This window comes from Amphiura filiformis, chromosome 7 (genome assembly GCF_039555335.1).
Source record: "Amphiura filiformis chromosome 7, Afil_fr2py, whole genome shotgun sequence".
In the NCBI taxonomy this organism is placed as follows: Eukaryota; Metazoa; Echinodermata; class Ophiuroidea; order Amphilepidida; family Amphiuridae; genus Amphiura; species Amphiura filiformis.
This window is the reverse complement of record NC_092634.1, coordinates 55,255,438-55,383,079: the sequence shown is the minus strand read 5'-3', so window position 1 is coordinate 55,383,079 and position 127,642 is coordinate 55,255,438. Positions and strand designations below refer to the sequence as shown.

General features: G+C 38.0%; 1 protein-coding gene across 1 annotated transcript; it reads right to left on the bottom strand.

Annotated features, from left to right (window-relative positions):
• Nucleotides 1-18,658: 18,658 nt before the first annotated feature.
• LOC140157962 (proteasomal ATPase-associated factor 1-like) lies at nucleotides 18,659-116,999 on the bottom strand. The gene is made up of 9 exons (XM_072181209.1): nucleotides 116,882-116,999; nucleotides 116,454-116,542; nucleotides 115,155-115,253; nucleotides 113,030-113,180; nucleotides 103,683-103,880; nucleotides 101,962-102,053; nucleotides 101,200-101,315; nucleotides 97,825-97,904; nucleotides 18,659-18,907 (listed from the first exon to the last, which is right to left on the bottom strand). Exons 1-9 carry the CDS (start codon nucleotides 116,997-116,999, stop codon nucleotides 18,756-18,758), a joined length of 1,095 nt encoding a protein of 364 aa, XP_072037310.1. The 3' UTR covers nucleotides 18,659-18,755.
• Between the last annotated feature and the right edge of the window lie 10,643 nt (nucleotides 117,000-127,642).

Below are 127,642 nucleotides of genomic sequence, written 5' to 3'. Positions count from 1 at the left end.
CCTTGTCAACAGAGAATAAACAGACGTCGCTTATCTGGTAATGTAAACGTTTTGATGGCCTTGAAAAGAGCCATTCACTGAAGACTTTCCCTTGTCAACAATCTGACCTCGCATATCTGCTATATGCAAAAGTTTTTGGTGGCTCTGAAAAGAGTCGTTCCGTTCACCGAAGACCGACCCTTGCTCAAAACGTTTATTCAAATCGTTTTAATAACATTTAAATATCGGGTTATATAAAGGCCATGAATACGTTTTTAAAATGTTATTGTAAAATATGTTGGGCAAACATTTTTGCAAAATATTTTGTCAACACTTATAAATAACATTCTGTGAGAATGTTTTGCATCAAGTTTTCAAATTTTTTTGAATGCTATTAAAACGTTTCTATACCCTTTATATAAAACGTTTATATACCCTTTATATAAAACGTTTATATACCCTTTACGTTTATATACCCTATACCCATTATATAAAACGTTTCTATACCCTTTATATAACCATACATTCAAACATTTTCTGTAAAACGTGTGTTTGCTGGGATGTTATGAAAAAACACCTGCTTTCATAATTTATACTCGTAATTGTATACTTATCTTAAGTAGACAGTAAACTCCCAAGAACAAATAAAAGCATTTCTTCTATAATTTTTATATACAACAAAATAATTAGCCCGGGTAAATTATATATATTTAACAAAAGTGACCGTAATATGTACATCGCTTGTTGATATAAATTATTTCGACACCAAATGATTCGATCCCCTTTCATTAAGATCTGATAATTCTACAGAATAACGTGACAATTAATAGGGCGTTTTACTAATTTAGCAATTCAAGGAATTACTATAATATACCTCACCAAACCCAGTCACCAACACATATATAAATGTAGGCCTACACAACCCTCAGACAGGCACACATCCCATCCCTACATACACGCCGTCTCATAAAATTGATAGGCCTAATCGTCAATTTTACAATCAGCAAATATCAGTTCATGGTCAACCGGGACACGGAAAGCGTGCATTGTGTTCAAGTTGCATTTGAACTGTTCATATGAGACCACAATTTAACAGAAGGTCTATACAAATTTGTAAAACAGACCAATACATTAACTGACACACTCACGAATTATAATGCCATAAGGTCTCCTCGATTAAAATCGGATATCTATCAACGCGGGCGACACTGCGTTGATGTCGTAGGTGGCATACTTTCATATCACCGTATAATTACACCCCGAGTTCTACGAGGCCTAGAAATCATGCGCGTATATTGAGGGTGGGGGATGCTTTGTTTATTTGTATGAAATATAAACGATGCATGATGATGGAGATGATTTGATTATGAATTAGTTTATTCCCCGGAAAGCACAACCGACACCTCTTACCTAGGCTCCCCTCCCCACCTATATAACCTTCTTCCCCACACTCGATATTGACTCTCACCTATTTCACTCCACTCTTGAGCTCTCCTCCCCACCCTCCCTTCCCATTTCTAATGCTTTCTCCCCTCTGTTTCTCCATCCCCTTACACCCTCTCACACACACCCTCTCGATCTCTTCTCTCTATTCTCACTCTCTCTTGTACTCTTCTTGAATCTAAACCAGCTTTCTATCATATTGATCTTCCGTCATGCGACACGTGAATAGAGTAGTGTATAATATTCTTTTGTAATGTCGGTGGAAATATTTCGATGGTCTATATTTTTTCACAGTGAAATAAGCCAGGGCTATTTCGAAAACTAAATCAATGCTTTCAAATGTAGATTGACTTGTTCGACTTCTCTTGTATAATTTGATGAAGGTAACTTCAAACCTGATTTCCTGTGGTCGCACAGTTATATAACATACTCAAATGAAAACTGAAACGGCTTGCTACACTGAATTACAAGTTTCTAACAAAGGGTAGGCCTACAAACAAAGATATGGATAATGACATCACTCAAGAGCTTAGTCAGGATAATAGGAAACCACGTGACCAAAACCAAAACCAAAACTCAATATTTGAAATGACCGAGTGACAACTGCTAAAACCACTGGCAACTGTTGAACGCAGTGGCCGCTACCCACTCCCACAACACTTTTTTCCGCGCGCGGGTGGAACGGTCAGTGTTTTACCAGTTCTCGGTATATAGCGCGTTTAAAAATGACTATGGTGGTAGAGCTAGTTTGCATCAGGTAATATATTGCATCAAATTTGTCTCTTTAATTTACACGACCTTGAATTGTAGCTTAATAATTGTAATGTATACGATCTAAGTCACGTTCATATCTCCTCTCTTTCTGTTCAGTGAACTTAATTACGCATAATTATACCTGTCTCAGTGCAATAATGATAAAGTACACGTGTTTATTGTGTACAAAAAACGGACTGAGTTTATCTTCTAAAGAATCACTGGCACAACACTACTGTGTTAAACATGCCTAGTGTAACACTAGGCATGTTTAACACATTTGAATACATTACGTGTAGATATTTAGACAGCCATAATAATGCAAATACTTTTGTTTCGAAAAATCACAGTTATTTATATACAAGTTTAATTAATTTTACATGGAAGAAGGAGGCGGCTTATAATATAATTATGCTATTAGACCCTAGCAGCAGGGCGTAAGACAATGCAAGACACAATTAATATAATGCGAGGATCGGGAAATAACCGATACAAGTCCGAGAAATGGAGAGGCCGGGGTTCGGGTTCAATCCCCACTGAGGATTGTTTTTTCTCTCTCAAAATGTTCATGTTAGTTTGCTGGAGCCCCCAAAACGTCATTTAAATCACATTTTTTTTCGGGCTTGCATCGTTTATTTCAGATAGGCCGTCATTATTCATTATTTATTACAATTGGCCGCTTAGACACAATGAGAGAGGCATCATGGGAAATTTGAAATTGCCCAAGTACCAACTGTGAAATCAGGTAGTGCAGTGGTTAGACTCTGGATCGGTAATCCAGCCCCGGGAATCCAGCGACCGGGGTTCAATCCCTACTGAGTCCTAATCTTTTTCTCTCTCAAAATGTTCGTGTGTCAGTTTGCTCGAGCCCCAAACGTGTATTATGAATTAATTAGTTGAATTAAACACATAAATGTTGCTCTCAAGTAGATAGGTAAAACCAATTTTTGATGAGCCTTTAAGATTAATCAGCGCATATGTACACAATGCTGTTACTTCTGCCATAAATTTACTAAATTTCAAGAGCATCAAAAATGACGTATAAGCCACTCACCAATTTATTTCATTATTGTTTTGATGAATCCAAGTGTGTGAAAATATTGGATCCAATTGGATGCTTTACGCCCAATATTTATTGGTCTCGCTATGATTTTTAAAATATTTTAAAACTCATAGCTCGACCAATAAATATGGGCTCAATCGATCCAATTTTATATCAAACTATACTGTCCAGATTAAAAACATGGATATTTGTGAGTCTAAAAACAAACACTTTATGACTTGCTATATTGACACTTCTATGAAGAGTGACAAGGTAAATCGTCCTTGCCTCTTGATTTATGCAATGACTGAAAAATCAGGATCGTAGGTAGGATTTTTCTTTTTTTTGCGGGGGAGGGGTTGCAGTAGCGTAGTCAGGATTTTAGTCATTTTCAAAGACACTTAACTCTTTGTTGTCCACATTTTATCCCTGATAAATGGAGGAGGGGCAATTTGTCCACGGCTGGGGGGGGGGGGGCTGGGAGCGGAATAGCCAAAAGGTGATTTTCCCCTAAATAAGTTCCCTTAGGTGCAAAAAGTGGACTTAACCTCCTTAAAATGTTAAGGTTAATTTGAACAGTTTAACATGAAAAAGTGGGCTTAAAAAGTTTTTTTCAGGGTGTCTCAGAATGATGATATGGGAAAGTTGATTTATGTTAAGTATGGATAGCATTGCTATTGGCCCGTGTTAATTTGAGTTTCTACATATATTTAGCTTTCTTAGGAATTTTAGATTTAAAAAATCAAACGTTTCTGATAGATGTTACAAAATATTGACAAAACAACCAATTTTGAAAATCTGTAAAATTACAAAAAGTTCAGCACGAATTTGGAAAGTTATGCAATTATTTTGTTATGTTCTTACTTCCACTAAATAGTCGATATCTATCGATTATTTGGGATGTTACGAAGCAATTTTTGTATGAAATAAATTTGTTACATTTGACTTGAGCGACCCAGTGATACTATTCATTTTTTGGCGGCATTTTAACGATAATTATTGAGGTGTGTGAGTTTCATTATTTGAACATGTTGAAATGCTGAAAAAGTGGTCTTTTTGTCATAGAGGGCGCGTCGCACCCCTCCCGCGGCTACACACCTACCCAAAATTCCAGCTGATTTGAGGGGAGGGGAAGGAAGAGGGGAGGGGAAGGAGGGGATGGGATGGCAGTTTAACGATAATTATTGAGGTGTGTGAGTTTCATCATTTGAACATGTTGAAATGCCGAAAAAGTGGTCTTTTTGTCATAGAGGGTGCGTCGCACCCCTCCCGCGGCTACACACCTACCCAAAACTCCAGCTGATTTGAGGGGAGGGGAAGGAAGAGGGGACGGGAAGGAGGGATGGGATGGCAGTTTAACGATAATTATTGAGGTGTGTGAGTTTCATCATTTGAACATGTTGAAATGCCGAAAAAGTGGACTTTTTGTCATAGAGGGTGCGTCGCACCCCTCCCGCGGCTACACACCTACCCAAAATTCCAGCTGATTTGAGGGGAGGGGAGGGGAAGGAAGAGGGAGGGGATGGGATGGCAGTTTAACGATAATTATTGAGGTGTGTGAGTTTCATCATTTGAACATGTTGAAATGCCGAAAAGGTGGACTTTTTGTCATAGAGGGTGCGTCGCACCCCTCCCGCGGCTACACACCTACTCAAAATTCCAGGTGATTTGAGGGAGGGCCAAGGAGAAGGAGGTGGAGGGGAAGGAGCGGGAGGGGATGGAGGGAGGGAGGGAGGTGGCGGGGACTGGTCTTAGGGGTAACACACGCGCTGCTGGTCCATATCATTTTGCATTATGGCATCGCAGCCTATAGCTCAAGTCTAGCACTAGTTACGTTGCAGATGACCATCCAACTCCTATTACCACCGCTCATCCTCCGGTTTCGCGCTTCGCGCTCGCCTCTCGCTATCGGGTGTCGCGATCAGAGGGAACTGAGCCAGTTCTACTCAAGTATGTCAAGTCAAGTCTTGCCCTTGGCGGCAAGGGCAATGTCACGTCCTGCTTCAGTCACACGTCCTTTCATTGTCCTCTCTACATGCAGGGATACCTTAAGGAATTATATTATTAAAAGCACCATCAATCATTTCTCCAGAGACAGCCAGACTATTATATGATGCCGGTTACAACAAATTAGTACACAGGGTGCATTAAACTTCATTACCAAATAATGCTTGAAATGAGTGAATCCATTAATTATACAATCAATGTCAGGTGGAGAGGATAAAAAACGACTTTCGTTATTAAACTGACAAGTCACCTGGGACAAGCACTAGGATCCACAACATGCTCATCTATCAGGGCACAGTTCTTTAACCCCAATACATTTGTACATTCATTGAATGACCTTTGAAAATTTGAGTATAAAAACTCATACTCTGCAACTTGTGGTCAAATTTTGCGCCATGATTTTTTAATTGAGGTTATTGAACTATGCCACTGGAATGAGGTCATTGTGATCCATAGTCATGATAGTGAAGTCGTCGAGTGCAAAAACATCGTTTGTAACATTTTTGTCAAAATTGAGATTTTGGCCGGGGATTTTGGTGGATTGTAGGTGAATGTCAGCATAATTATCAAGTCATTTTACAAGTCTGAAAGCAACTGATTATTTAATTTTCAATTAGAATGTAAAAAAATGAGACATAAAATACGCTCCTGTCCACCTGTAAAATGATAGACTGATGAAGTTTAAACAAGAAAAATCCTTAAAAAGGACATGGTCCATTAGCAAACATAAGGTCCGTTCACACTATACCCACAATTGCTTTGCGGTGCAGTGTCTTGCCGCACTATAGGCCTAATCGTACTGCAAAATACTGCATTGCGGTATAGCAATAAAGTTAAATACATTTTTAATTTTTTTGCCAAATTTTTCATTTCAAAAATACTAAATGACATTTTGAATGACTTATCCTTCACTTTTAATTTAAGCAATTTATAAACAATTTTATTTTTTTACACCGTGGAATCACTGAATAGTTTTTAACCAAACACTCACCCAGTAAGATTCCGGTTAAACCTACCTTAGAGGGTGTATGAAATTCAAATGGAGCTGCCTAATGTGCTCATTCCATTTAAAATTCTTACTCCCTCTGTAGGAGATATTTCAAAAAAGCTTCCACAGGGGTAGTGTGGATTTAAATGGAACAGCCCAATACATGCAATATCCGGGGTAATATCTGATATTGCATGCCTGGGGATTGCATGTGGGTTGGTTCAAGGTTAAAAAATACAACCAAAAAGTCAAGGATGATAGTGAATAATTAATTATGCTTAGAATAAAACTGAAATACAATAAAAATGTAACAATAAAATGCAGACAATAAAACGTCAGGATATGTAGAGCGTGAACAACATGATGCTTAGACCTAAAAAAATTGTTTGATAGCGTATAACATAAAAAAGTTAGGGTAGGTAGGTTGGGATTTAAAAAAACAACTTTTAAAGCTGTAAATTATGTTTGATAAATGCCTTGGAACTTTTTTTCTTCCTCTTTTTTTAAAATTTATATTTTGCAAAAAAAACTCTAGGGTCAGGCCTAATTTTAGGGTGGGATGGTTACGCCAATCAAACATTTTTAGGCCTTATTAAGCATTGTACCGTAATAAAAAAATAATAACTTGTTTTAAATTTGCTACATGTATCATAAATGATGAAATAGGTGGGACATTATACAACCAAATCCATAAAATTGTACAAAATGGGCAGTTTGTTGCGAATAACAAAACTTTATTTTGGTTCCGGTTTACATTCTTGCTAATTCAAAAAGCTTCAATGTGAATTTCAAATAGGATTACCTGAATGGGTGACTCCATTTGACATCTATACTCCCTGTGGGGGAGATTAAGGTCATGTTTTCAATAGGGGATGTATCATGGATATGATGATATGCTGAATCAAATTAAATCAAATCAAATCATCTACGATAGCTTCACACTTTAGTTTATTTCATATAATGATATCACTCCCATTCGGTTATTCCAGTTGAAATCTATACACCCCTATGGAAGACATGACCTTAATCTCCCACACACGGGAGTATAGATTTCAAATAGAGTCACACATTCAGATCACATTTGAAATTCTCACTCCCTGTCTGGAAGAATAAGGTCATGTCTTCCATAGGGGTGTAGAGAGGCCTTGCATGTGACATATCATCCCATAAATATGGCGGACTACTCAAATGCATTCAACAAAAGCATGATTGCAATCTCCCGTGACAGTTCGTCTCACACACATAACCCTGCACTACGATCAAATAGGTTGATGACAACATTTGATTGAATGGACTGCACTCCGCCATAACTACGGTGAAGGACACCAGTTCAAATCCTTTGTTTGGAGCCAATCGATAATTTCATGCAGGGCCTCTATTGATTTAAACTGGAATAGCCCAATATACATCTCTGAATGGGTGATTCCATTTGAAATCTACACCCCCTTTGTAAGAGATTAAGGACATGTTTTTCAACTATGGATTTCAACTAAAATAGACCAATTTTCCAAATGGCACTCGCTCATTAACCTTCAATGGCAAGCATAGCTGTTAGCTCAAAATGTAAAGTCAGTTGTGGATGATTAGTATTTTGCTAGACCACAAGCATGATGAGGTCCACTTAGGGGCTGTGCAATAATTATGAGCCCCAGGGAGGGGGGTAAAATTCCCAAATGGCTCGCCAAAATTGCTTGCCCCCCCTGTTGGCCCGCCAAAAATCGCTTGCCCCCCCTCTCGGCCCGCCAAAAAAACTTTGCCCCCGCTTGCACATGCCAAACTTTTGGGATCCCAATTTGCAAACTTTAATATATACATGTTGTGAGCACAGCGAACAGGAAAATTTGCATATTTAAGTGTTTCCATACGGTTTTCCTAAGCCTTTTTAGAGCGTTTTATTTAAAAGGCGCCCCAAGAATGTGTGCAAAAAATCGCTTTCCCCCCCCTCTTGGTTTGCCAAAATTGCTTCCCCCCTTCGGCTCGCCAAAATTTCTTGCCCCCCCAATTTTACCCTCCCCAGGGCTCATAATTATTGCACAGCCCCTAACAAGAATGTATATGTCACTTACTTAATACTCGTTCACCTTTTTGTCTTAAGACAGTCCATCACATCGTGGTTGTAAAGGGGTAATCAGACTGGTTTGAAATTAAAAATGTTAATAACATTTTAAAAACATTTTTGTATTATTGTTGAGACTTTGAGCTCATACCCAACTAGTACCAATATCAGTGGTCATCCTCACACAATGACCATATCAACTTTGTTATTATCTACCCAGTATTATTATCTATTACCTTGAACAACTTCCATTGAAAGCTGGAATACTAAGATTTTCTAAAAATAGCTGCCGGATGCTAAATCATATCTCCGGGTTAACAGCTTGCTTTCTTTTGAACTTTATTCCCCATTGCAGTAACCACCACTATGCAAGTCCAATAATTCCCTTACCTATTTTAGGGATGGGTGGGGTTTGGAAACAAAACAAAACTGTTATAGTATAATAGGCCTAGTCACTCTAGTTGAGACCATGAGTTCACACCCAACCAGTATCATTGGTGCTCCAGACAAAATGACCATTTCAACTTCGTTATTATGCTACTATTACATTGAACCTGAAATTAAGAGCTGGAATACTAGGATTTTCTAAAATAGCTGCCGGATGCTAAATTATATCTCCGGGTCCAACAGCCTACTTTTGCACTTGCTTCCCCATTGCAGTAACAATGATTGCGCAAGTCCAATAATTTCCACAATGACATATCTTTTTCTCTGTATCTATTAAAGGATGGGTGGTGTTTTGGACAGCCTTGAATTCTTTTGCACTTTATTCCCCATTGCAGTAACCATTGCGCAAGTCCAATAATTTCCACAATGATATATTTTTCTCTGTATCTATTTTAGGGATGGGTGGGGTTTGGAAACAAACAAAAGCAAAACTAATTTTAGGCCTAGTCACCTTAGTTGAGACCTCGAGTTCTGATCAGTAGGCCTATCAGTGGTCATCCAGACACAATGACCCTTTAAACTTTGCAATATCTTAACACTACTTCTACCATGACCATGGCTACCTTCCATTGAAGCTGACAATGGAATGCTGTAATAAAAACTAGGATTTTCAGAATAGCTGCCAGATGCCAATAATACCAGTTCCAACCAATGGACTGCAGCATCTATTCATCTATTGTTTCCGATCAGAGCGCTGACATATTCAGTGGCGGTGCCATGGGGGATGCACCCCAGTCAGAACTCTTGCCCCCCCCCCAATAAAAACCCAAAAATACGAAAATTTCCACTTTTTACGGCACTTTTGCGCAAAGTTTGTGGATTGTGCCCCCCCGAAATTCACTTTGCCCCCTAATGCCCCCTCGAAAAAATTCCTGGCACCGCTACTGGACATATAGGAAAATGTTGCCAATCAATATTCATGAGAGTGTACATTCAATGTCCAGTTTTCAAAATTGGGTGACTTGTGTTTGGCAGGTGTGAAATGTGTTATTAATCTATTTCCCTCCTTCTACCTGGTATAAATTATGTAACCCCTTGGTTCCAACAGTGCTGTCATATTTCAATAACCAATTGCTATAGTTGCCGCAAACACTACCTATATCCTAAGTTTGATATAAAATTGGATTGGCAATATACAAATTTATTGGCCGAACTATGAGTTTTAAAATATTGGACGAGATGCATCTAGACGAGACGTAGACGAGTCCAAAATTTTAGAACTCATAGCAAGACCACTAAAATTTGTATTGGGTGAAAAAGTTATCCAATTTTATATCAAACTTGGGATGTAGGTATAGTGTTTGGCTATGAGTGTTTGGTTAAAAATGTGACTTTTAGCCAAAAATGATTTTTGGTCAAGAAATTGTTCTGTAAAAAATAGTTTTAGGAATGGTTTAGGAATACAGAGAACATGTGACTATTTGGAATGATTTGAAGTGACCTCCACTTGAGATGAGTCTGGTATTTATTCCTAGCTATTATATGAAATAAGACATATGTAGCAGCTGACAAGTGCATCGTTTTGATATGGATGTACGCATACGAGGGGGTATCAAAAAGTTTTAGAAATCGCCAGAAGTGAAAGAGCTATATCAATGAAATTTTGTCAGTGCAATCACTGGTCCTTATGTACATTATGGTCCAAAAATGGTCTCATAGGTACGTTTACTTTTTTTTACAGGTGGCACTAGATGCCAATAACCTGCTGCCCCAGTTACTGCACATAAACTGCAAGATTGAGATAATTGAGGCAAGCAGCATTATTAAGATCCTGCTTTTGAAGGGTTGCAGTGCCTAGAAAATTGATGATGAAATGAAAGTTATCTTCGGTGGTGATTGTGATATGTCACTGTCGCTTTTTGGAAAAGGAATTTTTATTTCATCACAGATTTTCTGGGCACTGTAACCCTTAAAATGGAACTTAATCATGCTGCATGCCTCAATTTTCTCCATTTTGATGGTTATGCGGTTACATAGGCAGGTAGTGACATCTAGCTCCTGAAAAAAAAAGGAAACATACTTATGAGACCATTTTTGCACAATAGTGTACATAAGGACCAGTGATTGCACTGACAAAATTTCATTGACATAGCTCTTTCACTTCTGGGCGATTTCTAAAACTTTTTGATACCTCCTCGTATTGTATGTCTCGTCCAATAGTTTATAAATCATAGCTCGACCACTAAATATGGGCTCAATCGATCCAATTTTATATCAAATTGGTCCATTGAAAGTTACTTTTCCTCTTGAATTTCTTTTGTGGCAGCTACATCCAATCTTCATGGTTTCAATATTCTACAAATTAGGAACCGATAATGACAATCATCGTATATGATAAGGAAATAACGTATCACAACAAGGTTACAATTGCAACCATTCAACAACCTTGTATGACTTCCTATACAAGTACCAATCTCGACTGAACACCATGCAGTAAAACTCAGGAACTTCCACTCTGTATATAGGGTATGAAGAGGGTATTTCCCAGGGCCACCACTTTGTTTGGATGGAAGTCACAGGGAATACCCTTTCTAATCAGTAACAGGTCAATGGTCCGAAGGGCAATCAGTCTGAAAACCCCAAAACTTGGTTATAAACCCTTACCTAACCCTAAACTATCCCCAACCTATAGGCGAATCCGACGAGCCAAGTGATGGTCAGGATTAAGTCGGCCATAGCTGGGGGCCATCTGTGCCAAACTAGCTTAGTTCGTTTGGATTGCAAGACGCCCACTATCGCGAGCGCATCGGAGCGAGTAGCACTTGCGCCGCATCACGAGAGCGGTAAACGCTGCATGCCTATGATACTGGCATCGCGTAATATGGATGGCTGGCCCCCAGCTATGGCCGCCAGTGAGGTGTAGGAATGTGGCTTGTCAGATTCGTCTATAACACAGGCTCTACTCCTAACCATTTCACCCTAACCCTAGCCCACAGTGGCAGAGTGTGAGTCATCCAATGGGGGGAGGGGCACCATCTATGATTGGGGGTACCATGCCTGATGGGGGGAGGGCAGGGCACAAGCCATTATTCAGCAAGTTCCCTTACATTGACCTATACACAAAATATTCATGCATTGTTATATTGGGCTATTCCAGAAATTAAAGGCACACCCCCTAAAGAAGACACAGGATTCCCAAAAAATTTCACCATTTTTTGCTCTGGGAATTCCCCCCCCCCAAAAAATGGCCATTATTCTCACAACCCTAAAGAAGACATGGGAATTCACAAGAAAAAGATAAAATTTTGTTCTGGGAATTCCCAAAAATTTATGGTACAAATTCACATGTCTTCTTTAGGGGGGGGGGGTGCCATTAATTTCTGGAATAGCCGATTTGGTGAAAATTTGCACTTTTACAATAACATGTTGTTCAGAATCCCAGCCAGAAACAAACAACATCTCAAAACTAGATGTAATATTTATGCGTAGCTGTTGCTTTAACCTTTATGCAAAATAATCTACTTTAGGGATTTTCATTTTTATATTTACTTACAATGCTATATACAGTCCTTGTAACTTTAACCCATGCTTCCAAGGAACCTGTTAATTATGTATATGGATATTAAATGTCAAATGTCCCACTTTAAAAGAAAACTTGTATGCAAAATGGCTGCCACGTGACAGATGTAGGCCTACTCAAATTTCTCAGATAATTATTAAAAACCCATGAGTCTTGATTCAAGCCCGCATCCACCAAAGTCACATACGCTATAGTTATGTTGGAATAGCCTTCCATAGGCGTGGATCCTAGATACGGTCTTGATGAACCGCCCCACATTTGTGATGGGCCCCACCTTTGTGATGGCCGTCCCCACATTTTGCAACCTTGCTATGGCCTTGCGCATGCATGTGTGAAGTTCCCCAGTGTTTTGTAAGTGGTATAGGGCTGGTTTTCTCGAAGCATAAATAGTGGTCAGGCTTCTTAAGCCACCAGGCTTAAGCCCAATTAGTCAAACTCATATATACCAGTCCTTACAATTTCACATTGTACATTACCCAGAAAGATAAATCAATAAATGGATCAACATTGGTAGGGCTAGTCTGCTGGCTTAGGAAGCTTGACCACTAGCCAAGCTTCAAGAAATCAGACCATAGAGGCTTCATAAATGCTTTCTCATATTGTATTATGTTGTATTGCATACACTAGGATCCACAACATGCTCATCTATCAGGGCACAGTTCTTTAATCCCAATACATTTGTACATTCATTGAATGACTCTCGAACATTAATATACAGTTTTCATTGATTTGGAAAATTTAAGGCACTATGGTGGATGAAAAAAAATGGCACAGAAAATCAAATTTTGTGCTGACTCTGCCTGCCCTTCTAATACAATATTCCCTAAATTAGTGAATATTCCTTAATTACAAGCAATTTCAAAAGTATCAAATACTATCAAAATGTTAATAAAAACCACACAAGGCAACTTTTGGATTTATTAGGCTAATGAAAGTTGACTCCCAGTTTCCCGTTACCCGACTCCGGTCAGAAAAAAATGCCGATCAAATATTTCATTATTTTCCATTATTTCATTATTTCACATTTTTCAAGTTTTTAAGAACAAAAGGATAGTTTTAATGTCATCTTTCACGTCCGACACGTATTTTAAGCACTTTTACGCCGACCCTGACCGGCCCGAATAGTCTTTGCAAACGCTGGGTTAAACTACGTGGTAAAATGGCGATATCGTAGGGCGCATTTACTGGAGACTAGGAATTCCCTGCATCTAAGTTTCTCCTACCACTAAATGGATAGACCGAACACAAAGAGAGGCAGCCAAGTTCAGGGAACCAGCGTATGAACAAATATGAAAGCATTTCTACGTGCACTATGTAGCGCTATATATAGACAACATCAAAATAAATAAAATAAACAAAATTTGAAGTCAAATTTATTCTGCTTTTCTTACAAATATTTATGTATTTAATAAAATAAACTTATAAATAAAATGATTTATTTGTCAATTTCTTGCATGGTTGTTTTATTATTAACACATGCACCCTGTGATGATTTTTACCAGCAACCTCCAGTTTGTGCAAGTAGACAAACTAATTTCCGTATAAATATTGCTTCCAAAGATGTGCTAGTGGAGAGTAAGTTTGGTTTGTAAAAAGTAGTGTGCAATAGAACACACAGACACCGTGTATTTATATGGAAAAGTGGTTCTCCAAAGACTATCATGGACTTCTGGTGCTTTCATATGTTGCACAACCTTTAGGTTAATTTGAAGATTCCAAAGAAGATGTGCTTAATTAAAATTTGTTTTGAAGTGAAGCATGGTCATTACTAACTATACTTTATTATTTTATTTGGGCCTCAAAACATAGCATTCCGTAATTAACTTTGCACCGATAACTAAAGTTTGAAAATAATGAATAATGAATAATGAAACAGTCACCTACCCAGTCATGAAAAACTATGTAACGGGAAACTGGGGATCAACTTTTATTAGCCTTACATTGCTTCTAAACTCTTCAAATCAATCTAAACCATCTCAAAAGTAACTATGTTTTCACTATGGACCACAATAGCCTCATCCCAATGGCATAGTCCAATAACCTCAATTAAACACTCATAGCGCAAACTTTTACCTCAAGTTGCAGAGTACGAGTTTTTGTCCCCAAATTTTCAAAGGTCATTCAATGAATGTACAAATGCATTGGGGTTAAAGAACTGTGCCCCTGATAGATGAGCATGTTGTGGATCTTTGAGACAATGTTTTTACATCAACTACAGAGTCCTTGTCACTTTAACCCTATACCTTCCAAAGTACTTGTCAGTTAGGCTATTCCAGTTAAAATCCCTACACCCCTATGAATGACATCACCTTAATCTCCCACACAGGGAGTGTGAATTTCAAATAGGGTTACCTGAATGGGTGACTCCATTTGAAATCTACACCCCCTGTGTGCATGATTAAGGTTATGTCTTCCAGAGGGGGTGTATGGATTTCAACTGGAATAGCCTAATTATGGATGACATTCAGACATTAAACAGCCATGACATTTGAAAAATTTGTCTCATATACCTGTCTCTGTGAGGTTTAAGATGACATCACTTGTGACATTTTCAACTTTTGAAATATATCTTGTGGTTTGCAAGTGTGAAGGTTATCCTGGCTTTTTGCATACAACTCAAGGTATTGTTGAAATGTACCACTTGAACATTTTGATATGAAATTGTCATAGTAAGTTATGTCAGAAGTTGAGCTGTTTATCATATACCTGTCTCTGTGAGGTTCAAGATGACATCACTTGTGACATTTTCAACTTTTGAAATATATCTTGTGGTTTGCAAGTGTGAAGGTTATGCTGACTTTTGTACACAACTCAAGGTATTGTTGAGATGCATGACAGTGATCAGAGGCCTAGCTAGTATTGGCAGTGTCATGTTTGTAATATAATCATGTTTTGGATATGAAATTATCATAGTAAGTTATGTCAGAAGTTGAGCTGTTTATCAGCACTATTCTAAATCAAAACCAATCAAACAAAATCTCAGCTCAAACCTTTGTCAAACGAAAGGGTGACAGACATTTATGTAGTCCTAGGTTTGGATTTAAAAAATAAGTAGTCATGTTAGCTCAATCGATAAGGCGTTCGACTATGGTGCGAAAGGTTGCGGGTTCGAACCCTGGTGGTGCCTAGTACGCTCTCGTGGAAAAAATTGAGTTAGCTTGAAATTCCCCTGGATAAGGAACTTACTACTAATTTGTCTCGTTGTAACCTGTACAAAACTCGGGGAGCTGATCCTGGTTGCGAAGGTTATTTGTGGAATGTCTAGGGTGTGCGCTCTTGAAGCAGCAAAGTCCCTGAATGATTTATGGAATGATGTGGGCCCGTAGTGGTCAGCGACAACCTGTAAGGTGTGCTGAGGCTTGTGGATCAACGTCTAGGTGTTATGCCTATGCGTAGCACACTATAAATCACTGCGCTTTTTTTTTTAAATATTGTTTATTGAGCCAATCAGAAATAGTCAGGCCTGAAGGCGATAAAAGTTCTAAAAAGCTCTATTTGCTTTCATTGGTTACTCAGATGATTATATCATGTAATTAACCAATCAGGAGCTCTGTAAGAAAGGTGGTAATGCTAAAATTGACTGAAAAGGGATGAATGATTTTGCATGATGTTGGCAGATTTAGGGGAAGCACCAAACCCACCTCACCTCTGCCCCTGCTATACATTTCAAATGAGATATTCCAGTTGAAATCCACACCCCCCTGTGGAAGACATGACCTTAATCTCCCACATAGGGAGTATGAATTTCAAATGGGGTTACCTGAAGTTACCTGAATGGATGACTCCATTTGAAATCTACACCCCCTGTGTGGGAGATTAAGGTCATGTCTTCCATACAGGGTGTATGAATTTTAAATGGAACACCTCAATATGCCTTTGAGGGAATCACTTCTTTAATAACCACCTTGTATATTTTATACCCTTTAAACATCACTGGGTACATTTCATGAATGATATATTTTAAGCCAGTACTGACCAGCTCATGACCGCTGTCCAAAGCCATTAATGACCAGGCTCATGACCGCTGTCCATCGTCCACACTAGTTCATACCCTGACAAGTGTATTAAAGCCTATTCAGCAATTTATATTTCAAGCCAGCTATTCATGACAAGTTCATGATCGTACACTTTGCATGTTTTATAACCTAACATTAATGGCTCTGGGTTTGTTCAAAGGGTATCATAACGATTTGTCCGGCCACTGACCTACAAGGAGACATGCAGCATTATGGACCACAATGGCCTCATCCCAATGGCATAGTTCAGTAACCTTATTTAAAAAAATCATAGTGCAAAATTTAACCGCAAGTTGCAGAGTATGAGTTCTTGTACCCAAATCTTCAAAGGTCATTCAATAAGTGTACAAATATAATGGGCATAAAGAACTGTGCCCCTGGTAGAGGAGCATATTGTGGATCCTAGTGACAGGGTGCCTTAACTCCTTGAGTACTATCTGCTGATTGGTTCCACGAAGACTATCATAATTTATTGAGCCAATCAGCAACATGGTAACAATGGTGATAGGGCTGAAGAGGATTGAACTTAAATATTCAGAAGCTGTATTTCAATTGGTCACTCAGATGAATAAATCGCTTATTGAACCAATCAGGAACGCTGTAAGAAACACAGCAGGGGTTAAGTTACATCATCAATTTGCATCACAGGTAACATATTGAATATTGATACTATTAAGAGGGTACTACACCCCTGGCCAATTTTGTGCCTATTTTTGCATTTTTCTCAAAAATTATAGCGCATTGGCGACAAGTAAGATATGTATGTTGTAGGGGCAAGGACTACAAGTACAACTACTGTTTTGAAAATTCAACAACTCAGGGCAAGTAGTTATTGATTTATTGATAAAATACTGGTTTTCCCTCATTTTTGACTGCAACTCCACAACTGCTGTCTGTGCCGAAATGAAATATTTCCATTGCAGTAGTTGTAGTCCTTGCCCCTATAATATACATATCTTACTTGTCACCAATGCGCTATAATTTTTGAGAAAAATGCAAAAATAGGCACAAAATTGGGCAGGGGTGTAGTACCCCTGTTGTAAAAAATATACACACAAATAATCAATGACAAACAATATGGCTTTTCAAACATGCTCAAATTGTAAGCAATGCTTTAACATTTTAATCAACAGGTTGCAAGTGTTCAATGATTTTTAAATTTCTAAACACAGCCAGTAAGATGAAGATTAGTCCATGCAATTGTCCCTGATATCCATATCCTGGTTTGTACCTGATTATCACTATGAACCACAATGGCCTCATCCCAATGACATAGTTCAATAACCTCAATTTAACAATCATAGTGCAAAATTTGACCTCAAGTTGCAGAGTATGAGTTTTTGTACCCAAATTTTCAAAGGTCATTCAATAAATGTACAAATGTATTGGGGTTAAAGAACTGTGCCACTGGTAGATGAGCATCTTGTAAATCCTAGTGTATTGTATCTTGAATTGCTATTTTCTAACAGATTTTGAAAAAGACAAGGTTATTCGAACATGCTGGAGGCGAGTCGGAAGGGAAACCGACGTAGTAGTTTTTGTGCTCAAATATTCAGTCAAGTAAAGATGACACTCAAGAAGAAAGATATGGGTTCTATAAACACTAGGATCCACAACATGTTCATCTATCAGGGCACAGTTCTTTAACCCCAATACATTTGTACATTCACTGAATGACCTTAGAAAATCTGGGTACAAAAACTCATACTCTGCAACTTGAGGTCAAATTTTGCACTATGAGTGCTTTTAATTGAGGTTATTGAACTATGCCATTGGGATGAGGCCATTGTGGTCCATAGTGAAAGGAAATCCTATGGCTTGATATAAAGGGGTGTCACTTCTGCCCCATGTCCATGATTTTTTCTTGAGAAAGAGGGGAAACACCAGACATTTTGTCTTGGTATATTTTAAGCTTTAACTTAAGAACCACAAGACCTATGGAAATATAAATATATTTATTGGCTTCCTTTTGTTAGTTACTGTATTTCGTCAAATAGTCGCCCCCCTCAAATAAATGCCCCCCCACCACTTTTTTCAACCAAGATGTTTCAAAAATGCCGATATTTCCATGCTATCTTGTGTAGTAAGCTTACCAAGTTGCACACATGGTCGATAATAGCATCACTTTTTGGTGAAAATCTGGATTGGAAACCCAGAAGTGAACCAGAAGTCAGTGTTTCTAGTTCATAGTTCGTCATTTTAGCGTGAGTTTTAAGTTTACCTAATGATTTTAACGGGAATTATCGTTCTAAAATTGACCTTGAATAAACGCCCCCTGTTTGGAAAATGTAACGCCCCCGGGGGCATTTATTTGATGAAATACGGTAAGTGGCGAAAAACTGGAAAAATATGGCTCCCTGCCATCCGACTCGCCTTAATGTGACAATATTAGCAATGACACTTCCACATATTTCATCTCGGAGTTGGATGCTCGCGGAGATTTTGAACCTCGTAATATATTACTACGACGGGGCGACGAACGGTCAACAGAAATGTCCTTGGAGTCAGATCTGGTACTTGCGGACAATGTGGTCCCTGCAGGCCGTGTACAAGTGGTTGCCATGGTAACCAACGGAGTAGATGGCATCGCAGTCGGACCCAGTGAATTCCTCCAGGTAACCAGTGGTGGGGTTGAAGTAGCAGCAGGAGCCGTCACCTGCAGAACGGGGAAATAAAAATACAAATTTTTTTCTGATTAGAGGAGAGTTGGTGCATTATTATTATGTATAGGGTTGCATGACATTGCAGCTTTTTGTACAAGGTGTCCCTGAAAAAAAGTATCGTCGGAAACTTAATTTTTCAGGGTACTTAAATGCCCAAACTAAACATAATTATATGGTTAAGGAATAAATTGGTTATCACATACTTTTTGAATTTTGACAGTGTGAACATAAATGGGTGATTCCATTTGAAATGTACACCCCTTGTGTGGGAGATTATAGATCTTGTCTTCCACAGGGGGTGGATGTATTTCACCTAGACTAGCCCATTACATGAACCATGTAGAGCAGAGTACTAATGGGAATAATGTACTTTTCTAAAACTACTCAAACAGGCTTTCCATACAGATGGGCCGATTATATTACACACAAAAAACAAATATTTTTCATTCAAAATGATGGGTACAATGCAAACTATAGAATGAATAAGCTCTAGACAATGACGGTTTACACACATCTCACTAGGATCCACAACATACTCATCTATCAGGGCACAGTTCTTAAACCCCAATACATTTGTACATTCATCCAATGACCTTTGAAAATTTGGGTACAAAAACTCATACTCTGCAACTCGAGGTCAAATTTTGCACTATGATTATGTAATTGAGGTTATTGGACTATGCCATTGGGATGAGGCTATTGTGGTCCATCATGATAATGAATATGCTCTAGACAATGACGGTTTAGACACATCTGTAATACAGCTGTGTAAATCATAACTATTATTTTCTATCTCATTGTGGCCTACTACTAAAATAATCCATCTCCAAATTTTGAATTGTATTGTTCCAACAGTTTTGATATGACAAGCAAAAACAGTGCCCCATAGGACAGTGCATGCTGCCAATGGTGATTATCTCTTTTTACCACATAATTGCTCACACCATCTAATCAATACACAACATCAGGCCTATCTCTACAAAATCTTTTAAAGAAAGCACAATACACAATATTGCTATCATCAGCTTTAGCAGACAACAGAGTACTCCCATTATGTTCAGTACAATGCTCTTGGTATCTTCAGTAGATTGCACAATACTTTTTCTATCTTCAGTAGACAGCACAATGTATACTTTTGCTATCTTTGGTAGACTGCACAACACTTTTGCTATCTTTGGCAGACTGCACAACACGTTTATTATCTTCAGTTGACAGCATTAAACTTTTCCTATCTTCAGTACAGAACAATGAACACTTTTGCTATTTTTGGCAGACTGCATAGTGCACAACACTTTTGCTATCTTTGGTAGATAGCAAAACACATTTGCTATCTTTAGTAGACAAAATTACATATTTGCTATTTTTATAAGGCAGTAAAGCACTTTTGCTATCTTCAGTAGATAGCAAAACACTTGCTATTTTTGGTGGACAGCATAACACATTGCAATTTTCAGTAAACAGCAAAACACTTTTATTATCTTCAGTACACAGCAAAACACTTGCTATCTTTGGTAGACAGCACAAAACTTTTGATATCATTGGTAGGCAGCACATACTTTTGCTATCTCTGGTACACAGCACAGCACTTTTGCTATCTTCAGAATACAGCAAAACGTAGATAGGTAGACATTGCAACACTTCTGCTATCTTCAGTAGACAGCACAACACCATTGATATCTTTGGTAGACAGCACAATACTTTTGCCAACTTTGGCAGACAGCACAACACTTTTGCTAACTACGGTAGACAGTGCAACACTTTTGCTATCGTCAATAGACATCACACTTTTGATATCTTCGGAAGACAACATCACTTTTGCTATCTTAGGTAGGCAGCGCCCATTTTTGCTATTGCTATCTTAGGTCGGCAGTGCCCACTTCTGCTATCTTCAGTAGACAGCACAACACTTTTGTTATCTTTAAAAGACAGCAAAACATTTTTACTATAAGACAGCACAATGTTCTTCCTATCTTCTTACTACTTCCAATAGCCAATGCTATTGCTAACATTTTTACTACATTCAGTAGACCCCCTCTGGCAAAATTGATACATGTATTATTTCCTGGCTACACCACTAGCCATTTCCCAGTGGCGTGCACAAAGGGGGGGGGGGCACAGGCCCCCACTTTTGTTGGTCATTCGGGGAAATGTGCTACACCTGCACCTTAGACTCCATTCGGGGGAACTGAACAACCTGGCCCCCCACTTTCAATGTGCTGTGCACGCCACTGCCATTTCCTACACTCCCTACGACTGCCTTGCCCTTCCATTGCTTATATATATATTTCCATGTGACTTCACTACTTTATGGCAGATCTACATAGATTCCATATAGTTGGATATAATAATGGTTTACATACAGCTCTGTGATAGATTTGTATCAATCTAGGGCTGGATTCAGTTGCTTCTAAGTCATCAACCCCTAATACCCTATAGACCACAATGGCCTCATCCCAGTGGCATAGTTCAATAACCTGAATTAAACAATCATAGTGCAAAATTTGACCTCAAGTTGCAGAGTATGAGTTTTTGTACCCAAATTATTAAAGGTCATTCAATGAATGAACAAATGTATTGGGGTTAAAGAAGTGTGCCCTGGTAGATGAGCATGCTGTGGATCGTGATATCAGCGATTGTCAACCTTGGGAATTGAATATATCCATAATTCCTGAACATTCAACAAATTTCAAGGTTTGTTGCATGAATTTTTCAATAATTTGGTCTCCAATTTATGAATAAACCATTCAAGGAGATAGATAGAAATTATAGCATGGGAAATTACCTTGAGCAAGAAGATCTGATCTTTATATGTGTGTACTGTTAGATGGACTCTATTGGCAGGGGAATTCCCCTTATGATTTTATTGATAACTGTACTTGAACTGTGGGTCAAACAACCAAAAGGTCATCAAATTTTGCTCTGAACAATTCCATGGGACACTAAACTGACAAAAATCATGGGGTGTATGTCAAATAGTTGCATAAAAATTTTCAATCAATCAAATCAAATCAAATCAAATCAAATTGAATCAAATCGGATCAAATTGAAGCGAAACGAAGAAAATCGAAGAGCAGAGTAGAGCAGCGACGAGACGAGAAAAAGAAAAACAAAGAAAAAATAAAGAAAGAAAACAGAAAGAAAAAGAAAATGCCAGAAAGAATAAAAGAAAGAGAGAAAGAAAAAGGTAGAAAAAATTAATGAGAAAGACAAGAAATAATGAATGAGAAAATAGAAAAATAAGAAAGCGAGAAAAAGAAAAAAGGAAGAAAAAATGAAAATAATGAGAAAGACAAGAAAGAAATGAAATGAAAAGAAAAAGAAAAATAAGAAAGAAAGAAAGAAAGAAAGAAAGAAAGAAGAAAAGAAAAGGCAAGGCAAGGCAAGGCAAGGCAAGGCAAGGCAAGGCAAGGCAAGGCAAGGAAAGGAAAGGAAAGGAAAGGAAAGGAAAGGAAAGGAAAGGAAAGGGAAGGAAAAGGAAAGGAAAGGAAAGGAAAAAGAAAGAAAGAAAGAAAGAAAGAAAGAAAGAAAGAAAGAAAAAAAAAAAAAGAAAAGAAAGAAAAGAATGAAAGGAAGAAAAAAAGAAATAGAAAGACGGACAGAAATTAGTGGAAAAACAATTTCTACAGTATTTCTTTAATCTCTTCAGACAAATGACAAAAGTTGTCAGCTTGACAGGTGTCAATGGGCTATTGCAGTTAAAATACATACACCCCCTGTGGAAGATATGACCTTAATCTTCCACAGGGGGTGCAAATTTCAAATGGAGTCACCCACTTAGGTATAAATCCTATTTGAAACTCACACTCCCTGTGTGGATGGCTATAAAGCCATTTCTTCCACAGGGGTGTAAGTTTTTCAACTGGAATAGCCGAATTTTTAAACTTATCTTAAGGGATCTGGAATGAGCGTTTATGGCGTTTCGACAGTATTTTTTGTGGGACATGAGGGCACCTCAGGCGTGTCAGTGCATTCTGAATACGAAGAATGTCTTTCTGATATCAAATAATTTTCATTTTTGAAAATCACGATATAATACAAATTTTATGACAAATTATAAAAATTTGATATTTTTCAAATTTTTGATATATAACAGTCCTTGAAGTAAATTTTATAAATCTAATGATATATTCTTCAAGTGTATGTAGGTGGGAGGAAAAGCTGACGATCAATTGAAAATTTTGACCTTTCATATTGAAGATATGGATTTTTCCCCCAAAAGACCTAATTTTTTTTTTTTTTTGGGAAAAAAATCCATATCTTCAATATGAAAGGTTAAAATTTTTAATTGATCGCTCGGCTTTTGATCCCACTTACATATACGTTAAGTATAAATCATCAGATTTATAAAGTTTACTTTGAGTACTGTTAAATATCAAAAATATCAATTTTAATGATTTGCCATAAAATGTGTATTACATTGCTAATTTCAAAAATCTAAATTATTTGATATCAGAATGACATTCTTCGATTCAGAATGCAATTCGATATGTCTGATGTGCTCTAATGTCCCACAATAAATACTGACCAAATGTTCATACCCCTTCCCTTAATTTTATCCTAACATATAAATTTCAGAACAAAAAGTTATGAAAACAGGCATGTGTTGATGAAGATGCTATTTAGAATCTACCCCTGCAGTCTAATTAAACATGGAGACCTGGATTCAAGGCTAGAAGTGGGTCACTATTTTGTACACATGATGGATCGCCATATCAGGTGATAGACTTGTACAAAGACCACCATTATGTATGTCACCGTTAATGGATGGATATGGTGTGTATTCAACATAGCTGCCTTTTGTGCTTACACTGATCTTGCAATACAATGTGAAGGAACCTGCTCAGTGGAATTAAAAATCCAACCTAACCTATGCACCTGATCAACCATCCTAAAAACACTTTATGTGGTGTTTCTAGGGGTGGTTTTTGTTGTGATGGGGAGGGGGATCATGCAGATAGTTGTTGCTATCTTCAGTAGATAACACATTAGTTCATGCAGTAGCTATCTTCAGCAGATAGCACACAAGTACATATAGATGATATCTTCAGTAGATAGCACATTAGTACATGTAGTTGCTATCTTCAGTAGATAACACATTAGTACACATAGTTGCTATCTTCAGTAGATAACATATTAGTACACATAGTTGCTATCTTCAGTAGATAGCACATTAGTACATATAGTTGCTATCATCACTAGATAACACATTAGTACATGTAGTTGATATCTTCAGTAGATAGCACATTAGTACATGAAGTTGCTATCTTCAGTAGATAGCAAATTAGTACATGCAGTTGCTATCTTCAGTAGATAACACAATAGTACATAGTTGCTATTCTCAGTAGATAGCACATTATTACATGTTATTGCTATCTTCAGTAGATAACACAATAGTACATACAGTTGCTATCTTCAGTAGATAGCACATAAGTAAATATAGTTGCTATCTTCAGTAGATAACACATTAGTACATGAAGTTGCTATCTTCAGTAGATAGCAAATTAGTACATGTAGTTGCTATCTTCAGTAGATAACACAATAGTACATAGTTGCTATTCTCAGTAGATAGCACATTATTACATGTTATTGCTATCTTCAGTAGGTAACACAATAGTACATACAGTTGCTATCCTCAGTAGATAGCACATTAGTACATATAGTTGCTATCATCACTAGATAACACATTAGTACATGTAGTTGATATCTTCAGTAGAAAGCACATAAGTAAATATAGTTGCTATCTTCAGTAGATAACACATTAGTACATGTAGTTGCTATCTTCAGTAGATAGCAAATTAGTACATGTAGTTGCTATCTTCAGTAGATAACACAATAGTACATAGTTGCTATTCTCAGTAGATAGCACATTATTACATGTTATTGCTATCTTCAGTAGATAACACAATAGTACATACAGTTGCTATCCTCAGTAGATAGCACATTAGTACATATAGTTGCTATCATCACTAGATAACACATTAGTACATGTAGTTGATATCTTCAATAGATAGCACATAAGTAAATATAGTTGCTATCTTCAGTAGATAACACATTAGTACATGTAGTTGCTATCTTCAGAAGATAGCAAATTAGTACATGTAGTTGCTATCTTCAGTAGATAACACAATAGTACATAGTTGCTATTCTCAGTAGATAGCACATTATTACATGTTATTGCTATCTTCAGTAGATAACACAATAGTACATACAGTTGCTATCCTCAGTAGATAACACATTAGTACATATGTAGTTGCTATCTTCAGTTTGTTGATAATACATTTAGTACATGTAGATGCTATCTTCAGTAGATAACACAGTAGTAAATGTAGATGATACAGGGTGAGTCAAAAAAGTGCAATAGAGAACAGAATCCATTTTTATTTAAGAACCGAGTTGAACTTTTTAGGTTTTAAATCATTTTATATACGGTATATCCATCAGTGACCTTGTGTGAAAATATTAAGGGGTTGTTTGGAATGACAGGTGAGTCAGGGGTCAAAAACAAAATTTTTACCTTTTTGACCTCAGCACATGTGTATGTATGATCTGCCATACAAATATTAAAAAACAATACCTCAAAGTATCATTTTTAATGTTTTTGTCATAATCACGCTTTTATACAAATTTCATCTGTTTGTACGGCGTGTCTGTTGCCAGGTAGGCCTACATGACAGCATAGACACACGTTACAACCTTGAATAATAATACAGAATTGTGACGTTATATTCTTCTTAAGGGGCTGTGCAATAATTATTTTCCCCCCCCGGGGGGGGTAAAATTTTCGAACGGCCCGCCAAAAATCGCTGCCCTCCCCCTCTCGGCCTGCCAAAAATCGCTTGCCCCCCCCCTCTCGGCCCGCCAAAAAATCTTTGCCCCCCCCTTACACATGCCAAATTTTTGGGATCCCAATTTTCAAACCTTAAATGGTCTAGATATATGTTGCGGCTTAGCGAGCAGGAAAATTTGCATATTAAAGCGTTTCCGTACTGTTTTCCTAAGCCTTTTTATAGCGTTTTATTTAAAAGGCGCCCCATGAATGTGTGCCAAAAATCGCTTGCCCCCCCCTCTCGGCTGGCCAAAATTGCTTGCCCCCCCCCACCTTCGCTCGCCAAAAATTTCTTGCCCCCCCAATTTTACCCTCCCCAGGGCTCATAATTATTGCACAGCCCCTAACCTATCTTAGAACTGCCTATTATTTCAATTGTTATACTGTTCTGGTTGGGTTATTGCATATACTGTATAGAAATTATGCAATATGACGTCGAGCATGACAGAGTCATCTTCATTCAAATAAAATTCAGGTACCCGTAAGGTACCACGGAGCAATTCGCACGATAATACAATAAAACAGATGAAAGGTATGAATGGTTGTGGAATCGAATTGCAGACCTGTCCCTCTGTCACCTTAGAACTGCATCTCGTAGGCAATGGTAGGTAATAAGCCAACCGGAACGGTATAACAATTGAAATAACAGCATGTCTTGGTCTCAATTCAAGATGTGCAATTTGGACACACATGGGTGACCGGACAGCGTTAATCTGCATTTTTGGGAAATCATTTATTGGGGAGTTGTGAGTTAGTTTGCAGAGTTTTGCACGTTTTTAGACGTAACATGATGATGCATGCATGTATGGGTGGGGGCTTGTGTTAGGATGTGGTTACCTCATCATTTCGGCTTAAAATGTTCGGAGTGATGTGTGCTTTGTGTGATAGCGCCTGTGCGAAGTTGAGGACTTACATTTCATTTATTATTAATTTTCTAATAGACAGACACGTATAGCAGAAACAGTTTCACCTTAATTTACTGGTCTTCCACATGATAGTTATTTATAACAGGAATGTACAACATTTAACACCATAATGTGAAATTCTTGTCAAATTTGAATCTTGAAAGATGATGAAATAATATACGTAATAACATTTAAAGACGAAATGATAAGATTAATTAATTAATTAATTAATTAATTAATAATAAATAAATAAATAAATAAATAAATAAATTAATAAATAAATAATAAATAAATAAATAAATAAATAAATAAATAAATAAATAAAAATTCATCCGTTATCCTCTATAAAAACAGCAACTTTACTTGAGTCCAATAAGGTGCCATAGGGCACGTGTAAAATTCACAAATATATAAAAAAAAAAGGTTTGGGAAATATCAACGTTAAAATTTCACGTTCAAACGTCGTCACTTTATGCCTTCCAAATAATGTACATTTTCCTGATTTTTGCCCTTAACTGGTGGCATTATTTTCTTAAAGTCATTGAGGTTAAATGTTTCAGTTAATTAAACATTCATGCAATATGAAGGTCTTTCTTTTTGTTCACAATTAGGATAAAACTTAATTAATATTCAAGACAGTGGTAAGTTATGGGTTACACGCCGATATTCTTGAGGTCATTAGTCCAAAACCCAGTAATTTTGTTCTATACCCTAAACTTCACTAACTTATAACCTAAGCTTTAATCCTAAACCTAAACCTAGCCCTATAACCCCAAACCTTAACCCATGACTCTCTGAATCCTAACTCTCACTTCTAACTCCTCACCACGCAACCCTTAATACACACACACCCCCCCACCCCACACCTCACACACCGCGTAGCACCCACATCCACACACCCACACACCATCGACCATGTCGACTTCAAACATATCCCCATATCCCAAAGACCTCACTCTGCTCTAACTCCTATTCTACCATATAATAACTCGTCATTAAAAAACTCAAAAAAAATTTACATGCTGCTGGAATATGATTTTTAGCTGTTGTTTTGTTGCTCCTCCTACTGTTGGCTGATTTATACTTCAAGTGACAGAAGTCGTGAATTATGGAGGGTTTCATTGAACTTCTACCAGCAAAATATGGAATAATACTAACACAAGACACCAATCGAGATGATGATACCAGCCATAATGGAAGGCTTGTATTTGACCTTCTTATGAATCCAATTTCGTGGCGAGAAGTTGAAAAGGTAATGTATATTTCAAGAAATTTGGGTTCAAAAATTCCGTATCAGCTCGTATCATCAATTCCGTAAATATGGCGTATAGAGGCACAACTTGACAATAAACTGAACTATTTAAACGTAAAGGACGCACTGGATACACATAAATTTGTGTTTCCTTGCTGGCGGAATAGTTGCAAAACTCTTTTTTTGTCAAAAAAGTTGGACAATTTATGAATTATGATTGGCAAAATAGCTTAAAGGAAATAGACTTTTCCAACCATGTAAAACTACACCGGGTTGTTGACATGGTCGACATACATTAAGGCATATGCATGTTCCTAAAGTAGGAGGTAAGTACTATAATTAATTGTTTAAAGTACTCAACATACCAGCAAAAAGTCATAGGGTCATCAGAGTACAGGGACTTTGTGAAATACTGGGTACAAAAAAAAAAGTGTGTGAGCCGATATGCAACATCAAATATAAAAGCCGATTTACATAATTTCCCATGACCTTACAGAAGTGATCATGCTCAAATATAAAACTATAGAGTTTGGTCCTTGATATGCACCATCAATTGTGTACTTGTGATCAATATTGCTAGGCAAACAATCCCAACAAACATGCCAAAATCCTCCCATTTCTCCTCCATTTACAAACAAATAAACCCATCCCTTAAGGAATTAGCATTTACCATTTTGTTTTTATGACACATTTTATAGCGCTACCCAATTTTAATGTTTGTCCAAGAGACATCTAAAATTTGAATGTCAGCCCACTCTGTGTAAGGTAGATTTGGAACAACTGCCATTTTCTTAACCTCATTGGCATTAAAATAAAATGGAGCACTCAAAGTGTTATTGCCCTTGGTCTTGTTTAAGGAGAAGAAACATTATTTGTTGTTATTTTCATTTTACCTTTACTTTAAAGATGTTTATTCTCTATCAAAAAGATACAGATTTGTAGGCGTTTTTTTTAATGTCAAAATGAAATGCGCGAAAATTGAAGTGGAGTGAATTTCAAAATATCCAGTAAGTTGGACATATTGGGATTAAAAAAACTGGAGTTGGAGTTGAGTGAGGTATGAAGGACTTAAAGTAATGTTAGAAAGTTTGTCTGAACAGAAATTAAAATAACGCAAAAATCAACCTTATTTAAGTTAAAGTCAGTTTCAGATCTGGTGTCTTTACCGTGCACTGTATGCTCTCATTCAAAATACATGGTACCTCGTGGACAAATATCGAAATTGGGTATCGCAACAAAAGGACTCATTAAACGGAAGTCGCGATTCACTTCATATTTTCACAGAAGGTGGCCATTGAGTGTACCATTTATAGAATATTTCAATATTGGGGAAGTTCGACTTGGTTCTTACATAAATATTGATTCTTTGCTCTATTGCAGTTTTTTTGACTCACCCTGTATATTCAGTAGATAACACATTAGTACATGAAGTTGCTATCTTCGGTAGATAACACATTAGTACATGTAGTTGCTATCTTCAGTATATAACACATTAGTACATGTAGTTGCTAGCGTCAGTAGATAGCACATTAGTACATATAGTTGCTATCTTCAGTAGATAATAATGTTAGTACATGTAGTTGCTATCTTCAGTAGATAACACATTAGTACATGGTCATGTTTTTTGAGGTGGGACCCAATTGTGTCACATCTTGCAATTTGTCAAAAATCAACTCCTTTTTTGTATTTCTGATTATATTTCAAAAAGTTTTCACCCAAATTAGTAAAAGTATACATTTTTAGAAAGCATATATTGTCATGATTGCAAATCTGTAAAGTTTGAGTGGATATACAGGGTGTACCAAAAAATATACAGGGTGATTCCATTGAAAAATACCAAAAAAATTAAATTTCTTTACCACTCCAAAATTTCTACATAGTATATTAAATTGGAAAATGAACTTGATATTTGGAATGTACACAGTTAGTCCTTTCATTAAATATATAGTTTGCACTATATTTGTTAAGCCCATTGTGTTATACAGGGTGTGAAAAAAGCTGTAAATTAAATTTTGTAATTTATGTAAAATTTCCCTAAGTGCCATTAAATTTGGAAAATTATATTCAATAGTTTACAGAATTGCTATAATATCAAATTTAAATATCCAAATCCTATATAGGGTGTTCCAAAAATCAATACAATGAATAATCATAATGAAAACTTCGCGACATCTGCTCTGCACACTACTACACGGCCACTAAAGCATGTGTCAAACCCTCTCTGTTTTTACTTCCATAGCTCATAACTTTGGATCTACTCATAGTATCAACATGGGGCAAACGCCATTGAAAAGAACTTTTTTCACCTAGTCAATGAACTTCAAGTGATTTACATAGCTTCACAAAATATATGGTTTTTTTAACTAGAACAGTTCATGTCTGACAACTTCTCAATGGAGAATTTCCCTTTGGCCTCAAAATATCTGGGTCGGACAGTTATCTCAATTTGGTATATGAAAACCAAAGGTCGTACAAATTTGGGGTAAACTGCATTGATATGCCATTGAAATTCTCCAGCTTATAATATAAACCTCATTCCTATTGAATAAGTAGAAGTACGGTTTTTTTAGCTTGAAAAACTGCGTTCCAGTCGAACTTAGCCTCTGTGTTGAGCTCAAATCTGTGACGTCATCAGATCTGACTGTGCAGTGTATCCCACGCACTAGTATGTTTCACCATACATGCGGACCAGGATAGGTCACAGAGTCAAGAAAACAGTCTCCCCACAGACCTCTGGCTCACACTTAGTATTTGTCCATTTTCTTGGTAAAGTTTTCATTATGTAGTAACAAAGGTACCGTACATGTACATGTAGGCATATACATGCACAATTAGCCTACATCAATAAACTATTAACAATAACCAGAGATCATCAGATTAAATTCTTTGACTGTAATAATCTCCTTTGAGAAGATTTATTTTATATTTCAAAGATAAAACAATATTGAAATTTATTTCATATGCATGCATGCAAAATTAAAGCCCATTGTAGCCTATTGTATGACCCACATTCCACTGCATTCATTAAAAGCTTGTTAAATCCTTAATTACTAAGTTTATTAAGATTAACTAGGCAATTATAGTTATAGAAAGTTAAAAAATAAGATTAACATTATGCAAATGCATTTTTACTTCTACTAGGCAACAAAGTGCATACATTTTATTAATGAACATCAACTTCCCATTGGAATTACACAGAGCTCCTCCGCCTGGCTCCTCCACTTCCGGCACCACCCCTGACTAATTAACTTAATTAAGCTGTTGTAATTAATTAATACATTTGTTAATTTATATTTGTTATTAATTCATTAGTATTAATAATTTATCTTCAAAATAAGACCAAAACCATTTGTTCATGATGAATTTTAGCAAAAATATAGGAATAAGTAGACAAAATGATTGAGCAAAATGTGACAGCACCAACTTTTTTAGGGTCCCAGTATAAAAAACATGACCACATGTAGTTTCTATCTTCAGTAAATAACACATTAGTACATGTAGTTGCTATCTTCAGTAGATAACACATTAGTACATGTAGTTGCTATCTTCAGTAGATAAACATTAGTACATGTAGTTGCTATCCTCAGTAGATAGCACATTAGTACATGTTATTACTATCTTTAGTAGATAACACATTAGTACATGTAGTTGCTATCTTCAGTAGATAGCACATTAGTACACACAGTTGCTATCTTTGGTAGATAGCACATTAGTACATATAGTTGCTATCTTCAGTAGATAGCACATTAGTACATGTAGTTGCTATCTTCAGTAGATAGCACATTAGCACATGTAGTTGATATCGTTAGTAGATAACACATTAGTACATGTAGTTGCTATCTTCAGTTGATAACACATTAATACATGTAGTTGCTATCTTCAGTAGATAGCACATTAGTACATGTAGTTGCTATCTTCAGTTGATAACACATTAGTACATATAGTTGCTATCTTCAGTAGATAGCATATTAGTACATGTAGTTGCTATCTTCAGTAGATAACACATTAGTAAATGTTATTGCTATCTTCAGTAGATAACACATTAGTAGATGTTGCTATCTTCAGTAGATAACACATTAGTAGATGTTGCTATCTTCAGTAGATAACACATTAGTAGATGTTGCTATCTTCAGTAGATAACACATTAGTAGATGTTGCTATCTTCAGTAGATAACACATTAGTAGATGTTGCTATCTTCAGTAGATAACACATTAGTAGATGTTGCTATCTTCAGTAGATAACACATTAGTAGATGTTGCTATCTTCAGTAGATAACACATTAGTAGATGTTGCTATCTTCAGTAGATAACACATTAGTAGATGTTGCTATCTTCAGTAGATAACACATTAGTAGATGTTGCTATCTTCAGTAGATAACACATTAGTAGATGTTGCTATCTTCAGTAGATAACACATTAGTAGATGTTGCTATCTTCAGTAGATAACACATTAGTAGATGTTGCTATCTTCAGTAGATAACACATTAGTAGATGTTGCTATCTTCAGTAGATAACACATTAGTAGATGTTGCTATCTTCAGTAGATAACACATTAGTAGATGTTGCTATCTTCAGTAGATAACACATTAGTAGATGTTGCTATCTTCAGTAGATAACACATTAGTAGATGTTGCTATCTTCAGTAGATAACACATTAGTAGATGTTGCTATCTTCAGTAGATAACACATTAGTAGATGTTGCTATCTTCAGTAGATAACACATTAGTAGATGTTGCTATCTTCAGTAGATAACACATTAGTAGATGTTGCTATCTTCAGTAGATAACACATTAGTAGATGTTGCTATCTTCAGTAGATAACACATTAGTAGATGTTGCTATCTTCAGTAGATAACACATTAGTAGATGTTGCTATCTTCAGTAGATAACACATTAGTACATGAAGTAGTACCTTTATTCTCCCCTCTTTCATTTTTCTTCTCCACATCTTTCACCACCCATCCTCCATCATCCTTCACACAATCCAGTTTTTCTCTCCTCTTTCATTTTTCTTCTTAACATCATTCACCACCCATCCTCCATACTCATTCGTCTTCATCTCTCCCAATAATTCCTTCATGCAATCAGCACTTTTTTCCGCCCTCCTATTAAACTAGTTCTCGAGTTCAATTAAATCTAATTCAACTTGGAGTTGGCTGCAAATGATGGACCCGACCAACAAAACTGCTACATGACATGCATGGCATCGCTCAATGTCTATTTGAGGAGTCCAGGTGCCAATTGGGATATAGGCCTATATCATAAGGCTGCCCTGTGTTTTTTTGTACTGTTAATTTATATAAAGGGATACCTTTGCAATTGTTTATTAACAAGGGGCAATGGATATATGTTTTTGGGCAGGAACAGTAGAAAACACATTAGTACATGTAAATGCTATCTTCAGTAGATAACAAATTAGTACATGTAGTTGCTACAATGTATCTTCAGTAGATAGCACATTAGTAAATGTAGTTTCTATCTTCAGTAGATAACACATTATATTAGTACATGTAGTTGCTATCTTCAGTGGATAACACATAAATACATGCAGTTGTTATCTTCAGTAGATAACACATTAGTACATGTAGTAGTACCTTGTCTCGTTGTAACCCGTACGAAACTCGGGGAGCTGATCCTGGTTGCGATGGCTATTTGTGGAATGTCTAGGGTGTGCGCTCTTGAAGCAGCAAAGTTCCTGAATAGTTGTTAAATGGTTTATGGAATGATGTGGGCCGTAGTGGTCAGCGACAACCTGTATAGACTACCCTGTAGTCCACTTGCCCATTCTGCATATACTCTGGATATTGTATTTAAGCTTAAAACTCTGATTTAATTAATGTGTGCACAATTGATAGATTTTCACATCTGATCTTTTCAGTCACCCTACACCCTCTGTTTGTTAGCTCCCCAAGTGGACTACTGACTTTGGATTGTGGTCAGAATGCTTAACACGGCTGTCTATGAGCTTCTATGGATGAGATTGTCGAAATCTGGCCTACTAAAATTGGCCATGATGTAATGCATCTTTAAATGGATCTGGCTTGTGATTGGTCGCCCAGATCTCGTTATGGTTTAAATCCTCCGGGTACCTATCATTACCATTAATAACTACATGGTACACAAGTATGCCATTATTGTGTTGTGTAATTGCATGAACGCGTCAGTAGTGCATGAGCGCGTATTGTATTAGCTTGTGGTTAAATTTGATTGATAAACAATTATGATTGACAGTGTGAGTGTTAGGGACTTTGCCCGCTCAAAATCCCGTTTAAAATTTAAAGTCCATTGTCTATTTTTAACCTGGAATTTCGCGATTAATAAACTGGCAGATTTTAAAATCAGAATTGTTCAGTGAAGTGCCAATACATTTACGACATTATGATATGTTGCATTCAATAATATAACTACACTTTATTTTTACTGTCACTAATATAATTATATAAACTTTTTCATAACAATTTTATACTAGTATATATTTTGATGTAATAAATATCAGTATAATTTCGAGTTCAACTGAATGCTTTCATCATGATTAACATTAATAACATGCTTTTATTTATCAAAAATAGACTATGGCATAGTCTACAACCTGTAAAGTGTGCTCAGGCTTGTGGATCAACGTTTAGGCGTTGTGCCTGTGCGTAGCGCACTATAATTCACTGCGCTTTTTTTTTACCTTCATTCTCCTCTCTTTCATTTTTCTTCTCCACATCTTTTACCACCTATCTTCCATCCCCACCTCTCCACCCCTTGCAATTATTCCTTCATGCAATCCAGTACCATTTTTCTCTCCTCCTTCCTCTTCTTCTCCACATCTTTCACCACCCATCCTCCATCCTCATTCGTCTCCACCCCTTGCAATTATTCCTTCATACAATCCAGTACCTTTATTCTCTCCTCCTTCATTTTTCTTCTCTACATCTTTCACCACCCATCCTCCATCCTCCATCGTCTCCACCCCTTGCAATTATTCCTTCATACAATCCAGTACCTTTATTCTCTCCTCCTTCATTTTTCTTCTCTACATCTTTCACCACCCATCCTCCATCCTCATTCATCTCCACCCCTTGCAATTATTCCTTCATACAATCCAGTACCTTTATTCTCTCCTCCTTCATTTTTCTTCTCTACATCTTTCACCACCCATCCTCCATCCTCATTCGTCTCCACCCCTTGCAATTATTCCTTCATACAATCCAGTACCTTTATTCTCTCCTCCTTCATTTTTTCTTCTACATCTTTCACCACCCATCCTCCATCCTCATTCGTCTCCACCCCTTGCAATTATTCCTTCATACAATCCAGTACCTTTATTCTCTCCTCCTTCATTTTTCTTCTCTACATCTTTCACCACCCTTCCTCCATCGTCTCCACCCCTTGCAATTATTCCTTCATACAATCCAGTACCTTTCTCTCCTCCTTCATTTTTCTTCTCTACATCTTTCACCACCCATCCTCCATCGTCTCCACCCCTTGCAATTATTCCTTCATACAATCCAGTACCTTTATTCTCTCCTCCTTCATTTTTCTTCTCTACATCTTTCACCACCCATCCTCCATCCTCATTCGTCTCCACCCCTTGCAATTATTCCTTCATACAATCCAGTACCTTTATTCTCTCCTCCTTCATTTTTCTTCTCTACATCTTTCACCACCCATCCTCCATCCTCATTCGTCTCCACCCCTTGCAATTATTCCTTCATACAATCCAGTACCTTTATTCTCTCCTCCTTCATTTTTCTTCTCTACATCTTTCACCACCCATCCTCCATCGTCTCCACCCCTTGCAATTATTCCTTCATACAATCCAGTACCTTTATTCTCTCCTCCTTCAATTTTCTTCTCTACATCTTTCACCACCCATCCTCCATCCTCTCCACCCCTTGCAATTATTCCTTCATACAATCCAGTACCTTTATTCTCTCCTCCTTCATTTTTCTTCTCTACATCTTTCACCACCCATCCTCCATCCTCATTCGTCTCCACCCCTTGCAATTATTCCTTCATACAATCCAGTACCTTTATTCTCTCCTCCTTCATTTTTCTTCTCTACATCTTTCACCACCCATCCTCTATCCTCATTCGTCTCCACCCCTTGCAATTATTCCTTCATACAATCCAGTACCTTTATTCTCTCCTCCTTCATTTTTCTTCTCTACATCTTTCACCACCCATCCTCCATCCTCATTCGTCTCCACCCCTTGCAATTATTCCTTCATACAATCCAGTACCTTTATTCTCTCCTCCTTCATTTTTCTTCTCTACATCTTTCACCACCCATCCTCTATCCTCATTCGTCTCCACCCCTTGCAATTATTCCGTCATACAATCCAGTACCTTTATTCTCTCCTCCTTCATTTTTCTTCTCTACATCTTTCACCACCCATCCTCTATCCTCATTCGTCTCCACCCCTTGCAATTATTCCTTCATACAATCCAGTACCTTTATTCTCTCCTCCTTCATTTTTCTTCTCCACATCTTTCACCACCCATCCTCCATCCCCATTCGTCTCCACCCCTTGCAATTATTCCTTCATACAATCCAGTACCTTTATTCTCTCCTCTTTCATTTTTCTTCTCTACATCTTTCACCACCCATCCTCCATACTCATTCGTCTTCATCTCTCCCAATAATTCCTTCATGCAATCAGCACTTTTTTCCGCCCTCCTATTAAACTAGTTCTCGAGTTCAATTAAATCTAATTCAACTTGGAGTTGGCTGCAAATGATGGACCCGACCAACAAAACTGCTACATGACATGCATGGCATCGCTCAATGTCTATTTGAGGAGTCCAGGTGCCAATTGGGATATAGGCCTATATCATAAGGCTGCCCTGTGTTTTTTTGTACTGTTAATTTATATAAAGGGATACCTTTGCAATTGTTTATTAACAAGGGGCAATGGATATATGTTGTTGGGCAGGAAAAATCTATGTACTTGTGGTCTTTGAACATGTTTAAAATAAAACTGCCAAGAATTTACATCTCGGTATTGCTTTAAATATGTTCAGGGGCCAACGATGAATTGAATATGATATTAAAACTGGTGTCTATTCAAGGGAAATGTGTCAATCAATCAATCAATCAATCAATCAATCAATCAATCAATCAATCAATCAATCAATCAATCAATCAAATCAATCAATCAATCAAGCAATCAATCAAATCAAAAACATGTATAAAGCACCAGTTTCATTTCAAAAGAACTCTTCAGTGGTGCTGTGGTAACAAAAATACATTACACTAAAAGAATGCTTTACTGTACAAATAACTTTTCAGTTTTGTTCTTAAGGAATCTGGAATGAGCGTTTTGACAGTATTTGTTGTGGGACATGAGAGCACATCAGACATATCGAATTGCATTCTGAATATGAAGAATGTCTTTCTGATATCAAATAATTTTTGAAATTCACGATATAATACAAATTTTATGACAAATTATTAAAATTTGATATTTTTCACATTTTGATATATAACAGTCCTCGAAGTAAATTTTATAAATCTAATGATATATTCTTAAAGTGTATGTAGCTGGGAGGAAAAGCTGATGATCAATTGAAAATTTGAATTGAAAATATGGATTTTTCCCCCAAAAGACCTAATTTTTGTTGGTGTTTTGTGAAAAAAAAATCTATATCTTCAATACGAATGGTCAAAATTTTCAATTGATCGTCGGCTTTTCATCCCACCTACATACACTTTAAGTATAAATCATCAAAAATTTACTTCAAGTACTGTTTTAACAATATTTAAAAATATCAATTTTTAATCATTTGCCATAAAATGTGTATTGCATTGCGAATTTCAAAAAATCAAAATTATTTGATATCAGAAGGAAATTCTTCGTATATTCAGAATGCAATTCGATATGTCTGATGTGCTCTAATGTCCCACAATAAATACTGTCCAAACGTTCATACCCCATCCCTTAAGATGTTCACATTTGGTTAGGGTGTAACACAATCAGATTGGTTATCGAATCAGTCAGATTATACGTCATTGATAAAATACCGGATCAGCTAAAAAAACCCCAAAAAACAACAATAGTGAGATATTTAACGCCAAGCTGGGTCTTGTTATCTGTTTAGGTTGCCCCATTTCAACAGCGATTTGATAGACTTTCATCAGTAGCTGAAGGAAAACATATAATGTTCTCTAAAAAAGTCACTTTTGGAGAAAATTCAAATTCGCAACCTCGGACGGACGGACAGAATGACGGACAGACAACCAGGAAACATATACATGTACTCTGGTGGAGGCATAATAAAATAATCAGTAATAAATAGCCATGAGGCAGCACATGATGCATGCTGTACTTTGCACTGAGCTCTACATTTGCTACCAAATGCATTAGCCTTCTCTGTGCTTATAATGTCTTATATAGGCAACAGGTTAACCCCATTTCAAATCATTTTTCATAACAATTTCAGAATTTGACACTTTCGACACCATATTTGGAATCCACATGGTAAACACATTCAAATAAGTCCCAACATGCTGAGCTTTGGCTCAGTGGTTTTCAAAATAGCCTTTTTGAATTTTGTGACAAAATTGCTCACTTTCATACACCATAAACAGGCTATAAACCTCACTTTTACAAGTTGAAAAGGTGAGATATCACTCTGAACCATTACAGCCTCATCCCTGATGGCCTAGTTTAATTTCCTCCATACTAGTCATAGTACAAAATTTGACCTCAAGTTGTGGAGTATGAGTTTTTGTACCCAGTAAATTCAAAGGTCATTCTTTGAGTATAGAAGCATATTGGGGTTAATGAACTGTGCCCTAGAGATTGTCATGTTTGAGGTCCTATATAGTTGATGTTTACTCGTAAATAAGGAAAGTAGGTCAGGGTGGGAATGTAGGTCAATATAAAGCATAGGATACAAAGTAGTAGTACATTCACTGAATATCAAGGACATTGCAGCAAATAATCAGTCCATGCATACCATTATTATAGTGCATCCAATGAAAAAACAATAAAGGGTAGGAAAACAATGTATTGAAAGGACATCTGGTTATTTGACTTGACCAAATTACACGAGGATGCGACACAAAAACACATGTTGCGCACAACATACCTGCAACTGTGTTATAATTATTGTCTAATCCGATACACTTTCATATTCCCGTATCAAAATGATTCCTTTAAGGGACCGTTCACAAACACTTGTAAGGGGGGGGCCTGATGCAAAAAGGGGGGGGCCCTGAAAAATTTTGACCCTCCTAAGGGGGCCCTGAAAAAAATAGCCACAAATTTTTCTGGGAAAATTGAGTTTATATGCTTTTCTATGGGGTTGACCGATAATTTTCATGTCAAAAAGGGGGGGGGCCCTGAAATTTTTGAGGTCTATAAAGGGGGGCCCCGAACAATTTTCGTGATAAAATTTTTTTGCATCAGGACCCCCCTTACAAGTGTTTGTGAACGGTCCCTAAGGGCATTTCGTGATCCACAGCCTCATCCCCCACTTTTCTCAAAAAAGTTGTGATTGATATATTTCTGTAAACCTCTGGCTACATAATGTTTATGTACCAAATATATCTAGCAGATTAATTCATTTAGCAAATATATTGTGAAATTTGAAATATGTTCTGGTACACCAGAACGAAATTACAACACATTGTCAATGTGTAATACACATAATCATGCATGACTCGCAAATGCAAAATCGGAATCAGCTGAAATTTTGGGAATAAGCCTTTTTCGTGGATATCTACTTCTAATATCCAAGTCATTGGTTTAGTGACAGGCCTCAATGTAACTTGAGGTAGGAAACACCAAAATGAAAGAAAATCAGAACAGTATCTATATATTCATGTAAAACCAAGCTATTGTACGGTATTATAGCCAATTATTTGAGCTAACTTGAATTCCAGATCTGTCGTGATATGATATTAAAGCAACTTATTAGGACCAGTGGCATAGCCATGATGTTGAGTGTGTGTGGGGGTAGGGCCGGGGGGGGTACCCATTGAAAATCTCCCCCATCATCGGTGGGGCCTTTTTTTAAGGCCTTTTTTGACAATTGTTGACAATAATTGGAGCGATTACCGAATACTACTAGTCTTACATTTAGACTGCCCTACCCTCAACCCTAACCCTAAACTCTGTAAACGAGGACTGTACCCAATATTTGTTAAGTCTTCCACCCCCTGAAAGTCACATGACCTTGCCCCCTTCCCCATAGGCCTTCAGAGTAGAACAAACCAGAAGAGAATAAAACAGAGCAGTACAGAACTGGCAATGACATACTGGGCACAATTTTCAGGGGTGGGGGCAAAATTACAAAATCGTCCTGCTGAACTGCTCCCTGAATGACTTTATCTGGACAAATATGTGACACGATCAATGGAAATGTGTCGTATGTCGCTAATATTGATTTTGAGATATTGGCAAAGAAAGTGTCATAATTCTTTTGTTTTATATTTTTTTCAGCGATTGATAAATTGATGTAACTTCACAAAGAAGAGTCGTATCAACATGGGGTTTTCAGTTTCTGAAAGCTCTAAATGTCCTATTTAGAAACATATGTAACCCATTTTCGACCAGCTAGGGTCGACATGTGACTCATTCCCCTTGATCATGTCACATATATGGACATGAAAATATGCAATTTTGAAGAAAAATTTCGCCAAAATAGGGTTATTTTTGGTTTCAAACAGACCACAAAGAATATACAAATAAATAAGTTTTTGTTGCTTTTGCTCTGGTATTCTAAGTCAGTGGAGGGGAAACCTTCCCCCTGCCTTGTGTCTGTCATTTCCCAGCTTGTGCATTCCCTTTCTACTGGACGCAGATCATCTCCATGTATTTTAATTTTAAATAACTTCCATGATGTGTTCATTTGATTGTATGAGTAGTTGATTAAGAGCAGGGGCTGGTAGTTATTGTCTTTGTACCAGAAATGTAAGTTTTCGGGAAACCTCCTGGGTTTGTTCTGGTATGGTTCTTTTTGGGGCATTTTCATGCTTTTCACAGGAGTTTTTTTGTGGCTTACATCCCTGTCATGTGTCTTTTCCCCCCACCAGTCCCAAGTACAGGGAATAAAAAAAAAAAAAAAAGATATCACACTGACACCAATCTGTTTTCTTCCAATATCTATTCTTAAGTGTTGATCCAAGAATTTGATGAAACCTCATATAGTGCACTCAGATTCCAGGAAACATCATGTACAGCAGGAACTTCTAGTCCATTGTCACTTGGCTAAATCCAGGATGCCACAGAATACCAAAGAAAACAAAAAGAAAGGTAACACACTGATATGATTCTGTTGCCTTGATATATCTATTCATATATATAGATCCTAGAATTTGATCATATCTCGTACTCAAATTCCAGGAACCATGATTCACAAGCAGGCTATTTTCAAGCAGAAGCAAAACAGAAGAGAACAGGGTTGACAAGAACAAGGCAGGAAAGAACAATAGCACAGAACAGATTAGAGCAGACCAGACCAGAACAGAGTAGACCAGAACTAAGGCTGTCAAATCTCACGCATTGGGCATGAGTATTCAGTCACCCTCACACAGTAAGGTAGCATAATCTCATGCCTAGGTAGTAAATTTTTAGATTCTCAAGCGCCGTGGCTCAAATAATCACGGGTCAAAATGAACATTGTAGCCAGAATATAGACCAGAACAGAATTGAACAGATCGTAATAGACCAGCACAGAACAAACCAGGCCTACAGAACATGATATACCAAATCAGAACAATGCAGAACAACTAAAGAGAACAAAGCTAGCAGAGCAGAGAAAAGCAGAACAGAACATAAAAGTATACAAGAACAGACAAGAAAGAGAGTAAAAGTGAACAAAAATAAAAATAAAGTTAACACACTGATATACCAATCTGCTTTCTTCTAATATTTATCTATTCATAAGTATAGATCCAAGAATTTAATCCTATCTCATACTCAAATACCAGGAAACTATGTGCACAATTTGACACATCTTACAGTCACTTAACCCTAACCGCCTGAGTACTACAAAATAATACTTCATATATGCACTGTTCGTGCATGCATCCCACATGGTGTGATGACACAATCACCCTAAGTGATATATAGACACAGTTTCGCTGGCCAGCGAAGCCCAAGACCCATGGCAAAGTGTCGCAGAGCCAGTGGTTGGCATGCGAGGGGTCTCGGGTTCGAATCCCACCAGGAGCAAACAACAAGGTCAGGTCTTTCATATTACATAACAAAAGTTATCCTATAACAGATAAGTAGCTAGGCTTTGTCCACAGGAATTCATAATACGTTATAGTGTTTCTACGAGTACGCCGTCAGGTATCACAGTACCAGTGTAGCCGGTCCCTGTATGAGTGGTAGAGCTTTCGTCAGATCTGTCTCTGACTTCATCAGAACTTCCTAACAGATTTGGTAACAATTAGAAAGTTTTAGCAGGTTCACTGCGGACAAATTTGGAACTGTCAAGCTTTCGTCAGGAGTAGTTCTGATTTATTCAGGACAAAGAACCTAAGAATGAGACATGTAGGCTGCCCTTTGCCTACTGATGGCTGTGAAAAGAGCCATTCATTGAATACTGCCCCTTATCAACAGAGAAGAAGCAGACCTCGCCTATCTGGGTCATTCCATATGAAATCAAGGAGGCGTCCCACCTGACCCCTTCAGATTTGCTTTATATTGTAGTCATATGTTGTACCTGTAAATATATTAAAACCTGCAAATTTGAGGCCTGTAGCTCTTCTTGATGGATTTTCTGTGGCAGCCATTTAAAGTTGGAGTAGGGGGGTCTAAATTTGGACCCAAAAGTTGCCCTTTAAATAAATTTCATCTTTGGGAGTCTGTGCCTTCTTTATAAAAAAATAGAGAGGTCTGAAACTTTGTATACACACTAACTGCATGCCCAATTTGTCAAAAAATATAAAATAAAAATTTTTTGTAATTGCGCGTTGTGTCACGGGGTCATTAAATATGCAAGAAAAAATGTAATATTTTGTAAACTGGCAAGTTTAGCCCCCCTAAATTCACACTTTTTGTCAGATTAATTATTTTTTGTTATCACTGATGCTATGTATAGGATAAATACAATGCATATCCAAAAAATTGAGGTCACAACTCATTTACATTTCGAACAGCGCCCTCACGAAGATGAAATTTATTGCAAATTCAACATTTTCAGGGGGCCAAAAGTCGATGTGGTCCACCTTCAAAACTTATAAAACATCACTTTTATATAACTACTAGTCTTAAATTACAACTTTGGTAAGTCCCAGTAATTGTATAGGTTGACTTCATATAAAATGACAAGCCCAAAGTTGACCATTTTCTTATGATTGCATGTAGTGCAAATGTGCAGAATTCGGAAGGCTTGAAAGTCAAATTGGCCACAATATTAAAAATAAATGATTAGATGAGTAGTTATTGGTCCTATTTACTTTTATTTCCATTTCATTTTCAATATATACAGATTTTCTACGGTAGCCATTTAAAGTTGGTGTAGATGAAAATTAATGCAAAGTCACCATTTTCAGGGGGCCCAAAGTCGATGTGGTCAACCTACAAAATTTATAAAACATCACTTTTATATGACTACTAGTCTTAAATTACAACTTTCCTCAATCCCAGTAATTTTATAGATTGACTTCATATAAAGCGACAAGCCCAAAGTTGACCATTTTCTTATGATTGCATGTACTGCAAATGTGCGAATTCGGAAGGTTTAAAAGTCAAAATGGCCACAATATTGAAAATAAATGACTAGATGCGTAGTTATTGGCCCTATTTACTTTTATTTCCATTTTATTTTCAATATTGGGGCCAATTTGACTTTCAAGCCTTCGAATTGGCACATTTGCACTACATGAAATCATAAGAAAATGGTCAACTTTGGGCTTGTTGTTTTATATGAAGTCAACTCATACAATTACTGGGACTTAATAAAGGTGTAATTTAAGACTAGTAGTTATATAAAAGTGATGTTTTATAAATTTTGAAGGTGGACCACATCGACTTTGGGCCCCCTGAAAATGTTGAATTTACAATAAATGTCATCTTCGTGAGGCGCTGTTGAAATGTAAATGAGTTGTGACCTCAATTTTGGGATATGCATTGTATTTATCCTATATATAGCATCAGTGATAACAAAAAATTATTAATCTGACAAAAAATTTGAATTTAGGGGGCTAAACTTGCCAGTTTACAAAACATTGCATTTTTCTTGCATATTTAATGACCCGTGACACAACACGCAATTACAGAATTTTTTATCTTTTATTTTTGACAAATTGGGCATGCAGTTAGTGTGTATACAAAGTTTCAGACCTCTCTTTCTTTTTATAAAGAAGGCACAGACTCCCAAAGATGAAATTTATTTAAAGGCCAACTTTTGGGTCCAAAATTAGACCCCCCTACTCCAACTTTAAATGGCTGCCACCGAAAATCCGTAAGAGCTACAAACCTCAAATTTGCAGGTTTTTTTAATATTTTTACAGGTACAACATATGACTAAAATATAAAGCAAATCTGGAGGGGTCAGGTGGGGCGACTCCTTGATTTCATATGGAGTAACCCATCTGCTAATGTAAAAGGTTTTGGTGGCTCTGAAAAGAGCTGTTCATTGAAGACTGCCCCTTTTTAACAGAGCATAAGCAGACCTCGCCTATCTACTTATGTAAAAAGGTTCGGTGGCTCTGAAAAGAGCCTTTCACTGAAGACCGCCTGTTGTCAACAGAGAACAAGCAGACCTCACCTATTTGCTGATGCAACTGTAGAGAGTTTGTAACAAAGTAGGTTGCCCCGTACCTCTTTGTGTGTTATTAAATGCATAGACTGCCCCTTGCCTATGAGGTCAGTGATCATACAGACTAAGGTCAGATAATCATTTGACAGACTCTTGATCAATTGACATATTCTTTTTCTTATTGTTGACATTTTGATACCCTAAATGATGCACAGCGTCATCATCCCTATATCTTCGTGTCAAAAATTGCCGTGATAGTACAGCGAATCCTCTCGTTTTTCAAAAGCTACGCATGGCGATTTTGTTCGAGATAGGCTGAGCGACTCAGGCTAAGCATACCATTTACACGATATGAGATACCACAGAGCCTGCCGCAGAGTTTCTATTCTACGATTTGCGCATGATCAGTACCACATATATGGTGTTGCTATTACAAGAAAATTCGATTTGTCGTCAGGTAAAACCCAGGTTTTGTTTCCAATACACCTAACTCGAAATGCAATACACTAATTAGCGGGGATATGCTGTTTGCTGTGGATATATTTTACTGCATTTTATAAGTAACGATTTTGAATTCAAAAGTCAAAATTGTGATATATTCAACTGTTTGAGAAATGAATTATATAAAGGAACCCGTGTAAGATCCAGGTGCTGTATCTATAATACAATGTACATTATCGACACACTATACCACTTTCTTTATCCGCGTCAATAATAGAATATTGATTTCAATCGAATTGAATACATGTGTCCATTTGAGTTTGTACTCCACCACTGAGCGATCTGGCGATCGATTTCTAGCCAATCAGATAGAACTCCTTTTCTTGCGTTCGGTGAAATACCAATCGCCCGTCACTCACCAACGGAGTATTAAGTTTATATTTATAATACTGGGTGTCGACACTGTGTGATGTAGGCACATACATCATTTGCCCCTGAAAAGCAACCCATTTTACACATTTTGTTATTGTTGGCACAAGCATGATATCCATCACAAAATAAAAGTGCCCTTCCCAGCCAAATACAAGAGGAAAACAAAAGCACAATAGTAGCTATCATTGTAACTTGGCATGAAAAAGATGATTTGTCTATTTCTTGCTATCAACTAGTAAATCTTACTTAATGAAAAGTAGTCTTAAGATAGATTTCACTGGAATGGTTCACAAAAAACACACCCTGCACTAAAAACCTTGCAAGGATAAACAGTAAATCATGAAATATTTGTGTGTGTATGAACACTTCTTATTGTTGACATTTTTGATACCCTAAATGATGTACACAAATACATCATTTGCCCCTGAAAAGCAACCCATTTTACACATTTTTGTTATTGTTGGCACAAGCATGATATCCATCACAAAATAAAAGTGCCCTTCCCAGCCAAATACAAAAGGAAAACAAAAGCACAATAGTAGCTATCATTGTAACTTCAATAAAACTTCAAAACCCTTGTTGGCATGAAAAAGATGATTTGTCTATTTCTTGCTATCAACTAGTAAATCTTACTTAATCAAAAGTACTCTTCTTAAGATAGATTTCACTGGAATGGTTCACAAAAAACACAACTTGCACTTAAAATTAAACTTTGCAAGGATAAACCGTAAATCATGAAATATTTGTGTGTATGAACATTTCACAAATTTAGCGAGTGACACGAATTTGTGAAATTTTTGCATTCGCAAATATTTCTTGTTTTTATAGGCCTTTAAGAAAAATGTTACAGTTTAGCGATAATTTGCCGCTCACAAAAAGTGATGGTTCTTTTCAAACTGGAAAAATTGGTGGCATGAAAATATTGTTCTTTCATGTACAAATTGATATGGTTTACACACCGAGTGCCACAACACTGAAAAAAGAAAAAAAGATGATTTCTCTATTTCTTGCTATCAACTAGTAAATCTTACTTAATGAAAAGTAGTCTTAAGATAGATTTCACTGGAATGGTTCACAAAAAACACACCCTGCACTTAAAACCTTGCAAGGATAAACCGTAAATCATGAAATATTTCGGTTTCTTTCACGTACATCACTGCCAAATTAATGGTCACTATATGACGCTCTTCTGAGAATCTGCACTTATGCAATTTACGCTACGCATTGGTGTCCAAGAAAAGAGGTATTATGTCCATTGACTTTTCTAGTTTTTCCCGCAGGCGGGTATAATACTGAATTTATTGGGGATAAAATATAATTATTTGACACATAATTGTGACTGTGGAAATTGTTTTTGTGTTTGGTAGCTTTATGTATAACACGATTGACTTATGTAAAATTGTTGTTGTATATGCGTTGAGTTTGTGTACGATAATTTGGAAAAAAACATTCATTTTAATATTCTATTTTTAGAAACACACTCTGTCTAGAAACACACTCAGAGCTAGGCGCATGCGTGGTGTCAATTTTGTATAGAATTGGGCTCATTTGCATATGCATAAGTTCGTTGATAAGGCTGTGGCGTACTTAGTGATAGTAGAGTTCCAGTAAAATGAAGTTGCACAATTGCGTTTGGTGATGTAATGCGTATATATATTTAAACTGTTGAAACATTTGTTTTTGTAAATCTGCACAATGTCCAGGCATGTCGCAAATGGCAAATATTGTATTACGATGTAATAATATGTCCTAGTGTATTGTATTTGTTCGAAAAGTTTAGCCCGCTAACATACTTGGCGCAAAGGCATAGTTAAAGTTGGATAACTTAATTCATGATAAAGGTAGGGATAGAGATATGACGTCATCGAAAAGTGATTTGTTTTAGATTGAGAAATAATGCATGTCAAGTAAAATTTTAGCTGACATTTTTATTTTACTGTTGTATTAATTGTTGTCAATGAAAGTGACAGTAAAATTTCGAAAATAATCGTGCATTTATGACGAATTTATGTCATGGGACTATTTGTTATGGTTTTAATGCGGAGGGACATGGAGCTATAGAGGTCAGTAAACGTGAAATGGTCAAAGTCACGTGGACAGGCACATGGAGTTGCAGACACGTGCAATAAATTATGCATGTCAAGTAATAATAATTGTGGGAAATGTTAAATTGTTTTATTGTCGTATACAATTGTTGTAGGCCTATAGGTCTACTGAAGCTGACAATCAATTCAAAGAAGATAATGAAGAATGATGAGGAAATGTTTGTCATGGGACTATATTTTGCTTTAATGTGGAGGGACATTAAGTTAACGTTCAGATAAAGTGAAACGGTCAGATCGAACATGGATGACACGTGAATTGAAAAAGTCTTTGTCTCCGGTTGTTTATTGCGAGTTATCGGCATGGTTCCGGGTTTGGAGTAAACTTATTTTCTCGTTTTATACACAATGTGTGATCACTGTGATGTAATCGGAAACCAGGGAATAACGGCTGGCGTAACATTTTGTGATGGGGTTAAAGGAATAGTACCATGCGAAATGACTTGACCAGGTCAGCACGTCAGTGCATACTGCGAGTTTGTTATCAAGATTTGTTATGAACCCAAGCTCAAGTGCACTAATTGCTTCTTGTAGCATCACCAAGGTAAACATTCGCATGGCCTTGTAATTAAGTTGTGCATGTTCTCTCACACAGTGGACTTGACATGTACGTTCTCTGTATGCTGCTTTCAGCATAATTATAGACCTTTGCAGGGTCTATATGCTTTCAGTTGACAAAAATCTATTACTGTACTTAGTATGTGCATCGCCTATTACCAGTGCACACATGATTTATAAAGCGCGTTCGTCTATGTGAACTGTTAGTATTATGTTAGTATTATAGTTTCAAGTATTTTACAAACCTGTTACTCAGATAAAAAGTATCATAACTCCAAAAATCCTGTTTTAAAGAAAACTAAAAACCACATTCTTGTGATTCCATTGAAATTAAGTTATGTGTAGGGCCTAGTACTGATTTAAAAGCAACCCTTTGAACCCAGGCAAAGTCTGTGAAATTCCAGAAGTTACGTATTAAATTTGTGACACAATCTGATCATGCAGAACAAAGGAGGCATTTTTCACAATTGATTTCCCGGAGGGGGGGCACTCCTATTGTCGCCTGCACCATCCGCGATAATAAACTTTTGAAAGCATCCTAAACAAGGATTTAACCCTTGGCAAAAACGACACCATAAACAGGTAACACGCGCCTGTTTCACACCCTAAACAGGGATTTTATTCCTTGTATCAAATTTCATACCCTAAATGTCATTTCGTATTAGCAATTGCAATTTTGCTACCTTTTCCCCAATTTTTCATGTTTATTACACCCTAAACACGAACGCGCGTATCGCGCCTACCCACAGAAAGTACCCGTTTTACGCGTTTTTATTATTGCGGATGGTGTACATGCCACAATGGGAGTGACCCCTACCGGGCAACCGCCACACTTCAATATGCTTGGTTCTAGAGTTCTGATGATTTGCCGGGATGATTTGTAGTATCCATTTTCTTAAATGTTATTTTTGTTGGCCCCTACACCATATTTTTGCCTTGATCTCAATTACAAATTTGCCGGCTTGGGCCCTAAACCAGATATCACACATTATTACAAAACATTCCAGCAACCTGTTATTTCAATTACTTGTCTTTATATGAATATACTAAAGTGAAGTCAAATAGGCCTACAGCATCTAACTCAATTCATACAAAATCTCAGTTTTGTTAGGCATTGAGTGTTAATGCTGTGCTGACCTTTCAATTAATATTAATTAACAACATTAACAACACTGAAGACAAACCTGCAGTGACAAAATCATTAAGCGGAGCGAATATAACTATTCGTCTCCAGATGTGATTTTATGTTTTCATTCAAAGATTATTTATTCTATACTTCTCTTAAGTTAAGTGCTTTCAGTGATCCCAGCGAAAGTACAAAGAAATTTTGTCTTAAATACATAGCTTTCAGCTGAATTACTATGTTAGCACATCTATGACAATGCAAAGGTACCAAAATCTGAATTTTGATGACTCACATCATACGATCGTCAAATGAGCAAATCGCCGAATGAGCCTTTAAAACCTGTTACTTTTAAATCATTGGCTCCGGAACCGAGGCAAATCCATCATGTTTCCTTTAATCACTGCGTTGTCTTTTTTAAAGACATTTCTTGTTTTAGGTTGAAATTTTTATAATTTGCAGAGACTTAAGATGAAGAAAATTGTGGTGTGACAAGGCTGTTGACATGTTTGTTTTTATACAAATCCAATAAAAATGAACATGTTAAACTCACATTTTAGTGACGTTTGACAAGGTATTTATTCAACCTTCTGTTTGCTACAAGGTATGAAACATAAAGTCAATCAAGCGCAGTGGTGGCGCCATGGGGGAAATGCCCCCAGTCAGAACTCTTGCCCCCTGTTTCCCCTTCTGAAATTCACTTTTCCCCTCTCCCCCGAAAAAATTTCTGGCGCCGCCACTGAACAAACGAATGGAGCTTACACAAATGGGGTAACGGCCATGTTGCCAACTTATGGTAGAACATATTTGAGTTGATATTAAGTTGGCAACATGACCTTTGACACATGACCTTTGGCTTACAGGGGTGTGATCGACAGTCTCATCCCACATTTTTCTTCAGAAACACTGAGATTTTGGTACAAGAAGAAAGCTCATTTTTATGCCTCCACCGGAGGTATTATGTTTCCTGGTTGTCCGTCAGTCTTTTTGGGGTCATCCAAGGCCATCCGAGGTCAAATCGCCATAGATTGTTGCAGGTTCATGAAATTTTGTGGGTACAAGCACTGAAACAAGGCAAAAATGTCAAGGTCATTTTGGGGTCATTCAGGGTCAACTGGGGTCAAATCGCCATAGACTGCTGCAGGTTCATGAAATTTGGTTGGAACGGCCACCTTAGTGAGGCAAATAATGTGAAGGTCATTTTGGGGTCAAGTGTAATTGCACCGGTTAAAATGATGGGCGTCAAGGTGGAGGCACTGCGGCCGACGCAAAGAACCGTGCAGGTCGAGAACCGCAAAATTCTAGTTTTCTCAATAACCCATGATTTTTTTTAACTTTCCCATATTGGGGATGTAATAATTCCCCGGGGTAATTCTGTGGGATGTATAGTTAGTAGTAGGGGTGAAAAATTGATTCTGTAACCAATTCACATGGAATATGATGAGTGTTTTTTTTTACTTTGTAAAAAGTATGAAATGGTCAAATGGTGGAAAACTCCAGATAAAGGCGCTTTTCAAAATGGCCGTAAATGCCTAAAATTGTCACAAATCATGTGATTTAGATATCATCCTACACAGTATACAATTTCATATTTCGACATGTTTTATTTTTCTGTCTGTTTTATATATGTGTGTTTAGCTACAAGGTTCCACGCAATCTCCGCATAATTGACTGTTTTTTTCCGTGCAATTTGCTATTTTTTTGCGCAATTGCCTATTTTTTTCCGCGCAAATCATTTGTCCCTGGATATAAGTCACAAACACATGTATGCAAACCTAATACAATAATCACATTAAAAGCTACCATAAAATGGATAGAATCTGATCATAATTGTTACCTAAAGAAGCCGAAGAAAAGGAAACCCACAAATGCCCGTTATCATCTTGACCATTAGTAAGCTTACTGCCATCAGAATTAAGAATAACATGGCTAATATCAATCTATCCAATTACTGTATTATATTACTGTGATGTGATTATTAATATGAAATTTGGATTATTTATAAAAGGCGCATATAAAGTCCTTATCTAGGTAGCTTCAAGTTCATCGCAGTGCAGGAATACAAGGAAATTTGCGACACCAATAGCTCCTTGCTGTTTTATGATGAAAACACGCCCATAGCCAGAAATTAATTTGGTAGGGGGTGCATTTTTGAAAACGTGGGCCGTTTTGGGGGTTCTCTCTGCACAAAACTTTAGTACTTCGCACTTCCTCATAATGATATTTAGGTAAAAAAAATAACTAGAGCGGTTACCGCACCATAGCTGAACCATGTGAATTCAGCCTGGGGGAGCTTTGTTCTTTGTCATTTGACACCGTGGAGGTTATATGCCTACCTTCTTGGCATTTCAAGATATAAAAAGGATCGCAGTGCAGGAATACAAGAAAATTTCTGACACCAGTTATATATAGCTCCTTGCTGTTTTATGATGAAAACATGCCCATAGCCAGAAATTAATTTGGTAGGGGGTGCATTTTTGAAAACGTGGGCCGTTTTGGGGGTTCTCTCTGCACAAAACTTAAGTAGTTCGCACTTCCTCATAATGTTATTTAGGTAAAAAAACTAGAGCGGTTACCGCACCATAGCTGAACCATGTGAATTCAGCCTGGGGGGGGGCTTTGTTCTTTGTCATTTGACACCGTGGAGGTTATATGCCTACCTTCTTGGCATTTCGAGATATAAAAAGGACCCAAATATGAATACTGACCCAGGGTCTTATGAGGAGTATCACCCGGTAGGGGAAAATAATTGTACTTTTACACAGATTTGAGGGCATAGGAGCCAAAAGCTTACTGAGTAAGGAAGTAAGTAAGTGAGAAAGACTACTATAGGCTGAGACCATTTCATGGTTCAGCAAAATTATTGATGTGTTGCCCTCAAGTGGGGAAAAACAGAAATTTCAGTTTTTAAAAAAGTAATGCTTCTTCCATTAGGGAAATTTGTCACTTTTGACTAGTGGATACTTACTTGTTAGTTAATCTTAATAATCTTAATAAGACTAGTCTTTAAATAAAATATATAAAAAAACATTGATATTTTGAACATATCTGTAAAAATCTTCATTCAAAAAAAAATTGCGACCCTGATTTGTCAGGAATTAGAATTCGGTCGCTGAGAACAACAAAACAATTTTTTTTCGCCTTACCATCAGAGGATACATGGTTTGGTGGATTTTGATAATATTCATTGCTATACTAAAGTTTATTTTGTTTTCTCCATGGCAGCCTTTTATTGTTTTAACAATGCTAGAAACGTGATCTCTCTCTTCTTTCAATACATTTGATATTACAGCATGTAGGAGCTTTTGTAGATACAACCTTGATACCAACCACCACTAACCAGTTACCAATACCTGCCCAGGTAGTTAACGAGATGAAAATCTAGGTCTGGTTCAAGGACTTATCAACAGAGGGCAGCATTTTACATAAAACCATGATCCTTGCTTTGAAGTCTCAGCTTTAAAGGAGAATGTCTCTTGACGAAGGTTAAAGCATATATCAGGGACAATAATTTGTCTAAAAATAGTGACATTTCCTATGCCCCATACTGGAATGATATCTGGTGACACCAATGTGGCCCAACACAACATTTGGCTGATTCCAAGTAGGTGTAATTTGCACAGGGTGTAACCTGACTTTCCGGGGGAAGATTAAAAATTTCCCAATTTCTGATCAAAAGTTATAGTATTTATGAGCGAGCGGCTTACCTCGAAGCATTAAACAGGTGGGGTCCAGGGGCCCGCTTTTGGGCCCCTGGTCCAGGGGCAAAGCTCCAGCGGGGGGTTCTGGGGGCAGAGCCCCTTGAAGCTCCTGGTTTTTGGCATATTAGAAGCTAAAAAATCAGTGTTTCAGAGTACAAATTTCACAATGAAATTATTATAGATTTGTTTAAAGCTGCACTAAATTTTGTACAACAGTTATCCTTTCTTCCCACTTTTTCTTTCCTTTTCTTTTCTTCCTTCCCCTTTCTGCTTCTTTCCTTTTTTATCTTCTCCCTTCCTCTTTCTTTTCTTCCTTTCCCTTTTTTCTCTTCTCCCCCTTTTTTCTTCCCTCTTTTTCTCTCCTTTCCCCCTTCCCTATTTTTTGCTCTTCTTCCCATTTTTTTTTTGTGGTGGGGGGCAGCTTTCCCCGGCCCCCACTGGTTACGCTCACTGAATTGTCAGTGGTGGCGCTATGGGGGATCGCCAGTCATAACTCTTTCCCCAGTAAAACCCAAAATTATGAAAATTTCCACTTTTATAGCATTTTAGTCCAAAATTGGTTGATTTTACCCCCCTGAAATATTTGCCCCCAAAGCCCCCCCCCCCACCCACTGAAAATAATTCCTGGCACTGCCACTGGTAATTTGGGACAAGTGTAAATGTGACATGATCTGAGATCTAGGCAAAATATGAAGTAAAATACAAAAGAAACTAGTGGCAAATGGTGGTCATAGACCACAAACCTAGCTGGGGTATCTGACCCCTGCAAAATGTTCCAAAAATGTACCCCTGGTCATGAAGTTTGTTGTCACCAAGTTTGAGCCCATACCCCTTACAGATGTCCAGAAATTCATTTCTAAGATTTGACCTCTGCATGACCTTTGCCCTGACCCCTGCAAAATGTTCTCCTGGTCATGAGATTTGTTGTCACTGAGTTTGAGCCCCATACCCCTTACAGATATCAAGAAAATGAATATATAAGATTTGACCCCAGATAACCTTTGACATGACCTCTGCAAAGTGTTCCAAAATGTTCCCCTGATTATTAAGTTTGTTGTCACCAAGTTTGAGCCCGTGAGGCCTACCCCTTACAGATGTCCAGGAAATGCATTTTCTAAGATTTGACCTCTGCATGACCTTTGACCTGGTCATGAGATTTGTTGTCACTGATTTTGAGCCCCATACCCCTTACAGATATCCAGATAATGCAATTGTAAGATTTTACCCCTTTAATGACCTTTGAAACCAATTCTGTATACAAGTTATAGGCGTGTGGTAAAGCCGATGCATAATGCAAATGACATCATTGTACTATATAATATGTGGCAGAAGAAGCATTTTGAAGGTATTTAGTTAAATACAAAAAATGCCCCTATAATGACCTTTGATCCCAATTCTGTTTAGACACTATGGGCACTGGACATAGCCGATACATATGTGCAAGTTATGTAATTGTAGGGTGTGACATGTAGGAGGAGAAGCATTTTGAAGTTTGTTGGCAGAAGAAGAAAGAAAGAACTAGTGGCAAATGGTGGTCATAGACCACAAACCTAGCTGGGGCTTGTTGGTGTTGTTGAGGTATCTGACCCCTGCAGAATGTTCCCAAAATATTTCCCTGTCATGAGGTTTGTTGTCACCGAGTTTGAGTCCCATACTCCTTACAGATGTCCCGAAAATGCTATTCTAAGATTTGACCCCAGATGACCTTTGACCAGACCCCTGCAAAATGTTCCAAAAATTTTCCCCTGGTCATCAAGTTTGTTGTCACGCAATTCTAAAATTTGACCCCAGATGACCTTTGACCTGACCCCTTCAAATTGTTCCCCTGGTCACGAGGTTTGTTGTCACCAAGTTTGAGCTTTGAACCCCTTACAGATGTCCAGATAATGAAATTCTAATATTTGACCTAAGATGACCTTTGACCTGACCCCTGCAAATGTATCGGAATTTTGCCCAGGTCATGAAGTTTGTTGGCACCAAGTTTGAGCCCCATACCCCTTACAGATTTCCAGAAAATGTATTTCTAAGATTTGACCTCTCGTGACCTATGACCCGACCCTGTAAAACTTTTCCATGGTCATGAAATTTGTTGTCAATGAGTTTGAACCACATATCCCTTACATATGTCCAGATAATGCAATTTTAAGATTTTACCCCTTTAATGACCTTTGACCCCAATTCTGTGTACAAGTTATAGGCACTGGGTATAGTCAATGCATATGTGCAAGTGACGTCATTGTGCTATGTAATTTGTGGTAGAAGAAGCATTTTGAAGTTATTTGGTTATATACCTGTAATGCCCCCTTAATGACATTTGAACCCAATTCTGTTCACACACTATGGGCACAGGGTATAGCCGATGCTTATGGTCAAGTGACGTCATTGTAGAATGTTACATGTAGGAGAAGAAGAATTTTTAGCTGAAATCATTTTTAGCCTATTTGACCCCTCTGTAACCTTTAACCTACTAAAAGTCAGGTGGCGTGTATGGTCGTGGTCAATGATGGTTGTGACCAAGTTAGGTCAAAATCGGTCAAAGCATGTCTGAGCTAGAGCAAAAATGCGCAATTTGTTGCCAGAAGAAAGAATGGATAGCATTACAGTACCTAGCTGGGGGGGGTGTAAACCCCCCCAGCTAGGTAAAGAAGAATCGGATAGAAAAACAGGACCTAGCTCGGGGGTTGAAAACCCCCCAGCTAGGTAAATACACATCACAAAACTTTAGAACCAAGTACGCTTGCTGTTTTCAGTAGGATAGTTTAATGTTTGTATAAAAGTAATAATTATGGTAACTTAATTATCAAGAAATGCCTTCTTTGACACAGATCGTGTCATAAATAATACATTGTAATTGCCAAAAATCAGGTTTGAAAAAAAACACCCCAAAACACCAAAATTCATTTACATGTAGTTTAAAAAAGATTGTATATTATAGCTTTAATTCTTATTCCCTGAACATGTGCAAAAATAATCTAATGGTGATTTTCATTGTTGATGTTTACATTAAAATATGTTGATGGAAGTAGGTCGGGTTCAAGGTTGCAGACATAACAAATCATATGGGCTAATGTTGAAGCTATTACACAATTAATTTCTACTCCCTCTGAAATGTTTGGAAAGATCATTCTACAATTATCCCCTATTTTTGCTGAACCATGAAATGGTATCAGCCTATATGAGTAAATGTTACTAAGTTACTAGCTTACTAGTTTACTAACTGACTAACCATTTGGTCCGAAATGGACATATCTCTAAATGACACGAAGGTATGACCCCATAAGTGATGTCATATGAAAGAGGAAAACATAAAGAATATAATAAAAATATTTCCAAAGCGTCAGAGGTCATCCAGGGGTCAAAAAGGTTATTTTAACGAAAATGCTCCAATTGAGCTGAAATTTAAATGCAATGATCCTTATGACATTCTAAACATTTAAAAAACATTTTAAGATTCATTTAAGGTCATTAAGGGGTCAAAGGTCAAGTTTTCCAAAATGTTCCGATTGAGCTCAAATTTAAACGCAACGATCCTTATGACATTCTAAACATGTTGAAAATATTTTAAAATTCATAAAAAGGTCATTAAGGGGCAATAAAGGGTCAAATGTCAAGTTTTCAAAATGCTTCAATTGATCTGAAATTTAAATGCAATGATGACAGTGGTATAGGCCTACCACAATATACTGCCGAAGCCACATGGTTCAGCTATGGTGCGGTTATCGCTCTAGTTATGTTCCAAACAAGGAAAGTGAAAGGGAATTGAAGCAGTAGCAATTTTTGGCAGGCCGAGAAGAGGGCAAGGTTTTTTGGCAAGCCATCTTTGAAGATTACACCCCCCACTGAATCTAAAAAGATATCAAAGGAGTTTATAATTAATACAGTGATACTGAAATACATGGCAGCAGGCCCGTAGCCAGGGGTTGCAATGCACCCCCCCCCAAATGGGCAAAAGTATATACAAAAAGTCCAAAAATTTAAAAATTTGCAAGAGTAGTGAGTCCAAAAATTTGATTTTTAAAGCTTTTATGGTCAAAAAAGGTCTAAATTTGGGGAAGAAAGTCCACTTTTCACATATTGACCCACCTCTTGGAAAAAAGTCCACTTTTTCAAAATCAGCACCCCCCCACAAAAATCCTGGCTACGGGCCTGCATGGCAGAAATAAGCATCTGAAAAATTCCATTTTACACACTTTTCAATGGAAATTTTACTTGGTTTATACCCCTAACAAGCATAATCCAATGACAAGCGAAGTTTGTAGACAACAAACAAGCGATTCACTCTTAATTTCAAGGCCTGGTGTCAATTACGCTTCACAAGCGTGGAAAGGGCTTCCACCTGAGCCAATAGATGCAACTATAATGCTTTGACCACAAAGTGCAGTTTAATCAATTCAGTACTGTTCAGTAAGAGTTGCATATGGCATGGCAGTCGTGAGTTGCACTTTTAACCAGGGTACACAAAAGTACGAATCAACAAAGTAGGAAAAAAAATCGCATTTATGAACGAACTATGGGAATTGTGCGGTGAACTAATTAGAGTATGTACTCTTTAAATCATATCTATTTGATGTGGAATCGGGCTATAAAAGCTGAAATCCATACACCACCTATGGAAGATATGACCTTAATCTTCCACACAGGGAGTGTAGATTTCAAATAGAGTTGCCCATTCAGGTAACCCCATTTGAAACGGGAGATTAAGGTTATGTATTTCACAGGGGGTATATGGATTTCAATTGGAATAGCCTAATTCTTAATAGAATCTGTAATTTATATACAGACAGTATATAAATTAGTTATACATGTATTTGAATGGTGCTTCAACCGTCAATACTGCTGTTTTCTTGGCCAAATTTTTCATTTCAAAAATACCAAATGACAATTTGAATAACTTATCCTTCACTTTTAAGCAATTTACAAACAATTTTAATTTCTTTACACTTGCACTGGGATCACTGAATAGGCCTTTAATCTCCCACAAAGGGAGTATGAATTTCAAATGGGGTTGCCTGAATGGGTGGCTCCATTTGAAATCTACACCCCCTGTGTTGGAGATAAAGGTCATGTCTTCCATAGGGGGTGTATGAATTTCAACTGTAACAGTCCATTTCAGGCAACACCAAGGACAAAATGCTGCAATTAATATTGACAAAATGTACAATTATGTTCAAAAAAAGTCTTGCCATTGCAAATTTTCAAGGATTTTTCATAAACAAAACACAAAAAAGGACAAAAACATCACGTACGCTGCTGCAGAATAATTCGTCCAAGAATAATGAAATCGGGGGAAAATGCACATTATTTTCACAGTATTGTGAAGATATAGGCCATGGCCATTGAAGGCTTGGTTTTTAATAATGCAACTTGCCCAATGCAATGTTCATTAAATTTTGTTTTCTCACACTCTCATCTTCTACAGGCAAAGTTCACTGACCTTCATAATTATTTAGAACATACTGGGTAATAATCTAAGTTAATGTTTACAAATATAAATGTCCTTTTCATGACATAATCTATGTACCCTCTACTACCACCCCTGTGAAAAAAAAAGTCCCAACATTTCAGAATTTGCGAGCGTAGCGAGCAAAAAAATCAGGTTTTTAACAATTTTTTGGTCAAAAAGGTCCAAATTTGGGGAAGAAAGTCCACTTTTCACAAAATTGCCCCCCCCCCCTGGAAAAAAGTTCACTTTTTAAAAATCAGCACCGCCCAAAAAAATCCTGCATACGGGCCTGTCACACCCTATGTACTTTAATAGCCCGCATTCCAGGCATTCCTGACCAAGCTCTTTATGTCACATAATGCAACACGAGTTTCATTACACCACGGTCACAGCCACCGTGCATTTGGCGGGGCACTTGAGTAGGCCCAGCCATAGCATGGCAGATGCAGTGTTTTATTCTGATAAACAAAGAATAAAACTTGTTCAGTTTTATTTCAAGAGTTCATTCAGAAATGTAAAAACAAATAGCAGCGATTTCAAGTCAACAAAATCCAAGCAAGGCCTAAATGTAAAAGATTGTTATTCATTTCACAATGCTGATGACAGGAGATACAGCGTGCAGAACTGCTTTCACCAAAAACGTGTACTTCTCTACTGACCATCTTCCTTTATTTGTTACCAACAAGAGTCAAGAAGCTCTAAAACTGATTTATTTTCAGTGTGCAATATTTAATTTTTCAATATGTTTCTTTTGTGCAATAAGTTCAACAATGAAAAATAATAGAAACATAAAAAGTAATAAAGAAAAAATCTGAAAACAAAGTCGTGCTCGTGTTCAACTTTCGTTGTGCGATATTTTGATGATTAGCCAGGCCCACTCTTGACACCCCTGTCATCTGGCATTCCTAAGTTAAGTTGCTTTTAAGATACGGAATTGAAACTTAGCACACTGCAGTGGCGTACCGTGGCCGCTCCTACCCCGGGGGGCTAAAGAAAATTCAATTTTGCCGCCCCTTCCTCAACAGCCCAAAAAGGTTGACCCACTTTTTTTTCGGTGGTTTGAAAAAGTGAAGAGCAAAAAAAAAAAGAAAAAGGATTTTAGGCGTCAGCGCCCTGAAAGCAACACATTTTGATGTATAGTACCATTTTTCACAATTTTTATAATTTTTCCCGACCTTTTTTTCATTACTAATTCTTTTTGTCGCCCCTTCATTTTTGCCGCCCCATGTTTTTGCCGCCCTTCTTCTTCCGCCACCCCTTCGTTTTGGCCACCCCCTGCTTTTACCCCGGGGGCTTGCGCCCCAAAAAGCCCCCAAAAATACGCGCATGCACTGTTAGAAGGATGAATAAATAATATCTGAAAAAAATGACATCGTTTTGTTGTACCATCACAAAATGCGGTTCATTTTCTACATGTAACCTTTTTATGGGACACCTTGTACATATTGAACTTGCATTCTTTGGGTATTCATACTCATACTGTAGAACTTATGGTCAAATTCAAGATAGTGGGTTTGGTGTTGATTTGTGTGTGATTCAGAATTATTAGGAATGGAGAGCAGACCATTTTGTCAAATTTGTCAAATACCTTGACTGGTGTTTTATAACAATACTGTATTGCAGGCAATTTTAATGGGGGTTTAATTTTCATGATTTTCGTGGTGTAACAGGCAGCCGCCAACATTTAACCAGCAAAAATATTTATTACACATAATACTTAATGTCAATATATTTGGAAATGTGAATTAAAAACCCATTAAACTGTCCAGAATTGATAAAATCACAAAAATTTCACCCAGCGAAAATATCTCGCTATACAGGGCAAGGATTTGAATGATGACAAGACATAGGCTTATAAAAGGGGGGGCTTGTGAAGGGAGCTGGGGGGGGGGGCTCAGCCCCTCAATAATTTTGGTGTGGGGCTCAGCCCCTCAATAATTTTGATGTGGGGGCTCAGCACCCCTAATAATTCCAGATGAAGTGAAAACATTTGAATAGATACCAGGAAAAATTAGTGTTTTTGACCTATTTTTATGTAAAAAAAAATTCCCTGATACAGAGAGGGGCACCCCCAGGATGGGTCACCAAATTTCTTGTTTGGTCAGCCCCCCCCCCCCCATGTTGAAAATCTTCCTAAGCAAGTGCAAGAGTGAAGAGATAATGAGAGATATTGGGAGAGAGGGAGCGGGATGGGTGGGGGGGGGGGGAAGCGAGAGAGGGCAAAAAGAGGAGAAACTAGAATTACGCGGTTCGTAATTAAGGTGGCCCCCACACAAAAATTATATGCAATATGCAAATAAGCTCATTAATATTCATCAATACGCAAATAACATGCCACAAAACTATACAGCACACCAGGCCACCATATCCAAGTTTGAAGTTGATCAGTTAGTTGCATTTAAGCTGTAGAGTGGATTAATGAAAATGTAGGCAATGTATGCAAATAAGCTCATTAATTTTCATAAATACGCAAATAACATGACACAAAACTATACAGCACACCAGGCCACCATATCCAATCACCAAACCAAGTTTGAAGTTGATCGGTTATTTGGTTTAAGCTGCAGAGTGGATTAATGACAATTAGGCAAAATATGCAAATAAGCTCATTAATATTCATAAATATGCAAATAACATGACACAAAACTATACAGCACATCAAGCCACCATATCCTATCACCGTACCAAGTTTGATGTTGATAGGATATAGCGTTGGAGCTGCACAGTGGATTAAAGGAAATTGCTTCCGCCCGGACAGCCAAACAAACAAACAACCATCTGGATGATAACATAAGCCCCACATATGTGTGGGGGCTAAAAAGGAGAGAAAAGGATAGAGGGGAAATAGAAAGAGATGGTGAGAGAAACAGAGGAAGAGGAAGAGGAAGATGGGGAAGAGTGAGATTGAAGAGAGGGAAGGAGGGAGGAAGGGAGGAAGAGAGGAAGAGAGAGAGAGAGAGAGAGGAAGATGGGAGAAGAGTGGCATGGGAATGACAGAAGGAGGGAGGGAGGGAGGGAGGGAGGGAGGGAGGGAGAGAGGTAGATGGGGAAGAGTGGGATGGGAGAAGGAGAGAGGGAAGGAGAGAGGAAGGAGGGAGGGAGAGAGAGGGAAGGAGGGAGGGAGAGAGAGGGAAGGAGGGAGGGAGGGAGGAAGGAGAGGGAAGGAGGAGGGAGGGAGGGGGCGGATGAGTGAGGTTGGGTCAAAAATTCACTTTGCACAAGAGAGAGAAGGAATAGAGGGGGAAGAGAAGAGAATATAGAGGAGAGATGAATGGGAAATGAGAAGACAAGAAAAAAAGAGAAACAAATAGATCTATTTTCAGCTTTGATCAAATAGGAAAACATTCATCTTGATACCTGACAGCGGAAGTGTCAGGGTGTACCAGGCTTTTAGTGTATTTGTGTGTGTGTGTGTGGGGGGGTGTGTGGGGGGGGGGTGTGAGCAAATTTTCATCACAATCTTGTCACATTTTCATTTTTCCATGGACCGTGACATTTCATGAAGTATGTATAGATCCAGTAACATTGACCACATATAACATTCTGGGAACTTTTCCTGGGGATTCCCCATTTACAGTCCAGGGAATCCCCTCCTTTTATTTCTTAGCTTTTAGATCTATATCTTGATTAAGACAAATGTGCACATTCATCTTGATACCTGACAGCGGAAGTGTCAGGGTGTACCAGGCTTTTAGTGTAGTGTATAGTTGTGTTCATATTGGCGGACGTACGCCTGGCAGAACTTGGTCGGCGCAAGTTGCTAGGAGTAGCGGTAGGCGCTGCTAGGAGTAGTGGCAGTGTGAACGATGGTCAGCGTAAGTTCCACCAGGCGTATGTCCGATGATTTACTCCTGACAAAAGTCAGGAGTAGCGAGCAGGGTGTAATCTCCGCCTGGCGTAACTTGCAATGTAAACGCTGCTACGCCTGACACCAGGTGTAAATTTGACCTTTGTTTTGGCCGGATCGAAGAAATTACATATTCCGTGGTTGACAAAGGTCACGGAAACACCGGAAGTGGTAGCTGATGTTTACGCTGACCAGAAGTAAATGATTGGTGGAACTGGTCAGCGTATTGCTAGGGGTAGGCTAGGTGTGGACACGCGGACGTAGGAGTAGGGAAAATATTTGTTGAATTTTTATCAATATTAGCATAAGTTTACACAGGTGCAACTCAAAATATGAACATAACTATTGCATGAGCAAATTTTCATCACCTCTGTCAATTTTTTGTCACATTTTCAGTCATTTTAACACTTTACTCTTTGCCATCCCCATTGTATTCATGAAAAATTTCTGGGGGGGTGGGCAATTTGTCGCCCCTGGCTACGCCAATGAGAAGTGTTGCCTGTACTGATAGGTTACGCCTGCAAACAGCTACTTTGGGTGATTTTATCGCACCTTAAATTTATCCCTACTAGATAGGTTTTTTTTATCAGGCATATATTATAACTAGGGCGGGTGTGGGATTAATTACAAGGGATGTGCACCCACCCCAATCCACCAAAATGACATTTATTGTGTGTAAAAGTATGTTAAAATGTGCCCAATAAGGTCCAAATTGAAAACAAAAAAGGTTCAAAACTATTCAAAACAGGTCCACAAGATCACTTTTTGGGGAGGGGGAAGTAAAAGGCCACTTTTTACATACAAGCCAAATGTGTTGTTTGAAAAGTAATTTTGGAAGTCTTCCCCCCCCCCCACCCCATAATTCCTGGCTACGGACCAGGTACCTCTCTAGTTACCAACACCATTTAGATGGTGTATTACCAAGCATTGGCAAACAAACCTACCACTGTTTGGGCAAAAAATACCATGCAAATGTTCCCATTTTTGCACCTCACCCACTCCACCTCCTTACCCCCTGGAAAAAAAATCTTGCTGCCACATCTGTGGAATACAAAGAAACCATTTTGTTATAAACTGGCCTCAAAAAGAAACTTATAATTTTTCACAAGGCCATATCTTAAAATCCTCTCCATAAAAATGAACAAAAATTGCACACAGGATTACTTCAATACTCTACTCTAAACACTGGTCAGTAACCAAACAGTTGTCCAACTGACACAACAGCAAACTGCACTGACATGGAACGCCTTCCTGGACAACATTCACAGCCCAACAGATTTCTTTGGCTGGGTTCCAATTATTCGCCTGTGAATGTGGTCCCGGAAGGTGTTGCATGTCAGTGCATTTTGCTGTTGTGTCAGTTGGACAACTGCTTGGTTACTGACATGTGTTTAGAGTAGAGTATTGAAGTAATCCTGTGTGTAATTTATGTTCATGTACAGGCAAATAATTGGAACCCAGCCAAAGAAATCTGTTGGGCTGTGAATGTTGTCCAGGAAGGTGTTCCATGGCAGTGCATTTTGCTGTTGTGTCAGTTGGACAACTGTTTGGTTACTGACCAGTGTTTAGAGTAGAGTATTGAAGTAATCCTGTGTGCAATTTTTGTTCATTTTTATGGAGAGGATTTTAAGATATGACCTTGTGAAAAATGATAAGTTTCTTTTTGAGGCCAGTTTAGTTCTTTTTATACTACAGAGCCACATCCTAAGGACTCCAAGTGGCAGGAGTAAGGCCGTGTGTCCTGAACTCGCCACCCTTAGCGTTACATGACAAATATTATGAATTTTTACACCAACCGGGTTTCTAATTAGATTATCTCGACAATCATCAACCCTAAACTAGCAAAAGTATACATTTTTAGAAAGCTGAAGGCATAAGCAATTCAAATATATACATTTCAACTCATTATACAGGGTGACCTGCAAGTTATACAGGGTGGAATAAAAAGAAATGGGTCACTCAATGCATTGCTTATTACCAACTTACAGTAATAAACTGGAAGTAAACAACATTCATTTGGTTAGAGGATATGGAGAGCCAACTGACTTTGGAAGAAACCAAAATCACAGCTGTTTGGTAATCTAGGAATATAGGGTGTCCCAAAGTATGTTAGATTTTTTTACAATTCAACATATTTTGAACCAAAACATTTTCCCCCTAACCCATACAGAAAAAATATGTCCATATTTAGATTCCTCGTCAAATTTCCCTTCAGAAAATCTATACTTTGACTATGATAGGATAAGTAATTTAAATTTTACAGTAACTTTTAGATTTTGAAGACATCTGCATTACTTACTACAGTGTTTAACCCTAACCCAACTAGGACTCACTAAAGCTCACTATTAAAACCGCTCTGCATGCACGGATTCCACGGGACTTGATGACGCAATCAGACTAAGTCATATATACCCAGGGACAATGTACTTTAAATAGCCACTGGCACTGGCATTGCAATATTATTCTACTTTTGTCTTTATTTATTTTTCTCTAAAATATATATCTATTTCTCGTAGAGTTTTTACTATTACTTAAAACCTTCACCCCGAAATCATACTGATCCCATGCACTGATCGATGATCATTCTTTTCTGTGTTTATTTCGCGTGTCTAGCCAATACCCCAATAAAATATAAAACAATCTGTGGAAGATACCACATGGGCTCAATATAGCCTAGGTTATTGAATCACATAATCATGTTTGCGTACATTCAATCAATATTTGCCATTGTCAATTACATGCGTAAAGTATTTGTATTAGCTCTAATTATGGGTATATTACACTGATTTTGCGATAAAAAATAAAAAATAAAAAGCCCCCTAGCTCTTCCTCCTTTTTTTCAAAAACCCGGACGTGATGTTGTTTTATTTTACTTGGCCTTAAATTTGATAAAATATTGATGAATATCCGAAAACTATATAAAAAGTAATTTCATAACAAGTTAACATTCTTTATCCGAGACATTATTTTATTATTTTTTTATATTTTAAGATAGAGCCCGATTATCTATAATAATTAGTACGTGACTGCATTAGTGGAATAATAATAAAATGCAAAGAATATAAAAAATCAATGTGTATCAAAACGAATATTGATCAATTTCCGGTGCTAATAAATAAATATGTTATGATTCATCTTTGCATATTTTCAAAAAGCAGCTATAGTGTTGTCAAGATATTTGTAAAGTAGGCCTAGGCCTAACATTTAACGCCCTTGAATAATATAGGCATAGGCTATGTCTTGAAACGAAGGCACCTAAATATACTAGACCCCCTAAATACATAATTAATTGATAAATAGATAAATTAATATTCTTAGAAATAGGCCTAAGTTAGTTAAAGTATTAGGCCTAATAAATAAAAAAGAATTAAAAAACGATAAATCAATCAATCAATCAATCAATCAATCAATCAATCAATCAATAAATCAATCAATCAATCAATAAATAAATAAATAAATAAATAAATAAATAAATAAATAAATAAATAAATAAATAAATAAATAAATGCTCAGGAAATGGGAAGTATTTTGCTGCGTTTCCTATCTTCAGAAATCTCTATGTTGTAATACAGTTACAAGCTGTAATAGCCTATTGCGCACAGTTTATGGTACAATCAGGGGCGTAAATCCATTTTTGAAAGTGGGGGGACACAATGACAGTGGGGGAAATCAATAAAAAAAAAAATAAGAAAAGAGCCAAAAATTTGTGAAATGACAGTCCACAAAGCCTTTCGTGGAAAAGTTTTCCCTAGGCCTATAAATGACATAAATTGGCAAATGTGGAAAGCAGAAGTGAAAATGGCTACTTGTTTAGCCACTACACAGGGGGTGTCTGAGGGGATGTGCCCCCTCAGAAGTAAAACTTTTGCAAAATGAATACCTAATTAAAAGCGATTTGGTGGCCCATTTTGGCACTATTAGTGTGTAAAATTTTAGTTTAAAAAAGCCAAAAATTTGTGAAATGACGGTCCATGAAGCCTTTCGTGGAAAAGTTTTCCCTATTATTGTAGGCCTATTAAATTACATAAATTGGCAAATGTGGAAAGCTACTTGGCTACTTGTTTACCCACTATGCAGGGATGTCTGAGGGGGGATGTTCCACCCTGAAAAGTTGAAGCCATTTGGTGCATCATATTTACACTATTTAAATCATTGCTTAAACAGAAAAAAGGGTCCGAACTCAATTAGCAAAATGTTAAATGTTACACAGGTCCACTGATATGTTAGGCCTATACGGACCTGCCCCCCTGAACCCGTGCCTGCGGGTGTTGAAGTGAAAGCGACCACTTGTTTATAGGCCTATACACACAAGTGGTAGGGGGTGTCTGAGGGGGATGTTCCCCTTGAGACGTTGGAAAATTGTACAAAATGAAGGTCCAATTGAAGTCATTTTGTCAAAATTTTACTTGAGATTTGAGATTCACAATTACTAAAGCATGCATGGATTGATGTTGAAATCATTTTTTGGTGATAAAATGTGACAGGCCCTGCATATAGGCGGGCCCGCAGGAATTTTCACACGCTTATGGGCCGTGGACCCACCTTCACGCAACGCCTAAAATAACCACAGGCCTATATATAACCGACTGTGCGGTTTTTGTAGGCATGGGCAGTGATGGGCATGCTCAATTACATGCAATTTAATCTTTCTCTTCTTTTTTTCTCCCTTTTCTATTCTCTTTTTCTCCCTTTCTCTTCTCTCTTTTCCTTTTTTTAGGGGTGGGGACCAAAAAGTGGGGGGACATTTGATATTGTGTCCCCCCCACTTTAAAAAGTGAGGGGGACGTGTCCCCCTGTCCCCCACCCGATTTACGCCCTTGCCCAGGGAATCCTTCCGATAGCACAAAAACCACGGGTAGGGTTAGGGTTAAGCTATATGCATGTTTTTCCTATATGCCTCCTTAACCCTAACCCAACTAGGACTCACTAAAGCTCACTATTAAAACCGCTCTGCGTGCACGGATTCCGCGGGACTTGATGGCGCAATCAGACTAAGTCATATATACCCAGGGAATCGTTGGCCGGGCCAACGTCACCTGTGTAGCTACATGCTGGGGATCTTCTGCGTGGCATGCGAGGGGTCCGAGGCTCGAATCCCGGGGTGCCAAGTGACTTTCTTCTTCATCTTCTCTCCTTTTTCGTTCCTTCTTTCCCTGCCGATAGCACAAAAACCACGGGTAGGGTTAGGGTTAATATGACAACGGGTAGTTTTGTATGGAAAAGTTTGTATTTTCTAGACTAAACCAATCATAAATTATTAAAAACAATTAGAAGAATTGTTTAGCTGTAAGGCCATGAGTGTTTTAGATGCTAAATAGAGTCCAAATCCAATTTACAGCCTTTACAGAAGCAGATTACGCACTAAAAATACCAATGCCATAGAGTTTGTGTGTACCACATCCCCCACCACCACATCCCCCACCACCGCCAACCTCCCCATTCTCAATTCTATGAAGCACAGTGTCAGTATTAAAAAGGTTCAAGTATTTCTTTTTACAGGGTTGAAAGTGCATTTTATTTAGCAATAAAATGAGACCACAAGCATGACAATACCTTCTTGCTTGACAGAGATATCATCATTTGTTTTGAGTCGACTTTGGCAAAATGTAGCGTCGCCACCTTTTTTTGGTGGCGAGCTCAAGACACACGACCGTAACCCTCTATTGATCGACATTTACCTCATTTTCATGATTTGATTTTTCATACGGCCTTATTCTCTGGGTTTTTGAAAGCAACCTTTGTAGCCATGGGTGTGTCCCCCCCCCCCCACATTTCAAGCCGGATTGGCTCTAATGTTTGTAGTCATTGCTGTGGGGGGGGGGGGGGGGCATTGCTTACCAGAAGCATCTTATCTTCAACAATGCTCAAAGTGTCTCTGACTGTTTTTTGCTTACAAAGAACATAAAGGACACTATGTATAGATCAGGTAACATTGACCATATATAACATTCTGGGAACTATACAGTCCAGGGGAATCCCCTCCTTTTATTTCTTAGCTTTTAGATCTATATCTTGATTAAGATAAATGTGCACATTCATCTTGATACCTGACAGTGGAAGTGTCAGGGCACAGCAATATTTCATCTATTGACCACGTACCAAATTATTATTTCTCTACTGGACTCGAACCAAAGACTGCATTGTAATTTATTTCAAGGTTGTACCAAGCACAGCCAGAGCATGTTGAAGAGACAATACCAGGCATTAATCATGAGGGCTACCATGCTGGTTTCATGAATACTCGGATAAACTCTTTTGTTCATATTGCTAACAGAGTATTCTTGTGATGAGTTTATAAAAATCGCTCTAGGAATTTTAGAGTTTAACTGATACCATGAGGTATATTTACATTCCATTCGGTACATAACTGCAAACTGAAACTCGCTTCTATTAACCTCTACTTGTTCAAGTATGTCTGTGTACTATAATACATCCAAAAGCATGCCGAGGCGTGGAATATGTAGTAAAAGTCAGGTCCGATAAAATCCGAAGATATGACCAAATTGATGGTTGAAAGGCGGAAAAATCCGCTAAAAGGCGGAAGATGCCATATGCATGTATGTGTGCATTGTACTTGCATACACCCAGAAAACTTCCAAAATTCTCAACAAAACTCAAAAAATATTGTAAAATTGGAATACAAAATGTCATCATCATATTGGCCTTTGATGAAAATTTTATCAAAATAGCCCTTCGGAAAGAGTGTTAACATTTTATAGTTTATAGTTGTAGTTGTAGTTTATAGTTGTAGTTATAGTTGTAGTTGTAGTTATAGTTGGAATTATAGTTGAGTTTATAGTTGTAGTTGGAATTATAGTCGAGTTTATAGTTGTAGTTGGAATTATAGTTGAGTTTATAGTTGTAGTTGGAATTATAGTTGAGTTTATAGTTGGCTAGATCGAGTTATATAACTAAAGACATTCTCTGTACCATTGTTGAAATTATGCCATAGCTTCCCATAATGCATTGTTGAAACTATATGCTATACCTATACTCTGTAGCGGAATGTCTTCCCATAATGCATTGCTGTAGATTGTATTGGAATGCTTTCCCATAATGCATTGTTGGAATTCTTGCCCATAATGCATTTTTAAAACCATGTTATTGTCATGTTAAATAGGCCTACATGCATCAGCTGTACCTTATATTCCCATACAAAGTATTGATGAAATGCCATAGCTTCCCATAATGCATTGTTGATACTATGCTATACCATGTATACCTGTAGTCAAATGCCTTCCATAATGCATTCCTTACCCTGTACTGGAATGCTTTCCCATAATGCATTGTTGAAACTATATGCTATACCTATACTCATAATGCATTGCTGTAGATTGTATTTGAATGCTTTCCCATAATGCATTGTTGGAACTCTTGCCCATAATACATTGTTGGAACTCTTGCCCATAATGCATTTTTAAAACCATGTTATTGCCATGTTAAATAGACCTACATGTACACTATGTATTCTTCCCAGAATGCATCACCTGTACCTTATATTCCCAATATTCCCATAAAACCAATTCCCCTTTGTTGTGCCCTCAAGTAATTTACCCAGGTCTTCCAGAAAAAAAAAGAGTATCTGATGTTGGAGTATAGTCTAAGAAGATTTGAATCTATAGACCTAGGTTTTGAATTTACTAGGTTTAATACCTGATCATCATGAAAGATTTCTTACTTCTGTGATCATATGTAGCATAAGTGAAATATTCAACCCTAAACCTACAACTACTATAAAGTAACTATAAACTCAACTATAACTCTAGACTCAACTATAACTCTCTAATTATAACTCTCAATCCAGCTACAATTCTAACTGCAACTATAAATGCAACTATAATCCAACTACAATTATAAATGATTATAAAAATGTGATTACAACTATAACTACAACTATAACTACAATGTCAATGATAAAAATACATTTACTCCTTCGGAAATTGCTTGAATCGATTCAAATATCAACCCATTTATTTTCTACAATACAGTATGTATTCTTGGGAATATGAGAGTTGTAAAATGATCTTCTACATGAATGGTCTTGTTTTGAAAGTGGTTGTACGGGTAGTTTTGCATAGTTCAATTACTCGGGATGTTTCGGAAACTCCTCAAAATATCGCCGTCAAACATATCCGTATATCAAGAGATGGCGCTATTTTTTGGGTAGGGAAATATCGCTGTGCAGGGTGTACCAGGCTTTTAGTGTTCGCCGAGCCATGCAAAGCGAGAACAAGCTATCGTTTCCCAAATTCAAAGTGAGGACATTTTGACAAAGTGAGGTCAAAATCCGAGTCCTCACTTTGTGAGTATGTGGATTGGATAACACTCTTCCTATAGGCTATTATCTCACTTTGTATGCGCATTTACAGACAAAGTGAGGTGACCTCACTTTGAATGTGTTGTTCGACTTGTTCGTAAAAATGTCCTCACTTTGAACATTACAAACCCCATTTACACACGTGTGTATCACAAGTCCTCGCTTTGAATGCCCGCTCACGTAGGGGTACTGTATGAGCAAATTTTCATCACCATCTTGTCAAATTTTTGTTCCATTTTCAGTCATTTTTATAACACTTTACTCTTTGCCATCCCTGAAAAATTTCTGTGGATTTGCCTGTACTGATAGATTACGCTGACAAACAGCTACTTCGGGTGATTTTTATCGCACCTTAAAGTTATCCCTAGGTAGGTCTGTTTTTAACCTGTACATAGCTTTTCAGCCACTTTTTGACAATTCAGGCCGATTGCCCCCCCCCACCACCACATTTCAAGTTGGATTTCTACGCCTCGGTGAGTGGACTTGAGCGGTTGGTGGGTGGGGTAGACCAATATCTGTGGGTAGACAGTGATCTTTACTGCATAGTGGTCCTACTTGTTGGTGGCTTTAGCTTGCCTAGCGATAGTACTCTGTACTAGGAGTGGTATTAATTTTTTACAGAATGGTCTAAACCAGGCAGGGATTGGCCTTATATTTTCTTTACTAGTCACTTGCTTGGGTTTATTTTACTCAGGGATCACTAGATCTTCTAAGGTACTGTGAGGGCTCTGATCAAGAGAGCTAACCAGAAGCATCTTATCTTTAACAATGGTCAAGGTGTCTCTGACCTTTTTTGCTTACAAAGGACACAAATGACACTATGTATAGATCAGGTAACACTACATATAACATTCTGGGAACTATACAGTCCAGGGGAATCCTCTCTTTTTATTTCTCATGTTTTAGATCTGTATCTTGATTAAGATAAATGTGCACATTCATCTTGATATCCGACAGCGAAAGTGTCAGAGACTATCCGGCTTTTAGTGTATGTGTGAGCAAATTTTCATCACCATCTGTCAAATTTTTGTTCCATTTTCAGTCATTTTTATAACACTTTACTCTTTGCCATTCCCATTGTATTCATGAAAAATTTCTGGGGGGGCAATTTGCCACCCCTGGCTACGCCAATGACTGATAGGTTATGCCTACAAACAGCTACTTTGGGTGATTTTTATTGCACCTTTAAAGTTATTCCTACTGGATAGGTCTTTTTTATCAGGCATATAACTAGGGCGGGTGTGGGATTAATTACAAGGGATGTGCACCCATCCCAAAATGATATTTATTGTGTAAAAGTATGTTCAAATGTGCCCAATAAGGTCCAAATTTAAAAAAAAGCACATCAATTCAAAACCATTTAAAACTAAAAAGTCCATTTTATTAGGAGTATAAGGTCGCTTTTAACAGTTCCAAATTTTCTTTAAAAATTCAAAGATTTTAGACTGTACGGTACATTTTTGTGATCATATTTGGAATTGTCATGAAATATACATTTTAAGTAAGTATGAGGTAGCTCTTGATATTTTGAGAAAATATCTCGAAACTTTTTATGATGATGCCTATGGCTAGTACATACAATGCATTAACATTACAACAGCACAGTATTACTCTTTTGTACAGTGTAATAACACACAAAGATGGTATTTTTGAGTGATACATACAACAATACAACAGAAACATATCCATCTAAATGCTTTACAGCATGAACAGGGATGTCTATTCTTCCAGAAAATGTGCCCAATAAGGTCTAAATTAAAAAAAACATCAATTAAAAACCAATAAGTCCATTTTATTAAGAGTATAAGGACGCATTTAACTGTTCCAAATTTTCTTTAAAAATTCAAAGATTTCAGACTGTACATTTTTGTGATCTAAATTATTCACTCTTTGAGAGATGAAAAGGTGGTATATTCTTGTCCAAAAGCTCGTCCCACAGATAAAATAAATTACAGTATAAAAAAAAAAAACTCTAAAAATACAGCATTCTGCATTAGGTATTTAACTTGGGAAGGGCTTTGAGACGAACTATTAAATTAAGATGGCCAAAAAGCCGCCTAATGGTTATTATACTTTGGTTGCTTCCTTATGCCACAAGTTTCAGTGGCAACAAACTTTATAACCAGGGAGCTTGCTGCATTTTGAAAGTATACAAAATTACATAAAGTAGGGGGTCTCCACTCTCCAGGAAGTTGAACAGAAGTAATATCTATAGAGCATTTACTCGAATAGTCGCCCCCCTTCATTTAAACGACCCCCACGACGACCGATCTGGGAATCTTGTTCGCACTGCCCTCTATACACGTTATTGAAGAATTTTTCACTATGGTCCATCATCAACTGTACCGTTAGTTATTGATTATTCCCCAATTCTGACCCATCTATTGTTAACCCGACAATCCGTTATTTGTTTAACAATCAACTTTATTAAAAAGCATCTCCTCGCTATATCTACAGTGCATAGGCGTACACGCATCGTGGCATTTCAATATCGAGACATTATAGCGTGATCATTTCTTGCATGATTTCTATATTATATTAATTTTGTTCACTTTAAAAAGTATCAAATCACAGAATATAATTTTTGCTTCTTTACTATATAAAACATACACACAGTAGACCTTTATAGCGCTGAGACCCACTCATTTTTTAATGTTTTAAACATTTTTTAATGTTTTAATGCCAAAATTCTGTGCATAATACGGCCCACAAATATCGTTCAAATTCACTACTTTCATATCATTTCCGACCAAATGTGTTTCTAGTTTTGATGAGCACGACAGTCAATGCTAATGGTATTGAAATAAAAAGTTTGGATTATTAATGGTATAAATCTAAATTTCTTGTTTGAAAACAGTCAAAATATCCATTTTTTGTGTAAAAAATATGCCATATATAAAACATCATATCTCGCTTATTTTTAGGTCGATTTAACTCGAGTTTTTTGCAATTAATTTATTTGACTGTAAAATAAAATTTAGAAACACAAACTGGCCTGGTAGTCTCATACCTAGACAGAACAACCTGTATTTTGTATCAATCCCAAGCGGGATGACGTCAACTAAATGGATGCGACTATTCGTGAACTAGCATTGCATGATGGGTAATTTCTGGTTCGGTGAACAGGAACAAGACTGCACAGTGTCAACGGCGATCGGCCCTCGTGCCCCCACCACTTTTTTCAACCAAGATATTAAAAAAATGCTGATATTTCCATGCTATCTTGTGTAGTAAGCTTACCAAGGAGCACACATGGTTGCTAATGGCGTCGGTAATTGGCGAAAATTTGGTCGTAAAGCCAGAAGTGAACCGGAAGTCATCGTTCCCACCTGAAGTTCATATTTCGTCATTTCAGCGTGAGTTTTAAGCTTACCAGTATGATTTGTACGGGAATTATCGTTCTAAAAATGACCTCTAAAAAATGCCCCCTTTTGGAAAATGCAACGCTCCCGGGGGCGACTATTCGAGGAAACACGGATATCAAATTAGAGCTCTTTTTTTCGTAAAATTCAATTTTAACCATTTACTATCCAATTTGTGGCAAAACAAAACAGAACACAATTAAGTACATCCAAAAATACATCAGCAATACTGGGCAAGGAATCTGTCAAAGTTAGAGCTTGGCACTTTGAAAGCTTTTGTACTGGCTGTCTATATTTTAACCCCATGAGAACTACCTGCCAATTGGCCAAAAAGAAGTTTTCATTATCAATTGGCCCAATCAGTAACATTGTTAGAATAATTTCACCACGCAAAAAAAATAGGGTGAATTATTTGCAAAGCTCCATTCTGATTGGTGATTAAAGTGAAGATATCATGTAATTGACCAATCAGAGGCAATGTTAGATCGGCAGGTAGTGCTCAGGGGGTTAATCTGTGAGTTCAATGCCTCTACTGCAAGATGATGAACTAAGCTTCTCATCAATCATTTATATAGAATTTACAATACAAACTTCATCTACATGCATGTGACAATTCTCTATATTGCCAGCTGAAATATTGCCCCTTAAGGGATCTAGAATGAGCGTTTATGGCGTTTCGACAGCATTTTTTGTGGAACATGAGAGCATAATAATGAAAAAAAATAAAATAAATAAAAAATGAAAAAAAACCCAAACAATCGTGTCTTCTCATGTTAGCTCAATGCTATGCATGTTATTTATCACACATGCGGTTCGAGACCTAGATTCGAGACCTAAATCATATGAAACTGGTAAAAAATATATATTTCTTCAGTTAATTACTTATATTTATCCATTATCCCCCTGAGCACTACCTGCCGATGTAACATTGCCTCTGATTGGTCAATTACATGATAACTTCACTTAAATCACCAATCAGAATGGAGCTTTGTAAATAATTCACCCCAATTTTTGTGTGTGGTGAAATTATTCTAACAATATTGCTGATTGGGCCAATTAATAATGAAAACTTCTTTTTGGCCAATCAGCAGGTAATTCTCATCAGTGGCATGCGCAAAGGTGGGGGGGGGGGGCAGGGGGCATGTGCCCCCACTTTTGTTGGTCATTCAGGGGTAATTCGGGGGAAAACGCTAAAACCGCACCTTACACACCTAAATCAGACTCCATTCGGGGGGAACTGAACAACCTGGTCCCCACTTCAATGTGCTGCGCACGCCACTGATTCTCATGGGGTTATCTCTATTTTTAAGTACTAATTAAAAACCTAACATTTTCTTTTATGAGTATGAGTCAATCTGTAAATTCCGAATTCCAACCCAAAAAATAATGCCAAACCAAACTAAAAAGGTCTTCTTTAGGCAATGAAAAAATCAGCCCTGTTCTACAGATGGACGGATCGTTCAAGTATGGTCGGTTGGTCAGGCAATTTTTTGTCATTTTTTCCTGGCTAAGATTAACCTAAAATATCACCAAAATCTGAAAAAAATGAAAGATTTTTTGCAAACATTTTCCAATACGGCTGATTTTTCATGACCGTAGCAGAATAAAAATTAAAAAAATTCTCCAAAATGCAAAATTCTGTGTCTGCTGGGCCAGTAGAACAGCATTTTTTTCCCCTGTCATCTTATGAACCTTTTACATCATTTCTCAAAAGATGCATGCTATTCCAGGGTTCCATTTTCATCAAACTCTTTTCTTTCCATATAGGCCAACATACTTTATGCTTTTTTTAGCATTTTGATTGAGCCTGGTCCCATCAGGACTCAAGTGTGCTTCCGCACAGAGCGACCGCTTAAACAAACAAACAAACAAAACTGATATATAACTGTATATAATCATATGATATAATACATACTTCAGCCCATCCAACCCAACCCTGTTTCTTTTTCTCTTTTTTATCCATGTTCAGGGGCTAAATACACTGAAGTTGATGTCCAGGAACCTGAGGTTAACAAGAAATACATTATGCCCTTTGAGATATAATCCGAGTGCTCTGTTCATGAATCATGAAAATAATGCATTAAATGCATACTTTTATGTCTGGCACATAGATGTAGCGCAGCTAGTGACTGAGTGTTCTCGTGCTAGGTAACATAAACCGCACCAGGTAAGACCAGCATTAATGTAGTTGCAGTGTCAAGCCCAAATTTAAAGTGAGTTACATATTGGTGAGGTATAAAAAGATATTGAGTTACAATGGGTTATTCATGCTGAAATCCATCCGGGGTACTCAAGTCTGGTTTGGGTAGGGGTGTACCGCTGAGAATTTGAACAGGGACCCATCCCACCCACCGATCACCACCACACCCACCCATCCCCCTGGCCATCCCCCCGCCTACCTGTGCAACCCCATGCATCTGCTCACCTACATCATCTGCCCACCCTCCCGATCAACCCACCCACACAATCACCCACTCTCCCATCCCCCATGCCTACCTGTGCGACCCCATCCGCTCACCCACACATCCATCGGCCCGCTCACCTATTCACTCACCTAAACACAGGACACATCCTACCACTCGCCCCTTACATGTCGCAAACACAGGACACATCCTACCACTCGCCCCTTACATGTCGCAAACACAGGACACATCCTACCACTCGCCCCTCACATGTCGCAAACACAGGACACATCCTACCACTCGCCCCTCACATGTCGCATTAAACACAGGACACATCCTACCACTCGCCCCTCACATGTCGCAAACACAGGACACATCCTACCACTCGCCCCTTACATGTGCAAACACAGGACAAACACATGGACACATCCTACCACTACGCCCCTCACATGTCGCATAAACACAGGACACATCCTACCACTCGCCCCTCACATGTCGCATAAACACAGGACACATCCTACCACTCGCCCCTCACATGTCGCAAACACAGGACACATCCTACCACTCGCCCCTCACATGTCGCAAACACAGGACACATCCTACCACTCGCCCCTCACATGTCGCAAACACAGGACACATCCTACCACTCGCCCCTCACATGTCGCAAACACAGGACACATCCTACCACTCGCCCCTCACATGTCGCAAACACAGGACACATCCTACCACTCGCCCCTTACATGTCGCAAACACAGGACACATCCTACCACTCGCCCCTCACATGTCGCAAACACAGGACACATCCTACCACTCGCCCCTTACATGTCGCAAACACAGGACACATCCTACCACTCGCCCCTTACATGTCGCGCAAACACAGGACACATCCTACCCTCGCCCCTCACATGTCGCATAAACACAGGACACATCCTACCACTCGCCCCTTACATGTCGCAAACACAGGACACATCCTACCACTCGCCCCTCACATGTCCCATACACAGGACACATCCTACCACTCGCCCCTCACATGTCGCAAACACAGGACACATCCTACCACTCGCCCCTTACATGTCGCAAACACAGGACACATCCTACCACTCGCCCCTCACATGTCGCAAACACAGGACACATCCTAACACACATGTCGCAAACACACATCCTACCACTCGCCCCTTACATGTCGCAAAACACAGGACACATCCTACCACTCGCCCCTCACATGTCATAAACACAGGACACATCCTACCACTCGCCCCTCACATGTCGCAAACACAGGACACATCCTACCACTCGCCCCTGACATGTCGCAAACACAGGACACATCCTACCACTCGCCCCTTACATGTCGCAAACACAGGACACATCCTACCACTCCCCTTACATGTCGCAAACACAGGACACATCCTACCACTCGCCCCTCACATGTCGCAAACACAGGACACATCCTACCACTCGCCCCTCACATGTCGCAAACACAGGACACATCCTACCACTCGCCCCTTACATGTCGCAAACACAGGACACATCCTACCACTCGCCCCTCACATGTCGCAAACACAGGACACATCCTACCACACTCGCCCCACATGTCGCAAACACAGGACACATCCTACCACTGCCCCTCACATGTCGCAAACACAGGACACATCCTACCACCCGCCCCTCACCTGTCGCAAACACAGGACACATCCTACCACTCGCCCCTCACATGTCGCAAACACAGGACACATCCTACCACTCGCCCCTCACATGTCGCAAACACAGGACACATCCTACCACTCGCCCCTTACATGTCGCAAACACAGGACACATCCTACCACTCGCCCCTTACATGTCGCAAACACAGGACACATCCTACCACTCGCCCCTTACATGTCGCAAACACAGGACACATCCTACCACCGCCTCACATGTCGCAAACACAGGACACATCCTACCACTCGCCCCCACATGTCGCATAAACACAGGACACATCCTACCACATGTACATGCAAACACAGGACACATCCTACCACTGCGCCCCTCACATGTCGCAAACACAGGACACATCCTACCACTCGCCCCTCACATGTAGCAAACACAGGACACATCCTACCACTCGCCCCTCACATGTCGCAAACACAGGACACATCCTACCACTCGCCCCTCACATGTCGCATAAACACAGGACACATCCTACCACTCGCCCCTTCACATGTCGCAAACACAGGACACATCCTACCACATGTCGCAAACACAGGACACATCCTACCACATGTACATGTGCAAACACAGGACACATCCTACCACTCGCCCCTCACATGTCGCAAACACAGGACACATCCTACCACTCGCCCCTTACATGTCGCAAACACAGGACACATCCTACCACTCGCCCCTCACATGTCGCAAACACAGGACACATCCTACCACTCGCCCCACATGTCGCAAACACAGGACACATCCTACCACTCGCCCCTCACATGTCGCAAACACAGGACACATCCTACCACTCGCCCCTCACATGTCGCAAACACAGGACACATCCTACCACTCGCCCCTCACATGTCGCAAACACAGGACACATCCTACCACTCGCCCCTTACATGTCGCAAACACACGACACATCCTACCACTCGCCCCTTACATGTCATAAACACAGGACACATCCTACCACTCGCCCCTACATGTCGCAAACACAGGACACATCCTACCACTCGCCCCTTACATGTCGCAAACACAGGACACATCCTACCACGCCCCTCACATGTCGCAAACACAGGACACATCCTACCACTCGCCCCTCACATGTCGCATAAACACAGGACACATCCTACCACTCGCCCCTACATGTTGCAAACACAGGACACATCCTACCACTCGCCCCTTACATGTCGCAAACACAGGACACATCCTACCACTCGCCCCTTACATGTTGCAAACACAGGACACATCCTACCACTCGCCCCTCACATGCCGCAAACACAGGACACATCCTACCACTCGCCCCTTACATGTGCATAAACACAGGACACATCCTACCACTCGCCCCTCACATGTCGCAAACACAGGACACATCCTACCACTCGCCCCTTACATGTCGCAAACACAGGACACATCCTACCACTCGCCCCTCACATGTCATGCAAACACAGGACACATCCTACCACTACCTTACATGTCGCAAACACAGGACACATCCTACCACATGTCGCATAAACACAGGACACATCCTACCACTCGCCCCTTACATGTGTGCATAAACACAGGACACATCCTACCACTCGCCCCTTACATGTCGCAAACACAGGACACATCCTACCACTCGCCCCTTACATGTTGCAAACACAGGACACATCCTACCACTCGCCCCTCACATGTCGCAAACACAGGACACATCCTACCACTCGCCCCTTACATGTCGCAAACACAGGACACATCCTACCACTCGCCCCTCACATGTCGCAAACACAGGACACATCCTACCACTCGCCCCTCACATGTCGCATAAACACAGGACACATCCTACCACTCGCCCCTTACATGTTGCAAACACAGGACACATCCTACCACTCGCCCCTCACATGTCGCGTTATATAAAGGGCATAAAATGTTTTTTTGAAGTTTTATATGAAAAACTACAAAAACATTTTCAAAATGTTGTCCAAAATTTACTGTAAAATACTTTTAGGCAAATATTTTGGCAAATTAATTTGTCAATTTTGTGATCCACAGTCTCAAAAGAAGTTGAGATTTTTACACCACTGGAAACCTCTAGCTATATACATAATGTTTATGTACAAAAAAATTCTTGCAGATTAATTCATTTACCAAAAATATCATCACAATTACAACACAGTGGTCTATCTCTCTCTCTCTCTAGGTGCCATATCCTAAGACGTTGGCGATCATGTCATGCCAGAATTCTCTGTTATAAGCCATCTCCAGAAGCTCTGTCGCTTTATGTTCAGCTCCCCTTTCTTTTAGCCAGTCTTTCAGATTTGATAACCACATCACTCTCTTCCTGCCTCTGCTCCTTGTTCCTTCTATTCTTCCTGTCAATACCAGGTTCTCGAAACCATTCTTTCTGAGGATATGACCAAGGAATTTGAGCTGCTTAACTCTGATTTCACGTAACAGCTTCCTCTTCACATTTGCTCTACTTAGGACATCGTCATTAGACACTTTATCAGTCCACGGGATCTTCATCATTCTTCTAAGGAACCACATCTCGCAGCTCTCCAATCTTCTTTTAATGTCTGTTGTTATTGACCATGCTTCACTTCCATACATTAATACAGGGATAACATAGCAGTTGAGTACCCGAATTCTGGTCTCTATACTGAGGGCACTGTTTTTTAGGATCTTGTCTAATTTTGAGAATGCAGACTTAGCCAGTGCAATCCTTCTCTTAATCTCCTTAATACATCTGGCATCTTCTGTGATTAGACTGCCAAGGTAGTTGAAGGAGGAAACTTGCATAATTCTTTGATCTTTCACCTTCAATATGCATGTTGGGCTTTCAGTCTTTGATACCACCATACATTCTGTCTTCTTGCAATTTAACGATAAACCTTTCCTCTCACTTTCCTGAACCACCACATCAAGAAGCCTTTGCAGATCCTCCTCAGACTCAGCTAATAGGACAGTGTCATCTGCATATCTTATGTTCGTGATGTTATGTCCACCTATACTGAGACCATTTTCCTTTTCTAGCTCCCTTAGAATCAGCTCACTGTAATAATTAAAGAGATCTGGTGACATCACACATCCCTGTCTGACTCCTCTCTTAATGCTTGTATATTCACTACAATCTCCATCCACCCTTATGCACGCTGTTTGGTTCCAATAAAGGTTCTGCAACAGTCGTAGATCCTTTCCATGCAGGTCTAGCCTGCCAAGATCTTCAAAAAGCTGATCATGTCTCACCTTGTCAAAGGCTTTTGAGTAGTCAATGAAACACATGAAAACATCCTTCTGCATCTCTACCGCTCTCTCCGTTATCATTCTCAAGACATAACTCGCATTCCTGGTACCAGCATCTTCTACAAAGCCGAACTGTTCTTTACCAATCTCAGGTTTTATTCTACTTCTTGCACGGAGTAACAGGATTCTTAGAATTATCTTTGTAACATGGCTCATAAGGCTAATTGTACGGTGTTGTTCACAATCCACAGCGCCAGGTTTCTTGGGAAGAGCAATAAAGATTGATTTGCTCAGGTCTTCCGGAAATATCCCATCATCATACATTCTGTTGATGACTCCTGTCAGTTTCTCAATTCCATAATCCTCTAATGCTTCAATCATTTCAACAACTATTCCATCTGGCCCAGCAGCCTTATTTCTGCTCATCATTTTTATAGTTGATCGAACCTCTGACTGCAATATCTTTGGACCCTCAATAGAATCGGGAAAGCTTGGCAAACCGTCCCTTACATCGTGAAATAACTCCCCAACATATTCAATCCATCTTTTCATTACATCATCTTTCCCTACCAGCATATTACCATTCTTTGCCTTGATGCACCCAGAGCTTGAACAGCCTGATTTCCTGCCTGAGATCTCATTTATCCTCTGGTACACATTCCAATTCTCTCCAAATTGACTCTCAATTTTGGCACATTCACTATTCAGCCAGGTCTCTTTGGCCTCCTTGCAACGTTTCTTTATTTGCCTGTCCAACTCTCTATATTCTTTTGAATCCCTGTCCATGATCTTTTGCCTGTCTCTCATCATTGATAGAATTTCTTCTGTCATCCACTTGCTTTGACTTTCTCTCTTCTTCTTTGGCAGGCATTCCTCTGCTGTTTCAACCAAGATATCCCTCATTGATTCCCATGTCATCTCTTCTCCTTCGTCTGTAAGTTGCTCAAACCTGTTCTCCACTTTGATGGAATACTCCATTCGGATCTCTGGTTTCTTCAGCTGTTCAAAATCTACCTTCTTCGTGATCTTCGCTCTCTTCAACTTTCTCAGCTTACAACGAAGTGTGCATACTACTGGAATATGATCACTTCCGCAGTCTGCCCCTGGATGTGTCTTCGCATGTTTCACTGCTCTTCTAAATCTGTCATTAATGGTTATGAAATCTATCTGGTTCCTTGTGCGATCCCCAGGGCTCTTCCATGTATATATTCTTCTGGGGTGCTCCTTAAACCAAGTGTTTGTGATTACCATGTTGTTTGCTTCACACCACTGCACCCATCTATCACCACGCTCATTTCTTTCTCCAAGTCCAAACTCGCCTACTGTTTTGCCATCTTGTCCTTGCCCCACCTTTGCATTCAAATCTCCCATGATCAGTTGTATTTCATCTGATTTGCACTGAGACTTTGCTTCCTCCAGTTTGTCATAAAAAGCATCAATCTCCTCTTCTGTGCTCTCTGCTGTGGGAGCATATACTACAATAACAGAGATATTGAAAGGTTGTCCTTGTAGTTTGACCAGCAAAACTCTCTCACTTACAGTCCAATAGCCCAGCACACATTTAGCCATATCTGCATCTAGCATTAGCCCAACTCCTTTCTCATGCTTGTCACCACCTGCATAAATCATCTTGAAGTCATCGATTTTGAAGTCTCCATTATTTGTCCACCTGGTTTCATTTATTCCTAGTATGTTGATTTTAAGTCGAGTCATCTCTTGCTTAACATTTTCGAGCTTCCCACTCTGGTTAAGAGTTCGTACATTCCAGGTTCCAACTCTGATGATCTTACTTTTTCACAAGATGACCTTACTATTTCGAACAGTAGCTAGCTGACGGTCTGGGCCCACCTGCTCTCCATGGGACACCCTACCAGGCGAGGAGCCGTCCACATTAGGTTCCACAGCCCCCTTCACGCCGTTAGTCTCTAACATCAAATTGTGACCTTCCATGATTATTCTTGGGAAACAATAAGTGAAGTGGTATCCCGTTGCCTTCTTCACTGCAGCATTGACAGCCGTGTTTGGGGTTGCCAAAGCGCCCATCACTAAATCGAGTACTGCCGATATCCTTGAATATATTAAGGGCGCCAAGAACTCGTACTACATCGCTGCTGCTCGATGCAGGGCTAACCATGTATCAGGGTTGAGCCTGTTATTGATCCTGCCGATCCTGTTGGTGCCATCCAACATCAACTGGCCCCTAAGATTTCATGGTCCTCTTTTAGTCGGCTTTTACGACACGCAGAGATTACGCAGGAGGAATTCTTCAACAGCTCCGTCCCCAGGCTGTGAGACATCAAATAGACGAAAAATATTTACCTAATTCAATGCCTAAAGGATATAAAGGAAAGGTTTCAGCATTTAGTCCAGTTGCCACCCGTACTGAATCATATGGGGATACACCTGGTCGCCTGCCGAGATCTGTGTGTATGTACCCCTCAGCGGCATCAGTGAAGTCTCGATTTTTCCCAGACTCGGGTGTCTCTACCCTACAGAAGTACCTGAAACAGGTATTCTGTCCTACCACGCAAACGAAGCTGAAGACTAAAACTAAAAAATAAGCCCTAGCCCTAGGCAACTGGATGCTGAGAAGGAGGAAGAACTAGTATAAGCAGGAAAACACATGGAGCACCCAAAGGATAATAAAAACATCCAGTGGGAAACCCAGCCCCTTAAGATGGTAGTAGGGTGCTGGTAAGGGTAACTTTCAGCTCCGCGGCTATAACCTCCACGGCTATAGCCTCCCCCTGAAAGAGCAGTGTAATACACTGACATTTTGGGAATAAGTTTTTTTCATGGAAAAATGTCATAAAAGAGGATGCTAGGATCACAAAATACTCCTTTAAATAACATATGTTAAAATCTTTTGCAGCAAGTTTCCAAAAATGTTTCTAAATGATATTAAAACATTTTATATCCTTTATACGAGGGGCGTATCCAAAAGTTTTTGACATCACCCAGAAGTGAAAGAGCTATACTGATGAAATTTTGTCAGTGTAATCACTGGTCCTTATATACATTATGGTCCAAAAATGATCTCATAAGTATGTTTACTTTCTTCACAGGTGGCGCTAGATGGGAAGTAGGTGCATAACCTTTTCATGATAAGATCCTCCACTTTCTTGAGTTTTTTCACTGTGGTAGGATCATCCGTAAGTGATGGACGTCCACTTCTTGGCTCATCTGTGAGGGACATGTGGCCAGTTTGGAAATTCCTTTTTCAAAAAGCAATAGTGCCATATGATGGGCAATCATCACTGTAGATTGCTTTCATAGATTTTCTTAGCATTGTAGGCCTAACCCTTCATATGCAGGAACTTAATCACGCTGCATGCCTCAATTTTTACCATCTTGCAGGTTATGCGCCTTCTGTCCATCTAGCGCCACAGGTGAAGAAAGTAAACGTACTTATGAGACCATTTTTGGACCATAATGCACATAAGGACCAGTGATTACACTGACAAAATTTCATCGGTATAGCTCTTTCACTTCTGGGTGATGTCAAAAACTTTTGGATACCCCCTCGTATACCCTTTATATAACCCGACATTTTCTGCTGAACGTTTTGCTGGGTATCTTCCTCTGAGATGCATAGTTCATTCTTAGAACTCCCATATAACTCCCTATTATCAACCTCTTTTTTTAATCCTCTCAATGTAGCAGACATGTAGTGCCAGGTAGATAGGGGTAACAAATGGTTATTGGCACACTTTTTCTTCATCTCCCTTACATCTCCTATCTGATGTACTCATGAATGCAAAAAATTGCCCTAACTTGTTCATTATACATGTAGGGATAGCACAATAATTATGTGTATCACCAAGGGGTGAGTTAATAGGGAGGGGACCTTTTTTTTAGCAAGACTCAGAGGGGCCAAGCATTTTTTGACAGGACAAAAGGGGGAGAGTGTGCAATTTTTTCAAATATATGCAAACTCAGTGGCCAAGGCATTAGCCAGAGGGGTGTCCAGGTGTCATTTGGATGCCCTGTTTTTAATTTGGACACCTTAAAATTCTGATTTTTATAATGGAGTGAATAGGAAGTGGACACCCTGATTTTGTAGAATAAGGTATTTTTGACCATTTTGGACACCCCTCTGGCTATTGCCTTGTCAGTGGCTCCGGAACCAGGGGGGGGGGCTGCCCCAATAATTTTGGTGGCTATGGTCAAGTACCAATGGGCACCCTCAATAATTTGGGCCCGGCACCACTGCCCCCCCCCCCCCAATATTTAAAATCTTCCGGAGCCTCTAAAACTGTCTTGCTCACTGGGCTTACGCCATAAGATTAGAAATTCCAAGGTTTTAGTGTTGGGTTTCCCAAAATCTGACATTTAAATGTGCAAAGGGGGGAGTGGGAGCAAAGATATTTTTGTACATCAAAAGGAGGAGGCAATATTCAGGGGCGCAATGTGATGTATCAGAGAGAAACATTTTGCTATTTAACAGCATCGGGATGAATACAATGTATAACAAGTGCTGACTGTCATTTGTGGCAATTTTTGCAATTCCCCCCCCCCCATAAGTGGATAATGTTCATGATTTTTGATTCTCTAACTGAGAGGGTGCAAATACCCCCCTCCATGCCCCCTCAAGTCGCCACTGTGTTTGTCAATATTCAAGAAATATTGGAAAGCAAAATGGATTTTTTTTCGGTACCCTAGTATAACTAAATCTAATGTCAATGTACATTGCTATGCATGCAGCTGAGTTGCAGCTGGGGGCGTTCGTCCTTGAGATGCCAGCAAGTAGAAAGCACAGGAGAACAACCCCTCAGAAATCGACAAAATAAGAAAAAAATGTTTCCACTTTTAAGAGATAAAAACAAAATTTAATTCAGAATTAAAGATGTTAATATATCCATTGAGGATCAAACAAATCTGCAAAATTGTATAAAGTTGCTTAAAAATAGTTGATATATCAGAGAAATACCCTAAGGCCAAACAAAAAAAAAGGTTTGTCTCAAAGCTTGCTCGCGCGCAAAATCGTACGATTTGACAAAAAAGAAATGCGGAAATTTTTTTTTATTTCAAAAAAAAATTTGTTGTTAGTTTTTTCCAGAAAAAATTGGCGAAAATTAGACTTTTTTCTCAAAATACCATGTAAAAAGTCGGGAATAAAAAAAAAAAAAAAAATCACATTTCGCATTTGTTTTTTAAATTTCTCGTGAGCTTTGAGACAAACCTTTTTTTTTTGGCCTAAACCATTTTCTTTTTGGAAATACATGTATCACACAAAAATATGAAGGGAATTAAAAAACATTAACAGGAATTTAGCCTGGTTTTACAACAATTTTTACCCACATAACAGGATTGTATCTGAAAATAAGCATGATTTCATCCGAAAGGTACCACCTTTACAGGTTTTGGATAAAATACACACCTTATTACATATCATGTTTTTATCATTTTCTAATATTTTTGATGCAAATCAGACTTTCTTTCTAAATAAGTTTACAAAGGCGTAGATCCCGGGGGGATAAATCAACCTCATATTTGCCCATTTTAGCACCAAAAGTGCAAATTTTTGCATGCTTCGCGCTAAATCCTGAAAAATCAGGGTCGGTCGCTGAGGGCAAAACAACTAAAAATTTTTTGCCGTATGTAAATGTAAGGAAGAATCGCAAATTTAAAAATAAGTGAAATAGTTAAAAATTTGGTGTGAAAAATGAATCTACCTTTACAGTATGACTACAGGAAATAAAGTGACTTGGCCTTGTACTTGTACTTTTAAGCTTTCCAATATTCACTTAGGTCTCAAATGTGTTAAAAGAACACAAAACCGAAGCGCAAAGCCTCAACTAAGGCATACACCAGAGAACGCAAAACTGAAGCAAAAATGCCTTAACTGAGGCCTGACCTAAAAAAAAGTGTTTGATTGGCATAACCCAACCTATCCTAAAAGTAGGCTGGAATAATAAAAAATAAATAAATTAATTAATTAAAAAAAGAAAAAGAAAACAAGTTCCAAGGCCTTTTTCAAATGCAACTTACACAATTTACAAAAAACCCTACCTACCTACCCAATTTTTTTAAATGTTAACTTCCAATCACACAGTTTTTTTTTATATCTATTGACAATCCTGATGAACTTATTTATGGAACTTGTTTACACATTCCTTTAATGACTTAAGTCACATTACCACCCACCACCAGACAGCAATCATGAAATTGAATGTCATATTTTTTTGCTAGCAGACAGACAAACATGGCTTGTTAAAATGTGCCATCTCTTAGGGAGACATATCCTTGGCCTGGAAACCCACTTTTGTTAACAATTATTTCCACACCACCAGTGCCGATTCGTAATTTTTAATGCACTCATCCAGAGCATGAAATGTTTCTATATGTTTTATTGACAAGCCACACCACCTATCAGCAACACATAAACTTTTGTGCTTCATGTTTTCTGGGTTATTCCTTCATGTGATTTTACATGAAGTTAGGATTAGATTTAGGATTAGGGTTAGATTTAGGATTAGAGTTAGGATTAACACTGAAGGATCTACCATATTTTTGTGAAAATTCTTTGGGAACATATTGTACCGTATTCGTTCCAATAAGCACCCATTCCCCAATAAGCGCCCACCCAGGGTATTTTTAATTTGCGAAAGGGTACCAAAACTTCTCTATTATATCAGTTTTAAACAAAATTACAAAAAGTACAACACCAAATTTCTTCATTTTAATCCTTGATATATTCCATTTTATTTTCATTCAAACCCAGTTGTGAGACAGCATCATGAATAAAATTATGCGATTGTTTCTTTAATTCCTGTTCCTCTCAAATGAGGTGATAATTTTATTAGCTCCTAGCATTGCATGTACTCTGAGATGTGACCGAGTTCTGATTAATTTTGTGTTGTCTATATGATGACAACCTTGATCCAAATATGAGAGTACATTGGCAGACCCATCACTGGGAAGCAAAATATACCACTGAGGGAATAAAATTCCTTTAAAAAGGAATGTGGCGCCTAATGTGAGCTGGACGGATATGGTGAATTCCATGGTGATTAGATTTGGTATTATAATGATTTTTTTTTTTTTTTTTAGAAGATGATCAAATTCGAGGGATATTCTTAATGGAATGAAGTTTTCGTGTTAATTTGCGGTTTTGTGGGGTCGGAGTTCTGTTTTTGGGAGCCTATTGTAGTGAGGATATTGCTTTGGATATTGAATATTGTTGAATTTCGTTATGCAGGGCCTAGGGTATATGATGGATAACTAGACACAAATAAGTAAGCTTCCCCCTAGTCATCTATACACTCATTCTTGTCACACGACGAATTTCGACAAAGTCATGTAAACGTAATTTCGTTTTTCACCCGACCTCCGTCCAGAAACAATCCTGAAATGTTGAGAACTTGGGGTCGGCGCACTCATGCCAGTTTATCCTAAGGTATACTCTGTGTCTTTTGTAGCCAACCATGTGGCTAAGAGAGGCTAGGAAATACTTAAACTAATACAAAACAATCATACCCTCCTTTCATATCAAACAATACCAAGACATTGACAGGCCTGTTAAATCAAGGGTAAGATCGATCGTTATTCTTCATGAAGCGGGCACAGCCCATTTTTATGTTATTAATTCTGCTAAAAATTAATTAATAAATAACAAAATTACGTCATAGAACTCTATTTTAAACAGACAAAATAGCCAGTGGGGTTTCTTTCACTTAACCTTGCTAGGAACCCTTCCCAGCAGTTAGGCATTACAATGAATATTATTTTTGCAAATACACTTCTGACCTTCAACACAGTCATGTCTTCCGAATTTATTCCTTTCTCTGCTGACCAGAACTGATTTTCGTTAATTAATGTTTTTATCAGAGATAGTCACCACAAAGATACTGAGCTTCTAATATCTTTGGTCACAATCAGTTAGCAGTCGATTCAAGCACATAAAGTCATAAACCAATTAGTGATTTCATGATTGGTCAGTGGTTGTGTTGGTCAACTATAATTAATTGGTGTTGGTTTAAGGATTAGGTGCTCCGCGTGCAATCACTATGGACCACAATGGCCTCATTCCAGTGGCATATTATCAATAACCTCAATTAAACAATCATAGTGCAAAATTTGACCTTAAGTTGCAAAGTATGAGTTTTTGTACTCACATTTTCAAAGGTCATTCAATGAATGCACAAATGTATTGGGGTTAAAGAACTGTGCCCTGATAGATGAGCATGTTGTAGATTCTTCACACTGTAAACAACTAGTTCATGTGCAAACATGTTCAAAACATACATAATTAGAATGGTCAAATGTCACCGTCTATCGGGTTCTAAGAGGCGGTAAACTGGTTTAAACCATACAAAGGTCACGGGTTATTTGGTGTTTTTATAAGTCCATTAATTTTGTATTTTAAACAAAGAATATACACACATCATTTTATCCCGTGCATATCAGAAAACAATAATAAAATAAAATCCTAGCATATTGTGGTTTTATTTCTGAGCTGGGCATAATTTTAGCAAAACAATTAAGGAGTAAATCTAGCAAGAGTGAAATTAGAAGCCTTTCACAAAGTGATGCCTATATGTGGCCCCTCCGTAGCGGGCGCCACAAAAATGGTTATCCTCCTATGATGCATTGCAATATTCCACTTTGAATAATCGACCTATTAAAAAAAATATGTATGGTTCTTGACCCCATTTTGGGGATCCTAATCCCTATTATAAGCACCAATAATCCAGCTTGAAATGTGGGGGGGGGGGAACATTTGGTCTGAATTGTCAAAAAGTGGCTGCAAATAACAGAAAAGTGGTCATTTTACCAAAAGGTGGGGGGGCATATCCGCATCATATTTGGATTTTTTGGGTATACAATACATGTACATATAGATACATAATGTATATGTATAAAAAAAAAGCACAGTGATTAATAGTGTGCTACGTATAGGCATTACGCCTAAACGTTGATCCACAAGCCTCAGCACACTTTACAGGTTGTCGCTGACCAGTACGGCCACATCATTCCAAAAAACATTTAACAACAACACAGGGACTTTGCAGCTTCAAGAGCGCACATACTGGACATTCCACAAATAAACATCGCAACCAGGATCAGCTCCCAAGTTTCGTACAGGTTTAACAAGACAATTTATAGCAGTAAGTTCCTTGTCCAGGGGAATTTCAAGCTAATTCCATTTTTCCACGAGAGCATACTGAACCACCATTATGCAACCTTCCCATAATGCATTGCTTCCATTCCAAGTTTCTATGTGATTTGCCATCCAGTGCAACATGGGTTGATAGTGTCAAAAGGTATCTTATTGAAAAGAGCACATCCAGATCTTGCAAATTATGTTTGTTTCATGACTATCAATCCTTTCAAAACTTGGAAAGTGCATTGCTCCCCTATCAAAATAACCTGGCACTGTCCCTGGAAGTGTCATTTGATGAACTGAGATGATGTACCATGCTGCAAAGGATTCTGGGAAGGTTAATATATCTTCTCTGGTGTGGAAGCAAGTGAGCAAACTTCAGGTTTGCTCTTCAAATCTCCAAACACATGTCACCATAAGATAAAATTTGTGCAAAGAATTCAAATTCCAAATCTCTCTGCTGTTTCAGCACATCACATCAAATCTCCCATTGGGCGCCCCATTCTTTTTAAAGGATTTTTTTAAACTCCTCAAACTGTAAACAACCAGCAAAAGGGTAAGTACAAGGACAAATCAATTGTCATTTAATTTTATTCATTAAAATAAATCAATTTGCTACAAAGAATGATATAACTCCCATCATCTGAAAGAAGTGAAACCTTTCCCAGTTAAAGCACATCAGCGCACTTGACCTTTCAATACATACACTTGAGTGGACCTCAGTGAATGGTACCACCGCTAGGATCCACAACATGCTCATCTATCAGGGCACAGTTCTTTAATGCCAATACAGTCACACATTCATTGAATGACCTTTGAAAATTTGAGTACAAAAACTCATACTCTGCAGCTTGAGGTCAAATTTTGCACTATGATTGTTTAATTGAGGTTATTGAACTATGCCATTGGAATGAGGCTATTGTGGTCCACAGCCAGTAGTGCCATTTATAGTAGGAAATGCCCTGTAGTAAGTCCAGGTCAAGGGCAGTCTCTCTCTGTGAGTGTGTAGGAGACTAGGCCTGAGTCTAGGCAATCCAAAATAACAAGAACTCTCTAGATCAAGTTCATGTAGTAAACAATCAGCAGGTGATGACAGCCCGCCAGGTGACCAATGGTCTAAGATAGTATTGGTCAAGGATCTGACCAATTGACTGACTGGCCAGGGTAGTCCAACCAAAGTTGGAACTGATTCTTCTATATTTTCAATCATTGAGGTCGGCAACCTTTACCAGTAGAATTCCATTTTACATGAAGAAGCATGAAGTCAGAGGTCCATGGGCTCACTTTATAGTACCCATGGCCGGGGTCTATAGGGAAGTGCCCTGCAACAACTCCTGGTATTTTCAGTAGGAATCCCAGGTCATTCAGAGGGGAGATCATTTAAAAAATCAATGTGGTTGTGGCCTCTATTATATATTTGAAATGCATTTTCTTTCAATGGGCACTAGAGGTGATGCATATGTAGGTCTGTTAAGACCCCCCTTTTCAGCATCGCTGTCACCCAAAGACCCCATATTTTTTTCGAACACATGATCGGTCACCCAAAGACCCCTTACTTTTCCATTCCACCTAAACCCGAAAGATCCTTATTTTCATTATTTGAACAGCAATTTTCATTTTATGACTGATTTTGTTACTTTGTTTGAAGCTTCTTTTGGCTCTCACCCAAAGATCCCATTAAAAAAAACCCCATATTCTCACCCAATGCCCCCCTAATAGGTCCAAACAGTCCGTCTCTCACTTAATCATATTTTGAAAAATTTTTGCCCTCACCCAATACCAAAAATCGTGCTCTCACCCAATGACCCCATATTTGTTAATATTTTGCTCTTGACGATTGCCATATACTGTCAAAGTGTCAGCCCTACACCTATATCCATTTTACATTGAATTGAGCACCCCCCCCTCAGCTCCGCAATCATGGGGAAGAAGCACTCCTTGTGTTTAAGAAGACAGTCTGAGCTAGTCTGCATGCCGCTACAAAAGTTGTAACGCACTATAGACTTGTCCACATGTGCACACAAGAAGCTACAAGACAGAGGGGGTTCCCACCCCTGACACCAACTCTGGGCACCAACTCTAGAATGTTGCAAAATGTCAGCGCAGATCAGGGCAAACAAACTCACATCCATAATTAGCCTATTTTAGGACACCATCCTAAAAAGGGTACTATGTCCCCTTGAAGTGGAACCTCATTAGATATTTAGGAATGCCTGGAAAAATAGAAATTCTTTCTGGCTGCAAACAATGTATGCCTGATTTTTCCAGATATTGGAGTGGACCATGAAGAATAATGCCCTTTTAGGGTTGGACTACACTTAGTAGTATTCACATTGACCATACTTGATCTTGAGCTTCTGGGCATGGGTGGTCAGTGTCCTGCTGTGAAGTAGGTCAATAATAATAGTACTGGTCATTTGTAGTGGTCACTTTTCTTAGTGGTCAGTTGAAAGTGTTGTTGGTTAATTAGTAGGGCAAGGGCATTTCATGCTGCTCTCTGGCCACACTTGTGCCAGATTAGCTTCTGGGTCAAGATGTTATGTCCTGGTGAGGTGAAGGGCACATGTCTTACTGAGAATCTATATATGAGTGAGTGAATAATTTTAGGTATGACTGGCATGTTCACATGAGGGCTTTATTCGTAAGCAGTTTGATTCTTGAGCAAAAACTTTTTGAAATCCGTGTGAACTCTCTTGAGGCATTCCAATCCCAAGCTTGCCCCCAAACATATCCCCAATTTCCCCGAGTGACACTTGAAAGTGCTACTGCCGTATGAACGATACATTTTGCGATTCTCCAGTGCTGAGCTTAACCTATGACCTTGGTTAAATTATATTTAATATGGTTCAATTTGGTGCAATACGAGATAGTTGATAGGTCACACCAGGAAGTGCAACTTCCTGGTCACAGTAAGCTTCGGTTGTAATTACAAGGATGGCGACATCAGACATCGCAAGACTCGAGGATTCCAGGCTTCAATGGAGTTGTGTTGACACACAGTCACGGATTGACTTAGGAATTGCAATACTCGAGCACGCTGGTCCTCGAGAATTCTATGACCATCTGAACATGACTATTAGGATCTCAAACATGTGCATTTGTCTAGACTACTTTGCAGTCCCTTTTTGATAAACAATGCAGTGAATTCATGGGGGGGGGGGGGGACATCTTACCCCAGTACAGTAAAAAAACCATTACAGGTGTTGAACAAGGGAGGGGAACAAAAATCCTAAAATAAGGCATTTTGAAATCCCCATCCCCCAGATTTTCCCAATTTGTCATTAAGAGAGGGGTGCAGGCTACAAGGGGGAAAATCTCAAGACTGGAGACAATCTCTTTGGCACATATACCCCTTGTCACTGCCATAGGCATGATAAGGCGTGCCTTGAGATGAAGGAATAGGGAAGAGAAAAATGTGAACAAAAGGAAACTGGCAAAGAGGATAGGAAAGTGAAAATGGATGGGAAAAGAGGAACAAGGGATGAAAGAGATATGAAATTAAGAAAATGCATAGGAAGAAGAGAAAGGAAAAGGAAAGGGGAAACGATGGAATAAGAATGAGAAGGAAAAAAACAGGTTTAAATGGAAAGAGGAGGAAAGGGAAAGATAAGGCTTTATCGTTACAACAGCAATGCTAGGTTTCAGTGCCCAACACTAGAGGGCACTCATCCATTCTACCACTAGAATCCCAACAAATAGGTATAAGTGTAGTAAAAGCACCAGGTTTTGAAGAAGGGAATGTGGTTTGTTTGTTTAAACAGTCACTCCCTGTGGAGACACACTTGGATGCTGATGGGACCAGGTTCAAACAAAATGCTCAAGCCAGGCTAAAAAGCCTGTATAAGCATGCTGTCCTACGTGGAAAGAAAAGAGAGAAACAGATTTGACGACAATCCATTGCATAAAAAGGTCCATGAACATGAACATAAATGTGCTCTAAAAGGTACACAATTTGGAAGAAAATTTCACTAAAGACCCACTTTGTAGTGTTGAAATTTTCAAAAAGACCAATGAAAACTCCAATCTGGATTACTTGTTGAAATCTTTCTGTCATTTTGTAAGCAAATATTCTACAGCATCAAAATAATAATTCAAATTAGCCATAAGATTGTCAAGCGTGAAAATTACAGTCCATCAAAAATAATTTCATACCGAAAAATGAAATTTTTTTCACGCTTTGGCAATTTTGAGCTGTTTTCCTTGTTTTAAATTTTGTGATTCTAAGTTTCCTTACATTGACCTATAACACAATATATTCACACATTGTTATTTTTGCTGTATCGAAAAGCGCAAAAATAAATGTAGCGCAAAAAAAATCCACATAAACAGTATTCCCAGACTATCCAATTCATCTAGGCCAAATGAAGTCAACCCAGGTTCTAATGGCCTTGAACGAAATACTCCTACTATTTATAATTTCAACAGCACGTTCAACATGATCAACATGAACGTGTCTCTTGCAGTGGCTAAATTTAAATTTCAAAGCTTTTCTTTAGAGCAGTTTGACAAATAAATAGAATTTTCTACAAAAAAAAAATGCTAAAAAACATTATCATTACAAAATTTTATGATAAAAAAAGTTGTGCAAAATATATTTCTGTGCGAAAATGAAATAAGTCCAGTTATTTTAAAAGGGCATCCACAGCCTCATCCCCTCACTTTTCTAAAAAAAAGTTGAGATTTTATACCTCTGGCTACATAATGTTTATGTACCAAAAATTCTTAATTAATTCGTTTAGCAAAAATATCGTCAAATTATGGAGCAGTGTAATACACAAAATCATGCATAACTCGCAAACGCAAAATCGGAATCAACTGAAATTTTGGGAATAAGCTTTTTCCGTGGATATCTACTGAAAAATATCATAAAAAGAGGATGCTAGGATCACAAAATCCTCCTTTAAGAATCACTGCCCAGGACACAAAATTTACTATTACTATGCTGTCACTATTAATTTTAAATCTCAAGCTTAATAATTGCGGGGAAGGAAGGGGACAAGGGGGAGTGGGGAGGGGAGGAGGGTAACTCCAGGGGCACTCCTGCCTTTCTGTAAAGCCCTTTACAATTGATTCTTAGTTCCTGTTTCCCGCCCGCGTCCAAAGTAGAGAATTGCAAAATATTTAATCATTTCATTTATATTTTTGATTTTCTCTTTTAAAATAACTTTTAATGACTTTCATTTGCTACATTCTGACTTTGATCATATCAACTATAATGATGATTAAACAAAGAACATAACTGTACCATTACTTACATGTATGTATAAAATCAAACATATTATGTAAAATAATTAAATGCATGTTCCTTGTCAAAACGGGTTGTGACCACTTGTTTTAAAATAAAGAAAATAATAGATAATTAATAATTAATAATTAATAATTAATAATTAATAATTAATAATTAATAATTAATAATTAATAATTAATAATTAATAATTAAAAGTCACCTCATCACTTGTTTTCAACCATGAAACAGGAAACTAAGAATCAATTGTGAAGGGCCTGGTAAATCATCTGCCCAGGACAAGAAATTTGATAATTTCTGTATACTATGTGGTCACTATTAAATTTAAATATCAAGCTAGACAATTGCAGAGAGGGGGAATTCTTTATTAGGGGGTAAAAAGAATTAAAAAAATATAATTATGGCTTTTTAAGGGTAGGTAGAGGGTCTAATTAAAATGTTCAGCAACACATGAAAGGCAGACAAGACCTAACATTAATATTGCATTTATTTAGGTTAGGTTCAAGGCCACTTCTCTGGGTGCAGGCCAATTTTAATATTCCTGAAACTATTAAATGTGGTTAAGGAAATTTTGATTTTCCCAAGGCCATGAGAGAAAATAAAATGTCACATAAACTTCACAGCCATTGTCAGATTTTATTGCCATAAATTCTATTTTTGAATATTTATTAATACTTTTGTTATTCATGGGAACACTTTATGAGATTGTGAATTCAGATGATGATGCAATGGTGTTTAGTCACTGCTCTTCACATACGATAGAGGACATATTTCGCAAATACATTAGACGTTCAATCGCGGTTGTTTGCAGACCTCATTGAACCAAGGACGGTCCCCCATTGCAGAGTGGTCCACGGTTTAAATGTGAAGTGTGAGTGTGTGTCCTTGTTTGCTGGCAAACACCTACACACACACCCCACACACAACATAATAATAATACCCATGCAAAAGCCAATTTCACCAAATTCTTTCACTAAACCCCATGAGAACTACCTGCCAATTGGCCAAAATGAATATTGTGTCCAATTTTGAACCAATCAAGGAGGGTCATCTGCAAATGCAAGTTTGACAGCTTCTGACCATAAATAGTTTAAAGCCTAGTCATAATTGGCAATTGAAATAAGCTTTTCAAGTTATCAACCAATTAGAAATGCTGTTAGATGACTAGTAGTGTTCAGGGGGTTAATAGATGACACTGCCACAAGACCACCTCAACAATCACAAGGGAAATTTGCCAAGTATTCTCTAACATATATCAACAGAGGGCAGAATTACAATTTATTTGCAGAGCCAGACAATGGTGGACAACATCATTTTAATTCGGCAACAGCTAATATCAAAAGCATGGACGTTAGACGCAATAGTTTTCCCCGAGCCGAGGTGCGATTTTGGCTCTATTGGCCCAGTTACAGAAAAAAAGTGAACAAAACATATTTCCCAGTGCAATGTATACATTTTCAGATGAAAATAAACCATTTTGGATTAATAATGAGCGAGAAAAATTTTGACTCTGCCAGGTATAGATCTCGGACCTCCCGGTTCAAAGGCAAGAGCACTAACCATTGTTACAAACAGGTGAATTTTTATGGGAATTTTAAATATATATCATATCATATTATAGCCACATGCAAAAAAAGAGTAAAAAACATACTTTACAATGGGTGTACTATCACACCCCACATATTGCTTGATAACATAAATACACTTTTGGAATTATTTGTCATAGTTTTGTGTTTACTTGGTAAACCAATGACGACATCAAAATTTAGTCAATCTGTAACTGTCATATGTAGACTGCAATGAGTGTGGGGGAGGGTATTTAGGTAGGTGTGCATCTGTGGACTTAATAAGAGTTTTTACTGCCTAAATGGGGACACAGCTGCGACCAAGGATGTCCATGTTTGCTGGAATCAGTCAGGATGTAAAGCAGTGTGTAAATCACATTATAAACCAACATCCACCTTCTAATGCTAACACTGTAAAATCTTTCCTTTTCCAGCACCAAAAAGCCTTTTCAGTGTTGGGGTTAATCAACATATGTTTCCCTTCATTGAGGCCCACATTAACCCTAACGCTGTAAAATCTTACAAACTCTTACATATCGAATCCACTGTGCATGCATGGCTAGAATTGAAAACTGGCAATTTTAAGCAAGTGTCCCTAATCGACACACTGTACAAGAGGGTGTGTGTGTGTGTGGGGGGGGGTAGGGTGTATGTATGCATACTGCTCACCTGTTCCAGCAATGAATCCTTCTTTGAATGCCCTGACACATAGCACTGGTGATGATCTTTGGATTATCTGTTTGGGTTCGCTGAAAGTTAACACAAAATAAAATATTTGAATGAAAAGAAGAATAAGAAAGTTGTGATTATATCATTCATGCATATATTCTGGACAGTTCACTGGTTGATAGCGGGTTCAAACCCTGGCAAAGGCTAGTATGTGTAAAACATTGAGTTAGCTTGAAATTCCTCTGGACAAGGAACTTACTGCTAATTGTCTCGTTGTAACCTGTACGAAACTCGGGGGGATGATCCTGGCTGCGAAGGTCTATTGTGGCATGTCTAGGGTGTGGTCTTTTTAGCTACAAGTCCCTGTGTTGTTCTTTAATGGTTTTTGGAATGATGTGGGGCTGTCGTGGTCAGCGACAGCCTGTGACGTGTGATGAGGCTTGTGGATCAACGGCTAGGCATTGTGCCTGTGCGTAGCGCACTATAAATCACTGCGCTTTTTTTTTAATTGCCAGTGATCATTTTTACCATGCATCAGCGTTGAACTGAGGTGCTGCGCAATTGCATCACAAGCGTACAGACAGTTGACCCTGATTGTGTGTAATCACAGGATTGGATTAGCGCGTACAATTTAAGGGTGGTCTGAACCCTGGAATTATGAAACTTTCGGGCCTCATAACTGCTAAATTATTAGTCTAAAGAATATAAAAAGTAACATTTTAGAATGGAAATTACTTGATGAATTCATCTGTGAGGTCTAATTTGGGCCAAAATGCCCATTTTGGAAAAAATCACAAAAACAGGTTTTTGGCCCAAAGTTTTCAGCATAGCGTAACAAAAAAAATTGTTTGGCCAAAATTTTTTTTTTATTAATTTTTAAAAAACTAGATAAAAATATCTAGGAGCTGTTTTTTCATTTTTTTGAATTTTGACCAACTTCACCAAAAATATTTGAAATTTGGGCAGCATTTTTTGACCATTTTGGTGCAAATTTCTCAAAGTTGGTCAAAATTCAAAAAGTAAAAAACAGTCCTAGATATTTTTATCTAGTTTTTAAAATTAATAAAAAAAATTTTTGGCCAAACAATTTTTTGTTACGTTATACGAAAAATTTGGGCCAAAAACCTGTTTTTTTGTGATTTTCTCCAAAATGAGCATTTTGGCCCAAATTGGACCTCACAGATGAATTCATCAAGTCATTTCCATTCTAAAAATGTATACTTTTATATTCTTTAGATCAATAATTTAGCAGTTATGAAGCCCGAAATTTTCCATAATTCCAGGGTTAAGACCAACCTTAAAAAACTGCCACTGCCAAATCCAACATGGTGTTACTCTCAAATTTAGATGCGACACACTATATAGTCCTTTTCTCCTATCCCATCATGCACTATATAAGCGGATTGAGTAATTTTGAATGCAGCGTGTGAAACCTGCGGACATTACCTGATATTTTAGAACACGATCTTGAATATATCGCAGGAGGATAATGCATTATGGGATATATGGAAAGTAGATAGATCTCAGAAGATATCAGGCAGTATTGAGCCGGAGAAGATATCTTACCCTTCTCAAAACTCTTTGCAATATGATGCATCATCTCATTACATGAAATCACAGTCCTATACAGGTTCCCTTTGTTTTCATGTTGGCTAAACATGGGTTGATAGTCAAAAAATAAACATATTTTGCAAGATCTGGATGTGCTCTGTTCATTGAGGTACTTTTTGTCACTATGGTTGCACTAGATAGCAAAGCAGTACAGAAAATTGAAATGGAAGAAATGCATTGTATCTTCTCCAGCAATGAGCCAGTCAGTGCTAGATTTGTTGAAATCTCCCAGTTGTCCCACCCCCAGGCCTGTAGCCAGGATTTATTTTAGGGGTTGCGGGGGCTTTAAAACGGGCTGATGTTATATCTTTTTACATATAAAAATAAGTTTTTCTAATTGTCAGGGGGGGGGTGTGTGCAACCCCCTCACTATGGGCCTGCTCACCCACCCCTCCATTAAAAACAAAAAATCACAGAAAATCGCAGCTTTTTCCTTCCCAACGATGATAAGAACTTTGCAAATTTCGCAATGAGCCAAGATGATATCATCGGAAATGGAAAAGTTCAATATTAAGGTGGTACGAAAGGCAAAATCAAGTTGCTCTGATTGAGATTAAAATAGACTTGTTGCAGAGAGATATGCAAAATAATCTTAATTCCAAAATTTGAGTTAAATCGGACAAACGGTTTTTGAGATATTGCTGTTGAAAGATTCTTTGTATTCTATTGTTTTTTTGCCAATATATTGATGAAGTTAATGAGGAAAATTGGCAAAATGTGCTCATTAATATTAATTTTTGCCAATTTTTTCCCAATATTTTATGAATAAACCTTCATACTACTTTTACCTTTAAATTTTGACCTGAAACTTTGCCAATGTGTCTCTATGACCTAAACCTTTAACATGTGATTTTCCGCCCATCTAATTTGCATATTTGCATAATTAATTAGCTTTAAGTATAATGCTAATTAATTATGCAAATATGCAAATTAGATGGGCGGTAAAATCACATGTTAATGTTTTAGGCCATAGAAACACATTGGCAAAGTTTCATGTCAAAATCATATAAAATAAAAGTAGTATGAAGGTTTATTCATAAGATATTGGTATAATATTGGCAAACATGAATATTCATGAGCACATTATGCCAATTTTCTCATTAACTTCATCAATATATTGGCAAAAACAATAGAATACAAAGAAACTAAAAACATGTATATCTTGACAACCGTATGTCCGATTTCCTTCAAACAAAAACTATTTTGCTCAGTGTATTTAGCTTAACTTATTCAATCTATTCAAATGGTTCTAAATTCAGTTTCTGTTTTCCAGAAACATCGTTTCGAACCCCCTTAACCTGCATTCAACAAGCAAAGCTCAATAGTTGACCTTACTATGAAGTTTTGTACCTACCACACTCAGAGGTCATATTCTATGTGTGTAATCTATTAGGGTTAAAGAACTGTGTACTGACAGATGAGCATGTTTCAGATTCTTGTGAGTGTACGGTTATTTGTAGCTTTTAATAAATCTACATCTACATTTTCGTCGTCTGCTTCCCATACTGTCGTATCTCAAAAGGCTGCCTTTTGTGATTTTTTATTATTATCATCTAATTGTGATGCCTTACACTAGTAAAATTAACTTCATATATTAATTTTGAAGTGTTATCACAATATTACAATCTTGAGTCCATTCATAAAGAAAAGAAGCACGTTGAAATATAAAATAACATTATGAAATGCAACAATGATAATAAAAATCACACAAGGGAGCCTTTTGAGATATGACAGTATGTGATGCAGACAACAATTTTTATATACCTTGTATTCCTGATGTCTATAACATATATTTTGCCATCTTCTGTCCCTCCTATAACTGTGTCTGGTGATACACAGGTGCAACAGTTAAAGGCTGACGTACTGCTTACTTGGAAAATCTGAAAAGATGGAAAATACACTAATGATAAACTTGAATTACGCATTCATTATACATGCAATTGCGGTTGTTTGCATTTGTATTACCGTATTCGTTCCAATAAGCGCCCATGCCCCAATAAGCGCCCACCCAGGGTATTTTCAATTTGCTTAAGGGTAACATTAATGTTGAAGTGACGGATAGACATCGATACAGTGAAATAGCTCGGGGATTAGAAATCCTGTGTAAACATGCAATATATTTTCAGCATCAGAAAAGCTACTATAACGTACGTAAATTTGTCTCTAATAAACGCCTGTTTAGGTAAACCATGTAAAAAATAAGCGCCCACCCATAATGACTTTGTTAAGCGCCCTGTGCGCTTATTGGAATGAATACAGTACATTGCGAATTTCAAACAATCAAAATTATTTGATATCAGAAGGACATTCTTCATATTCAGAATGCAATTCGATATATCTGATGTGCTCTCATACCCTACAAAAATACCGTGCAAACATTGTTATCCGAGCCCTTAAGTTTTGTGGGAAGTTCTGTTCTGCCAAGTGAAGTCTTTTCACCTCACCTCACCTCACAGGCTGTGTCACCCACTGTCGGATGTAGCCCTCCTCAAGTCTTTTCATTTTCAGTCAAATATCATCTTTTACCTTTGTCCTACTGTGCAGTCCTACTCCCGCAAGTTCCCCACCTTCTGTTGCTAATAACAACAGCTTGTCTTGGGTGCCCACTTCTCTGTCCCCTGTAGTCAAATAACAAACAATATGATAAATATTAAACAATAATTAATGTAAATGCAAAGCTGCCTGTCTTCTAAAGCACTTTGCAGTATTCTTAATACAACTTTTGGGTTATTCCAGTTGAAATCCATATGTGATATGCCATGTCAAAAGGAGACACTTTTGGGCAGGTTATCAATTTTGAAGTTTTTACAAATATAGAGATATTTTGCTCCACAATGCTGTTTACCCCAAAAGTAATCGGACATTCCTAAGCAAAGATATTGAGCTTCCTAAGTTATGGTATTATAAAATTGGAAACTGAGATATCGGCCTTTAAAAATATTATTGAGAATGTTAAGATACCAGTTATATTCCGATCTGAAACTATCAGACAATATTTTAAACATTAATAACATTACAAATTCGCAACAAACCCAAAAATTGCGAAAAAATTACCCCCTTCATATTTCTTCATTTACGACCCCTGCCCCAAAGTGCCTCTTTTTGACATGGGACGTCACATAATACCCCTATGGAAGATATGACCTTAATATTCTACACAGGGGTGTAGATTTCAAATGGGGTTACCTGAATGTGTAACTCCATTTTGTAATCTACACCTCCTGTGTGGGAGATTAATGTCATGTCTTCCATAGGGGGTGTATGGATTTCAACTGGAATAGCCCAATTCAGTATTTTCACACTTGCATACCACTTAACGGAGAAACTGACCAGGTTATAATATTCAGGGTTGTAGCTAGCCTGATTTTACTGATGGGCTCTATATTGCTAAAGTCCATGAATGACTCGGGACACAATCTTTTAAGTGAATGCGAGTGATCGGGGAATGAGCTCCGGGGGTATCACCGCCTAAAAAAATTGTTTTTTGCTCTTTTTATGATGAAAAAATCATTAAAATTTTTTTTTAATTTTAAATTTTTTTTTAAAATATATTTTTTTTGTGCCAGGCAGACAGCGTCAGTGGTGGGCAGGGACGCCTACCATAGCTACAACGCTGATAATATTATTCCCTGGTTAGTTTCTTTGTATATATTTTTTACTATAAGTATTTAAACACTGCATCTTCATTGCATCTTCATTAGTCGCTTCCCAGGTTGTATCGTAAGTGGGCGTGTTCCTTGGCCACTTGAAAAGTTTGGTTTCATGGCTCTGACCAGCGCCTGAGCAAAGATTGGTAACTGGGATCGCCGTCCATCATAGGACTGGATAGCTCAGATAATAGTGTACTAGTCACGCAAACCAGCGGTTGCTGGTTCGAATCCCGCTTTAGCCAAATTTTCTTTGCACCCTTTTTTCAAAACGAAAGTACATTGAAAAAGTGTAGCAATCCTGAGTTTGCAGGCCGGGTCAAACAGGCTATTCAATTTAAAACCCACCCAACCCCTGTGGAAGATTTTGAAAATGATTTTTGACTTTCAAATGGAATGAACACATGAGGCAGTGCCATTTGAATTTCATACACCCTCTGAGGAAGATTCAACCGAATCTTCCACTGAGGGAGAGTGAGTTTCAAATGGAGTTGCTATTGTGTTCATTTAATTTAATATTCATACTCCAACTGTGAAAGATATTTCCAAAATCTTCCACAGGAGGGGTGTGGATTTTAAATAGAACAGTCCAATTCTTACTTGATTGAGAATCTGCAGGAGTCCCTAAATCCACAGAGTTGCTAGCAACGCCAACAGCGCAATCATTGACAGGACAATCTCCTTTGTATACTGTTGCTAGGCACTTAGACTGTCCACAGTCCCATAACCTTGCTGATCCATCGCTGGAACACGACACAATGTTTCGCCCTTTGTCCACTACATCAGTGCTACGAATGGCTTGAAAATTATACATGTAAAGAAGGAGAAAATCACAAATGTATTTGTTAGACATGTCTACCAGGGGTATTATTACTATCTGTGGTTATTTCATCTTTGTTCTACTGGTGCCAATTTTTCTTGGCCAATTTTGGTATATTGGATGGGTCTTTTTTCAAAATTTAAAATTTTTTTAAAAGCCCAACTTTGCCTCATTGTAGCCAACATTTTTGAAATTTCCCAAAAAAATTTGTAAAAATTAAGACAATTTATGTTAAATTTGGCCGAAAATTTTGAATTTTGGAATATCGATGGGTCCTATTTTCTTGCAAAATTGGTATATTGATAGCTATTGATGGGTCCCCTTTCAAATTCTCAGTGTCGCACCCCTACCATATCCAAACTTGAATACTCCCCCCTTGTCCCCAGGAAAAATCATGTTTGCAAGTAATTTACTAGTACATGTATGTCCACCCTTTGGCCATTTTTACGGAGAGCCAATGAAATTAAAGGAACAACAAAAACTGTTTGAAAGTAAAAACAACAACTGTTTATAGGTTTGTTTTTTAATGTAAAAGACAAATCAAGGTATAAACAGCTTTTATCAGTATTATAAAGCTGACTGGTTGGTACCTATATTTTTTTTTTTTTGGCCTGTTTCACAATTCCTGGGATTTGATGCAGGAGTGCATTCCATGTACAGGCTCAGCAGATGCAATGTTCATGACTAAACAAGGTTAGATCTTGGAATTTGATATATAGGGTCCACAACTTATAAGTTCCCCCTAAATACTTTTTAAAATAAATCGAAAAATATTTGACAAAATGCAAACGTGTAAAAAGGTTTGTGTAGCCATATTTGTTTTACCCATATGGACCAAATTGTAGCGTCACACGTCATTGCGTTCAGTCACAATGGTTCATTATGTAAAAAAAAGACCGTTTTAAACGGTGTTAAAGTTGCATCTGAGTCCATAGGAGTCAACCCTCAAACAATACAGTAGGCCAGGTCTATTCATGTGTTTGTTAAAGAAAACCTGACTGCTATGGACTCAGGTGCAACTTTTAAAACGTCCTCTTTTCTTACACAATTAACCATTGTGACTGAACGCAATGACGGTGACGCTATAAATTGGTCCACATGTGTAAAACAAAGGGTTATACATATCTTTTACATTTTTACATTTTGTACAATATTTTTTGACTTATTCTAAAAAGTATTAGGGGGAACTCATAAGTTGTGGACCGTATATAACAGAGTGGTTATTGCTGTGTATTTGAAGACAACAAGGAGTATATGAACTTCAACTTTTTAAAAAATTTTTGGCTTGGACTTAAAGATGAGTGGTTGCACCCTTTGTCTAGAAGGCAAAAATTGATATAGTGTTTCAATTAATTTGTTAAATTCTTCCACAACATAATTATTACCTTATTAATATTATCACTGTAACTTCCGTGCAACTGTGCTGATAGTCACTGATTAAAAATTGGCAGTAGGCAATAAATTATTACTAACTTCTACCCTTGACAAGACTTGTATACAATTTCAGCTTTTTTGTTGATGATAGGTGTAACTTTATGCCATCATAGCAAAAACAAAAGGATCAATGTCATGCCCATATCCCCTCAAACTAATCAACTTAAAACTTTTTGTTGTTGCTTCTTTACACCATGTAAGGTGATATTATCTTAATATTATGATATTGTTATACGCTGCCTGGTCTGCTGTGTCGCAATCAAATCAACTCATATTGAACAAGTTGCGATTCTTTTTGCACTACTTTTGTCGCAAATCACAGTTTTGTTTGCAACTGTGCCAACTTGATATTGTTCTACTTGCTGTGTGCAATCAAATCAACTCATATTGAACAAGTTGCCATTTTTTTAGCACTAGTTTTGTTGTAAATCACAATTTTATGTGCAACTGAGCTGATTTTAACCTAATATCACATATTTATGTGCAACTGTACTTTATAAAGTTTTATCAGTGATGATCAAAACACCCTCAAATTTATCACTTCAGATTTTTGCATTTTTGGAACAAGCATACCATAAAGATCACTGGCCTAATGTAGCACTTGGACTCCTTTGCCTTGGGGTAAATTTCATGTGCAAATAGAGAGCCCCCTCCTCTGAAATCCCAGCAAGAATTAAGGATCCGTGCCCTTGTGTTTGCTGGCAAACGTGAAATAAATCTGCTAAAGACAAAATATTCATCAAAATGAAGATAGAATGGAAGTACATTTTGTATTTTTATTCCTTCCGTATTATTATTCTCATCGTGTGAGTCAGGCTGCTGAATTCTGCATGGTTGTACACTAGCAGCAAACAGGGCAGATAGCAATTAATACTTAGAGAGCAAGTTATTTACATGCTTTATGAAATAGACATAAGATAAATGTATGATGATCAATTTAGCCTATACGTTACTGTTGACTGTTTGGTGGTGCAGTTCGACAAAATATTTTGTACCAAAAATCTCTGGAAAATCGCCTTAACAACTGGAGTTAGAGGGCGACTATAAATCATACCTCTCATGACAGGACTTGTATACAATTTCAACTTTTTGTTGATGATAGGTGTAAACTTTATGCCATCATAGCAAAAACAAAAGGATCAATGTCATGCCCTTATCCACTCAAGCTAATCCAATTTATCGCTTGTTTCTTTACATCCTGTATACTGATATTTAGTGGTAATTATAATGATATTGCTATAATCTGTCCTGCCTGATGTGTGAAATAAAATCTACTTTCATTGAATGAGTGGCTATTTTTAGAAGTTTATCTTCATAGTGAGGTGATCAGTGTTTCTATACCAATGTTGACCAATACACTGACGACTACACCTGTGTCGCATTCAACTATTGTAAATCACAATTGTATTATGGCACATGCTCAGTAGAAGACTGTGATTTAGGGTACGTGAGTGTGATATGTGATTAAAACATAGTAAGTTGCCTGTGTGGAATTACTTCATATATCAACCATGGACAGAGTATACTCATTACTATACAATCACTGACTGTCATGGGCATGTTTCACTGTTATAGTGAGGTGATCAATGTTTCTATACCAATGTTGACCAATAGTCTGACGGCTACACCCGTAATACATTCAACTATTATCGAGAGCGGTGCAGTGTCGCACAAGAGGTGAACTGAAGCAGACTTAATATTCCGAGTGTTGTGATCAGATTTACTTAGACCAATAAATGCACTGACTGCCACACCGCTGAGAGGATCATTGTCGATATACACGGGCAGTGAATGAAGAATTAAGACTTGTAGTATTGTGATATCTATTTTACACTGACTGCCACACCCATTTAACATTAAGTGCTGTAATTGTACTGAACAGAGGCACATAAGTATTCAAGCTTTTGGACAATATCAATCTTCTTTGCCTGACTTTCACTCCCATTATGGCTTGGCATGGTTGCTGTGGAATCTCTGCATGTATGGTACTACTGCTGGTAATTTTTACAGCGCTTGGTAACGAAACCATTGCAGTGGAGGATCAAAAGTTTAGAATCATTACATGTGAACAGGAAAATATTACTGATTGGTGGTGGCTTTATATAGTGTTTGAACCCTATGGTATTGGTACAAGATGTAACACCCAATGTCCCAAAGACTGCACCTGTATCCTGGGTAACACCACAGTAACCAGCAACTGTACAAATGGAGACATAGCTGAGACTACAATCCCATACCCATCTAATGTGAGCTATCTAAATTGGGCTGACAGCGTTTTATATGTCATCAGACCACAAGCGTTCTTCATGTTTGCCGATGTTTTAGAATTTCTGCATCTGAATAATGTCAGTCTTCAGCATCTTCAACCAGGAGTTTTTGATGAATTACTAGCTCTCAAGTATTTATTCTTACATGACAATCATCTCACCGAGATAGCACCCGGTGTATTCAATGAATTGACAAGCTTGGTACGTTTAGTCCTTTCAAACAATCATCTGAATGAAATTGCTCCTGGTGTATTCAGTGAATTGACAAGCTTGGAATTGGTCAACCTTTCCTGTAATCATCTTAATAATATAGCACCTGGTGTATTCAGTGAATTAACAAGCTTGAGAGTGTTATACCTTTCAAATACCAGTACTACTCTTGAGATAGTATCTGGTGTATTTAATGAATTGGCAATGCTGAAATGGTTACACTTTACAGATAAAAATCTTACTGAGTTGGCACCGGGTGCATTCAGTGAATTGACAAGCTTGGAAGGGTTATATCTTTCAAACAATCATCTTACTGAGGTAGCACCTGGTGTGTTCAGTGACTTGACAAACTTGAAACGGTTATCCCTTGAAAATAATCATATCAATAAGATAGTACCGGGTGCATTCAGTGACTTGACAAGCTTGGAAGAGTTATACCTGTCAAATAATCATCTTGATGATATAGCACCTGGTGTATTTAGTGACTTGACAAGCTTGGAATGGTTATTCCTGTCAAATAATCATCTCAATAACATAACACCTGGTGTATTCAGTGACTTGACATTATTGAGAGAGTTAAATCTGTCAAAAAATCATCTCAATAACATAACACCTGGTGTATTCAGTGACTTGACAAGATTGAGAGTGTTAGACCTGTCAAAAAATCATCTCAATAACATAACACCTGGTGTATTTGGTGAATTGACAAACTTGAATAAGTTAGATCTTTCAAATAATCATATAACTGAGATACAACCTGGTACCTTCAGTGAATTATTTAAAAACACTCTTATTTTCAAATTACCGAATATTATTCCCTCGAAATTTACGATGCATTTGTCATTGTCACACAACAACATTTCCATATTACATTCTGGCACATTTCAAAATCAAACTGAACTCAGATTTCTTGATATTGATCACAACCAGTTGGAGTTCCTTCCACAAGATATTTTTCACAACTTGAACCAATTGCAATATCTGAACCTGTCATTTAATAACTTGGCTCGAATTCCTGCTGAACTGTTATTGCATTGCTCCCATTTGGAAAACCTTGACTTGCGTGACAATCCGCTTTTATGGATTGAGCCAAATACATTTGCAGGGTTGCATGAAACAGTAGATTTAATTGTAAGTGACCCTTCTACATGTTGTTTTACATTGACAAATTGTAAATCTAACAAAGCACCATCACCATTCCTTACATGCAAGCGTTTGTTGCCATATAGTGGTCTTCGTATAGCTATATGGTTCGTAGGTGCTCTCGCTATACTTGGCAATATTTTGGCCTGTTATGTTAAATACAAGCATAAACAGCAAAGCAACAAAGTACAATTTTTACTAATCACAAACCTGTCAATATCTGATTTCTGTATGGGCATATATCTGGTAATCCTAATTGCAGCAGATGCATACTACACACATTATTTCCCATCCTTTTCTGAATCTTGGAGATCAAGTGTGCTGTGTAGAATAGCTGGTTCTTTGTCTGTATTATCCAGTGAGGCATCAGCTTTCTTCATAACACTGATCACTATTGATAGGTTTCTGGGGGTGAAGTACACATTCAGTAGGCATCGAATTGGTACTAAAGTTGCCCGTGTTTTGGTTGCCCTGCTGTGGTTCCTAGCACTAGGCATAAGCATTGCATCTTTTGCGTTATCATATGGCAATCCCGATATCTATGCAGTCTCAGAAATGTGTGTAGGGTTACCCATATCAAGACAAATTGCTTACACTACAAAAGAAACACATACCGGTAGATATCGATCGGGATTTTACAGTTATATTGAAAAACAGATTCCTACACTGTACGTACAGGAAGCAAGGCCGCTATGTACTTCTCAATCGCCATATTCACAGTCCTTAATCTGGCATTATGTTTTGTTGTAGGTTATTGTTACATAGCTATATTTCTCTCTGCCAGGCAAACTGCTAGGAAAGCTGGCCGTTCTGTGAACTTAAACGAAGAAATCAGAATGTCTACAAAAGTATTTCTCATAGTCTTTACAGATCTTTGTTGCTGGGTGCCAGTAGGCATATTGTCAATCCTGGTCCAGGCTGGGGCAGTTGAGGTCAACCCAATTGCCTACGTCTGGATAGCAACATTTCTGTTACCAATCAATTCCTCCATTAATCCTTTCCTGTACACTTTGGCTTCATTTATTTCGAGCAACAAGATATGTAGCCGCCAAAAGAATCGCCAAGAAAATATTCCACTCAGGGTAATCAGGGGATCATAGCGCTAGTGAATCACAATACCAATTAAATAAGAAGTGAATTGACATGTTTGTGATTGTTGAAAATACGAGGGGGTATCAAAAAGTTTTAGAAATCGCCCAGAAGTGAAAGAGCTATATCAATGAAATTTTGTCAGTGCAATCACTGGTCCTTATGTACACTATGATGCAAAATGGTCTCATAAGAATGTTTACTTTTTTTACAGGCGCTAGATGTCAGTACCTGCCTATGTAACCGCATAACCAGCAAAATGGAAAAAATTGAGGCATGTAGCATGATTAAGTTCCATTTTCAGGGTTACAGTGCCCAAAAAATCTGTGATGAAATAAAAATTCATTTTCCAAAAAGCAACAGTGACAATATCACAATCACCACCGAAGATAACTTTCATTTCATCATCGATTTTCTAGGCACTGCAACCCTTCAAATGCAGGATCTCAATAACGTTGCTTGCCTCAATTTTCTCAATCTTGCAGTTTATGCGCAGTAACTGGGGCAGCAGGTTATTAGCATCTAGCGTCGCCTGTAAAAAAAGTAAACATACTTATGAGGCCATTTTGCACCATAGTGTACATAAGGACCAGTGATTGCACTGACAAAATTTCATTGATATAGCTCTTTTTCGCTTCTGGGCGATTTCTAAAACTTTTGATACCCCTCGTATATATGCAGTTAGCAGCGTGGACACTAATATTGGACTTTTTGACATTTGCTTAAAAAGTTATTTTTTTCAGAGTCTTGGTTAGCAACAGCGTAGCTTGCGACACCATCACGACATGATGGTGTCACAAGCTACGGCGCTGCTAACCAAGACTCTGAAAAAGGTAACTTTTTAAGCAAATATAATTATGCAGTTGTTATATGCTTCTTCTGTACCTTGTGTCACGTCCAGTGTGGTAGCGAGGTCAGTGCTTTTATGCAATTGCGCTGCGAACATGTAGACAAACCATGTTGTATGCATGTTATTTGTATATTTTAATCATTAAGAGGTAAATAATGTTAACAACGTTTAGTACATTTTGTAAATATTGTTTATCTGGACTTCTTTGGAGCCCAGTACATTGTATAAAGAGAGTTATCCAGAATAAAAAGAAAAAAGAGAGAAAAGAAAATGTTTCAATTAGTATAGAGAACTAGTCTTGTTTTTTTCTCCTGTCTGTCTGACCTTTGAACTACTGACATACGCAAGTTGATGGTTCACATTAAGCCTACTAAGGTTGTTGGTTCTAAGTCTCATCAAAATTGTGGGGCCCCCAAAAAAGAGGACAAAGGGGGAAAAGAGAGTAAAGAGAAGAGAAAGGGAGAAAAAGAGAAGAGAACAGGGAGAAAAAGAGAAGAGAAATAGAGAAGAGAAAACATTGAATTACACGTAATTGAGTAGTCTTTGTCTAAAAAAAACGCACAGCCGGGTCAATAGTAAGTAGGCCGGTGATTATTTTAGGCAATGCTTGAAGGAGGGTCCTTGGCCAAAATGCCAGAGAAAATTACTGGGGACCCGCTGATATGCGTGCAGGGGCCATGACATTTTGTCACTAAAGTCAGTATTAAAGACGAGACTCAATGCTGACTTCAACATCAATCCATGCATGTTATACCGGTAATTGTGAGTCTAAGTGTTGAGTGGACCAGTGTAACATTTAAAATTTGCAAATTGAGTTTGAGCCCTCTTTTGTATAAAGCAATAATAGTGTAAAAATATACTTCATTTTGCATAATTTTCGTAAGTGGCCGTTCTCGCTTCTGTTATGGACACCCGTACACTTCATGTTTAAAGCAATAATTACAGACTCATTTACACTAATAATTAAAAATGGTCCACGAATGACTTTAATTAAGCCGTCATTTTCACACATCTAACTTTTTGAACTAAAATTTTACACAATAATAGTGTCATAACCGTCCACCAAATGGCTTCAACTTTTTCAGACACCCCCCTGCATATGGTTAACAAGTCATCTTTTTTCACTACTGCTTTGAACACCCGCAACTTTGTTTAAAGCAATAATTTATACAATAATAGTGAAAAGTTGTCCACAAATGATTCAACTGGGCTTTCATTTCACCATTTTTCGGCTTTTCCAAAATAAAATTGTATACAATAATAGTGCCAAAACGGACCACCATATCAAATGGCTTCCATTGGGGCTTAATTTTGCAAGTTTCTCACTTCTGAGGGGGCACATCCCTCTCACACTCGTTGGTCACCCGCTCATGCTATAACGGACAACCAACAGCCATCCTCTAGCCCACAACTATGCCCCCTCAGCACGCCTGCCATGTGCGCCCTCTCTTTTTTGCCCCTTACCCCACCCAGGTCGCATGTGCACACAACCACCATCCTCTGCTGCTGGCTCATTCACCCTAATCGCCCTGAATCCTACTAAACCCTACAGATGGGGTGCCTCCCAGGGACTCAGCCGGGGGAAGCTGGAGAGAGATGGAAAATTTTCAGGGATAAAATGAGGATGGCAAAGAGTAAAGTTTCCTAAAAATGACTAAAAATGGGACAAAATTGACAAATGGGGATGACAATATGGCTTTGTCCCTTCACACTAAAATCCAGGTTACACTAATGGTGCCTCCACTTCAGGGGGCAGAGGCAGAAAACACATATTAAGGCACCTCCGACCAAACCTCCATGAAGAGAGTTAAGGGCTATTCCATGTAAAATCCACACTCACCCCTGTAGAAGATTTTGGAAACATCTTCCACAGGGGGAGTATGTTTTTCAAATGTAATTGGTCAGAGTTAATCATTTTGAAACCCATACTCCCCCTGTGTTATGGCTTTACCCATATCTTACACAACTGGAGTGAGTATTTCAAATGGAAGTTATACCCAATTGTCTATTGTATTCAAAACTCATACTCCCTCTGTGGAGGACTTTAGCTAAATCTTCCACAGGGGAGGCAAGGATTTCAAATGGAATAGCCTAATACATCTTTACCAGCAAGGAATTCTCTCTAAATACTTACCACCTCCATGTCCCCTCATTGTAACGGGACAGCTTCCATCTTCTGCAGACCATATTTTGAGTTGCGTGTCCAGGCCACCACTCAATACGACTATACCGGAGGGGAAGAACTGACAGGTACTGGCTTCACCAATGTGTCCTTGCAAATCCCTCTGTGAAGCATTCAATATATGTTTTATTGTGATGTGAGAAAAAAGAAACAAACAAAGAAATAACAAACACACAAACACATTGTGTGCAAGTTGATGAGCATGCCATTTGTCTTTTTCAGATGAGAAAATATGCCAATAGATATAGTCTGTATATCTACCTCGAGTCACCGGCACTGGCTTTGAAGTTCAGCGTGTGGCAACCAAGAACAGGAAAGCATAGAAGAGGAAGGCAAAGATGAAGATGGCGAGGCGACTTAATAGCATATAGAGGCACCACTTGGGCAAGGGATGCGCAAGACAGACAGAAATGGAAGATTCTTGAAGAGGGCTTCATACACATACGATGAAAAAGCCTAAGTAAGGTGAGGTGTGCTGTGTTGGCTTAGCGTAGTTTCTTGCGTGTACATATGAGGCATGTTGATCGTGTGTGTAAAAGTATGTACACGCACCAAGTAGCCAAGTTACCTAATGCAGAACAGGTTGAACTTCACAGCTAGTGCCGGTGACTCGAGGTAGATACATAGACTAGTAGGATTGCATGACTAAGTCGACCATTAGTCATAGTCATAACTAATGGTAGTCGCAACTTTTGATTATGACCTTGTGATAGTTGACTTGTGTCTAGAGTGTTCTGGTACATGTATACAATTATATACCTCATATATAGATTCCTGTCATCTGATTGGTTGAAAGTGCAGTCATTGAATTAGCTATGCCCTCCTTTTTAAGAATTACATAAAAACTGAACTATTCCCATGAATAGTCATTTTCACATCATCGGCGCGCGCGATGGCGTGTGCGCATTACGCGCTCGATGGCGTGTTACTTTTCATACGCAATTGCCAACGCGATGCCTGCCAGTTTGCGGTGACACGATCGGTTCATAACGAAAAACTTTCTTTGTAAATTTTACCATGGCCTATGAACAATAAAATAGGCCTTTTAACCAATCAGATGACAAAAATCTATATTAATTCGGTATATAAAACAAATATTGACTGCTTTATTCGGGACATGGTTAAGATTTCTTTGTGAGATCACCTTGGGCCTATAATATTAACCATGCCCCTCATAGCAGTCAATATTTGTATAATATTGACTGCCCAAGAGGTGAATAGTCAAAACTATTGCTACTGTGATGCAGATATCTGCTTTATAATTGGAGGATAATTGATCCAGATCCAGATCGAGTGATCTCATCAAGTCCATGCTATTTTCCCTGAAGCAAACCGACTCAAAAGGGCAGTCAATATTTGTTTTATGTACCTCATACATATAGTTTTACCAAATTATTTACACAACAAACCACTATTTTCGGAAATGTCACACACATAAGTCATAACTGAGTCTGTGTGTCTATGGCATCTCTGCGTAAAGCAGTGCATACACCGAGACAGTTAGGTTGTTGCCATGATGGCGGAAAATAGTACTACCGTATTGACTTGAGTATAGTCCCACCCGGTTTTTTTTTTTTAAGTTTTTTTTTCTGGTTTTGTAGTGTCCCTGGACCTAGACCTAAATGCTAGGATCATTCATGGTTGACCTAAAAGAAATAAAAAATTTCAAGATGTTTTGTATTTTAATATGAAAATTGATAATTTGTATTCATGTCATACTCTATTAATGATTTCAAAATGCATTCAAATTCAATGCATTTTGAAATCATTAATAGAGTATGACATGAATACAAATTATCAATTTTCATATTAAAAATACAAAACATCTTGATTTTTTTTAGGTCAACCATGAATGATCTAGCATTTAGGTCTAGGTCCTGGGACACTCAAACGAAAAAATAAATAACTTAAAAAAAAAAAAAAATTTAATTTGGGGTGGGACTTTACTCAAGGTGGGACTATACTCAAGCGTCAATACGGTACTATTGCCGGGAATAGTACTAATAGTACAAAATTGAGATCAATGCTACAACATCACAATAGAACAAAGAGTGTCATAAATGACATGAAATATTACCCTAACGAGTCCATCAGAAGTCTGCCATATTTTGAGTGTCCCATCATCACTAGCCGACACTCCTAATGCTCCGCCAGAAGAAACATCCAAACTGCAGATCTGTTTAACAAAGTACATAAATTAAAATTAGGCAATGAAAAACACAAACATGTTCTACGGGGATTTTCCAAGTACAGCCGCAAGGTCAGGATTTTTTCTTTTTCTGGAATAGGATAAATAAACTTAAGGGCTCATATTGAAATTCCCTTACACAGGAAGGTGTGCGCCATCCTGCAGCTTTCCTGTGCTAGCCTTCTTTTGTTAAAATCCTGTGTGATTATATAACACTGCAATTAGCCACTTAAATTAGGAGCGCGCTTTCTTGGGTTGTGCGATGAGCCATAGTCAGTTTGTTTTCTTCCCATTCATCATGGACCACCTCAAAAGGCAGTGTGTATCACTGATGCATATAATCCATCCGTTTTATGACCTAGCTTTCCTAAGCGCACGCTTAGCGAGGGGAATCCTGCCTCTTTCTGTGTGAAAACGTGATAGGGTATTTCAATATGAGCCCTAACAAATCACCAAATGCTTGAAAAATCAGACAAAATATTTCCAAAAATATTTTTCTCAAAATTTTCTCAATTAAAAAAAAAAATAGTCAGAATCAATCCACTTTAGTTTATCCACTTTAAAACTGTTTTTATATGCATACAGCTAATAAAAATTCCCCCAAAAGACAAAATCTGGGTCGGTTGGACACATAGAACATGGTAACGTCGCCTTAGCTAATGGCTGGGTATAATTTTGTTGTAGTTCAAAGGAAAATTCAATACATGTGCCATTTTATTGTGACATAACAATACATGACCCCGAAAGGGGAGTGCATTGTGGTCGAAAAGAATAAAACAAAACAAACTTCAATTGCATTGATATTTTGTCATTTGAACATCAACAAAATCATAATTATGCAGTCATTAACCTCATCATAATGTTTAACATCACAACTTTTGATTAACCTTTAAAAAGCTTAAAATTGCAGGGGGGGGATTAAATGACTGTATAAGGCATATCCCTTCAATGCAAGATATAACAACAAGTGTTGTAGCTAGCCTAAGTTGAGTGCTGGCTAATTTCACTATCCAATTAGAGCACTTGCTCGGGCATAATTTTTTAGAGAACTTGAGGGATCGTGGAAAAGGCTAGGGGGTATCACCCCCTCTAAAAATCTTGTTATGATAAAAAAAATCATTTATTAAAAAAAAATTTGAGTGCCATCCCTGACAACAACAATGTTCCTACACAGCTACATGTACTTACACTCCTCTTATGAATGTCTGCAAGTGAGGTGCTGGGTGCGGTGAACTTTGTAGAAATATTTTGTCTGGGAATGATAGTACGAGACTTCTCTGTAAAAAATTAAACGAACAAACAGACAAACAAGTACATTACAGATTTATTATTAATAAGCTTATGAACTTCAGAATATGATGGCGATGCAAAGGGACAAAGCCTGGGGACAAAGAAGAGAATATATAGCCTATTTATAGCAATTTCAATTCTATTTATACATGTAGCAATTTCAATTCCGTAGCAATATTAATTCTAACCTTAGTTACTTCTGACACTGTGAAGCCTTCTGAAGCTGATAGCCGAGGTACACCATTGGAATCTAGACCATGAGATTTGAGCTCTCCTTGAATGCCAGGCTCTCCTAGGTAGGCCCATTATCAGTACAGAATACATACCTTGGTTACTTCTGACACTGTGAGGCCTTCTGAAGCTGATACCTGAGGTACACCATTGGAATCTAGACCATGAGATTTGAGCTCTCCTTGAATGCCAGGCTCTCCTAGGTAGGCCCATTATCAGTACAGAATACATACCTTGGTTACTTCTGACACTGTGAGGCCTTCTGAAGCTGATATCTGAGGTACACCATTGGAATCTAGACCATGAGATTTGAGCTCTCCTTGAATGCCAGGCTCTCCTAGGTAGGCCCATTATCAGTACAGAATACATACCTTGGTTACTTCCGACACTGTGAGGCCTTCTGAAGCTGATAGCTGAGGTACACCATTGGAATCTGGACCATGAGATTTGAGCTATCCTTGAATGCCAGGCTCACCCAGATAGGCCTATATATCAGTATAGAATACATACCTTTGTTACTTCTGACACTGTGAAGCCTTCTGAAGCTGATAGCTGAGGTACACCATTGGAATCTGGACCATGAGATTTGAGCTCTCCTTGAATACCAGGCTCACCTAGGTAAGCCTATATATTAGTATAGAATACATACCTTAGTTACTTCTGACACTGTGAAGCCTTCTTAAGCTGATAGCTGAGGTACACCATTGGAATCTGGACCATGAGATTTGAGCTCTCCTTGAATGCCAGGCTCACATAGGTAGGTCTATCAGTCATAAGGGAGGGGGGCGATTTTGTGAAATGTGGACTTTCTTCACAAAATTTGGACCTTTTTGTCCAAAACAGCGTAAAAACCTGATTTTTTTGCTCCCTACGCTCGCAAATTCTGACATTTTGGGACTTTTTGTATACTTTTCCAAATTTGGAAGGGTGTGTCGCACCCCCGCACCCCCTGCGTACGGGCCTGCTATCAGTATAGAATACATACCTTTGTTACTTCTGACACTGTGAAGCCTTCTGAAGCTGATATCTGAGGTACACCATTGAAATCTGGACCATGAGATTTGAGCTCTCCTTGAATGCCAGGCTCTCCTAGGTAGGCCCATTATCAGTACAGAATACATACCTTGGTTACTTCTGACACTGTGAAGCCTTCTGAAGCTGATATCTGAGGTACACCATTGGAATCTAGACCATGAGATTTGAGCTCTCCTTGAATGCTAGGCTCTCCTAGGTAGGCCCATTATCAGTACAGAATACATACCTTAGTTACTTCTGACACTGTGAAGCCTTCTGAAGCTGATAGCTGAGGTACACCATTGGAATCTAGACCATGAGATTTGAGCTCTCCTTGAATGCCAGGCTCTCCTAGGTAGGCCCATTATCAGTATAGAATACATACCTTGGTTACTTTCGACACTGTGAGGCCTTCTGAAGCTGATATTTGAGGTACACCATTGGAATCTAGACCATGAGATTTGAGCTCTCCTTGAATGCCAGGCTCTCCTAGCTAGGCTCATTATCAGTACAGAATACATACCTTGGTTACTTCCGACACTGTGAGGCCTTCTGAAGCTGATATCTGAGGTACACCATTGGAATCTAGACCATGAGATTTGAGCTCTCCTTGAATGCCAGGCTCTCCTAGCTAGGCTCATTATCAGTACAGAATACATACCTTGGTTACTTCTGACACTGTGAAGCCTTCTGAAGCTGATACCTGAGGTACACCATTGGAATCTAGACCATGAGATTTGAGCTCTCCTTGAATGCCAGGCTCTCCTAGGTAGGCCCATTATCAGTACAGAATACATACCTTGGTTACTTCTGACACTGTGAAGCCTTCTGAAGCTGATAGCTGAGGTACACCATTGGAATCTAGACCATGAGATTTGGCTCTCCTTGAATGCCAGGCTCTCCTAGGTAGGCCCATTATCAGTACAGAATACATACCTTGGTTACTTCCGACACTGTGAGGCCTTCTGAAGCTGATAGCTGAGGTACACCATTGGAATCTAGACCATGAGATTTGAGCTCTTCTTGAATGCCTGGCTCTCCTAGGTAGGCCCATTATCAGTACAGAATACATACCTTGGTTACTTCTGACACTGTGAAGCCTTCTGAAGCTGATAGCTGAGGTACACCATTGGAATCTAGACCATGAGATTTGAGCTCTTCTTGAATGCCAGGCTCTCCTAGGTAGGCCCATTATCAGTACAGAATACATACCTTGGTTACTTCTGACACTGTGAAGCCTTCTGAAGCTGATATCTGAGGTACACCATTGGAATCTGGACCATGAGATTTGAGCTCTCCTTGAATGCCTGGTTCACCTACGTATCAGGATAGATAATGTGTTACTATTTTGGATAATAGATGAAACCAATGTCTTTATAGCTTCACCTGCCCGTGGTCAAATTGGTCTTAAGTTGATCAAACTGCTATACTAGCATTAAAATAGTGGCTTTAAAAGTTTCATGAACTCATAAGTATCAAAATACCCCCCAAATGGAGTAAAAATAAATACAAATGATGAAATTTGGGCGAAAATAACAACCACCTGGATAATACACAAATATGCATGCACAGTTAACACCACAATATTGACACTGATGACAGAATCATCCTCATTTAAATACAGCTCTTTTCAAAGATACTGATCTTACAGGTGCGAGTGATCAGCACAATATAAATATTCTATAGAATTACAATCCAGGTCTTTATCCCCTTTATTCTTTGACATCTATGGTTCAATGCACAGGTAACGCATGAACATACTAGTGCAGTGCAGAATATTCAAAAACTGTTTGAACAAATTGCTATTGTTACATCATCATTTCTATGGCAAATATATTAAAGATATACTTGGCACAATTTTAGGTCCGTTTTTTTGTTGTTGATCAAAAGGCTATTTGTGGTCCAGGGGTTCATTTCACTAAACTTACGAAGCTTTGTAAGTCTCGAAATCATTTCACTAAACTCATTTACTAACGGTACCCATTGTAAGTAATAGGAATTTACTGCAGGGACTCAAGGTGCTTTAAGATGTTTACTACTCACCAACTGTTTTGCAGGTAACCCATGCTTGTCCTTCACATTGCCTGCAAGATAATAACATACAAATTTATGTCACTAAAATTTGTTGGAAAATTAAGAGAAAAAAGAAAGAAGATAAGGAAATGAATAGTGTACCTTAGGCTTCACACCCTGCTTATATTACAAGTCCTATTAATCCCCATTCTAGACGAATAGTGCACCTTAGGCTTCACACCCTGCTTATATTACAAGTCCTATTAATCCCCATTCACACCCTGCTTATATTACAAGTCCTATTAATCCCCATTCTAGACTAGTGCACCTTAGGCTTCACACCCTGCTTATATTACAAGTCCTATTAATCCCCATTCTATAGGCTTCACACCCTGCTTATATTACAAGTCCTATTAATCCCCATTCCATTAGGCTTCACACCCTGCTTATATTACAAGTCCTATTAATCCCCATTCCATTAGGCTTCACACCCTGCTTATATTACAAGTCCTATTAATCCCCATTCTAGACAAATACAGCACTAAATGAATAGTGCACCTTAGGCTTCACACCCTGCTTATATTACAAGTCCTATTAATCCCCATTCCAGACAAATGAATAGTGCACCTTAGGCTTCACACCCTGCTTATATTACAAGTCCTATTAATCCCCATTCCAGACAAATACAGCACTAATGAAATGAATAGTGCACCTTAGGCTTCACACCCTGCTTATATTACAAGTCCTATTAATCCCCATTCTAGACAAATACAGCACTAATTTTTTGGGATTAAGAAATATTACCAAGGTCTACCAAATGAAACTTATATCTCAATCCTAATCATTTATTTAGTACTAACGGGAGATAATTGAAGACCGAATGTTGTGTTGGGGTGTTGTCATACATGTGTAAGTTCTTGGAAGTAATAGCAATGCATATATGTGACATGATTTGCTCTAGGGGGCCAAAGGAGGTATTTTTGAAAATTGAGTTACTGTAATTATTACCTTAGGCTATCATATACTAAAGACAACAAAGGTCTAGCATACTTGGTTCTAAAGTTCTGAAGCTTTGTGATATGTATTTTTTTATGTATTTTACTGTTTTTTTTACTCCATACTTTTGCCTTTATCTCAATTTAAAATTTGCCACCTTTGGCCCCCATGCACCAGATTGTGTCACATATGCACTTATCCCAGCAGACTCTCTCTCTCTCTCACACCCACCCCCTTATGTGTAAACCCACTGTATTGTGTTTTTTGTGTGAAAGATTACCAAGTTTTGGGCCAATATAAAGCGGATGCCACCTTTTTCAAATAATCATGTGCAATTTTTATGCATAAAACTAAAAGATCATAAAGTGCCACATAATATATAACTTTGAGATCAGACGAGGACAAAATGTAATTTCATCCCGTTACTTTGTTGCTTTTTTGTTTATCAGAGGCAAAGCAGGGGTGGAATTTCGCGGGAGTCTGAAAGTCGACTCTCGCAGAGACTCCCGTAAAAGTCCTATTGCGAGAGTCCATGTGGATTCTCGCTGGAAATGATTGGCTCAGCGAACTTACGTTTAAGTTCAACACGCCTTAAAACTCAAAGCCTGCAAAATATAAAGGAAAAGTCGCCAAAGATGCAATGACATATGACACATAATATTAAAAACTTAACTTTGTTAGTTTATTTGTTAGTTTGTTTGTTTGAATGCATTTTACGTAGGCCTACATATAATACCTTTTGGACTCCCGCAAGATTGTACAACGAGAATCCATTTACGGGAATTCATGGACTCTCGCAAAACTCTCTTGCGAGAATCCACATGGACTCCTGTGGCACTTTACGAAATTCCACCCCTGCAAAGACATATAGCACACTTGGGGAAAGCTAAAGTTACCTGATTATTTTACCAGCTATCATTAATGGGTAAATGAATCTACTTTATTATCTTTTTGTATATGTCCTGGAACCTTCCTGAACCGATTACTAATTAGCGTTAATGACATTTGAAAGCAAAATGTTGTGATCATAAACCTCATCTAGCAAAATTGAGATTTTGGTATCAGTGCTAGAAATTAAAGCCTATATTTTTGTCATTTCGCCCTGTGAAATATTATGACTAAAACAAACTAAATTTCATATGGAACAAAAATTAAAGTGCATATTTTTCAAGGAAGGTTAGTTATTAGGGGTGGCATAGGTGTAGATCCGGGGGGGGGGGGGTAAATCCACCCCAATATTTTGCCAGGGGGATGGTCCATACAATCATCCCCCCAATGTTGACGTCTGTATGTGGGTTTCTTACCAAATTAACCTCATATTTGGCCATTTTATCCCCAAAAGTACCAATTTTTGCACCACATTTCATAAGTTTAGCTTCAATATGGCAAAATTGTTTGTGCGCTTCGCGCAAATTTGTACCATAAACTTATTCTGTCGCCAAAAGGTGCTGGATTCACTATACATGTACTACAACTTTACAAGAAATTATTTCCAAATCCATCCCCAATGTCAAAAAGAAATCTACGCCACTGAGGGTTGGTATTTTCACAAGCAGTATAGGTCATTGTATTATATTGAAAATGTGAGGGAACTGTTCGAGGATGGCAAAACATAACACTATTTTGACAGTATTTTTTCCCTTGAGAAAAGACATGGTAAAACCCATACCATAAAAAGAAGATATCAAAGTTTTCTGTTATCAAAATTGACAAAGCCCTTCCTGTATGAAAATGTTAAATATTTTGGTCAATACTTTGAAACAGATGTTGGGGAAAAGGGATTCAGTAGACATTAGTGAAGTTTTATGCAAAGTTGCAGGGACTGCCTTTTGAGGGCAGCTAGTGCAATCATTCTCTTATGCTCTCATTAAAATCAGATATAGGAGAGTGATCTTTAGCTCTCCTTACTTGACCATTCTCTCCTTACACTCTATTGTAAATGCTCTAAACAGCTCTCCTTGAAGGCTCGAAGAAGAGGTATTTTAAATGCTCTCCTGCAACTATCAAAAGACAGTCCCTGAAGTTGTATGATTGTTATAAATGTCCAATATTTGTGCATCTTTGCAGCCATCACTGATGGTGCCTTTAATGATGTTAAGTATATCCCCTTCATCAGTCAACACCTGTTAATTTATTACCTGTAACTTGAGATAGATTGAAAGTAATATAGACAACTTCTAATCACACTTAATATGCCTGTCAGAATAATATACAGAGACAGAGAGACATAGACAGATAAAAACAGAAAGATAGAGACAGACAGAAACAAACAGAGAGACATAGACAGATAGAGACATAGACAGACAGAGACACAGAGATATAGACATTGACATAGACAGACATAGAGACAGAGACAGGCAGAGAGACATAGAGAGAAAGACATGGACAGAAAGACAGATAGAGAGACATAGACAGAGAGGGACACAGACAGAGAGGGACACAGACAGAGAGAGACACAGACAGAGATATAGACAGAGACATAGACCAACATAGAGACATAGACTGACAGAAAGACATAGACAGACAGGGAGATACAGACTAGGCCTGGCATTTTCGGTAATTTTGTACCCGGTACCCGCAAATTTTTCGGGCGGGTAACTGGCACCAAATTCCAAAAAAAAAAAAAAAATTATTATTATTTTTTTTTTTTTAAGTTTTTATTTTTCGGTTTTGTAGTGTCCCTGGGCCTAGACCTAAATGCTAGGATCATTCATGGTTGACCTAAAAAAAAATTAAAAAAAAATTTTTCAAGATATTTTGTATTTTTAATATGAAAATTGATACTTTGTATTCATGTCATGCTCTATTAAGGGCTGGGGTATGAGCGTTTGGACAGTATTTATTGTGGGACATTAGAGCACATCAGACATATCGAATTGCATTCTGAATACGAAGAATGTCATTCTGATATCAAATAATTTTGATTTTTTGAAATTGCAATTTAATACACATTTTATGGCAAATCATAAAAATTGATATTTTTGATATTTAACAGTACTTGAAGTAAACTTTATAAATCTGATGATTTTTACTTAAAGTGTATGTAGGTGGGATAAAAAGCCGACGATCAATTGAAAATTTTGACCTTTCGTATTAAAGATATGGATTTTTTCCCAAAACACCAAAAAGAATTTTGGTCTTTTTGGAAAAAAAAATCCATATCTTCAATATGAAAGGTCAAAATTTTCAATTGACCGTCGGCTTTTCCTCCCTGCTACATACACTTTAAGAATATGTCATTAGATTTATATAATTTACTTGAGGAATGTTATATTTCAAAATTTGAAAAATATCAAATTTTTATAATTTGTCATAAAATTTGTATTATATTGTGATTTTCAAAAATTAAAATTATTTGATATCAGAAAGACATGCTTCAGTATTCAGAATGCAATTCGATAGGTCTGAGGTGCTCTCATGTCCCACAAAAAATACTGTCTAAACGCTAATAAATGCTCATTTTAGATCCTTAATGATTTCAAAATGCATTCAAATTCAATGCATTTTGAAATCATTAATAGACTATGACATGAATACAAAGTATCAATTTTCATATTAACTAGAGCGATAACCGCACCATAGCTGAACCATGTGGCTTTGGCAGTATATTGTGGTAGGCCTATACCACTGTCACCCGGAGTCTGTAATGGACATAATCTCGAAATGCTACGAAGGTATGACCACCCAGTGGTGTTAATGAAAGAGGAAAAGTAAAGAATATAAAATAAACTAGAGCAACTGTGCCTTTGCAAGGGCACGAGGTAAGTTAGGCGGATGACTGTGACGATCTGATCAAGCAGCAATACTGTGCAGGATAGTATTAATTTTAATAAGACTGTTTCATTAATTGCCGTTTTAATATACCTTGATCGTGAGAACTGGCATTTTGAAAACTTGACTTTTGACCTCCTCATTGACCTTAAATGAATTTTAAAATATTTAAAACATGTTAAGAATGTCGTAAGGATCATTGCATTTAAATTTCAGGTCAATTGAAGCATTTTGAAAACTTGACCTTTGACCCCTTTATTGCCTCTTAATGACCTTAAATGAATTTTAAAATATTTTCAACATGTTTAGAATGTCATAAGGATCATTGCGTTTAAATTTCAGCTCAATCGGAGCATTTTGGAAAACTTGACCTTTGACCCCTTTATGACCCCTTAATGACTTTAAATGAATCTTAAAATATTTTTTAAATGTTTAGAATGTCATAAGGATCATTGCATTTTAATTTCAGCTCAATTGGGGCATTTTGAGAACCTTGACCTTTGACCCCTTTATGACCCCTTAATGACCTTAAATACATTTTTAAATGTTTGAAACATGTTAAGAATGTCACAAGGCTCATTGCATTTAAATTTAAGCTCAATCGTGGCATTTTCAGTTAAAATGACCTTTTTTGACCCCTGTGACCCCTGGATGACCTCCGACGTTTGGAAATATTTTTATTATATTCTTTATGTTTTCCTCTTTCATATGACACCACTCATGGGGTCATACCTTCATGGCATTTAGAGATATGTCCATTTCAGACCAAATGGTTAGTCAGTAAGCTAGTAACTTAGTAAGTAAGCTAGTAAGTAAGCTAGTAAGTAAGCTAGTAACATTCACTCTTATAGGCTGATACCATTCCATGGTTCAGCAAAAATACAAAATATCTTGAAATTTTTTTTTTTTAGGTCAACCATGAATGATCCTAGCATTTAGGTCTAGGCCCAGGGACACTACAAAACCGAAAAAAAAAAAAAAAAATTAAAAACTAGAGCGATAACCGCACCATAGCTGAACCATGTGGCTTCGGCAGTATATTGTGGTAGGCCTATACCACTGTCATCATTGCATTTTAATTTCAGCTCAATTGAAGCATTTTGAAAACTTGACATTTGACCCTTTATTGCCCCTTAATGAACTTAAATGAATTTTAAAATATTTTAAACATGTTTAGAATGTCATAAGGATCATTGCGTTTAAATTTCAGGTCAATTGAAGCATTTTGAAAACTTGACCTTTGACCCCTTTATTGCCCCTTAATGACCTGAAATGAATTTGAAAATATTTTCAACATGTTTAGAATGTCATAAGGATCATTGCGTTTAAATTTCAGCTCAATCGAGCATTTTGGAAAACTTGACCTTTGACCCCTTTATGACCCCTTAATGACCTTAAATGAATCTTAAAATATTTTTTAAATGTTTAGAATGTCATAAGGATCATTGCATTTAAATTTCAGCTCAATTGGAGCATTTTGAGAACCTTGACCTTTGACCCCTTTATGACCCCTTAATGACCATAAATACATTTGTAAATGTTTAAAACATGTTTAGAATGTCACAAGGATCATTGCATTTAAATTTAAGCTCAATCGGAGCATTTTCGGTTAAAATGACCTTTTTTGACCCCTGTGACCCATGGATGACCTCCGACGTTTGGAAATATTTTTATTATATTCTTTATGTTTCCCTCTTTCATATGACACCACTCATGGGGTCATACCTTTGTGGTCTTTAGAGATATCTCCATTTCAGACCAAATGGTTAGTCAGTAAGCTAGTAACTTAGTAAGTAAGCTAGTAAGTAAGCTAGTAAGTAAGCTAGTAAGTAAGCTAGTAACATTCGCTCTTATAGGCTGATACCATTTCATGGTTCAGCAAAAAAAAATGCCAGCCTTAATACAGACATAGACATCTACAGACAGAGACATAAACAGGAAGATAGACAGACAAATAGACAGAGAGACATAGACACAGACAAAGACAGGCAGACATAGACAGACAGGGAGATATAGACAGAAAGGGACACAGATTGAGAGAGACACAGACAGGGATATAGACAGAGACATAAAGAGGCAGAGACATAGACAGAGACATAGACAAAATGATATGATTAATAGCCCTCATAGTTACCAATTAACTTCTACCTAGTCTTAAAATGTTCCATTGGTTAAAAAAATCCCCCCTATGAAATTTAAACGAAATTGAAAGTCGTTTAGGGGTCCCACGGGGAGCCCAAAGTTCAGAATCCTCTTCCTTGCCTATGTTCATAAGGCAGCTATTTGTAAATGCTTCATTAATGTATTGCAAATGTAATAGCTGCCCTCTCTGTGTTATTTGAATAATGCTGTGAGTTCATTAGTTATCACTTGTTGAAATAGAATAAAGGGAAAATACATAAAGCAGCTTTTTTAGGCTATTAATATGTACAAAATAATAGCTGCCATATGTATTTTAATAGGTTTCATGGGAGAAATGTGTGATTTTAGGCCTATTTTTCACATGTGTAAGTACTGTTCATGAAATTTTGATTTCCTGTTCATTTCTCTGAAAGTTAACATGGTATTTGACACTGACTGGAAGCAACAGAGTCTAACATGTGACAGCAGCCTGTGTGACCATTCATTCAGCAACACCTTAAGCGTGCACTCCTACTTGTGGTCAGGTTGTAGGCATCATATTGGCGAAATTATACTCATGTGTTCAATGACTATAAAGATTGAGGTCTCAAAGTTGTCTCTCTTTTCTCGCGATTTCGCAAGTACTTTGAATTACTGCCATACAAGAATGATCAGCATCTTTACTTAGGGACCGTTCACAAACACTTGTAAGGGGGGGCCTGATGCAAAAAAATGTTATCGCAAAAATTTTTCGGGGGCCCCCCTTTACAGACCTCGAAAATTTCAGGGCCCCCCTTTTTCAACATGAAAATTATCGGTCAACCCCATAGAAAAGCATATAAACTCCATTTTCCCAGGAAAAATCGTGGTCATTTTTTTTTCAGGGCCCCCCCTAAGGAGGGTGAAAATTTTCATGGCCCCCCCTTTTGCATCAGGCCCCC

What these genes read in the sequence shown, in the direction of transcription:
- LOC140157962 (XM_072181209.1), bottom strand. Translation starts at nt 116,999, where the DNA reads ATGGGCCTACCTAGGAGAGCCTGGCATTCAAGGAGAGCTCAAATCTCA. An exon ending in AATGAGGGGACATGGAGGTG is followed by an intron (nt 103,881 to 113,029) that starts GTAAGTATTTAG and finishes ATAATTTTCAAG; the next exon opens with CCATTCGTAGCACTGATGTA. An exon ending in GACTGCACAGTAGGACAAAG is followed by an intron (nt 101,316 to 101,961) that starts GTAAAAGATGAT and finishes CCATCTTTTCAG; the next exon opens with ATTTTCCAAGTAAGCAGTAC.